The sequence below is a fragment of the Enhydra lutris genome, unplaced genomic scaffold (assembly GCF_002288905.1).
Source record: "Enhydra lutris kenyoni isolate GAN:26980312 unplaced genomic scaffold, ASM228890v2 scaffoldscaffold68, whole genome shotgun sequence".
Lineage (NCBI taxonomy): Eukaryota > Metazoa > Chordata > Mammalia > Carnivora > Mustelidae > Enhydra > Enhydra lutris.
In genome coordinates, this window is record NW_019154152.1 from 4,862,998 (window position 1) to 4,999,246 (window position 136,249).

Below are 136,249 nucleotides of genomic sequence, written 5' to 3' on the forward strand. Positions count from 1 at the left end.
TTCCACCTACCTCTCCTGGGAAGTGGGTGCTAGCAACAGAAAAATTTCAGAGCACAAACTTCCATGTAATTCAGATGAAACTGAATTTGGTAAGTACCACAAACCAGTCGTGAGTGGTTGGGGACCACACTGTGAAATACTAAATAACTTACTCATTCCAATGTGTTCGCTTTCTTCTACGACATTGTCCTGAGGAATGAAGTAACACAGAATCTGGGGTAAAAGGATTAATATTCACTTGAGGAGTCTGTCGCATGTCAAATTCCCTTTTTCCTGATTTTTCTGTATCCATGAATAGAGAACCACCTCGAAGTTTAACAGAGCTGGAATCGATTCCTCGCGCTTTGGAGAGCAAACTCTAGGACAGTAAAAATGAAATTTTTAGTTTCCAAGTCCTACAGACAGCCTTCTCAACCCAACCTTCAACAAGCCTTTCACAGGTCTGATAGTGTAGATCAAAGCAACACACAAGCCTCTGTCACATCTCCAGCAAAACAAACCGTGGATAACTATAGCAGTCTGAAAGGTAGATACCAACCACCCTTTCTAAAACAGATAGCCACATAAAATAGGTCTCTGACCCTAAAAACAGTAGGAATGCAGACTGAAATTAAGTTTATTCTAGAGTCCAGGAGTTAACAAAACCTTTCATTCCATCTAAAAATAGAAAGCAGTCAGGGAGCCCCATAAAAGCTCCCTTCCCCCCATCCAAATAGGGCTTTGAAAACCACCTCCAACGGACTCCTCCCCTCACTTCCAGAGGGATCATGTTTTGGGCAAGTCCCTAATAAACAGTAACGCTCCAAAAACACACTTCTTCGTTAAGTTTACGACCCACGGTACTGAAAGGGACTCAAAAAGGTACATTTTCCATATGAGTCTTATAAACGCGATACTTGTCTCAATTTCGTGACGGGTCCGCTTTTAAAATCTGCCGCTGCATCTAAAGTTTCAGAAGTACTAATCTGCATACTCACTTGCTACTCAACAAACAGGTCCTCCTTCATTGTGATATATTATCAGCAATATGAAAGCACAAGGGTCCAAGAAACTCCACCGATGCTGGCTTTTAACAGCTGGATGTCCCTAATCGTTACACTTTAGGGGGACCACACATGGGCACTGCAAACCCAAGGGTGTAAACAAACGCTCACCCAATAAATACCATGTACGGACAGTAGCTTAAATGCTACTCTGGGTTAAGGAGTCTTTTAAGACTGGAAATGCTTGGAAGGCCAGCCTTTTCTCCGGAGTCGAAGCGCAGTCCCCCTCCCTCCATACCTCAAACTTAACCCCTTAAGGCCACATGACACGAAACGGTAAGCGCATGAAATTTTTTAACCGAACTCCTACGTGCGCCGCCCAAATTACAGGGCCCATCACTGCGTTTAAAAGGCACCATATGGCTGCGGCGCTCAGGAGTGTCAAGTGGCCGGGACAGCAGCACTCCAACATCCTTCCAAACCACGTTATCAGGGCCACACTCCGGGCTGACACTGTCGGGAAGGCCCCCACTCGACGGGCGTGAAATCATCAGCCACCTGGACGGCGCCGATCAACCCCTTTGAAAGATGAAGAAGTTCCAGAAGAGGCCCATTGTTCAGTTACATAATCTTAACGGACAACTTCTGGGCAGGGCCAAAAAGAGGGGCTGCCAACTTTTTGTTGCGGCCCAGGGGAACGAGTGGGGGTGCGGCCGGGCGGTTATGTAACCGAACCCGGGCAGCGCCGCGCTCAGCTCCCGGCGCCGCGGCCTTTTTAAAAGGCTGGGCGGGCGCGGGCTCGGGGGCTCGGGGCCCTGCGTCCTCTCACCTTGGGCGTGTGCGGCGTGTCGAAGAGCCGCAGCTTGCGGAAGGTCTTGTGCGGCGGGGTGCCTGGGTGGTCCGGCAGCGGCGAGCAGGGGCCGTCGCTAGCCCGGCGCGCCCCGCAGCGGCGCGGGGACGCGTCCCCCGCGCCGCCGCAGCGCACCGGCGAGAACGAGCTGCCCAGGAAGTAGGCGGCTGCCGGCGACTTGACCGGCGACGAGGAGCCGAAACCCTCCTCCTCCCACGAGTCGCCCTCGGCCCCGCCGCCCGGCGCGTCCGCGCCCGGACAGGCGCCCCGCAGCAACATGTCCTCCTCCAGCTCCCCGGGGCTGCCGGGGGCCGGGCCGGGAGAGCGGCGGCGCTCGGGCCCGGGCTCTGTGGGGCTACGAGCGGGCGGCAGCGGCGAGTCGGGCTCTTGAAAGGCGGAATCCTCCCCAGTGCTGTGGCCGCTGCCCTCCTCCTCTTCCTCCTCTTCCTCCTCCTCACAGTCGCTGCAGGGCGAGAAGATCAGCTTCTGCCTCAAAGTGCAGGAAGCCCCTGGGCGGCGGGGCGGCGGCGGCTGCTGCCGGCTCAGGAAGCTCATCGCGTCCCTGGGTCCCGGGCCGAGGACCGGAGAGCTGGAGCCGGAGGAGTCCAGGACGCGGACGGCCCAGGGGGCGGGTCCGCCACGTGCGACTGGGCGCGCCTAGTAGCCGCGGCGGCGGACCTGCGCGGTGGCGGGCTGCGGCTCCGGGGCGCTCGGGGCTGCAGCCGGCGGTGGCGGCGGCGGCGGCGGCGTGGACTGTCCAGCAGAGGCGGGGCGGCCTGAGCACCGAGGCTGGGGTCTCCGCAGGTCCACCCGCAGGTTCGGGCTCCGCGGCTTCCCGCGACCGTTAACCACGTGAGTGCCTGACGGACCAATCCCCGCCCAGCCCCGGGTTTGAAAAAAAAGGAGGGCGCGACGTAGCCCGCGGGGGAGGGATCAACTACGCGATTTTGGCGCGAACCCGCTGGTTCCGCCCCCGCCCCCCACTCAGCCGGGCCTGGCCGCGGGCCTATGAGGAAGCCAGACTTCTGGGAGCGGCGCCGGGAGCCGCCCGGTCGGGGCTGGGCGGGAGAGCCGAGGCGGCCCTCTGGGAGGGGCGAAGGGTACCCGCCCAGCCGAACGCCAGCCTGGAGGCGACCTGCTCGCTGTCCCTCAGGCGCTCTGAGATCTGAGGTGGGAGGTGGGGAACACTTCTGGTCCCCGCGGGGTCGGAGCGTTCGCCGAACCACGGTGGCCCTTGGGCTTAGCCCAGGGAGTCCGGCCTCGGGGTCCCGCGTCCCTTTGGTGCGGGCCTGGGGCGTTGTGGGCGTGGCTGTGGGCAGTCACGTTCCCCTGTAGAGGTTTGAGCCAGAAATGGTGACTCGGGCCTCAGTTTTCCGAACTGAGCCGGTTGCTTAGGGTGGACACCGTAATCAACAAGAAAGCGAACATACGAGAGCTTGCGGCCGAGGCACCGGCTGTGGGGAAGGCCTCAGTTCCCCTCCGGATGGCTGTAGGGGTCGGGTGTGTCCCCTGCGAGGTGAACTTCCCCTAGGTCGTGGCCCCCTTTGCAGTCTTCCCTCTGCCCCCCCCCCCACATTTGTCCAGAGTAAACAGCAGCAGCACCGTAGTCCGCCCCAGCCCGAAACCCAGCACCCACCACGCAGCCACGGTGTTTATATTGGTTTGCCAGCACGTGGGCAAGTGTTGGCAAAAAAGATTGGCACACCCCTCTGCAAACTTAAACGCAACTTGAGAAAAAAATTCCCCCAGGACTCCGTCAAATAGTGATTTTATCTGTCCTTTATCGTTACACAGACAAGTTTCTTGTAATTTTTCAGTTGCAAATAACCCTGTGAAGAATATTCTAACTTCTCATGCGGTGTTTTTCTCTGTGTTCTTTGAGGGTTTGGGTTTTGGTTTTTTTAAAGAAATTCACTGAAGTGAGAATTACTGGGTCAAAGGACATAAACTGCCAAACTAACCTCCAGAAAAAAACAATTTACATTGTCATTGGCAGTGGATTAGAATACACTGCTCATGAATTCTGGACGTAAGTGGATATTTAATGTTTGCTAATGTAATTTTGTTGTTTTGATACGTATCGTTGGACAATTTTCACGTGCCAATGGCCACTTATACTTTTCTATTGTCTTTTTCTTATTGTAGCACTTTATGAATACTAACACTTTGCCATATGTGTTGTTCTAACACTTTTCAAAGGCTAAACTCAAACTGGATTTTTAATAATGGGAACATACTTTAATACTTATCACATGGGAAATTCCCTGAGATCACATAACTGAAGATGCAGTGAAGGGTAGACAGCTGTCTTCTCCAGACATTTGCTAACTGATATATGTGTCTTTTTTTTTCATGTTAATCCAAATTCAGTGTTAAGCTCCCTGGAAGACAGGAACTCTATCTACCCTTTTGTATGTTTCAAGGAGAGGCATTCTCTGATGCCTGCAGGCCAAAGCCAAGGAATGGTTTTTAGCACTCTCCCTCCAACACCTACTCTCCTTCACTCCTAATGGCAAATATGATTCTTTGATATGCTTAGTTGACTATATTGAGTTGATTTTCTCAAGTTCATGTGAGTGTAAATAAAAATAACTTGAGAAAATGACTTTTTATTTATCTTTAACATGAGTTGTATGTAAAAATAGTGTTTCCGAAGTAAACTTTAAAGCCCTGTAGATAACCTCTTCTGCAACTAGAATGTTGTTCCTAACCCCCTCCTATGTAGGAATTCTATATCCTCTGTTGCTATCCCTGCAAACTCACATCCCCTCCCCCTTCACTCTTCCACAACGCCTTGCTTTATTCCCCTGACATACTTATATCTATCTCAAAGTATGTTGATTCTTTGTTTACTACTATCCCCTTCTAGAAAATGAGTTCTCTGAGTGTAGGGACCTTTTCTATTTTGTTTATTCAGTGTTCTAGCGTGGCTTAGGCTTTCAATATCTTCTGAATGATAATAGAGCCCTTATTTAAATATTTGTTGATTGGTTTATTTTTCTCTCTCAGTATAAATTCAACTGGTACAGAAGTCTCCCAGCTACCCCAGTATAGCCTGTTCTTGGAGGTAAACTGTCCCTTAACGTTTTTTTTTTTTTTTTTCAACTCTTAACTATGCCACCTGTCTGCTTCTCTAAACTGGGAGGTCCTTTAAGTAGGCTGGAGCAAAACGGCCTGGCTTCTGAACAGGAAGGGAAGCGTTCTTGCTACACAGCCCCAGTACTTCGAATACTTGGCACCTAAGCCCACCCACAGAATGGGAAAGGTAAATTTCCACTGAATGTATAGAATGACTGGAGGAAAGAAGGAGTGTCTTTAAAAGTTGGGAACAAGGCTCAGTTGGAAAACCATTTCTTCTCTAAAGCCTTTCCTTAACTTTCTCCACTTCTAGGTAGAAGAGACACTGTGCACCAGGTTTTCCACCATACCTGTAATGGACAATGTAAACACTCTTTGTTTACTTGTCTGGCTGCCCTTCCACCCAGGGCTCAGATCAAGTTTTATTTGTCTTCAGAGCTCCAGGAGCCAGCAATGTGCCTTGGCCCCTGGGAAGGTACTTAAATAAATGTTTCTGGAATAAAAATCTCGGTGTTCTTTAAAACAAAAGTACCAAAATGAGTAAGAAACCCAGGCCTTACCCCCTCCAGCTGACAACATGGCATAGTGTTATGGTTTAACTGTAGCAGTGTCCTAACTGAAATTCTAAATGATTGCTCTGATTTTTTCAATTTCAGGCTCCTCCAAGTACAGGACTCACTGTACTGGAAGGATGGGGTTACGCCCACCTGCCCCAGGGCATATCTAATTCAAATTTCCTGTTCTTTCTCCACCCAGTGTTGTACCTAACTGTAATGTTGCTAGGCAACTTTTGCAGAATCCACAAGTTTGTGGTAATGTTGTAATAACAGAGTAAAAATCTTGCCTCTAAGTGTTGGGAGAACAAACTTAACCAGTTTATCCCTTTAGACAGATGACTTAGCAAGTATAAGGCTTTAATACCACCATTGTTGGCACATTCGCCTACCTTAGCAAAATAAGCAATATTCCTGCCCTGAAGATTTATAATTGAGAGTCCTAAATCACCCTCCCAAATACTTTTAATACATACAAGCACATAAATACGTATGCATATTCTTATTAACATAAGCCTGTACTTTTGAATAAAAGATCCTACAGAACTAGTAACTAATTTTCATAGTCTGTAGGAGTGTTTCGTAAGAATAGCTAGGCTTTACCCAAAGCTGAATCTTTTCTAGTTTATGCTTTTGATTCTGGGAAACAATAACTCTCTCTAAACAAGAGCCTGCTCTGATAGATTTTTAATTTTTTTTTTTAAGATTGTATTTATTCTAGTGTGAGAGAGAGAGTATGTGGGTGCTGGGAGGAGGGGCACATGGGGGTAGAGAGAATCTCAAGCCGACTCAGAAGTGCTGAGCACAGAGCCCAACCTGAGGCTCAATTTCATAACCTGAGATCATGACCTGAGCCAAAACTAAGAATCAGACACTCAACTAACTGAGCCATCCAGGCATGCCTAGATTCCTAATTTTAAAAAAAGAAGAAGCAGAAGCAGCCAGGGGCTAGTGGTTGATTCAGTTGGTTAAGTGTCTGCCTTCAGCTCAGGTCATGATCCTGGGGTCCTGGGATCAAGCCCCACACCAGGTTCCTTGCTCTGCAGGGAGTATGCTTCTCTTCCCTCTGCCTGCTGCTCCCCCCGCTTATGCTCTCTCTGTCAAATAAATAAATAAAACCTTAAAAAAATATTAAGGGAAAAATGCATTTCCAGTAGTGTACTGTATTAATAGAAAAAAATCCATGTACTAGTGGACCTGCCCAGTTCAAATCTATGTGGTTCAAGGGTCAACTGTATTGCTATAATAAGAAATTGAAAAGTATACTTCAGGAAAAGTGGCCAGCTGAAAGCTTGTATTTTAATGAAATAAATATTATTTCTTGTCATGCCTAATTAATCTTTAAAGACTACTACTACCATTTCTATTTATCTTTTTAACATTTATATCAGGTAGATCAAGGGCACATTTCATTACATCCTTTAACTATGGATTATATCAATGATATGGTCTGCATACAAAAAGTTTGAGGACCTAAGATTCTCATTCAGTTCTTCCTTTAGTGTCTTCAGCTATGAGAGGTCCTGCTGGGGTACTCAAAAGTTGTATCCACACATGTCCAAAACCGTGACTGTAACAGGTCTTATTTGTGAAAGAAGCCTTCAGGCCTGCTCCCAGTTATCTTAGCCCTTACACAGGCCTCAGAATCTTGAAAGACTTGATAGTCCATGGCAATCAGCCAGGCCTCTGGCAATGATACTAACTTCAAGACTTTTCCCAAGAAAAAATACTGACCACTGACCGTATCAGTCCTAGATGAGAAAGGAGTTCTCAGTTAACATATTTAAAACTAGAGCTCTATAAAGCAGTTAGCCAAAACACCATGCTTCCTCTTCGCTATTTTTTTTTAAGATTTTATTTATTTATTTGACAGACACAGATCATAAGTAGGCAGAGAGGCAGAGAGAGAGAGGAGGAAGCAGGCTCCCTGCTAAGCAGAGAGCCCTATGTGGGACTCGATCCCAGGACCCTGGGATCATGACCTGAGCCAAAGGCAGAGGCTTTAACCCACTGAGCCACCCAGGTGCCCCCCTCTTTGCTATTTTAAAAATCCTTTCTACTGGGATGGAACCGAGTAGCCCCATTTTCTCCAATAATACTTTTTTTTTCCCTTTACAGAAGCACAAAGGGGTTGTTTTTCCCTACATTCTCAGTGAGTTTCAATAACTGAAAAGGTCACTTCACAAAAATGTTATAAACAGGAGGAATCTTGAGTGCACAACAGAAAGCTGGTGCTCAATACACATTTGAGTAATTGATTAATTGCCTCTCCTCTTGGGTTAGTGACATGCTCAGGAAATGACCTGGATAACCACAAGGACTACTGTTGTTTGCTGACCACACTGTGATTATTTAAGCCAGCTTTGTTCTTATTACTGCAGCACAAAAGATGTGATGACTCTTCTTCAGTGAGTCAAGGGGTTCAGTCCCATTAGGAGAGGGAAAGGAGATAAGGCAGACGTCCCATGCTGCTCTTTTGTGTAGCAACAGGAGTGTGTTTGAGTATTGCTATTTTGATGACTCAGTAGTGAGTCAGTTTTAAAGTTCTGTAAAAGGCCTTGTTCAGCTCAGACAGGACTACAATGAGCTCGTTTGATAGCTCATTGGGTAGAGAGGACTGGGTTGTGTGTGATCCAATCAGCTGATTGGTGGTGTAAATATGTAGTTGAAAAAACATATCAGCAAGGATGAAACTAGTTCTGAATGCAGAAATCAACTGTCCTTGGCAGTCACCTGTTGAGTGCCTGCTGTGTTCAAGCACCATCCATGTTCTACCCATTCCCCATTACCTTTATGAAGATTAGAATATGAGAATTGTGTTAAGTGCTACAAAGATCTGGGGTGCTTGAAGGAGCTGGGAAAGGTAGGTATACTGCCTGCTATATGGTAGGTACTGAGTCAGACGCTTTACATATTTATCTTATTCACTCCATTTATTTCTTTTTAAAGATTTTATTTATTTATTTGACAGAGAGAGACACAGCGAGAGAGGGAACACAAGCAGGGGGAGTGGGAGAGGGAGAAGCAGGCTCCCTGCTGAGCAGGCAGCCTGATTCAGGGCTCCATCCCAGGACCCTGGGATCATGACCTGAGCCAAAGGCAAATGCTTAACAACTGAGCCACCCAGGCGCCCCTTATTTACTCTCTAAAGTACTAATGAAAGAAGTACTTTATTCACACTTTACAGAAGGAAATGAAAGCCAGATAGGTTCGATGCCTACCTACACAGCCATAGCGCTAGGACTACTGAGACTATATTCTGCAGATTGTATTACTACTGGCTTTCAGTGGGGTAAGGTGAGGATGAGAATTAACTGTAAGACATGATGAAGGTGGGCGCCTTCTTTTTTCTTAAAAAAAAAAAAAAAAAAAAAGACATGATGAAGGTAAGGTTGCTGGCCCCAGCCGGTGAGTCAGACAGTCATGCAGTATGATGCTAGAATTCTGACAGCAGGCCACACGCCTCATCTGGTGTGAGGGAAGTGCGATCCAGAGAGAGTTAGACTTGCACCTTTTACTTGTTTGTTTTACATAAAACCCGCATGTATTTTACATTTTAAACTCAAGAGGAAATGTTACAAAGATTGATATTATCTTATGTTGTATAGGGTGTAGGGAAATGCATTCTTGTCTACTATGTGGGGGGTGGGTATAAATTGGCACCATTTTAAAAAAAGATTGTTTTGGGGGTGACTAGGTGTCTCAGTTAGTTAAACATTCAACTCTTTTTTTTAAGATTTTATTTATTTATGAGAGAGAGAAAGAGTGCATGCATTAGCAAGGTGAGAGGGACAGAGGGGAGGGGGGATGGGGAGGGAGTGAGCAAGAGGAGGGGAACTTGGAGGGACATGGGGAGGGGGAATCAGGCTCCCTGCTAAGCAGGGAGCCTGATGTGGGTCTCCATCCCAGGACCCTGAGATCGTGACCTGAGCTGAAGGCAGATGCTTAACGACTGAGCCACCCAGGGGCCCCTAAGCATCCAACTCCTGATTTCAGCTCAGGGTCGTGAGATGGAGCCCCGCCTCCAGCTCCACACTCAGTGGAGAGTCTGCTAGAGATTCTCTCCCTCTCTCTCCCTCTCCCTCTGCCCCTCCCCAACTTTTCTCTCAATCAATCAATCTTTTTAAAAAAAGATTGTTTTGATGGTTTCTGTTATAATTTAAGTATGTATACTCTTTGGCCTAGCAATTCTACTGAAATGTTTGCACAGATTTGCAAAAAATATGTAAAATTATGTTTATTGTTCTATTAGTTCATTCAGGGAATACTTAGGGAGATTATCCTGTGAGCCTGGCACATCTCCAGGCATATCTCTGGGCACACATGAGTGAAATAAAACAAAGTCCTTACTTTCATGAAAATTTTGAGGCCTCTGGTGGAGAAACACAATGCATAAGTGAGCAAATGTACAAAAAAAAAATCAAATAGTGATAAGTGCCATCAAAAAGGGAAATAGATTAAGAAGTGGTAGAGGGTTGGATGGAAATGCTATTTTATATCGTGTCATCTAGGAAGGGTTTTCTGAGAAGGCAGCATTGAGCAGGAACCTGCATGAAGTGAGGGAATCAGCCAAATGACATCTGGAGGACGTATATTCTAGGCACTGTTTCTAATACCAAAAACTACAGACCACCCAAATGTCTGTCAAGTACTCAGTAACCACACTCTGCAAAATACTGAGAGAGCTGTCTGTACAGAATGAAAAGATAGCTAAGATAAGATGAAAAAAATGTTACAAAAACTGCAGAATGATTCAATTTTTTAAAAAATATCCTGAGCAAATATATTTATCCCACGGAAGACATCTAAGGAAATACACAAAAGTGTCAAAAAAAAAAAAAATAACAACCACCTGTTAAAGAGTTGTTGTATGGATTGGATGAGAGAACAGGTCGAAGTGCCTAGGTGCCAACTAAAGAAAGAGCCTAAATAAAGAGTAAGGTAGGCCTTACTGCAGTCTCTAAAAACAGATGGGGCAGACAGGATTATGACACAAGTCCTGAAGACCCATACCTTTGTCTTTTTTTTTTTTTTTTCTTTCCAATCAGGGGAGAGCACAATTGCAGTCGCCCATGACCACAAATTATGCAGTGGAATTTCCCACATCTGGGGGAATCACAAGGGTGCAATAGATAACCCTGGGAAAACCATCTTCATGATCATGGTCTCTCCACTGCCAGGGAAGTATACCCTTGCCTTTTCTGATGTACTTGGAGCTCTCCTCTCAGGTCGCTGATGTCTGAGCCCTCCTCCCCTCTCCTCGCTTCCCCACATGCCTATCCCCCCCTCTCCTTTTGCTCTTGAGAAAGGATCCTGAGCTTCTGTTTTCTTAGCCCAGTTACTCCATCTGAACTGGTCTTTCTTCTCTTCTCACACAAGCAACCTTGTGCTCTGGCTGCAGTCTGTGGTGAGATGCTGATAAGGAAGAGGGCTTCCAGGACCCCTCAGATTTATTATAGGCTCACTTCTAAGGGCAGAATAAAAAGGCTTCATCCATGGTTCCCAGCTCCAGAATATAACCGAGCCAGGAGCTCAGTTTGGGGGATAGGGTTGCTCACACGGGTTCCTGCCAGTGTTGACTAAACCACCTGCATGGCCATCGAGGTTTCTGAAGTAGTTAACCCTTAAGTGTTTGGTGCCCACCCTTACTCCCCACTACTACTAACAAACTCCTCTGACTTCCCCCGGCCCTGTGTATCCATATGCTTGTCAAGCAGTTGTTAGAAACAACACACAGCACAGAAAAATGGCCAGTATAAAATAAATACTCAAAAAATGTTCTGGGGCACCTGGGTGGCTCAGTCGTTAAACATCTGTCTTCGACTCATGTCATGATCCTAGGGTCCTGGGATCGAGCCCCACATCGGGCTCCCTGCTCAGCAGGAAGCCTGCTTCTCCCTCTCCCCCTCCTCCTGCTTATGTTCCCTCTCTCTCTCTCTCAAATAAATAAAATCTTTAAAAAAAATGTTTTGTGGCCTTACACAGTTTCTAATAATTCTTCAGTTGATTATTCTGATTTCTAGGTAGACAATCATATAATTAATAATAATTCTTCTGGTATTTATGACTTCTTTGGTTGTATTGTCTAATTGTATTAACTAGCACTTGCAGAACAACATTAAATAATAGGAGAGGTGTTTGGGGGCGCCTGGGTGGCTCAGTGGGTTAAAGCCTCTACCTTCGGCTCAGGTCATGTTCCCAGGGTCCTGGAATCGAGCCCCACATCAGGCTCTCCGCTCCTTGGGGAGTCTGCTTTCTCCTCTCTCTCTCTGCCTGCCTCTCTGCCTGCTTGTGATCTCTGTCTGTCAAATAAATAAATAAAATCTTTAAAAAAAAATAAATAATAAGAGAGGTCTTCAATGGCCGGTTAGCTCAGTTGGTTAGAGCACGGTGCTAATAATAGGAGAGGTGGTGAGGAGCCTTGTCTTCCTCCTGACTTTAATGGTAATATTAAGAGTAATACTGGGGCACCTGGGTGGCTCAGTGGGTTAAAGCCTCTGCTTTTGGCTCAGGTCATGGTCCCAGGGTCCTGGGATCGAGTCCCACATCGGGCTCTGCTCAGCAGAGAGCCTGCTTCCCTCTCTGCCTGCCTCTCTGCCTACTTGTGATCTGTCTGTCAAATAAATAAAATCTTAAAAAAAAAAAAAAGTAATACTGCTGGGGGCGTCTGGCTCTTTCAGTCAGTAAAGCATGCAACCCTTGATCACAGGGTTGTGAGTTCAAGTTCCGTGCTGGGCATAGAGCTTACCTTAAATACATACATGCATACATACACACACACCCAAAAAGTAATACTGGTTGATAGATGTATACACGTGTGTGAGTATACAAGCACAGGATTTCTACCTGTGTTATGTTAAAGAAGTCTTCTTTTCCTTTTATCAGAATTTTGTTAGGAATAAATATTAAATATTAAATTTTTAGCATTTCTCTTAATTATTCTGCTTTTTCCTCTTTTGATTTATCTCTATTGTGAATTGGATTAATGGATTTCCTTATACTACTCTATCATTCCTGAAACAAATAAATGTGTTTAGTCAAGTCATTTTCAAAATACCCTGGAAAATTATATTCATATATTTCATTTAGGCATCTGTATTTATAAATAGGACTGCTCCCTAGTTTTTCTGTTGTACAATCTTTTTTTTTTTAAGATTTTATTTATTTATTTGACAGACAGAGATCACAAGTAGGCAGAGAGGCAGGCAGAGAGAGAGAGGGGGAAGCAGGCTCCCTGCTGAGCAGAGAGCCCGATGTGGGGCTCGATTATAAGATTTTATAAGATTTATAAGATTTTTTATAAGATAATTTATAAAATTTTGGCTTCATGAAACACCGGGCCATTTACTTCTTTCTCTATGCTTTGGAATATCTTTAATAGTAAGAATGATTGATTTCCTGAGAGTTTGAAAAAGTTGCTCATGAACATATCTAGGTTCTGCTTTTTTTTGGGGGGGGGTGTATAGCTTTTGACAGCTTTTGCCCATGATTATTTGTGTTTAGATTTTCTCTTTTCTTTGAGTCCCTATTGGTAATTTATATTTCCTGAGCATTACCCATTTCATTCAGATTTTATATTTTATTTTTATTTTTTAAAGATTTTATTTATTCATTTGAGACAGAGCGATACAGAGAGAAAGCACATATGAGCAGGGGGAGAGGGAGAAGCACACTCCCTGCTGAGCTGGGAGCCCAACGCAAGGCTTGATCCCAGCACCTGGAGATCAGGACCTGAGCCCAAGGCAGGACCCAACCATCTGAGACACCCAAGCGCCCCTCATTCAGATTTTAAATTACATTAGCATAGGTAGAATCGGACAAATGCTGACTGAACCCTCTCCCTTGTATTTCCCATTTTTTCTATACCCATCTGTAAACGCTTCCTCATTCCTAATTTGTGCATTTCTGTTTTGTCTTTCTTTTTTATTATGTTAGCTGGTGGCTTATTAGTTTTGTTGTTTGCTTCCTCCTAACCCAAAGAACTAGATCTTAGATTTATTCATCAATCATGTCTTTTCTCTGATTTTGAAATCGTTCACGTTTCTTGTGTCTTTGTTAACTCCTTTCACTGTCTTTGCATTTCGCTTCCTGCTGTGGCTTTTTTTCCCCCTTCTAATTTCCTGTGTTGTCTGCTTTCTTTTTTTTTTTTTTTTAAGATTTTTTTTTTTTTTTTGACAGAGAGAGAGATCGCAAGTAGGCAGAGAGGTAGGCAGAGAGAGAGGGGAGGAAGCAGGCTCCCTGCAGAGCAGAGAGCCCGATGCGGGGCTCCATCCCAGGACCCTGGGACCATGACCTGAGCTGAAGGCAGAGGCTTTAACCCACTGAGCCACCCAGGTGCCCCTGTGTTGTCTGCTTTCTTAATAAACTTTTCTTTTTTCTTATTTAGCAATTAAAGTGTTTAGAGCCATCCATTTTCTTGTGAATACAACTGTGGCAGCATTCCATAAACAGTGTTTCATTGAGTTGTTTTTAAAATAGCTTATAATTCAGTTTTTAAAATTTTGTGCTGAAGTATGATACACAGACAGAAAGACAAACACATCAACATATGTACAGTTTAGTGAATATTCACAAATTCAACACCTAGATTAACAGACTAGGGCACCTGGGTAGCTCATTTGGTTAAGCGTCTGCCTTTGGTTCAGGTCATGATCTCGGGGTCCTGAGATGGAGCCCTGGATCCCCTGGATCGGTCTTCCTGCTCAGCAGGGAGCTTGCTTCTCCCTCTACCTCTCCCCCTACTTGTGCTCACTCTGTCAAGTAAATGAATAAAATTTAAAGAAAGAATGAGAGAGTGAGAGAGAGAAGAAAGGAAGAAAGAAAGGATATTACCAATACCCAGGACTACTACATAATTTATAGGGCCTGGTGAGAAATGGAAATATAATGTTCACATTTATTAAGACCTATAAGATGGGTGACAGCAGATCATTAAAGCTACTGTGGGATCTTTCTTTTCTTTTCTTTTTTTAAGATTTTGTTAAAATCTCAGAGAGAGAGGGAGCCAGAGTGCGCAAACAGTGGAAGCGGCAGGCAGAGGGAGAAGCAGGCTCCCTACTGGGAGCTCAACACTGGGGACCGACCCCAGGACCCTGGGATCAGGACCTGAGCCAAAGGCAGCCACTTAACCGACTGAGCCGCCCAGTCATCGCTCACCATGGGATCTTTCTAAACACAGGGTCCTGTGTGCACACTAACGAAGCTGGCCCGGCCGGCACGCCTCTGGGCTCTTCGCCCATCCCTAACCCACCTCCTTGCCAGGGGTGTCCACTCTCCTGACTTCAGATGGCAAGAATAGCTTTGCCTGAGCTCTTCTGTGTCTAGTTCCCACTGCTCAGCATTATATTTGTGGAGATCATCCATACTTTCACATGTAGTTGAAGTCCATACCTTCTCATTGCTACATAGTTAAAATGAGTCTGTAATTCAGTTTTGGTTTGTTGCTGATCGAAGAGTTGTTTAAGAGAACTTGAAAATTTTCCTAGTTTGAGTGCATCAGGCTGACTAAGGACCAACTGCCTAGTTTCAGGCTCTTTTTCCTCTGAATGAGTGAGTCCTTACTCATAGAACATACCCTATGAGTAAGAGAGGCGCCTGGGCGGCTCAGTCAGTTAAACGTGGGACTCTTGATGTAGGCTCAGGTCGTGATCTCAGGGGTCTGGGATTGAGCCCCGCATCCACGCCCAATCTGCTTGAGATTCTCTCCCTCTCCCTATGTTCTTCTCGCTGCTCATACTCTCTCTCAAAATAAATAAATTAATTTAAAAAACATATAGTAAGAAACAGTGAGATTTATTCCTTCCTCATGTTCTCCTGATACACAATGAAGAAGAAAGAAGTTAGCCAAAGTTAAAGGCAACAGCTTTTTTAAGCTCTCCAGGCAGAGGTTTTTTTTTTTTTTTTTAATTTTGCCAGAGTAGTAGCACACACAGATGGTAGACAAAGAGACCGAGGTCGTGCTGTCAGCCTGTGAGTTGCCAAGGAAAGTGGAAAGAAATCGGGTCCTTTGTCAAGTCAAGGAAAGCACAGGGCTTCTCTCATGGATCCAAACAGCAATGTCCCCTGAATGTCCATTACCTCAGGCTGTCCTGGAGCAGTGACCAGTGGGCCCTTTCTATGTATGGGGACAACTGGCTACAGTCCTGACATTGTGAATGGCTGGATATTCGGGGATGAGACCAGATAAGTAGTCCACTGGTCCTTAAAAGATGTATCACTAGGGGCACCTGGGTGGCACCCCAGCTCTTGGTTTCAGCTCAGGGTTATGAGATGGAGCCCTGGGTCGGACTCTGCACTGAGCAGGGAGTCTGCTTAAGACTGTCTCCCTCCCCCTTTGCCCCTCCGCTCTCTCTCTCAAATAAGTAAATCTTTAAAAAGAAAAAAAAGTATTGCTAAAAGCCAGTCACATTTTCACACTTCCAACCTAATGCTGAAGGCTAAATTCAAACTATTTTACTATAATCAACTTGCACCAGCCAACCTTATATTTAATGAAGGCCTATAGCACAAATTTGGTGACCAAACATAGACAATCTTTTCAACGAAGTGCTACAGGTAGAGGTGAAAGGTCTATCATTGAATCTGAGATTTATCTATTTTTAGGTAATAAAAAGCTCATAATACTCAAAATACTCAAAATACTCATAATACTCATAATACTCAAAAAATAATGCTCAAAATTCAAAAGGCACAAAAAGGTATGTAGTCAAAGATGAGCCTCCCTTTCAACTCCAGCTTCTAGTCTGTTCCTCAGGGGCAACCAGCATTATTATTTTCTTGTCTATCCTTTCAGAAATGGTCTATGCAAATATATGAAATCTTTTAAATATTTGTATAAGAACTTATAGCATATCATGCATACTGTTCTGCACCTTGCTTTTTCATTTACTGTTTCTTGGATGTTGCTGCATGTTAATATATATAGGACTAGTCCGTTCATTCTTTTTATTTTGTTTAAGGTTTATTATTATTATTTTTTTTTAGTAATTGCTACACCCATAGGAGGCACAAGCTCATGACCCTGAGATCAAGAGTCACATATTCCACCAACTGAGCTAGCTAGATGCCCCCATTCTTTTTAAAGGCTACATAGTATTCCATTGTCTAGATGAACCATAATTTTTTAAAAAGTTTTTTAACATCTTTATTGAAGTAAATTTGCATACCATAACATTCACCTATGAAAGTATACAATTCAGTGATTTTTAGTGAATTTATAGTTATGTGCCCTCACCACAATCCAGTTTTAGAATGTTTGTCAGCCCAAAAAGTTTCCTTATGCCTATAATTTATCTTTTAACTATTTAATTAAACTCTGTTTTTCCTTCTCAGTAATTCATTTTAATTCATTTTAATGAATTAATTTAATTTAATTTTAATTCATTTAATTCATTTTTAATTCATTTTAATTTAATTTAGTTTAATTCATTTTAATTCATTTTACTGGGGCCATGGTCTTTTGTTTTACAACACTGGAGAGGATTTGGAACGGTGACAATGTGTTGAGACCGTTTCAAACCTTATATAGTATTGCTCCTCTCTTTCGAAGAGTCGCAATTCTCCGTTTCATTCAAGGCTGCTGTGAATTTGGAAAGTGAGAAGGAGATCTTGAATGCTCTGCCAGTGAGCTGTTTGCTTTTACTCTTTTCCTCATCAAAAATGAGTAATCTTTTTTTTTAATTTTTCAAGTTTATGTATTTTTAAGTTTATGTATTTTAATCTCTACACCCAATATGGGGCTCGAACTCACAACCCTGAGATCTTCCAGCTGAGCCAGCCAGGTGTCCCCAAAATAAGTAGTTGGAATGGGCAAGCATCACTCCCTCCAGAAGGTTGCTGGTCATGATGATCAGTAGCTAAGTTACAATGACTACAGATTGCCCTGGGAGAAGAGCACAGAGCTCCTCGTATTCACTAACACACTTTCTTGGGCGGGTACCCTGCATGTAGCTGAGGGTCACCGGGCTGATCAGAGAGTGTGTGTGTCTTGTTCCACTCATAGCCCATGGTTGGCTTACATAGAGCACAAGGGAAGGTGACGGCAGGAGAACACAGACTTGCAGAAGAGCCTGCAGTAGCCCTGTTGTCCTGTGGTCCAGAGCACGAAGCTAGCATCAGATGGCTGTAGTTCTGCCTCTTTCCTCAGCTCTAGTCAGTCAGCACTCTCTTGCCTCCGATGTACGGCCGTCCGTAGCTCATGCTCCAGAAGGGGAAATGTCACACTGGAATATACAGTGCAAATAAAACTTCTATTTTCTGAATCTGCTCTTCCAAAATTAGAGCATTTTTTTGTTTTTCTCTGGCCCTTTTTTCCTCCTTGGTGTTAAAACTAGAGTTATGTACCTTTCTGTTCCTGTTAATGTATAGCCTCATTTAGATATGTATTTTCAAAATCCATAATTCTCCAGTCAAAAACTAAGCAGGTGGATCCTGTTCTCTTCATCTCTCACAGGGAGGAGAGAAGGGCAGATACACAGCGTGATCAAAACAGAGCCCTAGGGGCGCCTGGGTGGCTCAGTGGGTTAGGCCTCTGCCTTTGGCTCAGGTCATGATCCCAGTGTCCTGGGATCGAGCCCCATGTTGGGCTCCCTGCTCGGTGGGAGGCCTGCTTCTCCCCCTCCCACTCCCCCTGCTTGCATTCCCTCTCTAGCTGTCTCTCTCTCTCTGTCAAATAAATAAATAAATAAATAAAAATCTTAAAAAAAAAAACAAAAACAGAGCCCTAGTGGAGCACAGAGGAAGGGCTTCTAGGCCTTTCCCACTGTGCTGGCTCTGACCAGGGCATTGGCACTCCTGGACTGTCACGAGAGGAAGTGATTCTCCAGGAGGAAGTCATTACCTGGCCATCCTCAGGGTCCTCCTTGAGAGCGTGCCCTCCTTCCTGCTGGGAAGGACCCTCGTAACTCAACTTGCAAGTACGGGAAGACCATCAAGCCAGAGCATCTGTGTGCTTCAAAAATCCATACTCAGGGGCCAGAAAGAACAGGAGTCTGAGGACATCTCTGTAGAAGGTGCAAATGCCAATGGGCCAGTCGATACAGTTGCCCTTGTGAGAGCTGCCAGTGCGGGTGGAGGCCTTTCCATGCCTTTTTCATGAACTAATCTCTGAGAGAAGATCCAGGTTGCTCTTTCCTCATGGCCTGGACAAGTGGTGGTTTGACTTCTCTGTCAACTCCATTGGGCTCCAACTCCAATGCCAATGCATGGATGGGGGCACCGAGAACCAGCAAAGGACGGGTTTCACCTTCAGTGGGCACTTCACTTAGATGCTATCCTTGGTCCCTGGGTCAGATGGGCTGGACCAGTGGCCACAGTTTAGCAAGTATGGGGACCAGGAGAGGTGACCAAGACAGAGTCAATCCTCGGGAACAAGGTCAGAGCCCACTTACTAAACTTGGAGCCAAGCGCAGGGCAGCAAAGGGCATTTATCCCAAGAGCTGCTGTCTAAAAACATGGAATAGGATCTATGGGCATCCTGTTGCCTCCAGTCATGGTAGACACTGGGTCCCTGGGCTGTGCTCTGTCTTTGGGTGAGCAAGTGACTCTGGAGATAGAGGACAGTGTCCCTATAGACCTTCCACTTCCCCTGAGACTGTAATGTGATGCAGAATGCCAAATACTGCCAGCAACCTGCCATCCATTAGGACTGGCCTTAGGAGTGTTGAGTGTTGCTAGGAATAAGTGACTGGGACTTGGACTCCTCAGGTCTGGCAGAGATTTGCCCTGTCAGTGCTCGTGTAAGAGTGATACTCAGTCCTCTGCTCATCCAAGTCACAAAGATTGCCACTGGCATCTCAGGACTGAATCTGAGACACCCTTGAAAAAATTTCTTTAGTCACTTTGATTAGAGATCCAAAAGTGACTGTCAGGCAAGGAGACAAAGCCAGTCTCCCAGGTCTGGTGTGGGCATGTCCTCCTTAGTATCATCCCAGCAACCTGAGGAGGCATTTGGGGTCCTTTCCCCATCACTCAACCTGTTTTCTCCCAGCATCAAATAATTTCCTTCCAGGTAGAGAAGACCACCTCCCCCCACCCCACTCTGGCCCAGGCACAGCGGGTTGATTTGTTCGAGAAGGAGGTGGTGAAGCAAGCCGCTCAATGAGCCACCCAGGTGTCCCAGCTAAGATTACTTCTGCAGAAAAAAATGGTCCAGTTTTCTACTGTTCCTGATTTTCTGTTGAAAGGAACATTAAGCAATTTCAGGATGTTTGAAACTAGCCCTAAGACTGCGGAGAAGCTGCTTGCCTGATCAACTATCTGGATAAAAGATCTTCTGAGTGTGAAGAGCTGCTCCCAGGGCCCTCATGGGCTCAAAAGCCCGTGGCTGGCTTGGAGAAAAACTTCCCCACTGAGAAAGATAAGACAACCCCCTTGCGGCAAAAGAGATTTTACCTCTTTGTTTTTTCCATAGAAATTACAGAATTTGGGGGGCACCTGGGTGGCTCAGTGGGTTAAAGCCTCTGCCTTTGGCTCAGGTCATGATCCCAGGTTCCTGGGATCAAGCCCCACATCGGGTTCTGTGCTCGGCGGGGAGCCTGCTTCCCCTTCTCTGTCTCTGCCTGCCTCTCTGCCTACCTGTGATCTCTGTCTGTCAAATAAATAAATAAATAAATAAAATCTTTAAAAAAAGAAAAAGAAATTGCAGAATTTGGAGGCCACTAGAACTGAGTCTGTAACCAAGATTAGAGCTGTTTTCCACAACCCTTTCTTGGGCAGGTGGGGCTTTGGGACAGATTACCAAAAGTGTTGTTTTGTGGATGCTGCCAGTGGGCCCAGAGAAACCCTGTGGAGGTGAGGCAAACCAGGGAGACATTTGGGATTGACATTAGAGCAGGAATCCCATCCTCCTTCATGAGAATGCAGAAAAGTAACAAGAAAAATCTTTCCCTGGGTAATTTTCATTTTAACTATTTATGCAATTTTCCCAGATCTTGAGCATTGTTTGCTCTCAGCGTGACCTTCTGCCCTTCAATTTTAGATGTGCTTCAGAAGCCAAATGAAACCGCTGCATGGGGACTGGAGGATTCTCTGTACCCCTCAAGCCAGGTGAGCTTAGAGCTGGGGGCAGCAGCTCGAGGGGACCCGCTGCTCTGTGAGGCCTCTGGGAGTTATGGGGAAGCTGCAGTCCCCAGTTACTCTAAGGGAGCCCATGCTCTAAAAAGAGAAGCAGATAGTGTATTTCCAAAACACAAGTCATACCTCTTGTGTGGCAGTGAAAAGAGAAGGGCTAAGAGAAGTGCTTTCCTCAGCTGGGCAGGCTACAGACTCTGTGGGACTCAGTGCAAAAAGAAAATGCCAGCCTCTTAGTCAAAAAACAGGAATAAAGTTCTGTTAAAGGTACATGTAAAGCCAGACACAGAAGGTCAAATAGTGGGCACCTGGGTGGCTCAGGGGTTAAGCATCTGCCTTCAGCTCAGGTCATGATCTTGGAGTCCTGAGATCCAATTCCACATCGGGCTCCCTGCTCACCAGTGAGTCGGCTTCTCCCTCTGGCCAACGCCCCCCACCTCTGCCCGCTCATGCTGGAGTGCTCTTACTCTCTCACACAAAAATAAGTAAAATCTTAAAAAAAAAAAAAGAAGAAGAAGAAGAAGGACAACTGGTGATTCTACTTATATGAGGTCCTGAGAGTAGTCAAATTTATAGAAAGTGAAAGAAGGGTGGTTGCCAGGGGCTGAGAGGATGGGGGAATGGGAGGTACCATTAAATGGGTAGAGTTTCAGTTTGGGAAGATGAAAAAATTCTGGAGTTGAATGGTGGGAATATTTGCACAATGATTTGAAGGTGCTTAATGATACTGAACTGTACACTCAAAAATGGTTAAAATGGCATATTTTATGTTATATATATTTTACAACCCCCCCCCACATACACACACAGGAATACATGAGTTTTTTTCCTTCTCTCAAGGTCTCTCTCTCGACTTGTCTTGAGTTTTTTTAATTTGCTATCTAATATTGTTCTAAGAAAAATTAATCTCAAATTTTTAGTGTGAATTTTACCCTTCATCTTTTTATTGCACAATGCTAGTTTTTTTTAAGATTTTGTTTATGTATTTGGGACGCCTGGGTGGCTCAGTTGGTTAAGCCGCTGCCTTCGGCTCAGGTCATGATCCCAGGATTCTGGGATCGAGTCCCACATTGGGCTCCTTGCTCGGCAGGGAGCCTGCTTCTCTTGTTGCCTCTGCCTGCCACTCTCTTGCCTATGTGTACCCTCTCTCTCTCTGAGAAATAAATGAATAAATAAAATCTTTAAAAAAAAAGATTTTATTCATGTATTTGACAGAGAGAGGGAGGCAGAAAGCACAAGCAGGCAGAGAGGTAGGCAGAGGGAGAGCGAGAAGCAGACTCCCCGCTGAGCAAGGAGCCTGATGTGGGGCTTGATTCCAGGACCTTGGGATCATGACCGAAGCTAAAGGCAGATGCTCAACCGACTGAGCCATCCAGGCACCCCAAGTGCAATGCTAGTTTTAAATGAAAATATCGAAGTATTTAACTTGTATTTGAAATCACTGAAATTACACAATTCAAATTTTCTTGCTCCCAGAGGGTACCTCATGCTGGCTGGAAGAGACAAACTCAAGCCAGGCTTGGGAAAGGTGGAAGGAGGAGGAAGCCAGGATCACCCGGGCACAGAGCCTGTAGAAAGAGTCCTCCAGGGCATGGGACTTCACAGGTGTCTGAGGAGGGTACATCTTGGACCTGACAGCTGCCAGGTCCCCCTCCCATACAGCCCAGGCCTCCCACAGGCCTACCACCTCCCACAGGCCTACCCCTCCAGCCCACAACAAACAGGTTACCCCCAGGTATCGCCAAAATTCGGAACTGAGAAGCACTCAGCACAGGGATGAGCCTCTTGGCTGGGGTCAGCTGCCCACCTCAAGCTCTGTGGTGCCACCATCTTGCCAGCCTCCACAGGGTGCATGTGCCCGACACCGACCTGTCAAAAGCAAGAGGGCACAGTGGCAGGTGCAGGGTGAGGGAGAGAACGGGAGGGCAGGTAGGGGACTGACAGAGAGCCCATGTAGGGCGGACGTGGGGGTTGGCACTGTGTCCTATTGCTCCACGAGACTTCACAGAACACAAATTCCAAGGTAAAACAATTAAGAATTCCAAGATTTGCAACCACAGTGCATTAAATCCCAAGGGCAAAGTCTTGCTCAACTGTACTGGTCACACATCCATGAGCCAGCCACATTCTCAGGCCAAAGAGAGAGGGGATTTGGCTGGAGTCTTCCTTGTAAGATCTCCTCATCTTTTTTTTTTTTTTTAAAGATTTCATGTATTTGACAGAGAGAGAGATCACAAGTAGGCAGAGAACAGCAGGCAGAGAGAGAGGGGGAAGCAGGCTCCCTACTGAGCAGAGAGCCCAACATGGGGCTCAATCCCAGGACCCTGAGATCATGACCTGAGCCAAAGGCAAAGGCTTAACCCACTGAGCCACCCAGGTGCCCCAGATCTCCTCCTCCTTAAGGAAACCTAAGGGTAGAGTGTTTACAGCAGAGGGGGCTGGGCTCCCTTTTCTCGCTCGCCAGCAGACCTCAGCTGTGCCCTGTCCTTTTCACCCTCTCACTCCCTGCTCACTGTTGGGATCTGCCAATTGTTGACTGGTCTACAGTCTTACCTGAGCTAGGAAATACTGGACCATAAGTCCCTGAATCCAGTCCATTTCAGCTCTGAGTGCGGGGTTTCCCAAGTTACTTCCGTAGTCCCAGAGCTGCCATGCATGATGGGTAGCATGGGAGACCCTCCAAAGCTGGTTTGCCCCAGCCAGCCTGGAGGCATAGGGTGGGGTGAGGGTGGGGTCACAGGGCTCCCCTGGCCGTCTGGGCAGCTGCAGCGCTTGAAGGGTTGAGGAAGCCAAGCCTTTCTCTCACTCTATTCCCTGAATTCTTACAACTGCAGACCGTAGGCAGTATCCTTTCTTTTTGTAGTGGCCTCCAGTTGTGTCTGCGAGAGTGGGGGTTTTTCTTGGACGAAGTTTTGCCTTGAGGCCTGTCCAGCTCACATTGCTGAGTTATGCTCCAAGCAGCTCCATCGGTAAAGTACTCTTGTTTCATCAAGTGTCTTTGGGGAATTTTCAACTTCGGAGGGCTTCTCTCTGCATCCTACACTGGGAAGAAACCGCACACCGGCTTTACTAGCAACTCTCTGCACATCAGCTGGTCTTCCCTTGGGGGAAATGTGCCCCTTCCTTAGGCGCCTGAGGTCCTGTTCCCAGGCAGGCAGCCAGGCAGGGGACACACCGGCAGCCTCCCTCTGCCCTCTTCTCTGGTGCCGGTAGGAAGGCATTTTCTTTCAAGCTGAGGGATAATCGGGCCTGCCAGTGCAGTCCAGCTCTGCCCTGTCCAGTCCAGCTAGCAAAGGAGCTAGGGTGAGGGAGAAAGCCTGGGATCTGAGCAAAGGCCGCTGTCAGGGGGGCAGGGAGGCTGCGAGCCTGGGTTTGGTTCTGGGCAGCACAGCGGAGGAGCTCCCGGTCAGTGGCCATGACCCTGGGACTTTGCAGTTCCTCTTCTTCCTCTGTTTTCCCATGTCAGCCCCTATCCGAGCCTCAGCAGGCCTCAGCTGGCAGTTCTTCTATGTGTATGCCAGTCTAAGACTGAAGACTGGAGCTGTGTCTGACTAAGACCTTTTCTAATGTTAACTATCTGTGAGGAGCTTTGAAGGGAAAGCAACCAGTCCCGGGCCCAACCCCCACTTCAGATGACTGAGTCATGACCCTTTTTAACAAGACTTCAAAGAAACCTCATCAAAGATAACATTTATATTGAAGAAAACAGTACAACAGTTTTCCCTTTTTTACTGTAAAGCTTGGAATGAAACACGAGAACCCCATTTCAGCTCTCTGGCAAACAAAGCACAGTGAACCACAGTGAAGGACTGGTTATTGCAAGACAAACCTTCCCTCCCTCACCCCCCCTTTTTTTGGACCTTGGTGGCCCCTAAGCTGAATCTCTGACATCAGACCTGGTTTTTCAAGTACTCAGGTCATTAGGCAATCAGAAAACACCAGAGCTCATCTTGATCATCTCTGCCACAAATTCTCATCTGAGAAGGCACAGTTTCGGTGTGGTGAAGGCTCGTGGGACGAGGGGTCACAAAGTCTGGGTTTTACCCTGTCTTTGCCCTCCTTCCGCACAGCCAGAGGCCCCAGAAGACATTTAGCTTCTTTGGAAACTGTTTCCCTTTGTACAAAGGGGGATAATAAATCCTTTGTATCTCACAAAATTGCTTTAAGTACATTAAAATGTATGAAAAAATACTTATTCTGTGCTTGATCAACAATAAACTCCCGATATACGTGTGTTGGGTTATAATCGATGCCATTGGTGGTGTTTTCTGCAACACTTTCCCCCACCCCCATACCAGTTTAATAAAACAAAGGTAAAGGTAACAATTTAAAAATCGCTGTATTCAAAATTAATAATAAACTTTAGGGTAAATAAGCTTTAAAACAAAAGTACATAAGCAAAAATAAATAATTTACACCGACCCACTAACCTAATTTTCAGAGTAAAGCCATTTTCAATTACAGCACTGTTATCCCGGGCTCCAGCCTGTGGTCAAACTTTGATAGTTCATTATTTTTCAAAAACAGTAACAAAAAATTGAACGCTAAGTAAAATCTTTAACAAAACCAAAGCACTGGATTTAACTTTTTAATTTTAAATAACCAAACTTTGTCATTTCATACATAATCCAATGTAATGGATCCAATTCAATATAATTAGCATTTCAGCTTGAAGAGGTGGTATTTTAACAGGGATGGAAAACTGTAATGAATAGTCTTCAAACCGTGAGGTACAAATAAAAACATACAAGTATACAGTAGAACAAAAACTGCAGACACTCTATTAACTTGGGGAAATATCCGAAGGCTTTACATCCTTTATTATCCATGATGGCTTTTGGAATTGATTGTTTGAAGTATAGAACCTTTGATGTTTTAGATACAGCCTTTATTTTATTTTTTCACAGTAAGTTAAAAATCCATCATAAGACTCCGAAAGACTCCACTGATCTTGGACGTAGACTCTAGGAGTTTGCAAAGTGATAAAAGAGTAACGTGAAAATTTACCGTATTGCCCTAATTTCATACATCCTTGTACACAATGAATCAGTTTGGGAATCTATTCCAAGAGTTATATACACAAAAGCATCAAGAATAAAATGTTCTCCACTCTTGCATAAAAATGTGTACAGTATGTCAGGAATGGAAAAACTCTAATTTTCCTGGGCCCGGGCTCTCGGATGTCTGCTGCCTGAAGATGAAAGGCTCCTCCCAATGTAGTGCTCCACTGTTTCGAGGACTAATCATCCAACCCTGGCGTTTCTCCTTGTTGGATCCTAGATGCTATTCTGATGGCTTCTTCCAGAGATGGCTGTTCTCCAAGCTGGAACAGGAACAAACCCATGGGCATAGTTAAGATAATACCAAAGAAATAGTATATGCCAGAAGTTTAAAAAAAAAAAATCAAGACTTTTATTTATTTCACAGAGAGAGAGAGAAAGAGACAGCACAAGAAGGGGGGGGGAGCTGCATGCAGAGAGAGAGAGAGAAGCAGGATCCCGCTGAGCAGAGGGATCATGGACCCTGGGATCATGAACTGGGCTGAAGGCAGACGTTTAATCAACTGAGACACCCAGGTGCCCCCAGAAGTAAAATTTCTTTCTGTAATTCTGACAGTTGGACTTAAGACACTACTGCTGATCCAATCATTAAGAGCTTTAAAAAAAAAAAAAATCCTTGCAGGAGAATGATGTAGCTTCTTTCTGTAGGATTTTAATTAACCTTCACTCGTACAACAGAAAAAAGATGCTCATCTTTTCCAATGGGGGCACTGAGAACACCCTGCGCCTTTGGCTTCCGTGCCCATAAATTAAATTAAAACCAATGGTCAGCATTTTCCTGAATGTGTTCTCTTTTCCAAGTAAATACATGAGAAACAACTCTTCCCCAGGAAGGTAATCTGCGCCTAGCATTCTAGACTCTCGGCTTCAATCCAGTGACTTCCCCAAGAAGAGTTTTTTCTGTCTTCTGATTTTCCCCCAATGTAAAATACAGCTGTGCAGGGACTCTCAGGGGATTAACCTAGGGTCTCTGTTTACACGAGGTTCATTTTTTTTTTTTTTTTCTTTACACGAGGTTCATTTGCAAGGAGGAGCTGTTAAGTGCTTTATAGAATCCGCCTAATGAGACTTATTTGGAAAGTAAAGATGGCTGGGTGGGGGCATGCTGGGATATTTGCCAGAAGCTTTTCTTTTTTTCTTGCTATAAACCCCCTAAAACACGCAGAGATACTAGAGAACAAAGTGCCGGTCTCTTCGAGTGCACAGCAAACAGCAGTTCTCTTCAAGGAGCTAAGTGCCATACATTATTCTGTGTCCTGCCTCCTGTGAAGGTTATGAATAAAGGGCAGTGTATGAGGCCGAGAGCTATGAAGGAGTCTGGCTGTCACCATACTCACCTGAACTGCAATCTGGGTGCCGTTGGACGTGGCCACTAAGGTCAGAGGCCTGGTTTCTGTGGTGACTAAGTGATGGCTGTGCTGTTGGTGCCCCATTTCTGATGAGGCAGTATGGAACGCTGCCAAGTCCTGAGCCACAATTGCAACCTTTATCAAAAAGGACACAGAAGGAAAGCTATGATTAAGTACATTAAACTCCACTTAAGGCAAGGGACTGTCTTTGGATCTGAAAGGAAAAACTCCCTTCTGACCACAGACTTGTAGAAGCCTAAAGCTGGAAGGGAACTTACATATTGTCTATTCTAAACTCTTTTTTTTTTTTTTTTTTAAAGATTTGTTTATTTTATATAGAGACAGCAGAGCAGGGAGAGAGGGAAAGAGAGAATCCCCAGTAGACTCCCTCCCTGCTGAGCACGCAGCCCCACACAGGGCTCAATCCGGGGATCAAGCCCCCGCATAGGGCTCTTTCTACTCAGCGGGGAGCCTGCTTCCCCACCCCCCTCCCCACCTCTCTGCCTACTTGTGATCTCTGTCTGTCAAGTAAATAAATAAAATCTTTAAAAAAAAAAGATCTGTATGTTTCATTGTGTGTAAATTTTACCTCAATTAAGAAAAAACAGATTGTAGGCTGATATGAAAAACCTCGTTAGTGGTCAGACAAATGACAATAAAAACAGAATTCAACTTTTGCTTGTGAATTATGCAAATATAAAAAAAAATCCTCAATACTAGCAAGAAGAGTACAGAAGAACCAGGAAGCTTTTAGACCCATGACATAATTGTTAAAACTTTTTGGAAAACAATTTGGCAGTATGTAGCAAACAGCTTAAAATACTTTATACCATTATTTCAATAATTCCATGTCTAGAATTTATTCCTATGAATATAACCAAAGTCTTATACAACAATTTATGTATATGGCATGAGTTAATTAGGTCCATTTGATGGATTACTTTACAAATAATAAAAATCTTTTTAAAAGACCATTTAATTGGTATGAGAAAGTGCTCAGAATACAGTGTTAGATGGACAAGCACAAAATTATAATCCTAACTCTGTACACACACACACACACACACACACACACACACACACACACAAAGTAAGTAAAGTAGTTCTAAATGTTGAGACTAGTTATTTTAACATCAAAAGAGTATAGAGATTTTTTAAAAATATGTTATTTTTAAGTAATCTCTAAACCCACTGTGGGGCTCGAACTCATAACCTTGAGATCAAGAGTCATATGCTCCACTGACTGAACCTGCCAGGTGCCCCGATTACAGCAGATTTTTAGTTTGAGTCTCTATTTTTAATTACTTTGGATATAATGCTACAAGTGGAATTATAGGATCACATGTAATTCTATGTCCATTAAGTAGGCTCTATGCCCAATAGGGAGCTTGAACTCATGACCCAAGATCAAGAGTCACACACTCTACCAACTGAGCCAGCCAGGCACCCCATTATGTTTAACTTTTTTTTTTTTTTTAAGATTTTATTTATTATTTTTTAGATTTTATTTATTTATTTGACAGACAGATATCATAAGTAGGCAGAGAGGCAGGTTGGGGGGAAGCAAGCTCCCCGCTGAGCAGAGAGCCCGATGCGGGGCTCGATCCCAGGACTCCAGGACCATGACCCAAGCCGAAGGCAGAGGCCCCAACCCACTGAGCCACCCAGATGCCCCTATTTATTTATTTTAGAGAAAGAGAGAAAGTGTGAACAGGGCAGAGGGAGAGAGAGAATTCCAAGCAGACTCCATGCTCAGCACAGAGCCTGACGCGGGGCTCGATCTCACAACCCTGAGATCACAATCTGAGCTGAAACCAAGAGTCAGACACTTAACCGACTGAGCCATTCAGGCACCCGGAAATGCTATACTGTTTTCCATAGCATTGCATCATTTTACATTCCCATGAGCAATGCACCAGAGTTCCAATTTTTGAGTTGGATCCTCAGCAACACTTGTTACTGACTTTTGAATAATAGCCCAACCTAATGGGAGCAAAGTGGTATGTCCGTGTGGTTTTGATTTGTATTTCCCTGATGACTAATGATGTGGAACATCTTTTCATGAGTTAACTGGCCATCTCTAAATCTTAATGGAGAAATGTCTGTTCAAGTCATTTGTTGTGGCTTAAATTGGGTGGCTTAGTTTTTTGAGTTTTTTGTTGTTGAGTTATAAAAAGTCTTTATTCTAAATATTCATCCCTTGTCACATATGTAATTTGCAAATACCTTCCTCTCATTATGTAAATTGTCTTTTCACTCTCCTGGTCCTGGCCTCTGATGCACAAACTCTTTAATTTTTTATTTTATTATATATATATATTTTTCTTTTTCAATTTTTTCTTTAAATTCTAATTAGTGAGTGAAGTTTTTCATTTTGAACAAGTTTGACTATCTATTTCTTTCATTGCCTCTGCTTTTGGTATCATGCATAAGAAATAATTCCCTAATCCAGGTCATGAAGAGTCTCATCTATATTTTCTTTCTAAGCATTATGTAGTTTTAGCTCTTAAATTTAGGTCTTTAAAATATTTTGAGTTATTTTTCATATATGCTATAAGGTAAGGGTTGAACTTTACTCCTTCTTATGTGGATATAATTTTCCCAGCACCATTTGTTTAAATGACCATCCTTTCCCAATGAATGGTCAAATTTTAATTGTTGAAATTTAACTGACTGTATGTGAGAGTTTGTTTCCTGACTTTCTATTCTATTACACTGGGAATATTTATTACTTTCGTAATCTCAAACTAAAACAGATTGAGAGCATGGACTCTTCTCTCTGTACCTGCTAACTAGGCTTCCAGAGGCATCTACAAAACTGAGTCAAAGAATGGATGACAAGCACAAAATTATAATCCTAACTCTATACACACACACAATAAAAAAAAAAAAAGAAATGCCAGTGAAGGACCATTTGCTTTCTTCTCACGCATGTGAAGAACCAGGCAATTTAAGCGTTACAGATAATTCACAGGTAGTGTCTGGACACAAGTGGATAGCCGACGTTTGCCCAATGGCCTACAGTTGCAGCAGCAGAAGCAGTGGGGGCATCTGGTCCTCCAACGAAACCCCCACTCCTACTGTAACATTCCTGGTTGCTGGAAGCTGCCTGGCTTCATTCCAGCCCTCAAAGCTGCCTCTCCTGAAAATTTTCCTACTCCCCAGGCTACAGATAAACTACAAAAGACTATTTGCTTTAGGGTCACTACCCTTCCAGACCTGCAACTCTAACTGGCATAAGGTGTATGTACCTACGCTGTACCGTGCAGCCATCCAGGGATCCTACACTCATGGAAATGACCGGGACCACTCCGTAAGACAGCCTAAAAGCTAGTGGCTGGGTTTTGCTTTTGTTTCTGTGTTTGCAGAGACTATAATTGACAAACAAAAATGCACAAATCTTTAGGTGTTCTGTTGAGTTCTGGCTGTTAGATACATCGTAGAACCACCACCTAAAACAAAAGAGATGACAGTTCCTTCATATTCCATCCCATCGTTTCCTTCCGCCGGGGCAAGCAGCATTTTCTGATTTCCATCACCATGGATTTGTTTTGTCTGTTCTTGGATTCCATGTAAATGAAATCATACGATACGTATTCTAGTGGAACTGCTGGGTGGCGGGGTGTAAGAAACCACCGAACAGTTCTTCAAAGCGGTTATATCATTTTACACTCCCACTAGCATGCATGAATGTTCTAGTTGCTTTGCATCTTTACCATTTTCTTAATCTTTTCACAGTTTTAGTAATCTTCCTGTGTCTGAAATGGTGGTATCTCATTGCGATTTTAATTTGCATTTCTTTGATAACTACAGATTTGAACACTTTTTTGCTACTGGCCATTCTTTTTTTTTTTTTTTTTTAAGATTTTTATTTATTTATTTGACAGACAGAGATCACAAGGAGGCAGAGGGGCAGGCAGAGAGAGAGGAAGGGAAGCAGGCTCCCCGCTGAGCAGAGAGCCCAATGTGGGGCTCGGTCCCAGGACCCTGGGATCATGACCTGAGCTGAAGGCAGAGGCTTTAACCCACTGAGCCACCGAGGTGCCCTTGTTACTGGCCATTCTTATATGTTCTTTTGTGAGAGGTCTGTTCAAATGAACAAATGATTTGCTCATTTAAAAAAAAATTATAAGGGTGCCTGGGTAGCTCAGATGGTTAAGCGTCTGCTTTGGGCTCAGGTCGTGATCCCAGGGTTCTGGGGTCAAGCACCGAGGCAGGCTCTCTGCTCTGCGGGGAATCTGCCTCTCCCTTTCCCTCTGCCTGCTGTTCCCCCTGCTGGTATTCTCTCTCTGTCAAATAAATAAATAAAATCTTTAAATAAAATAAAATAAAATATTGTATTTATTTTGCTCACTTTTATTAAGCTATTCATCTTTTTATTGTTGATATGTAGAAGTTTGTTATATATTCTCAATATAAATCCAGTGTCAGATATATAGTGTGAATATATTTTTCCCAATCTGAAATTTTTCTCAATCTCATTCTTAATGAGGTCTTTTGATGAACAGAATTAATTCTGATGAAGTCCAATCTATCTTTTTAAATTGGTAGTGCATTTTTTATCCTAAGAAATCTTTATCCTAGGGTTACAATAATATTCACTTTTCTTCCAGAAGCTTTATGGTTCTGAGTTTTGTATTTCAAGATGTAAAGACCTTCAACTTTGTTCTTTTTTCTAGGTTGTTTTATTTATCAAAGGTCCTTTCATTTTCATGTAAATTTTAAAATGAGATTATTTAATATCTTCAAAAGAGCATGCTGGAACTTTGATTGTGAGGCTATGGAATTTATAAATGAATTTATGAAGAATGAGAGCTACTAATTTTGACCGACTCTTTCACTGAACACGGTAAGGCAGCTGCAGCAAATCTCAACACTGCTTTCAGCATAGCATAAGAACAACTGTAAAATGTATTAATAGCCTGTATTTTGAGGGAAATGAAAAATTAAAACTACAAAGAGATACATCAGATTGGCAAAAATGCAAAAATTTGATACCACTGTGTTGACTCTACAGAAGGGAAAGAGGCAGTCTCAAATGCTGCTGGTGGTCATGTGGCTGGGCACCGTCATGTGGAAGGGAAGCTTGGCACTACTTATCACAATTATAAATGCACTCCAGGATTTGCCTAGCAGACTTATACACGTGCCAAATCACACAAGCACGAGGTGATATGTTGTTTGAAACAGCAGAAGTCTTTAACCATGGTGTTCATATAATGAAACATGGTACAGTTTTTAAAAATGAGGAAGTGGTCTGTATAATGAAATAGAAATATTACCTAGATGTATAATTAAGTTAAACAGAAAAACAAACAAGGTGAAGAACAGTATAATTAACTACCATAAGAAAGAAAGGACAGGGAAAAGATGACCGTATTTGTTCATATACACTTCATGAATTGCTGGAAGGCTACACAAGAAGCTAGTAAGAGTGGATTATCTCTGTGGCGGCAAGAACTAGGTTGATGGAGGCAGGGCTAGGAGGAAGACTTTCCACTGCATACTTGTGTATACTTTTTGATTTCTGAACTATGTGACTATATTACATATTCAAAATATTAAATAAACAAAATTTTGCAAATCAACTTTTCCTAACTATCTGATGATGATCACTGGAGGGGTTAAGATTAATGAACACCTTAATATACACCCGGGCTTTGTATTAACTACTTTATACACACTTTCTCATTCAGTCCTTATCTCAGCCTTCTGGTGTGGATGCAACAATCACTCATCTTTTACAGAGGAAGAAAAACCGAGACTCAGAGCTGTGTGGCTAATGAGCTGTAAAGCTGGGATTCAATCCAAGTCTGTGTGCTTCACAACACCGTATCACACTGCATATCTACATAACGGTTATGATATTGACACGTGTACTGACTCATATCCAAAAAAAATAGCATTACCTGCTGTCCTTCTGTGCCCTCGGCTGTAACCATAGCAACAGAGTGTGTTCCTGCTGAGGAGATGACTGCGTCGTGAGCCGGGACTGTAATGGGCGTGCCATCCTGCGTTACCATTGTGATGGTATTGCCAATGGCTTGCATGTCAGCTTGAGATATGTTGACCTGCAATACAATGCATTTTACAAATCAGTCTCTCTCTTTTTTTTTTTTTTCCCAGTTTTTAAAATAAGCTCTACACCCAATGTAGGGCTTGGACTCATGACCCTGAGATCAAGAGTTGCACATTGTACTGACTAAGCCAGCCAGGTGCTCCAAATATTTGGCAATACTTATTGAGGACTAGGCCCGATCCTTGTATAAATCTACTCTGACGGAGCAAATAATAATAATAAACTCTTTTAGAAAGAGATAATCAGAAAAACTATTTCTTTTCTTTTTTAAAGGTTTTATTTTTAAGTAATCTCTACACTCAATGTGGGGCTTGAACTCACAACCCTGAGATCAAGAGTCACATGTTCTACCGACTGAGCCAGCCAGGTGCCCCCAAACTGACTCTTTCTGAAGTACATTTCCTCCTCTCCATCTCTACTGCCCATTTAGACCTTTATTTTCCTCTCGTCTGACCTCCTGCAATAATACAACTTTTTTCTAGGGATCCAATCTAACCTTACCTAAACCATCCTCTACCCTGACACCTTTTTAAGAAAACAAATTTCGGGGCACCTGGGTGTCTCAGTAGTTAAGTGTTTGCTCTTGGCTCAGGTCGTGATCCCAGGATCCTGGGATGAAGCCCAGCATCTGGCTCCCTGCTAAGTGGAAAGCCTGCTTCTCTCTCCCACTCCCCCTCCTTGTGTTTCCTTTCTCACTGTTTCTCTTTCTCTGCCAAAGAAATAAATAAAATCTTAAAAAAAAAAAAACAAATTTCATTTTGCTCCCTCCTTACATCCCCAGTGACCCCCCCATCACTAGAGTTCAGACTTTTTTTTTTTTTTAAAGATTTTATTTATTTGACAGAAATCACAAGTAGGCAGAGAGGCAGGCAGAGAGAGAGGAGGAAGCAGGCTCCCCGCTGAGCAGAGAGCCTGATGCGGGGCTCGATCCCAGGACCCTGGGATCATGACCAGAGGCGAAGGCAGAGGCTTTAACCCACTGAGCCACCCAGGCGCCCCAGAATTCAGACTTCTTACATGGCATTTGTGACCTTTCGCAATCTGGCCTTTAACAGCTTCTCCAGACTCATCTTCTACTACTTCGAAACCAGCATCTGGCATTCCCAGCCACAACTAACCGTCTGCAGTTCCTGAGTGTCATATTCTGTTATATCGTCGTGACTTTTCCCATCCCTTCATTCTGCTTGCCAAACTATGAAAATTCTTCAAGATCCAACTAAATGGCCACTCTCAGGGTACCTGGGTGGCTCTGTTGGTTAAGTGTCTGACTTCAGTTCAAGCTGTGATTTCAGAATCCTGGGATGAGCCCCACTCTGGGCTCCCTGTTCGTCAGGGAGTCTGCTTCTCCCTTTTCCTCTACCCCTCCCCCCACACTCATGCTTGCTCGCTTTCTAATAAATAAATCAATCTTAAAAAAACAAAACAAAACAAATGCCCATTCTCCATAAGGGCTTCCAACATTCCTTCAGGAAGAATTATTTACTCCTGGGGTGCCTGGGTGGCTCAGTCATTAAGTGTCTGCCTTTGGCTCAGGTCATGATTCCGGGGTCCTGGGATCAAGCCCCGCATCAGGCTCCCTGCTCAGCAGGAAGCCTGCTTCTCCCTCTCCCACCCACCCTGCTTGTGTGCCCTCTCTCGCTGTGTCTCTCTGTGTCAAATAAATAAATAAAATCTTAAAAAAAAAAAAAAAAGAATTATTTACTTCTTCCTCCAGGATGATGCTGCGCTTTACACATCCCTCAATCATATGACCATCATTATAAGAAGTTATTGGTCATTTAGGAATAGTTCTCTCCTACTAAACTATGATACCCACCCCTACTTTCTGTACTCCCCACATTAAATCTATCAAAATATCTGGCACTGGGTAGAATTCAGTAACTGTTTACTATTTAATTGACTAAAGGAATGGAAGAAAAATCTAATCCCTGAAGGAAATGGGAAGGCTACATCTGGAGAAAATACCTCACAATAAGGAAAATAGCTGTTCTGGAACACATGAAGGGGGATGAGACTCATTTTATCTGGTCAGAGAGGAGCCAGGATTGGTTGACAACAGTAGGTTCCAGACTGATAAACAACAGAATTATCCAACAATGGAACAGGGTGCCTCTTACGAAAGAAATTGCCTTATCTGTTTGGGGGCTGCTGTAGCGGGAAATTCTCCTGTATCAGGAGGGAGGGAGGTTATCTAGCACGTCTTCAAGAGGGTCTCTGTCTATTTGATCTAATTCAAGAAAGTCTTGGGTTTGATGCTAAATTAAAACTGCATTAGTAAATATATTTAATCTTTCATGGCAATGAGCGGACAAAGAATATGGTGAGGAAGTAGTGCTGTGAGGGGGGAAGGAATGAATGGGATGGTAAAAACACCTTGAACTTGCCAATCCTGAACATGTTCTGTCTCCTAATTAACATCAGCATAGTAAGTTACCAACACGAGGGCAGATTCATCATGGGGTAGGGAGGTAAGCTCTGAGAAAGACAGGGAAAGAGAGAGTTCTCCATGGAGACAGTTACAGGTGGATAAAGAGCCCCATATGCCTATTTCTATCAGGTACTAAGACAACCTTAACTGGAGCTTAAAAATGAAATCAGTGGGGTGCCTGGGTGGCTCAGTGGGTTAAGCCTCTGCCTTCAGCTCAGGTCATGATCCTGGGATCGAACCCCGCATCGGGCTCTCTGCTCAGCAGTGAGCCTGCTTCTCCCTCTTTCTCTGCCTGCCTCTCTGCTTACTTGTGATCTCTCTGTGAAATAAATAAATAAAATCTTAAAAAAAAAAATGAAATCAAGTCTGGATTATTTTAGGTTCGTGACATCTAGAAACCAATTGTTTGGAGAGTAACAATTACATTGCTTTGCCCGGGGAAATCAAGATACTTGGTCCATTAATTCTGGGAAGTAAGTTAAGTGAAATCCCATTAACTCCAGGTAGGGAGAAAATCACATGCTGGAAATTTTACAGTTTTGCCCATTGCTAACTTCCCATGATTTTTTTTTTTTTTTTAAGATTTTATTTTTAAGTCATTCCTACACTGAATGTGGGGCTTGAACTCACAACCCCAAGATTAAGAGTCACATGCCCCACTGACTGAGCCAGTCAGGCACCCCCTCCCAGGATCTTTTAATGCTGCTTCCCTATCCTCATCTCCTCAGTCAAGGCTCTGCTGGTTTCTCAATCTTACCTCCTGGATTTAATCAGCTACTAAATAATCCTAGCCCTTCTCTGATTTATATTTCTCATGAACCCTTTACTTTTCAAGCCCTTAATTTCACTGTGGTTCTGACCTTTATCACGTTACCTTTGAACTATACCAGTAACTATACCAATATCACTCCAACAGTACCAATGCTGGAGTCACAGGCATCCTTCCTCTCCTAATGCCCCTGTACGGAGCCTCTCTCAGCGGCCTACTGGAACACCTTCAGGTCTCACACCACCTAGGAGCTGATATTCAAGGCTTTCCTCAGTTGGGGCTGAACCTGCCTTCCATGTCCATGTTCAAAGAAATATTATTTAACTTGTTTGGCTTTTGGTGGATACTCACATGCTGAGTCCCATCCTGGGATATAAGTGTAACTTGTTGACTCAACCCGGACTGCGTCACCGTGGCTACTTGTGTAGATACAACATCATCCCCTTCCACGCCTGTAACATACGTGATCTGGGACCCTTTAAGAACATCTTCACTTTGACCTATTTAAAACAAATGAATCATTTGTTTGACCAACCAACAAAGCTGTTTAGAAAACAGAGGATATATTTTCTTTTTTAAGTCACTTTGAATATTTCTTATTTATCTTTTCCTAAATTTTTGTTTTAATTCCTGTTCATTAACACACAGTGCGATACTGGCTTCAGACGTACCATACAGTGATTCATCACTTCCATACATCACCCGGTGCTCATCACAATACTCCTTAACCCCCGTCCCCTATTTCACCCACCCCCTCCCTGCCTACCTTCCATCTGGTAACCATCAGTTTGCTTGGCATAGTTAAGAGTCTATTTCTTGTTTTGTCTCTCCTTTTTTCCCCTTGCTCATTTGTTTTGTTTCTTAAATTCCACATGAGTGAAATCACATGGTATTTCTTTTTCTGACTTACTCCACTTAGCATAATACTCTTTGCCTCCATCCATGTCGTTGCAAATGGCAGGATTTCATTCCTTTTTATAGCTGAATAACATTCCGTCATGTGTGTGTGTGTGTGTGTGTGTGTGTCTGTACATCTTTATCCATTCATCAACGGACGGACACTTGGGCTGCTTCCATACCTTGGCTATTGTAAATAATGCTGCTATAAACACAGGGTGAATAAGAGCACGAGTGGGAGGGGCAGAGGGAGAGAGAGGGTAAGAATCTCAAGCAGACTCCACACTGAGCCGGAGCCCGACTCAGAGCTCAGTCTCACAAGCCTGAGATCATGACCTGAGCTGAAATCAAAAGTCAGATACCCAACCAACAGAGCCGCCTGGGTGCCCCTTGTGTTTTTGTATTCTTCAGGTAAATACCCAATAATTCGATTACTGAATCATAGAGTAATTCTATTTTTAACTTTTTTGACGAACCTCCATACTGTTTTCCACAGTGTCTGCACCAGTTTGCATTCCCACCAGCAGTGTACAAGGGTTCTTTTCTCACCAACACCTGTGTGATTTTAGTCATTCTGACAGGTGTGCGGTGATGTTGCAGTGTAGTTCTGATTTGCATTTCAAAAACAGACAATATTTGGGGCGCCTGGATGGCTCAGTGGTTGAGCGTCTGCCTTAGGCTTGGGCCATGATCTCGGGGTCCTGGGATTGAGCCCTGCGTCGGGCTCTCTGCTCAGCGGGGAGCCTGCTTCTCCCTCTCCCTCTGCCTGCCTCTGCCTGCTTGTGATCTCTCTCTCTGTCAAATAAATAAATAAAATCTTAAAAAAAAAAAAGACAATATTTTAAACACGACAGAAATACTTGTATAGATTAAAGTGTATATGTATTATATTCTAAATCATAAAAATGGCTTCCAACACCTCTTTGCAATTCTTCCACCTCCACTTTTGTAGAGCCAAACCGAATCAAAGCAGACCAAACCAAACCTTTCCAAATCAAATTTAAATGTTCTAATTTCAAGGGCATCTGGGTGGCTCAGTTGGGTAAGCGTCAGACTTCCACTGAAGTCTTGATCAGTCCTAGGATGGAGCCCCACATCAGGCTCCCTGCTCAGCGGGGAGCCTGCTCCTCCCTCTCCCTTTGTCCCAACCCCTGCTCAGGATCTCTCTTTCTCCCTCTCTCAAATAAATAGTCTTAAAAAAAAAAAAGTCCTAATTTTGGGAGACCCCTTTTATTCTTACTTGGAGTCATTTACCATGGAGTCATGCATGTGTGCCAGGGCATGGGGGGTACGGGACAGGAAGACTGCCTGGGAGACAACCCTTCCAACAGGGCAAGTATGCATGAAGTTCTTGCAGTCACTTAAGAAGCTGTTAAAAATGATAAGACAATCTTCATAAACATTAACCACAAAACCAGAATGTGGTGTCAACAGAAACTACTATAATACTAAATTACTCACTCTTTAACACAAGTGACTGATTGCAAGTCATCAGTACACAATGACCACATTGTGTAAAGACAAGGTAATGACATATTATCTGGGGTAAGGTTAATCATTAAATGAGGGACAGAACAGGAACCCCCATCCACTTCTTTATTTCATAAAGAACCAGCGAGTAAACAGCAATTTCAACAGTCCATTACTGCTATACTTGGCAACCAGGAAGCCTGCTGATCCTTCTCTTCTATGGCTTTCTACCTCCCACGAAGCCAGAAAAAGGGCAAATATGGGATATTCTTTTCCCTTCAAGGAAGGACTTATGCTAATTTAAGAGTACTTCTCCACGGTAGTGGCTGACACTTGCTCGCATATCCTGACACTTGCAGGCTCTGATCCTGGGCGTGTAATCTCCACGGCAGTCGTTACTTCACGCCTGTCTGTTCTGTGTCACAGCCATTCAGATATTATTATCTGAATGGGCTACAAAACCTCAAGAATCATATGAGAGGAAAGGAATGCAAACCCATCGGTATTCTTGGAAAAACAATCTTCGTTGATTATTTTTTTAACAAAATGTGTGCCAGTATTTCACGGACTATTTCCAGAATACAAGAAATTCAGACCATCTGCAAGATCAACTTCGAAGGAAGAGACTGAAGAAGCTTAAAAAAAGAATTTTCAGGGCACCTGGCTGGCTCAGTGGGTTGAGCGTCTGCCTTTGGCTCTGGTCATGATCTCTGGGTCCTGGGATCAAGCCCCGCATCCGGCTCCTTGCCCAGTGGGAGGCCTGCTTGTCCCTCTCCCTCTGCCCATTCCCCTTACTTGTGCTCTCTCTGTCTCTCTGACAAATAAATAAAATCTTAAAAAAAAAAAATTTTAGGGACGCCTGGGTGGCTCAGTTGGTTGGATGGCTGCCTTCGGCTCAGGTCATGATCCCGGAGTTCCGGGATCGAGTCCCGCATCGGGCTCCCAGCTCCATGGGGAGTCTGCTTCTCCCTCTGACCTTCTCCTCACTCATGCTCTCTCTCACTGTCTCTCTCTCAAATAAATAAATAAAATCTTAAAAAAAAAAAATTTTAAAAACCTGAGCTTGTCATCATTAAAGCCTGTTTAAACAAACAAACAAACAAACAAAGCCTGCTTTCTAACTGCAAGGACCGAGCAGTTGGGGGGCTATTGGACCGTGTGCACTCACAGCGCTTTGCCAAAAACACAGCACCCAGGACTGAAGGAGCTGTTACTTCGACACATGACCGATGTCTGAAAAGACAAACTAGAACTACAGGGAACCACTGCAGCAGGGAGCAAATGATGTGCTCTACCCCTCATTCTCCAACCAACTTTTTTCACCTAAAAGTTTTTCAACGCTTCACTCTAAGAACGGGAAAATATGATTTCTTTTCATTTTCAAATCTATCTTGTTTAGGAGGTATGCGGTGACCAGCAGGACAACCTAGGTTTTGTTTTGTTTTTTAAGAAAACCTTTACTTACTCTACTTCCTCACCTATGAAATTACAGAATGTAATCCTCTAACGTTTTTTCCCAAGAGTTTATTCTTATCGAAATGAATGCTTCTGTCTCCTACAACAGTACTAAATAGCACATGAATCAACAAAGAGTTATTTGGCAATGCTACACCGCTCTAATACTTAAGGCCAACATCATTAGGGCACCCAAATAGCCTAGCTGCTCCTCCCTCCCTTTCTAGGGCAGAAGCGCCCCACTGGCCAGACAACTTCTTCTTCTTCTTTTTTTTTTTTAACGATTATATTTATTTATTTGATAGAGAGATAGACAGCACAAGCAGGCAGAACAGTAGGCAGAGGGAGAGGGAGAAGCAGACTCCCCGCCGAGCAGGAAACCCGATACGGGGCTCAATCCCAGGACTCTGGGATCATGACCGGAGCTGAAGGCAGCTGCCCAACTGACTGAGCCACCCAGGCACCCCTGGCCAGACTTCTTTTAGTCTCTCCAATTTACTTTGCTCCCTTCACCCTGAGGGCTTTCTGTACATGCCCTTCCCTCTATTGGAATGTCCTCTTAACTTTGCTCGTTATTTCCCCTTCTTGCCAAATCCCTGCCTCTCCACCAAATTTACCTCCATCCACCCTCTCCCATCTCTCCTAGTAGCTGTCACTTTAACCTATTTAAGAAGTGTGCCTAGCTAACCTGTAATGAACTTTACAAAACCAGGAAGCTCACATGGCCTGTGCAAGTGATTGACTGCAACTCTTTGCCTTCGCAATCTATTATACCTAGCGGTCACTTACTAAGCAGCAAAAGAAGTCACTCAAACTCAGCTTGAAGCAAGGCGAGACTGCTCTAGACATCGGGGAGGCAGTGGGTCCTTCCTCTGCTTCCCGGCGTGGCAGACCCCTCTGCTCCTACCACTCAGGCCGCTGTCACTTGAAATAAGCTTAATCTCCAGGCTGGCAGGTTCCAGGACTTCTTTAGTGACACTTACAGCTTTCCTTGCTGAACAGAAGCCACAGTCAAGTGCTAAAACCCTCCCTCGTACATGCAAGTGGAGCCAGGTCTGACAAAAGAAAAACTGCCATTTGAGCTAAGCTGTGTGTCCTAAACCCACTCTATTGTGATCCTTCTGTTTAACAAGAGGGGAACCAAACAGGGAACAAAACAAAACAAAACAAAACCACCTCCCAGACTAGGCTAACTTCCCTTAGATATCCCAGAGCACCAAGTCCATTTCTTTGACAGTACTTACTACAGTTGTAAATTCTATGTCTGTGTGATTATTTGAATAAAACTCTGTGATCTGAGAAAATGCTATGAATCACAAATTATGATAGCTGTTAATTCCCCAACATAGAGCTTTACCGGAAAGGACACTCACCTGGGGGAGGCTCAAAGAAGGCTTCCTGCTCCTCCTCGATGGGCTCAGTGTCATTGTGGGCTGTCCGTTTGTGCATGGCCAGCGTGGAGATCTGCTTGTAGGTCTTCCCACAGTGGTTACAGTTGTATGGTTTGGAATGAGTGTGAACAACATGATGTTTGTATAAACTGGAATATTCTGTAAACCTTTTGTCACACCCAGGGACTGTACAAACATATGGCTTTTCACCTAAGTAAAGAACACACACAAAAAAAATCAACTTTGCATATGAAGGCATAATCATTCCATCTCTCCCACGGGGGGTGGGGAGGCAACTAATAGCAAAAATAGATAGTTCTCAGATCTCTTCCTATACCGCCATAAGATAAAACATAAGACTCCCTTAACTATGGTTTTTGTCTTGGCTCAAAAGGTAGTCTGAATTCTGAGTCTTATCTCATGCCTGAATACCATTTTTCCCTTAATTTCAAGGGATGAGAAAAGGACGGAGATGTTGCCAAGTTTAATGCTAAGCTTTGATAAAACTCATTGATTGTTAACTACAACTAGACAAGCTAGATATTAATACTATACTAAAAAATAATAAATGCAGTTATTTTTAAAACAAATACATCTTTCCCTAAGGGTTTTATAAGGACAATAAAAAATGACTGCCTAAAAAGTCTACTAGACATGGTCTAGACACTTAGAAATCTAAAAGGACATACCCATATAATTTCTAAAATGTGCACATGCACGTGTGTATACACGCACATGTCTTATGTCATTCTCATTTGTACCATTCCTTGGGTAATCACATTTTCTTGCATGTTTTTAAAACACAGTAGAACCACCGACAAACAGTAAAATCTCAATGTAATCTGTAACATAAGTTTGAGCATAAAGTAATTGGAAACTGCTTCCTTCCTCTGCCCAGTCTATGTTCCCAAAGCCGGGTAGGTTAATGTTCTTATCTTGGTAAATGTCTGTGGGACAGACGTGGTAGGGGCAAGGCCAGGAAGGGAAATGGCAGGCAATTCCAAACAGAAAAACTGCTCCATTGATATTCAGGCTGGAGCAGAAACCGCCCCTAGGTGGCACCAAACCACAGGCAAGACAGAAGTGGATTTAAATTGGGCTTTGGCGCTCCCTACTGGCTATCTGCGCAGCCTCAACTGGGTGCTCTAACCAAACCTGAAAGAACGGGTTGCATTTTACATAGCTGAATATTTGCACTCCACTTATAGCAAAATGTGGGCATTTACTGTTATTATCTACCCGATGATCATTAGCCAATCTTTTCTTCCACTCCAGACCTCCTCTGGGTCAGACCAAAAATTATAGCTACGTACTGCATCTCTCTACTTCACTGCTTCTCAATCACATAAAAGACCAGGTGGGTAGTAATTTCTTTATGTATTTTTACACACACACACACACACACACACACACACACACACCTGGAGCTTTCTAAATATATACCGATGCCTGGTCTTCATTCCATAAAATTATGTCAGATTTGTGCAGACAGAATATGGGGAATAAGTCTATTTTTAGAAAAGTGAATCCAATGTACAGTCACATTCAAGAGCACGACTTTATTTAAATGTTCCAAAGCTCTAAACTTAATGTAGGCATCCCTCTTACTGGAATCTAATGTGCCCATTAAACATGTGGAACAGTAAACTCTTAGGTAATGCATCTATATTCCACTTGCTTTAAATGGGAAAAATAATGTTTTCCCAGCCCATCTAAAAATTCCAGCCAATGCGCGCTTGGATGGCTCAGTTGTTAAGCATCTGCCTTCGGCTCAGGTCATGATCCCAGGGTCCCTGCTCATCAGGGAGTCTGCTTCTCCCTCTCCCTAGGCCCGTCTCCCCTGTCTTGTGCATTCTCTGAGAAATAAATAAAATCTTTTAAAAATTAAAAAAAAAAAAAAAAACAGCCAATTTCCCCAAATATCATACAAAGGCTCTTAAGCACCTGTGTTATAATCCACCAAGAACATCTACCTAATATGAAGCACTTCAAACACCAATTATCTAATTATTTAACATTCAGTGAACTCAGTAGTGGGTATATGATGATTTGTAATACACAATGATACAGTACAGAATCAGACAGGAATTCTGTTTTCCTTCTACAATACAAACATACTATAATCTAAAAATCAAGTATCTTAAAGATATAAAAGAAATACACATTATAGTAGGAAAATACAATTTTTCCTTCTAATCTATGGTTTTCTTTTCCATTTTCTTAGAGAACAGTGTAATAATGGAGGGAACACGATGGCAATAACGCATACTACACAATGTAAGCACAAGACATGACTGTACAGAAATATGACTTCAGTGTGTCCTATGTTTTCTCAATAGACTCACTTAAAAATTTTTTCTTTCACAGAAAAATGCATCACAAGTAGATTCATTATAGTGGGCTTTCAATTTGGATCATAAATTTTGGGTAAAAATTTTGAAAATCCTTACAGCAAACATACAGATGGTTAGAGTTCAAGTGGGGAGAGAGACCCAGAGACTATAGATTCCAAACTGACAATGTTATTTTCCCTTTCTAACCTGCTCTCCCCCATTTTATGATTCACACAACCCAGATTGATAGGTTCTTCTTTACACCTCGTGACTAACCAAGTCCTGTGCTGATACCTCTTCAATGTCTTTTCATCTGTATCCTTCCCCCATCTCATACTCACTTTGAATATTCTAACAGCTCTCAGTTTACTTGCCATTGGTCTCATTTCCCTTTAACATCTCTCTATAGGGGTGTCTGGGTGGCTCAGTGGGTTAAGCCTCTGCCTTTGACTCAGGTCATGATCCTAGGGTCCTGGGATCGAGCCCCACATTAGGCTTTCTGCTCAGTGGTGAGCCTGCTCCCCTCTCTCTCTGCCTCTCTGCCTACCTGTGATCTCTGTCAAATAAACAGATAAAAATTTTTTTTAAAAATCTCTCAATAATATGGACTGAGTGATTTTTTTTCCTAAGAAAAAGCAAATGTTTGGGTGTCTGGTGGCTCAATCTGTTAAGCATCTGCTTTTGGCTCAGGTCATGATCCCATGGTCCTGGGATTGAGTCCCGCATCAGGCTTCCTGCTCAGGAGGGAGCCTGCTTCTTTTCCTCCTCCCTGTGTGCTCTCTCTCTCAAATATAAATAAAATCTTAAAAAAAAAAAAAAGGCAAACCTTCTTTAAATCCTCTTAAGGTTTCCTCTCTACCCATGGTGATATTCAAATTTGTTAATGTACTCTCTTCAAAGGGAAGGGATTGTTGTGGATCCCTGAAAAGATTTCGAGATACTCAGGGATCCGGGGAATGCAGCCAGAGAAACACTGAAACTTCTGTAAAAATGTCTTTTAATTTTAAATTAATGCAAAGTTACTATCTATTTATTTATTTGTCAGAGAGAGTGAGCACAGGCAGACAGAGAGGCAGGCAGAGGCAGAGGGAGAAGCAGGCTCCCCGCTGAGCAAGGAACCCGATGTGGACTCAATCCCAGGACGCTGGGATCATGACCTGAACCGAAGGCAGCTGCTCAACCAACTGAGCCACCCAGGCATCCCCAAAGTTACTCTTAATACCAGAAATCAAGACAATGTATTAAACAACTTCTTGAAAAACTAATGTACATTCTGCCTTAGCCTCCCTTTTGCCTTTCCCTTTCCAACCACTAAAAACACATTTGCAAAGTGCAGCATCAAAATTAAAAACCTTTGTACTGCAAATGGTACCATCAAGAAAGTGAAAAGAAAGGAAAAAAAAAAAAAAAAAGAAAGTGAAAAGAAAACCCACAAAATGGGAGAAAATATATGTAAATCATGTATCTGATAAGGGACTTGTATCCAGAATATAATAAAGTATTTTTACAACTCAACAATTAAAAGAACCAAATTTGAAAAATGGGCAAAGGATCTCAATAGACAGTTCCCCAAAGACCTGCATATGGTTAATAAGCACAGGAAAAGATGCTCAACATCTTTCGGATACAGGAAAATGCAAATCAAAAGCACAATGAGACAGATACCATTTCACACCTGCTAGGATGGCTACAAGCAAAAAGATAATAATTGTTAGCTGCATTGTGGAGCCCTGGAACCCTCACATGTCACTAGAGAGACTGTGAAAAAGCAGTTTGGAAGTTCCTCAAAATGTTAAATACAGAGTTGCCATGTGAACCAGCAATTCCAGTCCTAAGTATACATCCAAGAGAAATGAAAATAGAATTCAACGCACAAACTTGTACATGAATGCCCAGAGCAGCATTATTCATAAGAGCCAAAGTGAAAGCCACTGGTCAATGAAGAAATAAAATGTGACACATTCATGTAATGGAACACTATTCAGTAATTAACAGGAAAGAACTACGGATACATGCTGTGACATGGCTGGGCCTCGAAACCCTGTGCTAAGTGAAAGAAGCCAGATGCAAAAACCCCTAGGTTGGGACGCCTGGGTGGCTCAGTTGGTTGAGCGGCTGCCTTCGGCTCGGGTCATGATCCCGGCGTCCTGGGATCGAGTCCTGCATCGGGCTCCTTGCTTGTCGGGGAGCCTGCTTCTCCCTCTGCCTCTGCCTGCCATTCTGTCTGCCTGTGCTTGATCCCTCTCTCTCTTTCTCTGACAAATAAATAAATAAAATCTTTAAAAAAAAAAAAAAACAAAACAAAAAACCCCTAGGTTATAGGATTCCATGTGGCTAAAATGTCCAGAATGGGCAAATCCATAAGGACAGAACGAAGACTGCTTACAGTTAGTGGGTGGCGGTGGGAGGAGACTGCTAAGTATGGAGTTTCTTTTAGGTGGAGTGAAAACGCTCTAAAATTGGGTCGTGCTGATGGTACAACCCTGTGACCATGCTAAATAAAAGTGAATTATATACTTTAGTTAATGAATTTATTCATTTTTACTGAAGTAGAGTTGGCACACAATGAATCATATTTTTAAGTGATTATATATTATGTGAATTATATAAAGCTGTTTTTTAAAGAAGAATATAGCCACAGACTGCCCCTCCCCCTCTGCCCCATAAACACCACAAAGGCCAGTTTAAGAAACACCCTCACCATGATAGCACATACACAAGGCCCCTGCCTGCCTCTCCAACCTCACTTCATGCTTGTCTTCTATGTGTGCCCTAGGCCTGCCATATTCTCCAAATAAATCATGCTTTTTGTACTTTTGTGCCTTTAACTGTGACATTTCCCCTGTCAGGAATCACGGTCCCCCTGTCTTCTACCTAGCAAATTTTAGGACTCAGTCTAAAAGTCAATTTTCCCCTGGAAAGCCTTCCCTGAATGCTTCTCCCTTCCCACAGAGATGGCTGCTCCCTCTCTCTACTCCCAAAACATCTTATTCAAGGAATGGGAGACACTCTGCACTCCGTAGCAATTGGAGGTCTATCATCTCTCCCCAGTTCAATTGCCCTTGACCATGTCGTATTTGTCTCTGTATCTCTGATGCTCGGCAGGGGAACACACAACAGATGTTCAGTGTCTGTTGAATAAATCAATGTATAAAAGCTAAAGTGAAGGTTTTTCTGAAGTTGCTTAATCCCCCTCCACCATACCAAGTGTTAGGAGGAGGGAAAGAATGACTGGAAAATGGTTTATGGAAGAAAGACAGAGACAAAAAAAATTGGAGACAGTTACCTGTGTGTATTCTCACGTGATTTTTATAATTGGTTGCACTGGCAAATGCCCTCCCACATCCTGGTTCTGTGCAGTAATACGGTCTTTCTCCTGTATGTGTCCTAATGTGCACTTTTCTGATATTTGATGTTGTAAAAGACCGACCGCAGCCTTCAAAAGGACATTTAAAAGGCCTTTCACCTGAAAACACAAAAAAGAATAAATTACATGGTACAAAAATACATAGAAAATTGAAATGTCTTTTTTTTTTTTTTTAAGCTTTTATTTATTTGAGAGAGAGAGAATGAGAGAGAGGGCATAAGCAGGGGTAGGGGTAGAGGGAGAGGGAGAAACAGACTCCACACTGAGCCGAGAGCTTGATGTGGGTCTTGATGCCAGGACTCTGGGATCACGACCTGAGCTGAAGGCAGACGCTTAACCGACTGAGCCACCCAGGCACTCCAAAAATTGAAATGTCTTATCCTTCAATTCTCCCTAGGATTATACTCAAGACCCTACCTTCTGGTACGGGGCTTCCCTTTCAGGGTTTTTTCCTTTTTTTCCCTATAAATAGTATCTTCAACTCCAAATTTAAATTTTTTTTTTTTTTTAAGATTTTATTTATTTATTTGACAGAGAGAAAGATCACAAGTAGGCAGAGAGGCAGGCAGAGAGAGAGGAGGAAGCAGGCTCCCTGCTGAGCACAGAGACTAATGTGGGGCTCAATCCCAGGACCCTGAGATCATGACCTGAGCTGAAGGCAGAGGCTTAACCCACTGAGCCACTCTGGTGCCCCCAAATTTAAATTTCTATAGGAAATCTGAATATGTTCAAAACTTGTCACTGACTGCATGACTTTCCAAGATGGAGTCATCCAGATGGGCATATTAAAAAAATGAGCTAAGAAAAGTAGAGAAAAAAATATCATAAAGAAATACAAAAGAAAAATAGAGTCAAGAATAAGAATTATAGGGAAACTAGGGGGGCTCAGTTGGTTAAGCGTCTGCCTTTGGCTCAGGTCATGATCCGAAGGTCCTGGGATCGAGCCCCACATCGGGCTCCTTGCTCAGCGGGGATCCTGCTTATCCCTCTCCCTATGCCTGTTGCTCTCCCTGCTTGCATGAGCGCTCTTGCTCTTTCTCTCTCTTGCTCTTTCTCTGACAAATAAATAAATAAAATCATTTAAAAAATTTTTTAAAAAAGAGTGAGAATATTTGGACAATAAAAAATAAAAATAAATTTAAAAATCAATAAACTAGAAAAAAAAATCTGAACCCTAGAATCCCCCAAAAGCTTATATCCTAACTCAATTTATAATATTTTGAAAAAAATTTGTTTCTCTAAAAATCTAGTGTCTAGCATATAATACATATCAATATACTTGCTGAATATATTATTATGCTCATAATCTAAGTTTATGAAAAAGTCTATTCTGCCAATTACATTCCTTTTCTTCATACTTGCTTTATACAACCTCAGAACTTAAAGGGCCTTTAAACTGTTAGGCAGGAAGCAGTCTTTGGTTTTGATTCCCATGTGCCCTATGTAGAATAAGCTCAAATTAAGCAAACAACTTTTGTGGTTAAAAAAAATAATCTCTATGTGTGTAGATAAACAAATATTTACCTATATATAAAAGTTGGTTATTTTTCTTTTGGCCAAGTGAAATTATGATTTACCTGCTGGTAAAAATCATTCCAAAATATTTCTACATCGAGTATGAAATCATTTAAAAAGGAGCAGGAACCTCTGATCCTTTCTTTAGAGAAAGTTTTTTTTTCCCCCCCAATATGTTAACCTAAGGAAAATAGTCTATCTTGGGTAAGTCCCTTCTCTCTGGCTCTAGATGACCTTAACATTTTCCCAGCTCTGACATGCTGTGATAAGGAATCTAGCATTCCAGCAATTCCCATGGTGTTATATACACTACTCCTCTGACCCTGTAGCACCTTGCTTTGTTTTTGCTGAAATCATTTGTGTTTGTAATAGACATCCCTGAAGCCCACTTACTCAATCCAGCATCTTACCAATGAAAATACTCACGATTTAAAAACTGATGCATGACTATATGATTTGCTAAGTGAGTTCTATCAAAGGAATCACAATTCCAATGTTTTGACCAAATATTAATGGAACTAGATTATGTTTTTATGTAACTTTTATATAACAGGTTGGCATTATACAGCAAATCCAAATAGAATTTGCAGGAATTTGGAAACACTTGCATCTGATAACAATGAATAAAGATAAATACATGAATAAAATAGAAGCAGAGATCTATAGCTTTGTTCCTGAACACTGTAAAGCAAAGCGTATCTGGGATCATATATGTATTATAAGCTAAATTTTAATGACTAGCAAGTCCTCAATGGAAATTTGCTGAACTATTTTAGAATACTTAGAAGTATCTGGGGACAAAGTTATCAGACTATGTTTAAAACATCTGTGGTAAAATTTGAAACTAAATTATTAAGCTATAAATAAGCTTAATCAATAGTTTGTAACAGCATCTCTTATCAACAGTTTCTGAGATTCCTCCAGCTCTCATCCAAAGCAAATAATTACCTTTACAATTCTACAAATAATTAAGAACAAGAAAGAGAGGGGGAGGGGAGATAAAAACAAAGTACCCTTTAGGAAAAGGAGAGGAGGAAATTAAAGGGGGTGAGAGATGATCACAAGGAAGTAATAAGCCTTTCTTTCTGTAGGGCTGTAGGAGTTCATTTTCTTTAGCAGCAACTTAACACAGGAGAAGCAATGCTGAATTGAGAAGGAACTGGGTGCCTTAGGTTCTAGTCTGAGCTGGGCTACTAAGTAGATGTGCAATCCTGGGTAAATAAGCCTATTGCTCAGATAATACCTACAAACTGTATCTATGACTATAGTCGATTGACTATAATACCTACAAATTGTATCTATGACTATTATTCATCCTTTTTGGGACATGGACCCCTTTGAGAATCTAACAAAATTATGGGCCTTCATCCTGGAAAGATGTAAACAGCAAGGAGTTTAAGAGAAACCCTTGAAGCTAACTCTGAAATTTCCAGAGACTCCTTCCCCAAGTCCCCTCCCTACAGATTAAGAATTCCTGGCCTCGGGGCACCTGGGCGCCTGCCTTTGGCTGGGGTCATGATCCTGGAGTCCTGCAATGGGCCCCTGGCATCCAGCTTCCTGCTCGGCAGGGGGTCTGCTTATCCCTCTTCCGCTCCCCCTGCTTATGTTCCCTCTCTCGCTCTTTGTCAAATAAATAAATAATATCTTAAAAAAAAAATTTTTTTTTAAGAATTCCTGGCCTCAGGGTGCCTGGGTGGCTCAGTCAGTTAAGCTTCTGACTTCAGTTTGGGTCCTGATCTTGGGGTCCTGGGATTAAGCCCCACAGCGGGCTCTGCACTCATAGGGGAGTCTGCTTAGTTTGCTTATCCCTCACTCTCTCCCTCTGCCCCTCCCCGCAGCTCATGGGCACACATGTTCTCTCTCTCTCTCACATACATGAATAAAATTAAAAAAAAAATAATAATAATAATTCCTGGCCTTAAATCAATCAGTCAAATCCTGGCCTACATATGGTATTTGTTCTATCAGTACCTGTATGAGTTCTGATATGTTTCTGTAGATCTCCTGAAGTTTTGAAAGACTTAGTACAATTATCTTCTGAACACCGATATGGCTTTTCTCCTGTATGAGTTCTGACATGACTTTTTAATCCATAACCTTTAAGAAAAATATAAAAGAAATTTCATTATTTGAGATCCCTCTAAGCATGCCAACTGAGATTAAACAATTGAAAAATATGATATAATACTGGCAAACACAACAGAGCAGCTATCAACAATGGACAAGAATATGACAGCTAAAGGTCATCATGCTGGAAATTCCATAGTTTCAACTCTGTCTAGAAGAGGTTGTATGTGTTTCTTGTTTTTAAGTGCCCCAATCTTATTAGATGTTCACAACTCCTACCCCAAAAGCTTGAGGTGGAATTGAGACATTAAATGAGGAACAGGGTGGAAGTCAGGAGGCCTGATCCCAGTGCTGGCCCTGCTGGATGTCTCCCCAGGCAGGCCCCAACCCCTAATAAGTCCCAGTTGCCCATGGTTCCCTCAGGTCTGTCCTAATGTTAAATTCTGTGTCTGCTTCTAATGCTTGGCCTTTATTTTTCTGCAAAAAGAAAGCAGAGTGTGGGGTGAAACACCACAGTAGGCAGAGGTAGGCCTGAGGAGAAAAATGGAAGCAGAAAGAGAGAGAGAGAGAATAGAGCAAGCAGGACAGGAGGAAGTTAAGGGAGAGACCGAAACCCTGGTTACTGAGCATCTACTAATTCAGACAAAGGCAAGCGGTCAATTCCTGCTCCTGGCCAGTCCCTGCCCCTGGCCAGTCCCTGCTTGCCCCCTAACTCGAACTATGAAATGAAGAAAATTAATGTTTTTACCTGTTGCAAATGCCTTCCCACAGCCTAGATGCTCACACTGATAAGGCCGGTCTCCCGTGTGTGATCGCTCATGGACCTGTCATTAAAATGCAGGCATGAGTCTATTTTCTTCAGGCATCCCTCAGGTAGACGGTCTCAAGAGAGACCTATTTATTTTTTCCCCCCATTGAATTACAGTTGACCTTTGAACCACACAGGGGTTAGGGGTGCTGACCCCTGCCTCTATGCAGTCAAAAATCTGTGTATAACTTCCTGACCCCCCAAAAATGTAAACTACTAATAGCCTACTGATGAACAGAACCCTTACCAAGAGCATAAAGCATAATGAAAGTTTATCACGTTATCATGTTATTTCCCATACTATATTCTTCTAATACAGGAAGCCAGAGAAAAGAAAATGTTATTAAAATACATTTACAGTACTATACCGTATTTGAAAAAATTCACATGTAAGAGGACCGCGCAGTTCAAACCTGTGTTGTTCGAGGCTGAACTGCAGTTTGTTGTTTGTATGTGTTTTTTTTTTCTTTTTAAAACAGAAAAGACAGCTTTTCTCAAAAACTATGGCCCACCAATTCTCAATACAGACCTAAATGCTGTATGTTAAGAAGTACTCATTTTAATTACAGAACGGAGTACTGGAGGTGGTCAGAGGTGTCTGTATGGAACACAGACATGGTGAGAGCTAGGAGCAGACCGTAGGGAAAGGCTACACAACGTAAGGTTAAGAGCGTGGAGGTTGCTGCGAGAGGGGCCTTGCCCCGAGGCAAGGCTTCACCGTGGACTAGTGGGATGGCCATGGCAGGTGCCTTCTCTAAGCCTCAACTCCTCTCTGTAAAGCCAAGACATAACCGTATCTACTGTAGAGGGCTGCTGTGGCAAATGAAGAATCACGACAGTGGCCAACATTTACTGAATCTCTACCACGCCATTTTTTTCGCTATTTTATGTACATAAAATCTACTTATTTATTTCTCATAACCGCTCTGTGAGGGAGGTGATTTACCATAAGGAAAATGAGGCCCTAAGACACCAAGTAACATGTCAAGGTTACACACCAATGAGTAATGGGGACTGCTATCCTAAACAGGCTAAGTGACCGCCTCCTTACACACTGTAAGTTATTCAGTGAGTGTTAGCTACTGAGTCGTGGTATGTTGTGTGTAGCTGCCATCAAAACATGTGGCCCATATATTTGAAAGACAGGGCACATTAACAGCAACTTCTGCTAGATTTCAGCATATCACTGTTAACAGAATTACACCACCAGCTCTCCTAAACTTAACATAAATTTCACATCTGACAAAAATATATTCAAATACACAGAGTATCTACCATGTGCCACGTAGAACGACAGACATTAGGGAGACAGAAAGGAACAGCTCAAGCTCTCGGACAGCTGACAGTTTCTAAAATCTGCATAGGGTTTTGCATGGCCTGTTCAAGCATGAGCGTGTGTCTTTATCCTGGTAAGTGAGGGAAAATAACGGCTTTTTAATGCTATCAATATATCGTGCTGGCATTTAATGTCCTCAGTATTGTCATACCTAGATAGAGCATTTCCTTTAAACATACCTTAAGGTGATGAGCTGTTGTATATAATTTCCCACATCCATCATATTCACAGCGAAATGCCTTCTCTCCACTCTGCTGGGATTTAGCAGTTACTCTTGTCGCATGTCCTTGTAAGACAATCTAGATAAAACCAAAAAGTACGGTTTATTCATACAGAAATAAGGTAGATGAAATTACTGTTTGCAGAATAAAAAAGATAAAAAACTGTAATGTGGGTTTCCAGATTCAGATTATCATTTTACAAAGATTCTGTCATGTTGAACCAGTTAGGTTATTTCTGTTCCAGAGCTGAAGTCAGCAGCTGGGAAGAAGTCAAAAGATGAGCTCCACGAGGGGGCAGAGCTAGAGCTCACAGATCTATTCCCATTCTAGAGAATTCTATCCAGGAAGCATCACCATTGTATGCAAGTATTCCATGACAGGCTCAAGGAATATATATATATATAGGACATCTATTCTAAAAACAACGTAAAGCGCATTTTCAACTTCAAAAGCCTTTCAAAGCACTGAAAAAAGAGGGGTTTATGTTGCTGTTACCGTCACCTGCGGGAGACAGTACAGGGCATCTGATCCTAGGTCTGTACTTATATTTAGGAGATTTTTCTGGGACTCAACATCACAAGACTTCAAATAATTTTCCTGATTTCAGAAGTTTTTAAAGATGACCACCTATTTTAGAAATTAAGATACCATAAAAATGGAAGAACAACTTTCTACTCTGTGGGCCCTGGGCTGACAGAGCTGTAGGTTAGGGTGCCTTGTTTCACAGTGAAATTTAAAGGCTGAAAATGAGGAGTGAGGCAAGCAGTCCAGACAGAAGAAGAGTATGACCAAAAATAAGGAAGTGTGCCTGGAAGAACTGGAAACTTAGTATGAGAGGATTATGTCTATATGGCAGTGAGTAACATGAAAAAGAAAGGGAAGCTGAAGATCACATTTGGGAAGAGCTTTAGAAGCTATTCTTCTTTCTTTCTTTCTTTCTTTTTAAGATTTTATTTATTCATTTTGTCAGAGAGGGAGAGAACAAGCAGGGAGAGCGGCAGGCAGAGGGAGAAGCAGGCTCCCCACTGATCAAGAAGGCCGATGTGTGACTTGATCACAGGACTGTGGGATCATGGCTTGAGCCAAAGGCAGACACCCAACAGACTGAGCTACCCAGGTGTCCCTAGAAGCCATTCTGAAGAGTAAACCTAGATAATGAATGCAAAGGCAGGTATTAACATTTGTTTTTAAGTTTATTTATTTATTTAACCAAGCCCTACACCCAATGTGGGGCTTGAACTCACAACTCCAAGATCTAGAGTCGCATGCTCTTCTGGGGACCCAACATTTTTAAAGTAAGGGACTGACCGAGATCAGTTCTGTGTTTTATAAAGAGAACTCTGGTAATGGCGTGCAACAGTGAAAGACAAAAGATGCAAGGAAACTAAAGTCTGTGTAATCATGAATATGCAGGGAAGAAGTGGTGAAAACCAGCCTAGGACAATGACCACGGAATAGAAAGCAATAGATGATTCTGCAGATATTTTAAGGATGAAGGTGGACAGAGTCCAAATTTCAAAAGCTAAATGAAGAGGCAGGGCTGTATTGGTTATTTCAGTATAGGACAGACATAGTCTGTCGAAAGAAAAGCCTGATGTATTATCGTAAGGGAAATGTCTCAAGGGCAACAGAGAAGCTAATACCAGTGAAATGCTAATCAGCTTCTAAAACCATCTACAGAAAATGACTTCATTACTATCTTGCTTAATGTATGTTCTGGGAATTAAGAGAGAACCTCAGCTCTGCCATAAATTCACTGTGTGACCTTCTGCAAGTCAGTAGGGCTTGCTCGTCTGTATAAAGAACACATTGTCCTAAATCAGTGATTTTTTTTTTCTTTTTTAAACTTTTTTTAAGGAGTTAAATTCCTTTGCTAGATGAGATCTTACACAGCATTCTACTGTGCAAAACAGATGAAAGCATTCCTGCCTCTGCTGGCCCAGGCAGGTATGGGTGGCTCAAAGCTCTGCTTGTCCCGGAGGGACGGCAAAGAAACCCTAGGACCGAAAAATCATAGGACCGAAAAATCAGAGTTTGAAAACCACCATAGGTAGGAGAAGATAATGCTAATTCCTTTCTAGCTTTAACATTCCAGGGTTCTGAGGAGGTGCAAATCTCACTGGTTAAATAAAGGGCGGAGCCTAAGACTGAATTCCAAAGTGACTTCAATACTAAAGAGGTTCACTGCCCTTCCCTGAGGGGGTGCACTTATGCGCTGCGTGGTGGGGGGTGCTTTGCTTGTGTGCAACCTTGCTGGTCCTCCAATGAATTAACTATTTCCTATGATTTACAAGTAAGAAAAATGAGGCTCAGGGTAGTTAAGTAATGTCACTTGCCCAAGGTCAAAGGCTGGGAAGTAGGACTTGAAGCAGATGAGCTCCAGAGTTCACCCTAGCGAGCCACCGGGCTTCAGGCTGCAGCAGCTCAGCGGTAACTGAATGGCAGAGCTTCTGTGGCTGCAGTGACTGAGCTGACAGGGCTGTGGAAAACTGGTGCTTTTACTGCCTAGCTCAGTACTTGAAATTCCGTTTACTGTAAAGGTCTGATATACACAGAAGATAGGATTTTTGTTATCTGACTCATGTAAACCTGTATATATTAGGATGTCAATAATTTATACGCTTGGGAAAGGATAAAATTCAAGCAACCTGAAGAATTTTCAAAAGTATGCTCTCTTTCAAGAGAGGAATTAATCGAAGAAGTGTGGCAACAGAGGGACCTTTAGGGAACATGGGACACATCAGAATTGCCAGTAAGATTTAAAAAAACAAAGGGGTGCCTGCCTGGCTGATTCAGTCGGTAGAGCATGTGACTCTTGATCTCAGGGTCTTGAGTTTGAGTCCCACACTGGGTGTAGAGCCTACTTAAAGAAACAAACAAAAATCCTCCACAGCCATTCTAACAATCAATGGTTATTATTGGGTAGCGGTCCTTCACTTTTTATTTTTATCTCTCTGTACCACTTGGATTTTTTTTTTTTTTTTTTTTTTGACTTAGAGAGATACAGTGAGAGAGGGAACACAAGCAGGGGAAGTGGGAGAGGGAGAAGCAGGCTCCCGCCGAGCAAGGAGCCCAACGAGGGCTTGATCCCTGGACCTTGGGATCATGACCTGAGCGGAAGGCAGACGCCCAACTGACTAAGCCACCTAGGCGCTCCCCATTTGGACTTTTTTTAAGGGTACAATGAGATAAGGCGTTTTTTAAATCTAACTTTTTTTACTTGAGTATAGTTGACACACAACGTTGTATTAGCTATGGGTATAGAGCATAGTGGTTCAATGTCTCTATGTGACATGCCACCCTTACAACAATGTAGCTACCGCCTGTCATCATGCAACACTGACTAGTTTCCCTGTGCTGTGCTTTTTATTCCCTCAATGTACTCGTTCCATAATTGGAAGCCTGTATCTCCCTCTCCCCTTCACCCCTTTTGCCCATCCCCCACACCCCTTCTCTTCTGGCAGCTATCGTTTTGTTCTCTGCATTTAGAGGTCTGATTCTGCTTTTTTGTTAATTTGTCTGTTTTTTTTAGATTCCACACATAAATGAAACCATACGGTATTTGTCTTTCTCCTACTTATTTCATTTGGCATACCCTCTAGGTCCATCCAAGTTGTCACCAATGCAAGATCTCATTTTTTTCATTTTTTGCTGCAAAATATTCCATTTTATATATACCATAATTTCTTTTATTCATCAGTCAATAGACACTTGGGCTGCTTCCATATCTTCGCTATTGTATGTAATGCTGTAATAAAGATAGGAGTGCATATATCTTTTTGAATTAGTATTTTCAGGTCCTCTGCCCATTTTAATCCAATTATTTGTGTTTTTTTGGTGTTGAATTGTTTAAGTTTTTTTAATATATAACATGGATATTAACCCCTTATTGAATATATCATTTGCAAATATCTTCTCCCATTCAGTAGGCTGTTTTGTTTTATTGATGGTTTCCTTTACTGTGCAAAAGCTTTTTATATCAACATAGTCCCAATAGTTAATTTTTGCTTTTGTTTCCCTTGCCTTAGGAGATTTGGCTGCAAAAAATGTTGCCATAGCCAATGTCAAGAGAAATTACTGCCTTTGTTCTTCTTTAAGAGTTTTATGGTTTCAGGTCTCACATTTAGGTCTTTTTTTTTTTTTTTTTTTTAAGATTTTATTTATTTATTTGACAGAGAGAGGGAAAGAGATCACAAGTAGGCAGAGAGGCAGGCAGAGACAGAAAGGGAAGCAGGCTCCCTGCTGAGCAGAGAACTTGATGCAGGGCTGGATCCCAGGACCCTGAGATCATGACCTGAGCCAAAGGCAGACTTAACCCACCTAGCTATCCAGGCGCCCCTCACATTTAGGGCTTTAATCCATTTTGAGTTTATTTTTGTATATGGTATAAGAAAGTGGTCCAGCCATAGCAGTCAGACAAGCAAAGAAATAAAAGTCATCTATATTAGGAAGAAAGAAGTTAAAACTGTTACTACTTGCAGATGACATGATACTATATATAGAAAACCCTGAAGATTCCACCAAAAAAAACTATTAGAATAAATTAATTCAGTAAAGTAGCAGGATATAAAATTAAAACACAGAAATTAGTTATATTTCTATACTCTAATAATAAAACAGCAAAAAGAGAAGTTAAGAAAACTGGTACATTCCCATTGTACCAAGAAGAATAACGTACCTAGGAATAAACTTAACCAAGGAGATGAAGACGTGTACTCTGAAAATTATAAAACACTGATGAGAGAAATGGAAGATAAGACAACAAATGGATTTTCTAAAAGTAAAAATGCTGATCTTAAAAAAAAAAAGTATGCAGTAGCTACCTACATAGTAAGATAATTGGTCATTTTGGTTTTTTCCAATGTACTTCTTTGAAATAATTAAAAAAAAAAACTACTAAACGTATTTTTTGAAAAAATCCTGGGTTCTATCTCAGACCTACTGATCAAATCTCTGGAAAATGATCTTAGTCCTGGTTTTGTTTTTTTGTTTTTTTGTTTTTTTTTAAGATTTCTTTATTTATTTTAACAAAAGAGGGAAAGTGTGAGTGGGGCGTTGGGGCAGAGGGAGGGGAAGCAGACTCCCCACTGAGTGTGGAGCCCAACTCAGGGCTCAATCCCATGACCCTCAGATCATGACCCGAGCCAAAACCAAGAGATGGAGGCTTAACCAACAGAGCCACGTGCCCCAGTCAGGGGTTATTTTTAAAAGTTCTGTAACTCAATCTCATGTTTGCCCCTGATTAATAACCACTGATCAAATACCTTCCTTTTAGAGATGAAAAGAAGAGGCTTAGAAAAGCAAGGTTTGTTTACTCAAGATCACATAGCTAGAGAAAAGTACAGAAAATACGCATGGAATAGATCTACACTAAAACTGCCTATATATACAGGCAGGTTTGGGGGTAATCACCCAACCCATGTTCTGGGAGATCTGCCATACCAGCCACAGAGCCTGATAACCAGAACAGATGGTGTATATAAGGCTGACCAGTAACCTATGCCTTACACGGCTCAACTTAAAAATCAAGCTAAGTCCATGAACTTTCCTTCCCTGGAATATGACCTGAGAAATAAAGGAAAATCTTCAGTTAGTTGTGGGTGGTAAACCTGAGAAAGCATGGCTGTGATGAGCCAGATGCAAATACAACGAAAACAGGACACCTATCTGCAAAGAAAGCAGAGATGCCATGGAAGAGGGGAGGAGGAAGAAAAAGGAGTGAGATCAACCTCCAGTCCTGACTTCTTTGCAATTCTGGTTCCTGTGAAGCCTGGCTATCCATCAGTTCATGCTCTTGGCTTCTTATAAGCTCTGCTGTATCCTTACAATATCTCTTTTTTCCTAAGCTGGCTTCACTGGCTTTCTGTACTTTCTATTAGATTAAAAGTAATATCTAAATAAATCAGATCTGATCTGATTAAATATCTATCTGATTAATATCTATCTGATTAAAAGTACCAAGCCAAAGCACTCTGATCTCCAATATTTCCAATTAGTTTCAAATGAAGTTAAAATAAACTAATGGCTACCATGAAAAAAAGCCTTAGTATTCTAGTATTCATATTGTAAAGCATGAACAATGTCATATAATACTTATATAGTTAAAAATAATGTTCTCATGTGTTACCCAAAGTGTCAACCAAATGAAAATCTCATTTGGTTTTCATAACCTCATGAGATGGGTAAGGAAAGTTATTCTCATTTGCCGGATGAGAAAACTCAGATCCAGAGAAGTCAAGTGATTTGCTCAGTCACACAGCTATTACATGGCAGAGTAGAAACTACATGGACTTTTTATTACACAAGTGTGCTACTTTAATACCATGCTGTTTTCTACTTAACTAAGGGTGGTACAGCATGAGGGCAATGACAGCAGTCAGAGTCTCCCCCAAATACCTACCCCATTAGCCTTACAGTTCCCACAAATGAACACTTGGGCATTCTTAAATCGAGTACTTTAGATCACGGTTTTAAAAAATTTGGCACTACTGGTATTTTGAACAGGATAATTCTTTGTTGTGGGGGCTGTCCTATGCCTTGTAGGACATCTACCCACTACATGCCAGTAATATTCCCCCAATTTTGACAACCAAAATTGTCTCCAGACATTGCTAACTGTCTTCTGGTGGTGGTGGGGTGGGGGGGAGTTCTGCCCACCCCCATGAGCACAGCTGCTTTAGATCCTCTAGGTATTTCTTGTCTTATGAAATCTGGTTTCATGCAAGAGCAACTCAGCAGCACAATTAGTATGTTTATGTCATAGATGAAAGAGTTCTAAACTGTAAGCATCAGAATGAAAAAAAAAATCTACAGCTTTGAAACAAGACTACTTAGAAAAAATCTACTGTATTAGCTACAGATCTCTTTATTTAAAGTTCAGCCAGGAATGGAGTTAAAAGTTCTTAAGCATTCTGGCAGAAGTAGGAGTACCAAGAGGAGGTGTTGCTTATTTGCAGTGGTTCTTTTGCGATATTTGACCTTTTAATACTATGTACTGGACTCTCAACGTCAACTATGGTACTAAATTGCATGAAAGGATGGAGGATTCATGAACTTCTGGTCCAGCATTAATGAAGAGAAATAGGAGTCACAGGTGCAAGCCATGTATATAGTTAAAAATGTTCTAGGGGCACCGGCACAGCTAAGTCGGTTAAGCTCCGACTTTCGATCTCAGCTCAGGTCTTGATCTCAGGGTTGTGAGTTCAAGCCCGGTGTTGGGCTCCACACTGGGCCTGGAGTCTAATTCTAAAAAAATATGTTCTACTAATGATGAATTATATGTTGGCTAACTGAAAAAAAAAAAAAAAAAAAAAAAAAAAATATATATATATATATATATATATATATATTCTAGTAACCACATTTAAAATGTAAAAAGAGGGACGCCTGTGGCTTAGTTGGTTGAGTGGCTGCCTTCGGCTCAGGTCATGATCCCAGCGTCCTGGAATCGAGTCCCGCATTGGGCTCCTTGCTTGGCGGGGAGCCTGCTTCTCCCTCTGCCTCTGCCTGCCACTGTCTACCTGTGCTCACTCTCGCTCCTCTCTGACAAATAAATGAATAAAATCTTAAAAAAAAAAAATGTAAAAAGAAACAGTAACCAAGCGCCCCTGTAATAGACAAAAAGACTTTTATGGTAACAGTATAATGTTATACAGTCCAGTGGTAAATTCACTCAATTTTTTAAGACCCATTCTATGTTAGTTTATTACAAGTGTAGCTACAACTGTCTCTCTTTAAAAATATTCCATTATTTAAAAACTTGTTAGTCACTAATAAGGGACAGACTCCAAGGCACTGACCTACCTCTCTTGAATATATTCATACCCCATTTGCATTTTAGTAGAACTTGACTCGGTGGATTTGACATACTGCAGTACAAAAAATATTTCTCATTTTATGACTTCAAAGACTTGAAAATTTCACAAAGAATCACACAGTATCAAAGCTGATGGGCTTGGTGAATTGCCAACTACTGTTCATACTACCGCCCCTTCATGATACCACTTGAGAAAAGAAACAGAAATGCTGGCTCTTCACCAATGTTCAGAAGTATCACATTTCTGGGGGTGCTTGGGTGGCTCAGTTGGTTAAGTGTCTGCCTTTGGCTCGGGTCATGATCCTGGGGTCCTGGGATTGAGCCCCACATCGGTCTCCATGCTCTCCAGGAAGCCTGCTTCTCCCTCTCCCACTCACCCAGCTTGTGTTCCCTCTCTCGCCCTGTCTCTCTCTGACAAATAAATAAATAAAATAAAATAAAAGAAGTATCACATTTCTACCAGCGATTTCAGTGATTCCTGTCATTTAATCATTTACTATTATTATAAATGTAAAATCTTCTCCGTAACTTCTAATAGTATCACTCCGTGGTAAGTGGTGATACTAACGTTCAAGTTAAAATTGTGGCCCAGAAGGAATCACTTTAGAACAGGAGTTAAATATGACAAAACTGTCAAAGAATGCGAACAACTGCCACGAGGGAACAATCGGCAAACTATTAGAGGTAGCTGCTGAGAAAATAAGGCGCAGCATTAAAGCAAGAATATTCTACAATGATTATATAACTCCCAAACACCTACCAAACTCCCCACACAAACAGGTAATTCAAAGCAGAATCCTGAATTATGCCAGTTTGGGATTTTTGACTTGTATATCTCCCAGAAAGCATCTGTGACTACTTGGCACTTAGTATAAAACTTTTAGAGACACTGCTGCTGTGGGCTGTTGTTTGGGTAATGGACGCCCAATGACTGGACCCAGGGTGAGCATCTGAATTAAGGATAGCCAACCCGTGGCCATGTGCAGCCCGGGAAGCAGTCTGGTACAAAAAGCAGAAAAAGCTTTGCCCAGTAGGAACAAGGATGATTAGCAAGGCTGGACCTTCTCTATGGAGGTTGAAAAGGAAAGTATATGGGGAACCAGGTGGAAACAAAAGAAACAAGAAGACACAACGAGCAAAGCAGGGAGGGTGAGTTAGTCACAGTAATGGTGGTGCCTCAGAGGAAGGATCCATAACCTGCCATGCCTGCCTCCAAAACTGCCTCGGATTCCAGAACATGAACTTCATTGGGATTTCTGGGGTACTTCTGTTTCTTTAGTGCCACTGTGGATCCATAATAAATCCTGAGACCGGAGGTAGTTCCAGAAAGCTACTGCCCAATATGTACACTCTTTCCCTGGGAAATCTTCCTATGGAGGTAGTGAGTTCTCTACTCTCGCTTTCACTCACAGAAGGGCCTTCAAATGCTAAGGGAAAGAAATTCTTCTGTAAAAAAGTAGCTCTACATACCTGCATTTTTTTCTCTTGTTCGTTTTCTCCAATCATCCCAGTACCTGTTACACTTTCACTGCCATCAATGGACACCTAGAAAAATAAAATAAAGCTTTAAAAAGTTTCACCTTTTGACATTTCTTTGGGTGATAAGTACGCAGGGATTCATTATCATTTATTTTTGTGTGTGTTTGAAATTTTCTACTATAAAAAGTGGGGAAAAGAAACCTTTTAAATTGTATGAAAGATACATGTTCCGTGCAAGGAAAAAACCCAGTACTTTTGATGTAAAACTTAACTGAGACTTTCCTTCACTTTTTCCAATCTCTAATTTCTGCTTCTTAATTCATAAGCTGTTCCATCTATACTTTATTATTTATTTTACGGCACTCATCCTTGAATATATCTTTCTGTGACTTATCAGTCCCCATTTCTTTTCTATAAGCTCTTATTCCATTCCTATTATCTGTACTTAACTATTTTTTCCTACATTTCACTTCTTTTAAGATAAATGCTGATCTCCTTAAGGCTGTCCGATTTTGACTTTGAATTGCTAGTTTCTTCTTCGATAAAGTAGACTTTTTTTTGTTTTATTTTAATGAAAAGTAAAGAAGCTACATCTGGGACGTTCTTGACATTGTAAAATGCTGTACCTTTGCTGCATACTGTTCCAGAGCACTGATGGTGTCGGGGTCAATCGTGGCGTCTCCAGTGTGCAGACCTGCCACCGTCCCATCAGCCTGAATTGCCAAGATGGTGTCAGACTGCGGGACCTGCACCGCATGGTGGATGTACGCAGTGGTGCCGTCTTCCAGCTGCACTGCCTGTAAGGCGCTCTGGTCATAACTGTCTGGGGGAGAGGAAGAGAAGGGCATGAAATTATAGGTAGTCTGACAGAGTTACAGATTTAAAGGAAGAAGGGAAGGAACTTTGGCTGAGTAGGTCCATGTGCCTCACATGTGTGCTCTCCTTCAGTTCCTCACAACAATTCTGTGAGGTGGGTGTATGTACCACCCTCATTCAGGAAAAGGGAAACTGAGTTCTGGGGGAAGTCAAGTCACTTTCCTTAGGAACTAGAAAATGGAAAAAACTAACAATTAACAGTCAAAATCAGTAGAGGAACCAGGATCTAAACTCATGCCAGGATGACTCCAAAGCCCATGGGCTTTTTTTCTCTTCTAAATAAGCATATATAGAGCTTTGTGAAATCGTAAATCTAGACAATCACAATGAACCTGTGATTAAGTCCCCCTGCCAAAGAAAAAAATTCAGAGTTTACGTCTTTTTAACTTTAAATTACTTACAAATTTAAGTATTCCAAATTTTAAAAAATTTCCCCATTTGGTTTCACAACTAAAGTCTTTCTAAAACATGTAATGTCATTCTATAATATATTCTATAAGGTAATAATAGCTCACATTTTTCAAGCCTTTACTAGGTGACAAATACTGTGCTTTACATATGTTTGCACATTTTGTCCTCAAAACTACCCTATGATGTGGATACTCACTGTAACACTCATTTTACCTGAAGCACAGGTTAAGTAATTTGAACAAGGTCACACAGCTAAAAGACGGCAGGCCCAGATTTGAACCCAGACAGTCTGGCTTCAGAGCTATGCTCATTACTCCTATGCATTCCACCTCAAACCCCTGGGCCTCCCTACATGAAGTTAATAAGCGTTACCATTTTTGCCACATTGGCTTCAGATAAATTTAAAATTTTTATTTCGTCTTAAAGACCAACATAATAGGCCAAGGATCTTGCTTAAAAATTATATTCGAGGGGTGCCCAGATGGCTCGGTCAGTTGAGCGTCTGCCTTTGGCTCGGATCATGATCTCAGGGTCCTGGGATTAAGCCCCACATTGGGCTCCCTGCTCAGAAGGGAGCCTGCTTCCTCCTCTCCCCCGCAGCTCATACTCTCTCTCTCAAATAAATAAAATCTTAAAAAATACATATTTAAGAGGGAAAAAAAATCAATACTTTAAATTTCAAATGTTTAATTTTATATTCAAATAGTAGCCTCTACTCGAAGTCTATCAGAGACCAGGGGTTTGCCCTTCCAACCTGTTACTGGGCAGCTCAAACGATCACAAAGTTTTTCCTTAGACTGTGCCCAAATCCGCCATCTTGTATTTCAGAGAACAAGTACAAATCTTCTTTTACGTGACAGCATTTCAGCAAATACAGGCAGGTCTTACTTTTCTCACACTCCTCCCTTATTCCTATTTCCAAAGTTAGTTTACCTTTGGAGGTATGGTGAATAAACGCTGTTGTTCCATCTTCTAGTTGCACTGCTTGACCATCCTCTAAACGCAAACTGTCCCCTGCTCAAGAACAATGATTACATTTAGATCCCACGTTTCCTAACGACCGGATAACTCAGCGATGAGTCAATAAACCATTAAACACATTATAAAAACCTACACGTGCTTTAGGAGTCCTTGAACACTATAGTATTTTCAGTAAAGCTACTCTAAATAAGTGTTAGTAAAAAAATAGCAGAATACTTGTTTTAGGAATATCTACTAGTGAGTAAGGAGAGTTGAAAAAAGAGGGGGATAAAAGAAAATGAGAGACATGCGGTAGTGAGCTCAAGTGATAGAAATATTCACGTAGGACTATTGTCCATTTATCTCCAGAGTGCAGTCCAGTAATTTCTTTTCTATGATTTTTAAGACAAAGTCTCAATGAAGTCCAAATGGTCTTTAGATCCTCTCTTTGCCACCTACTGATCTCCCCTTTCAAAAGGAGGACTAGAGACCTGAACCAAGTTTACACCAAGGTAGCTGGAGGCAGCAAATACCGAAGGATGAGAATCAGGAGCGTAAGTATCAAATACTTACTACTTTTAGGTATGGGTACATGTTGAACGTAGGCAGCAGAACCATCCTCCAGCTGAATGACCTGGCCGTCTATGAGTTTTCCATCTGGAACAAAAGATTTAAACCAATAAATTAGCCTAAGCAAACATTTTAAACTTTATACAATTTCAAAATGGTATCAACTATAAAAACATACACTACTTAAGATCATGTTCATCTTGATTCTTCCCTCAATGTTCTGAGGCAATTCAAAAACACATCCAGTGATCCTACAGAAAGCAGAAAATCCTCCCTCAGCCATTCTTCCTCCCCTCCAATTTTCAATTAATTAAGTTCAAGAGGAAGAGTGGCTCATCATGGCAAGCTATGGGAGCTGAATCTCTTTACCTTTCAGAGCCACTTAGCAACAGTGACCCTCACTGCAGGGAAGCTGAAACTGAGAAGACTGACAGATTCATCAGTGTATCTGAGGCCAGATGTCCTTCTCACTCCTACGTGCTATTCGTCCCTCAACTATGTATACATGCGTTCAGTAGGTTCCCATAAAAACAAGGAGTTGGAAGAACTGAGCTATTTCTTGGCAAAAGTAAACGCTGATTTACAGATAATGTTATATAAGCAAAACCAAACGTTTATACTTCCATGCATATTTTGTGAAGACATTACATGATAACTCGGAAGTAAAAAAGCAAGAGGGGTCTTACTAGAAAGTGGTTGGGGACAACCCCCCATTAATTTTGACACCCCAGAGTATATTCCAAATGTCTCACAGGTTGTCCCCAAATTATCAAAACAAATTTAAGTGAACCTGAAACTACTGAAAATTAACATATGCAATACAGAGGCTTAATGATGGGCCAGGAAGTGGGGCGGGTAGTTGCTAGGCACTCCAACTCTGAGGTTACGAATTGCCGGTATTAACCAATGGGCTGTGTATGTGGCACGTACCTTTAGAATTATGTTGTATATAAGCTGTGGAACCATCTGCAAGTGTTACCGCTTGCAAGCTTACACCTTCCATATTCTCTAAATTGTCACCATCTATTATAAAAAAAAGTTATTTTCTTTAGCTAACTGTCATACGTACATGCTGTCTAAATTTTTTAAATGAAAATCAGGCATAAGGCAGATTGCTTAAGACTCAAATGGGATTTCTTCTAGCATTTACAAAAAATATTTCCCTGCCCTCCTGTACCCAGTGTCCACGGCAGGGGAATCCCATGATCCCCTCAAATGAAACTGCTCACCTGCCACCGTTACTGCCTCTGTCAGGCACAGGGTAACGTGTTGAGCCTCCATTCCTCCTCCAGGAAACTCTGTCATTCCCTGAGAATCTCGATTTATTTGGGCTAACAACATTTTCTACCTTGAGGAAAAATACAGGCACTTGAGAACAAAGAACAATGCAAATAAAAACGACAAAGAATATTTAGGAACCACAGAAATGTGCTACAGAAATAAACAGTGTTTGAAATAAGCTGAAATTTCACTTAATATGCAGGGTAAGAGCATCCGTCCACAGTCCAAAGCACACTTTTCATAATCCATCAGAAAACTATTGAGCACACTGACAACTCTAGCCTATCGGTTTTGTCCCATGTCTAGTGTTCACAACTTTGGGTTTAATGTAAGATTCCCACTTATTCCCACAATCCTGTTGCCTCGATCTGTAGAGAGCTGCCCTGCTTCTGGCCACTTCTCACTTCGCCATCACTGCCCTAATTCAAGCCACTGCCACCTCTTGCCCACATGACTGCCATACTACAGCCTCCTAACGGGTCTCCCTGCTGGCCCTGTGACCTCCCCACGGTCTCTTATCAACACAACAGTCACTGTGCCCTTTAGAAGGGAAAAGTTAGATCATGTCCCTTTGCTGCTCAAAACCTTCTGATAACTTACCAGAGTAAAGCCAAAAGTCTTCACCCTGGCCGAGGAGCCCGATGATCTTGCCCCTCACTTCCTACTGCTTTCCATCTCATTCATTTCATTTCAGCCACACTGGTGTCCCTCCTTTTGCTCAAACATACAGGGTGATGTTGCCTCGCGACCTTTACATTTCATGTTCCTTCTGCCCGAAACATGCTTTACAGTCTCTTCATTATTATTCCCTCATTTTCTTCAAGTCTTTGTTTACTGTTGTCACCCCAATGAGAGCTTCCTTGTTCACTTCATTTCAAGCTGCACCTCCCAACCATGATATACCCTAGCCCTCCTCCCTCCTTTATATTTCTACATAGCACTTAATATTTGACATATGACATATATTTAGTTTGTTTCTTTTTGTTTGTTTGTTTGTTTTAGAGGGAGAAGGGGAGGGGGTGAAGAGAGGCAGAGGGAGAAGAGAGAGAATCTTAAGCAGGCTCCACACCTAGTGCAGAGGCCAATATGGGGCTCAATCTCATGACTCTAAGATCATAACACGAGCCAAAATCAAGAGTCAATGCTTAACTGACTGAGCCACCCAGGTACCCCTATTTAGTTCCTTTCTTATCTATTTTTCCCTCACGAGAACATACTGGGATTTTTATCTGCTTGCTCACCGATGACTCACACATGACAGACATACAACAGGTGCTAAATAAATGGATGAATGGCTCTTTAACCAGTCACCATCACAACCTCCTTCCTCTCTTTTCCTACTTCCAGGTCCCATTATTATCTCTGTGGGCCCTGAGTTGCTTCAAACAGGAGATGGGATAACTTAGCGGCCTCGTGCCAAGGAATTGGACCAGAGGATCTCCTGAGGACTTTCCAGGTCTAAAGATCTGATTTTAGTGTCAATATTTAAAACAATGTTCAGAAAGTAATAATTTGCTATTATATTTATGATTACTTGAAGATTTTGTTTTAGAAACCCTTTGGATTAAAGCCAGAAACGGTAGTTTAGGCTCACAGAAAAGAATCACCACTGTGATAAAAGTCAATCAAGGACTGACTTTTCACGGAGTCCTGAAAGATTCACACCCACAACTGTTCACGGAGCAGTCTGAAACCTCAACACTTCCTTGCTGCCTTTAAGGGCTAACAGAGAAGTCCCAAAGTAATACTAGTATTTTACAGTGAAGATGCCTGATGAGAATAGGATTGGGAGAGGTTAATTTTCGAAGAAGTTCTCTCACTCTGTAATGCAAATAAATTAAGATAAGGAAATGGAAAGGAAACACCTATAAAGATGTAGTAAGTAAGCACTGTGATTTCTGGAGTATTCTAGGAGATGAATTTTTTAAAAGGCAGATTACAAGATAATTTGGGTCATGATATTAAGAAATGTCCAAGGTTTATCATTTTCATTCAGTTACCTACAATCTCCAAATAACTTCAATATATATCAATAGGTAACTAACACATCTGCAATAAATAAAAGTTCTCCTTTGCCTGAAAGCTGGTCAACTGTTAAATTTCTTTAGGAAGGCTTCAGCACCTACAGTTTCAACCTAATGGGGGGAAAAAAAAGCTACATTAACTGACGGAAGAAGAGACAACTGTTTCCTGGACACAAACTGGTGGCAAATACATGAAGGAGTGATGGGAGAAAGGACTTAGAGGAGTTCAAATGGCACAACTACCAGAGATAATAAGTGATGGCAGGTATACAGCGCATTTTCTTTTTAAAAAGAAAGGACTAGGATACAAAGGCCTTTGTTAGAAAACGATCACATGGGGGGAAATAGGACAGTGAAGAAAAGGCATAAATGGGCCACAGACCCAACACTCTGCTGTTGCTCACATCCTATCCATCATGTCTTCTTGATCATTTCTGTCACTGACATTTTTGGGATGTGTGGAAATGAACATGTGAGATATATACAATATCTTAGAAAGGGCCACCTTATGAAATGTAGTCAATTTCATGTGCTTTAATAATGAATCGTGAGCCAAAATCAGACACAGAAGAGGCTATCCTGAAGCACCATAGGAAACTCCAAAAAGACACAGTGTGTAATAAACAAACTCCCTGCCTTTCTGGGAGGTAATAATGCAGGTCAGCCTAAGAAAAACAAACATACCATTGGGCGCCTGGGTGGTTCAGTTGGTTAAGCATCTGCCCTCAGCTTGGGTCATGATCCCAGGGTCCTGGGTTGGAGCCCCACATCAGGCTCCCTGTCACAGGCAGTCTGGTTCTCCCTCTTCCTCTGCCCTTCCCCCTGCTTGTGCTCTCTAATAAATAAAATCTTAAAAAAAAAAAAAGACAAATACTGCATGATTCCACTAATATGAGGTATCTAAAGTAGTCAAACTCTTAGAAAGTAGAATGGTGGTTGCCAGGGACTAGGGGATGGGGAAAAAGGGACTTGTTCCTCCCAAGAGATGCATTTTTGCAAGATGAAAACTTTCTAGAGGTCTGTAGCACAACACTGTGTATAAACACTACTGTATTGTACTTAAAAATGGTTAAAATGTAAATTTTATGTTCTGCTTTTTTACCGTAATTTTTTAAAAAAGAACTAGGTGGCTCAGTTAAGTGTCCTGGGATGGAGCTCTGAGTTTAAAAAAAAAACAAAAAAAAACAAAATAAAAATGACTTTACTGATGTATAATCCACATACCACAATATTTACCCATTTAAGGTATACAATTCAATGGCTTTAGTATATTCAAAGTTGTGCAAACACCACAACCTATATTCAGAATATTTTTTTTAAGATTTTATTTATTTATTTGACAGAGATCACAAGTAGGCAGAGAGAGAGAGAGAGAGAGAGAGAGAGAGAGAGAGGAGGAAGCAGGCTCTCCACTGAGCAGAGAGCCCGACGTGGGACTTGATCTCAGGACCCTGAGATCATGACCTGAGCTGAAGACAGAGGCTTAACCACTGAGCCACCCAGGCGCCCCTATTCAGAATATTTTTTTTTTTTAAAGATTTTATTTATTTATTTGACAGAGAGAGATCACAAGTAGGCAGAGAGGCCGGCAGAGAGAGAGGGAAGCAGGCTCCTCGCAGAGCGGAGAGCCCGATGCGGGGCTCGATTCCAGGACCCTGAGATCATGACCTGAGCCGAAGGCAGAGGCTTTAACCCACTGAGCCACCCAGGCACCCCTATTCAGAATATTTTTATCACTTTCAAAAAGAAAACCTCATTTCCACCCTACCCCCTAAAGCTCTAGGCAATCAATCACTAAGCTACTTTCTATCTCTACAGATCTTCTTCTGGATATTTCACATGAATAGAATTCCACAGTATGGGATCTTTTGTGACTGGCTTCTTTCACTTATAATGTCTTCAAGGTTCGTCCATATTGTAGCACAGATCAGTATTTCATTCTTTTATTGCTAAATAATGGTCCATTGTGTGAATGTACATTTTATTTATCCAATCATTTGAATTGTTTTTATCTAGATATTTGAGCCATTTTACACTGTTTGGCCATCATGAATAATGCTACAAACACTGGTGTACAAGTTTTTGTGTAGACGTAGGTTTCACATCTCTTGGGGATATGTATGTAAGTAATTGCTGGGTCATATGGTAACTCTATGCATAAATTTTGAGGAACTGTCAAACTTTTCCAAAGCAGTTGCACCATATTACATTCCCACTAGCAATGTATCAGCTTCCAATTTCTCAATTTCTCATCTTAGCAAACAGTTTATCAGTCTTTGATTATAGCCATTCTTGTGTGTATGAAGTTGTATTTCATTGTGGTTTTGATTTACATTTCCCTTATGGCTAATAATGTTGACCATATTTTCATATGCTTACTGACCTTTGGTATATCTTCTCTGGAGAAATAGCTACTCAGATCCTATGTCTATTTTTGCCTGTTTCTTAAGTTTTTTTTTTTTTTTTTAATTTTAAGTAGGCTCCAAGCCCAATGTGGAGCTTGAATGCAAGATCTCAAGATGAAGAGTGCATGTTCTACCAATTGAGCCAACCAGGTGCCCCTGCTTTCTCTATTTTTTAAAATGGGTTGTCTTTTTATCGTGGAATTGTAAGAGTTCTTTATATATTCTGGATATGAATCCTTTATCAGATGGAGGATTTGCAAATATTTTCTCCCATTCTGTGGGTTGTCCTCCTATTCAGCCTCAAGGAATACAGTTTCAACAAGGGATAAAATAAAAGATGCTCACCTTGAAGAATCTTCAGATTTTTAGTTTTGATACTTAAACTCTTGGTATACTTCATTTTCCAAACCACCAATTCAGTCTGGGAAATGGACACTATTTTCAAATTCAGTGCATATTATGGAAGATTTTAAATCTTTATTAGCAGTTAGGGTCCTTTTTTCAAACTAAATATTATCTCGAACCCAAATATAAGAAACAGCTAAAAGTAGCATTTTATTATAAATGCATTTTTTAAAAAAGATTTTATTTATTTATTTGACAGAAAGAGACACAGCAAGAGAGGGAACCCAAGCAGGGGAAACGGGAGAGAGAGAAGCAGGCTTCTCGATGAGCAGGGAGCCCTACACAGGGCTCGATCCCAGAACCCTGAGATCATGACCTGAGCCAAAGGCAGACACTTAATGACTGAGCCACCCAGGCACCCCCATAAATGTATTTTTTAAAAAGACTATTTAGGGGCACCTGGGTGGCTCAGTGGGTTAGGCCTCTGCCTTCGGCTCGGGTCATGATCTCAGGGTCCTGGGATCGAGCCCCGCATCGGGCTCTCTGCTCAGTGGGGAGCCTGCTTCCCCCTCTCTCTCTGCCTGCCTCTCTGCCTACTTGTGATCTCTCTCTCTCTCTCTCTCTCTCTGTCAAATAAATAAATAAAATCTTTAAAAAAAAAAAAAGACTATTTAATTAGACAGAGAGGGAGAGAGCACGAGCCAGAGGAGAGGCACAGGAAGAAGCTGACTCCCACTGAACCGAGAGCCTGACAGGGGTCTGGATCCAGAAAGCCCACAATCATGACTGGAGCTAAAAGCAGACTCTTAACAGACTGAGCCACCTGGGTGCCCCATAAATGCATTTTTAAGTGCAACCCTTTGACTTTACTCAATCAATGAGAATTAGACTGCTTAAATTGAAAATTTCAAATTAAGGTAATATATGCCAAGAGCAGGTTTATGCACCCAGTATACTGAATAACCAAAAGAAACAAAAAGACAATCATAATTTACACAAGATTAGTTCAGAGGATAACCAGGTTTTTAAAATTCTCATAGTATGCTTCAGTTAAATAGATCAGCATTAAAGAACAGTATAATTTTGGGGGGCGCCTGGATGGCTCAGTGGGTTAAAGCCTCTGCCTTTGGCTCTGGTCATGATGCCAGGATCCTGGGATCCAGCCCTGCACTGGGCTCTCTGCTCAGCGGGGGCCACTTCCTCCTCTCTCTCTCTGCCTGCCTCTCTGCCTACTTGTGATCTCTGTTGAATAAATAAATAAAATCGTAAAAAAAAAAAAAAAACAGTATAATTTTTACTATATGCATTCTGTAGGTTAAAAAAAAAATCTTCACCATATATGACTTTCATACAGTTAATGTTTCAAGTTGAATCACCAGTTGTAAAAGACTGAGGGCAGGAGTACCTGGGTGGTTAAGTGGTTAGGCATCTGCCTTCAGCTGGGGTCATGATTCCAGGGTCCTGGGATCAGAGTCCCACATCTGACTCCTAGCTCAGCAGGGAGGCTGCTTCTCCCCTTGCCTGCAGCTCCCCCTGCTTGTGCTCTCTCTCTTTAATAAATAAATAAAATCTTTTTAAAAAAGAATTTAAAAAAGATTTTATTTATTTATCTGACAGAGAGAGCAAGAACACAAGCAGGAGGAAAAGGGAGAGGGAGAAGCAGGCCTCCCGCTGAGCAGGGAGCCCAGTGGCTGGTGGTAGGGGGAGGGGGTGTCAATCTCAGAACCCTGAGATCATGACCTGAGCCCAAAGCAAATGCTTAACAACTGAGCCACCCAGGCAGCCTCAAAAAGAAAATCTTTAAAAAAAAAAAAAAAAAAAAAAGCCAACATAAGGAAACTACAATTAGTTCTCACAAAATAATTATGTACATATTTCATTCTCTTGTTTAAAAGTAGTTTAAAGCAAAACAGCAACCATCACTACAACCTTATGTTAAAAAAGTAGAAATATAAGTAGATTTTGGAAGAAGGGATTGCTTTTTCTTTTTTTTTTGTAAGATTTTATTTGTTTTACACAGAGAGAGACAGAGTGTATGCACACAAGCAGGGGGAGGGAGAGGGACCAAAAGGCTCTGTGCTGAGCACGGAGCCCAACATGGGGCTGGATCTCAAGGTCCTGAGATCATGACCCTGAGAACATGATGTGAGCTGAAATCAAGAGTCAGTTCCTCACTGACTGAGCCACCCAGGTGCCCCTAAACCTGCTCTTAAATTCACAACAGAGCAACTGCCAACTTCATGACTTTTATACTTCAAAAACCTTTCTTTTCCACCTCCTCACACATTAACTATTGCAATAACATCTTTACCACTCTCTTTGCTCCAATCTCATCCTTCCAGTTAATAACATTGCCAACTGTCTTATATTGTTTTCATACACCATTAAAATTTTCATCGCATACAACACTGTAATATAAATGTGAAAGTTAAAAAGAATCATTTCCAATAGCTTAAACAAATCAAATCTTCATTTTTCCTGGTTTTCTACTCTTCTTCCTATTGTATGCATACATAATTTTCACAGCATTGTAATTATAGTATACATAATGTTTTGTATTCAGTTCTTTTCATTTCTATAGTGTTCCAAGTTGCCAAATAATCTTCACAATGATTACTTTTAATTCACATTTGACAAACTAATTTCCCTCTCAAGACATTTAGCATTTTTCTTATTACATGCCAGGTACATGTCATTTTCTCACAAAAAGCATTCTTTTAATTGACATGTTTATAAATAAAGACAGGTTTTTTTGGGCTAGAGGTATGAAGTAGATTACATCCTTAAATTCCCAGGTTTAAGATTACTGGATCAAAAAATATGAGCATTGTTATGACTATTACAATTTGCTGCCGTTACTTTTTTATTTATTTTTTCCATTACTTTTTAAAAAGTGGTACACGGGGGGCGCCTGGGTGTCTCAGTGGGTTAAGCCTCTGCCTTAGGCTCAGGTCATGATCTCAGGGTCCTGGGATCGAGCCCCACATCTGGCTCTCTGCTCAGCAGGGGCCTGCTTTCCCCCGTCCCCGCCCCGCTTGCCTCTCTGCCAACTTGTGATCTGTGTCAAATAAATAAATAAAATCTTTTAAAAAAATAAGTAAATAAAAATAAAAGTGGTACAGTGACTGCACTGTCACCAGTAACATAATTACTATGCTCATTTTATCACATCTTTACTGGCCCTGGCTATTATACTAGAAGCTCTAAGAACAGATGGATGATTACTCAAAAAGACTAAAGGGAAGCATGAAAATGATACATACTTTAAATATTTTAAATATTTGGACATATTCATCAATTTGACAGGTCAAGGCCCTTTCTCTGAGAATTGGATGTGTAGATCTATTCAACATCAACTTTTTTACAAAAATCACTAGCATGATGCATTCTAGTTTGGGTTCTTTATTTTTTTTTAAGGGTTTTGTTTTGTTTTTAGATTTTATTTATTTATTTTAGAGAGTGAGAGAAGGAGCAAGGAGAGGGGTAAAGGGAGAGGGAGAAGCAGACAGACTTCCCGCTGAGCGGGGAGCGAGAAGTGGGGCTCGATCCCAGGATCCTGGGATTATGACATGAGCTGAAGGCAGACGCTTAACTGACTGAGCCACCCAGGTGCCCCAAGTTTGGGTTACTCTGAAGTAGAGCAAGGACTTAAGATCCTTGCAAACGAATCCTGAGATAGAATCCTCCAGATTTGAACATTTTCTCCTATGATCGTTCATAGTTGTACCATATAGAGGTCTAAGTCCAGTTCCTTGGTCTGACATTCAGGCTACTTCCAATCTGGTTCCCATTTACTTTTCGAATTTCATCTCCTATTATTCTTTTAGGTCTTTAAGTTTACCATGATCAACTACTGTAAAAAAATATGTTTGTTAGATAAGTATCTAGGACTGATATTTTGAGTAGTATATGTATACATAATATATATGTGTATGTGTATATACATACATGTGAATATGTGTATACACATATGTATATGTATTAAGTATGTATGTGTGCACATACAAGCTTTTAGAGAGGTAAAAAAGAAGTCTTTGCCTTTAAGAAACTCATTCCATGGTGGGACACAAGTGAAAACAGATCATTGGGGGCACCTAGGTGGCTCAGTCAGTTAAGGTTTGCTAAGTCTGCCTTTGGCTCAGGTCATGGCTCAGGTCAGGATCTCAGTCTGTGTCAGGATCCTCGCTCAGCAGGGAGTCGGTTTCTCCCTCTGTCCCTCGCCTTGACCATGCTCTCCCTCTCTCTCACTGGTGCTCTTTCTCTCTCAAATAAATAATAAGATCTTAAAAAAAAAAAGAAAACAGATCATTAAAACACAATGTGTGGTCGCGGGGGACCCCACAACAATTAGAACTATCAATATTTTATTTTATTTTTTTTAAAGATTTTTTAATTTATTCATTTGACAGATAGAGATCACAAGTAGGTAGAGAGACAGGCAGAGAGAGAGGAGGAAGCAGGCTCCCCGCTGAGCAGAGAGCCCGATGCGGGGCTCAATCCCAGGACCCTGGGATCATGACCTGAGCCGAAGGCAGAGGCTTTAACCCACTGAGCCATCCAGGCGCCCCAGAACTACCAATATTTTAAATGTAAATCTTCAACCAAGTAATTCTTCTTGGGACTTATTAGACACTCTCAAGTGTGCAAAGTTCATTGTAGTATTATTTACAGTAGTAAAAAATAGTCAACAACCTAAAAGTGCACCCAAAAGAATAAATTATATGACATTCATAAATGAAACATGCAAAAATGAAAAAGAATGGGATTGGGGTGCCTGGGTGGCTCGGTCGGCTCGGTCGTTAAGCCTCTGCCTTCTGCTCAGGTCATGATTCCGCTCAGGTCATGATCCCAGAGTCCTGGGATGGAGCCCTGCATCGTTCCCTGATCAGCGTTGCCTGATCAGCGGGAAGCCTGCTTCTCCCTCTTCCACTCCCCCTGCTTTTGTTCCCTCTCTCGCTGTGTCTCTGTCAAATGAAGAAATAAAATCTTAAAAAAAAAAAAAAAGAAAGAAAGAAAGAACGAAAAGAAAAAGAATGGGACAGATATGAAATGGTAGGACACAGATCCAAGATATATTGCAAGTGGAGGAAAAGCAAATTGCAAGAAGAGTATTTATGCTATGACTATATTCATGCTTTTAAAAATGTATATAAATACCTGCACATGCTAGTATTTATATTTAAAAACTCAAGTAGTGGGAGGCCTGGGCGGCTCAGGTGGTTAAGCTTCTGCCTTTGGCTCAGGTCATGATCCCAGGATCCTGGGACTGAGCCCCGCCTTAGGCTCCCTACTCAGTAGGGAGTCTGCTTCTCTCTTAATCTCTGCCTGTTGCTCCCCCTGCTTGTGCTCTCTCTCCCTCTACCTGTCAAATAAATAAATAAAATCTTTAAAATAAATAAATATATAAATCTACCTTTAAAAAGTTACTATAAACAGAAGCATTAAGAGAGTAAGAAGCACCTAATTTTGCCTCAGAGATGCAAAGATGATGGTATGTAAATTTAGGCATAAAAAGACAAACATTTCCTAGGGGTAGGAGAAGGGGCAGTTTAGGCACAGGAAACAGTTTACAATTGCCACTGGCTCTTCCATGATGCCTCTCCCTCACTAGCCAGATCTCAGTCATCAATTATTTATTTTAATTTTATTTTTTCTATTTGTCAGAGAGAGAGAGATCAAGAGAGCCAGCACAAGCAGAGAGAACAGGAGGCAGAAGCAGGAACCTGGCTGAGCAAGGAGCCCACTATGGAACTTGATCCCAGGATGGGATCATGACCTGAGCCAAAGGCAGACGCTCAATCGACCGAGGCATCCAGGCGTCCCTCAGTCATCATCTAAATCCCATAGTATTTGCAGCTATTTGGCTTATAGTCTAGATCACTAGGAATTATCAATCACATTTTTATTATCATAGGTTTCATCTGTATATGGCTTCGTAATTTGCTGGTATCCTCTGTATTTGAATCTTGCTCAGTTCCTGGCAATTAACCTGCTGCTGAGCTTCCGTTTTTTCTTTTGAAGGAAAGAGCAAATATCCACCTGATAGGTCTATTGTGAGAAAGGAAGTAAGTACATAAAGACCTCAGCACTCAAGATGTACTCAAAACCTGCCAGTTTTCTTTCTACAGGTAAGGAAAAATGAGGTTTACAAACCTCGTTTGTGGCTGAAAGTCTTGATTCCTGATATCTACTGCTCCTCTCTCCTCTTACCAATCCTTAAAATCTCATGTCCAGTCTGCCCAATTAGACTATCAGCCTCCTAAGGCAGGTACTGTGTTCTGTGAGTCTTTAAAATTTTTGATACCTAAGATTATATATTCAATAAATATCTAATGAATTTAACATAACTCTGTTGCAGAGTGCTTTACAAATGTCCTCCGTTGTATACGTCCAGCCATGCTGACCTTCCTGCTTTAGCATGTACTGTTCCGTGTCACTTATCTAAAATATCCGTTCTAGGGCGCCTGGGTGGCTCAGTGGGTTAAGCCTCTGCCTTCGGCTCAGGTCATGATCTCAGGGTCCTGGGATCGAGCCCTGCATCGGGCTCTCTGCTCAGCGGGGAGCCTGCTTCCCCCTCTCTCTCTGCCTGCCTCTGTCTACTGTGATCTCTGTCAAATAAATAAATAAAATCTTAAAAAAAAAATAAATAAAATAAAATATCCGTTCTACCACCATCCCCTTATTCTTTACCGCAGAACTCCATCTCCTTCATAGTACTTATCAGAACTTCTAAGTGAACTCTAAGTTCCATCATGGCTGGGCCCCCATCTGTTGTTCACCCCTGAATTCTCAGGGCCCACAAGAATGCCTGGCACATGGTGTATCCTTACTAAATATTTGTTCAACAAATGAATACAATTTGTATAGAGACATGGCAAATTAACTGCCTGAGACAGGTCTAAGACTAGGTCTTCTTTTATTCCAGTGCTCTTTTCATTATGCCTCACCTTTTATATGTTATGTACTGTGTATATATAGCATATGTAAACCGCCATTCATTTAAAGGATTCCAACTTCTTGTGACCATTACATCTGTACTATATTTTAAAAAACTCCATTTTTCAATACAAGGCCAAAGGCATTGTTATTTAAAGACGTGCATAAATAACAGAAAACATCCCTCCTATGCCATCTTATGTACAGTACTCAACTGTATCTTTCTAGGAACTACAGACATCTTACATTTTAGAAGTTAAAGAAGCTGGTATGTTACTGAATAATAACTCTGGTATTTGACTTAAGTTCATAATGAAGGTAATAGTTTTATGTATGGGGCACCTGGGTGGCTCAGTGAGTTAAGCCTCTGCCTTCCGCTCGGGTCATGATCTTGGGGTCCTGGGATGGAGCCCCGCATCAGGATCTCTGCTCAGTGGGGAGCCTGCTTCCTCCTCTCTGCCTACTTGTGATCTCTCTCTCCCTCTCTCTCTGTCTCAAATAAATAAAATCTTTTTTTAATGCAATGGATTTTTTTTTTAAATTTTATTTATTTATTTGACAGGCAGAGATCACAAGTAGGTGGGGCTCAAACTCATGACCCTGAGATCAAGAGTTGCGCGCTCTACTGACAGCCAGCCGGGTGCCCCTGTAGCATAGTTTTAAACTGGGATTCGATTTATGGGAAAGTGTAGACAAGTGTATCATTGTTCTTAATTTTTCTTTCCTATGAGGGGGAGAGAGATTTCTCAGTCCAAATCCATCTTACAAACACAATCATTTTGATTGACAGTAAAGTTTAAAACACTGTCCTATAAAGGCCATCCCTTAAAATGAATGCAAACTGAGCATAGTAAGGAGAAACACCACAACACAACTCTAAGAATTATGTCCTGAAATCAAGCCAGGAGCAAAAAGACTCAGAACTAGGTAAAACCTCAGCTTTAAAACAAAACAAAGCAAAACAAAACTTCAAAATTAAATAATCACAAAAACCTCGGGACTCAAAGTTCTCCTGGGGCTCCTAGATGGCTTAGTTGGTTAAGCATATGCCTTTGGCTCGGGTCATGATCTCAGGGTCCTGCTCTCTCTCAAATAAATAAATCTTTATTTTCTTTTTTAAGATTTAATTTATTCTCTTAATTAATTTATTAAGATTTAATTTAATTCTCTCTTAATTTAAGAGAGACAGAGTACAAGCAGGGGGAGAGGCAGAGGGAGAAGCAGACTCTTGCTGAGCTGGGAGCCTAACACGGGGCTTGATCCCAGGACCAGGAGATCATGACCTAAGCCGAAGGCAGATGCTTAACCATCTGAGCGAATCAATCAATCAATCAATCAATCAATAAAACAAAATAAAGAAAGTAAGTTGGTTAGTTCTCCTAACATGATCATAAACTCCATATGTATTGGGGCCCCTGGGTGGCTCAGTGGGTTAAAACCTCTGCCTTCAGCTCAGGTCACGATCCGGGTCCTAGGATCAAGTCCTGCGTCCGGCTCTCTCCTCAGTGAGGAGCTCCTTCCCCCTCTCTCTCTCTGCCCGCCTCTCTGCCTACCTGTGATCTCTGTCAAATAAATAAATAAAATCTTTTAAAAAAAATAATAAACTGCATATGCATCATAAATAATAATAGCTAAAAGTAATAGTGGGGGTATAATTCCCCAACCTAGCTAGGTCATCATTCCGGGAAGAACATGAAGAATGCTTATTCCACTGCAATATCCCAGCTTGCAGCAAAGGGCTCTGGACATTTTACAAATCATCTATTTGATAAAGACTTTTACACAAAGTAGTCTTACAACTGAATAACAGACAATCGAATTTCAAAATAGGGGAAAAGATCCGTTCTCCAAAGGATATACAAATGGCCAATAATCACATGAAAAGCACACTTAACACCATTGGGAAATGCAAATCAAATCACAAGAGATACCACTTCATATCCACTAAGATGGCTACCACCAGAAAGACTGATAATAACAAGTGTTGGCAAGGATGAGGAGAAATGGGAACTCACACATACTGCTGAGAGGAATGCAAAATGGTGCAGCCCCTTTGGAAAAATTTGACAGTTCCTCTAAAGACAGAGTATACTGTTACTGAATGACCAAGAAATTCTACTCCTAGGTATATAAACATATCTCAGAGAGAAGAAAACATAAGTCCACACAAAAACTTGCACACAAATGTTCACAGCAGAATAGACCAAAAAACCCCAGATGTCCATCAATAGATGAATATTTAAATAAAATTCAGGTTCATACAATGAAATATTATTTGGCAATAAAAAGAAATGAGTTACTAACACAAGTTGTAACATTAATGAACTTTGGCAATATTACGCTGTGAAAAAAGTCGGTCACAAAGCCCACATGCTGTGTGATTCCATTTACATAAAATATTCAGAATAGGCAAATCTGTAGATTAGTGGTTGGAGAAGGAGGCAGGCTTAAGGGTAAATGGGGAGTAATTTAACTGGCAGTTTCTTTTGGGGTGATGAACATGTTTTAAAATGGACTGTGGTGATGGGGACACAACAGAATTTATTAAACCTACCTAATTATGTACTTCAAATGGGTGAATTGTAAGGTACATAAATTTTATCAATACAGATATTATTTTTGAAAAATAAAAGGGTGGTATTGAAAAAATAGCCACTCAAGTATTTGTAAACTGCCAAATAATTACTTTCCAAAGTAGTCAAAATCTGCCTGGATAAAATTAGTTACGCTTCTTATCTTAGTGATGTCCTTATTACCTGTTCTCTTACTAAACACTTTTAACAATGAACTAGGAATCCGGTAAGAGCAAACATTAAATACTGCACAGATTTTTAACTCAGCAAACATTTATCTTCTACTAACACTCAGGAAAAAGACGACCACAACCTTGAACCTACAATTTTTCATCACACCATTACCAAATCATACCAGCTGATTAGACACTTCCAAAGCAAAAGCTTTAGCTGATTTTAAACAAATAATGGGTTTAGCATTGGTGTTCTTCCTATTTTTGCTTAACTTCGTTAATGCGGAAAAAAAACTTAAAATGTTTTTTAAAAAGCAACAGGGGAGGGAATAAAAATTGATTCACGTTCCACAGTAATACAGTACAAAGCAACTGAAAGACTCGTTAGTTCTGGCCAAAACCGAGAAAAAAGGCAATGGTAAAACTGACAACTTCTAATATTCGATGTTAGGCCCCAGTCACCTAAAAATTTAAAAGAAAAAAAAAAAAAAAAAAACGAGAGAAACAAGAAATGTGTGCACGATATAGGTAGAAGGAAAATTCTGGGTGCGATCTGCAAACGGGATCCCGAGCGGGCCCTGGGCCAGTTCTGCTGCCGGCGTCGGGCTGGGGCCTGGTGCGGACCGTGGCCCGGCGTCCCAGCCGGAGGAGCTTTGCCTCGGCGGCGTCTGGGGACTCGCCCCGCGCGGAGGTCAAGCGGAGAAGCGCCGCCAGGTTCCCGAGGGCTCCACCCTCCCCTCTTTCACTCCCTCCCCTCGGCGGTCCCCTGAGGGGAACAGGCGGGGCGCAACGCGCAGAGACAAGGGGGGGGGGGTGCGTCCTCAGCGAGAAAAGCTCCGCCGCCCCAGAGTGGCGGCCGCGGGTTATTAATAAACTCCGCTTCTGCCCAAGCGCGGCTACCGAGGCCTGCCGTAGGATCGGCAAGGCCTGCGGCGAAGGCTGAGCAGCCGGAGTCAGAGCCCGGGCCCAAGCGAGCCCGCGCCGCCGCGCTGAGGGCGGCGGCCGGGCGGAGAATAATGCACACTGGGTAAAAACACATTTATATACGAACCTCCGAGAAAATTTTCCAACAATTCCTTCGTCCGACCACCATGCACCAGGACAGGAAACAGCCGCCCGGCCCCCTGGCCCCGCAACCCGCATAGCGAGTCTGAGGCCCGCCCCCAGCCTCCATTGGGCGGTCATTACGTCACTCACGAGACGCTTCCTGCTTGCCATTGGCTCAAATTTAGGCGACGCGAAAGGAGACCGCCTCATTCACGCCCCCTTTTCGTGACGTTAGCCTCGTCTGGCCTTGCAGCCAGCGCCTGAATGGCTTGTGCAAAGTGCGGAATCAAAGTTCCTGTGTATGACTGGTTGGCAGAACCGCTCATCCTAGACAGATACCGCCTCGCTGACAAGTGATTTATGCCGATTCTGGGGCCCCAGCGGGAGGCGCCATTTTGTAGCGAGGGAGGGAGGCTGGTCCTTGTGACTAGCCGGGAGGGAGATGGGGTGACAAGCGCCATTTTCCCCACAGGGGCTAGGAGGTGGCTTTGGCTCTCCCGGTGGGCTTCCTGGAGCGCGTTCTGGTGAATGGTTGGGCTTTGCTTAGAGATTGTCGAGTGTCGGCCCGTTGGGAGGACAGTGGTAGGGAGGCCTAGGACAGGAAAAGACGCCTGACCGCTCCCTGGGGGCTCTCGGTGCTAGCCGAGGCCTTTGGTTTGGGGAGAGGGCCCTGCTTTCCCAGGAGCTGCTATATGCCGGTCACTGGCTGCCAAGCCTGCCCGGGCTTTTCAAGTCGCCGGGACATCACTTGGTGGGGGAGTGGGCCTCCTGCCTCTGCGGAAGCTCCGATGGAGCTTGGCAACGGGCGGTCGTCTTGGTCTCTGCTGGGAGACACTGCGGGTGCTTTTGTGCTTTCATGTTGCTTAGGTTGTAAGTTTGAAGTGGGCTGAAATGGTGTCGCCACCCTAGTTTTTAACTTTCCCTTTTCTTTTTGTTGAGAATTAAAAGCGAAAAGGGTGGGGAAAGCATTGTCTTGGTTAGGCTCCGCAAAACTCTTCAGCTCAGAGTTTTTCTAAACTATTGGAAATACTAGTCTTTTCAGGAATATTCATTAAGTGTTCATTTGCTTTGACAAGGCTTAGTAAAGGTGAGATAGTGTGGAGACAAGATTTGTTCAGTCGTGTATTCCAGGTGTAGAATTAGGTAGTTAATTAGAGAATGAGGTGGCTGATCGCTTCAACACAATGGTGACCTGCCTACAAAAACTGGAGAGCTGGACGGCGTTTGATTTAGTGACTCGGATTTCAGGTGATTATGGAATTGCCAAAAGATTAAGGCAAAGAGGTGTTAAAGATACCCAGCCTACTAATTGAGTCTGGTTTGAGATTTTTTTAACGTTACCTTCTTTTGGGTGGGGAATGGGGGTCGACTAACTATAACCAAAGCGGAGTTGCATAATTGGTGCCCAAACTCCATTAGAAGGCATATAGGACTTTGAGTTTCTTTTGAATAATACTCTTTAGCAGTTTAAAGTAGTTTCTATTTTTTACGTCCTTATAAAGATGGAAAATGTGACACAAAACTGGATTAGGTTAATTGAAGCTGGAGGAAGTGGCTTACAAAACAGACCATGTACCCAATGGATACATTCTCTTTGAGAAGTGGAGTTCAGATGAAAAAACAGGTGTTTTAATTACTTTCAGTACCTTCCAGCTGTTATATCTGCATTTTATAAGCAGATATGTCATTAATCAAAATACTTTCATGTAGTTTAGCCAGTTGTTATTGAGTCCCATGCCTTTAATCTACTTATTAAAGCACTATAAATATAAAATCTCATAAAGAATTTAAAAATCACCCTGTAGTTACAGGCTGCAATTGCAGGACATCTTCATGTCCCCAGAACCTTCTGAGTGGTTGTAAAAATTGAATGGTGGTGGATAGGGGGTTATAATTCCAATAATTTAGAGAGAAACCTTAATTCAGATTTTGTTACAGGTAGTGGAACTTCATGTTAACAGTATTTACCAGTGACTATAGAACAGAGTTCAAGTGTACATAGTATTCAAGGCCATTCATAATCTTCAGATTTTCCCCACATCACCTCGTCTCATATCAATACATGTTGTCAAATTAATGGCTTGTTGAGAATACTTTACTTCCAGTCAGTGCTAGTCCAGGCTTTTAAAGCTGAACCATTTCCTCAATTTTAGAAATAAGCAAACATTTCTAGCCCCCTTTAAAAACTGTTAACATCATGTTTTTTTTAAAACGTTCCTTTCAGTACCTCAAAACTTCTAGAGAATGATTGTTTTTGGCATGTTCGTATAATGACATGACCATTAAAGTACTACATGCACAGAAAAAAGATAAAGAGAAAGGATGCATTAAACTATTATAAGTATCTCTGGGAGAGGGTTTATTTTTTCTGTAATAAATATGGATCTTTTCATCATGAATTTGAAGATTTTTTTTTTTTCCAGCACTAAAGAATTTAAAACCAGGGCACTTGGGTGGCTCAGTTTGTTAAGTGACTGCCTTTGGCGTAGGTCGTGATCCTGGAGTCCTGAGAGCGAGTTCCGCATCTGGCTCCCCGCTTGGCAGGGAATCTGCTTCTCCCGATGACCTCTCTCTCCTCTCATGCTCTCTCTCTCTCCCAAATAAATAAAATATTTTTAAAAAATAAAAATTAAAACCAAACTAGTAGCTTGTTCTCCGTTAGGAGTTGTAGAATTGTCTTGTTTCAGAACCTGGTAAAACCGCTTATTTTCACAATGTAATTGGGAGGATATATGATAATGTAGATAAATGTAGCACACTACTTACCAGAGATGCTTCTCATATACTTCTGTTAGCCTGTCTTGGTTCTTAAGCACCTTGATAACACCTTTGAGATTCAGATGAAAGCTACGCAAGATGTACTAAAAAGCTTGAAGTTCTGGGACACCTTGGTGGCTTGGTTAAGTGTCTGCCTTCAGCTCAGGTCATGATTCCCAGCTGGGATCGAGTTCTGCATTGGGCTCCTTGTTCAGCAGGGGAGCTCTCTCTGACAGAATCTTAATAAGAAAATAAAAAGAAATGAAGTTCTGGGGCACCTGGATGGCTTAGCTGGTTAAGCGGTTAAGCGTCAGACTCTTGGCTTCAGGTTATGATCTCAAGGTCCTCTGATCCAGTCCCTCCTTGGACTCTGCTCAGTGGGGAGTCTGCTCGGAAATTTTTCTCTTCCGCTGACCCTCCCCCTTCTCGTGCTCACACGAAAATAAATAAAGTAAATCTCTTTTTAAAAAAGGGGGGGGCTGAAATTCCATAGGGCTCATGGAGTTTTGGTCTGTAATAAACTTACTGAACTAACCTCATTCAGCGTCCACATTAATCAAGGTTTAATTAGAACGTACTTGAGGAAGTGTATGATTAGGTTATTTAAAACATTCCCATCTCAGTTGTCAGTATATATGCTGATATAAGCATAGGTATCATAAAACTGGTAATGTGGTAATGTTGGGCCCCCTGGGTGGCTCATTCGTTAAGCTTCTACCTTCGGCTCAGGTCATGATCCCGGGATTCTGGGATCCAGCCCTGCATCAGGGTACCTGCTCTGCTGGAAGCCTGCTTCTCCCTCTCCCACTCCCCCTGCTTGTGTTCCCTCTCTCGCTAGGTCTCTGTTAAATAAATCTTAAAAGAAAAACTGGTAATGTTGTTAGTTAGTGACTAATTGCGTGATTTCCTTACTTCAAACTGATAATGCCCATATGAATGCAATTTTTTCTTTTTGCCAACTCTATGCTTGGACTAATTTGTTAACCCCATTTGAAAAAAATCACCCAAGTAGTGAGCTTCAGGGTTTACCAGTTGTGGTTAATGTGTATTGTTTATTTTAGTGGCAAACTAAAAATACTCAATCCACAAATTATAAAACTTGTAAAGCCCCTTAAGATTTCAGGTGTTCTTTGAAACTGGCTACCTTGATGATGTTCTAGCTATCATTTTGGCTTTTAATTAATATTTACTTAAAGTAGAGCATTACAGAGGCGCCTGGGTGGCTCAGTGAGTTAAAGCCTCTGCCTTCGGCTCGGGTCATGATCCCGGGGTCCTGGGATCGAGCCCCACATTGGGCTCTCTGCTCAGTGGGGAGCCTACTTCCCCCTCTCTGCCTGCCTCTCTGCCTACTTGTGATGTCAAATAAAGAAATCTTGAAAAAAGAAAAAAAAAAAGTAGAGCATTACAGACAGACAGTAAGACCAGTTTCATTAATATGCATAGTAAATCTGTAGCATTTCAGCAGAATAAGTAGTTAGTCCAGGAATGAAACAACCGATTTTAACATTTTATTTTTCTGGGGAAACAATATTTTTTTAATTTTTTAAATATATATTTTTTAATTTGACAGCGAGAGGGTACAAAGACAGGGGAGTGGGAGAGGGAGAAACAGGCTTCCTGCTGAGCAGGGAGCCCGATAACGGGCTCGATCCCAGGAGCCTGGGATCACGACCTGAGCCACTCAGATGCCCCAACAATCTTAAAAATAAGTAAATAAATAAATAAATAAAAATTTTTCATTTTTTTAAGACTTTTTTTTATAAGCTTATGATTTTTTGAAAAAGATTTTATTTGACAGATCACAAGTAGGTGGAGAGAGAGGGAGAGGGAGAAGCAGGCTCCCTGCTGAGCAGAGAGCCCGATGCGGGGGCATGATCCTAGGTCCCCCTACATCACGACCTGAGCCAAAGGCAGAGACTTAACCCACTGAGCCACCCAGGCACCCCATAGATTTCATTTATTCAAGACAGCACGCAAGCAGGGGGAGGGACAGAGATAAGCAGAATTCTGTACAGAGCCTGATTTGGGGCTTGATCTAAAACCAAGAATCAGATCCTCAACTGACTGAGCCACCCAGGCACTCCAGGGAAAACATAATCTTGAGATAAAGTGAGAATGTTCTTAAAAATTCATTTTTTAGGGGCGTTTGCGTGGCTCAGTCATTAGGCATCTGCCTTAAGCTCAGGTCATGATCCCAGGGTCCTGGATCAAGCCCCACATTGGGTTCCATGCTCTGTGGGAATTCTCTTCTCCCTGTCCCACTACTGGGCTTGTGCTCTCTAGCTGTGTCTCTGTCAAAAAAATAAAATCTTAAAAAAATTATTTTTTTAGAGAGTGAGTGAGGGTGCACACATGGGCCCCGGGGGAGGGGCAAAGGGGGAGAAAGAAAATCACAAGCAGACTCCCCAGTGAGTGCAGAGCCTGACCAGGGGCTCAATCTTATGACCCTGTGGTCATGACCTAAGCCAAAATCAAGTCAGACGCTTAACTGAGGCATCAGTTATCCCAATAATTTTTTTAAAAATACAACTCACGTCTCCAAATAAGCATTAAGATTGGTATTATTTTTTTTAAAGATTTTATTTATTTATTTGACAGACAGAGATCACAAGTAGACAGAGAGGCAGGCAGAGAGAGAGAGGGAAGCAGGCTCCCTGCTGAGCAGAGAGCCCGATGCGGGACTCGATCCCAGGACCCTGAGATCATGACCTGAGCTGAAGGCAGCGGCTTAACCCACTGAGCCACCCAGGCGCCCAAGATTGGTATTATTTTATAGAAAAACACTAACTGCTGTAATTTTTTTGAGAAAAAAGTTTGGTTCAGTCTTAAATTCCTAATACTAGGGACACCTGGGTGGCTCAGTCAGTTAAGTGTCTACCCTCAGCTCAAGTCACGATCCCAGAGGCCTTGGATCCAGTCCCGCAGCCAGCTCCTTGCTCAAAGGGGAGCCTGCTTCTCCTTGTGCCTGCCGCTTCCCCTCGTTGTGCTCTGACAAATAAATAAAATCTTAAAAAAAAAAAAAAGATATTTACAGTAAAAAAGAGAATTTTAAGGATCTGGTTTCAGGGGTCCCTGGGTGGCTCAGTCTTTAAGCCTCTGCCTTCGGCTCAGGTCCTGATCCCAGGGTTCTGGGATTGTGCCCTGCATCGGGCTTCCTGCTCCACGGGAAGCCTGCTTCTCCCTCTCCCACTCCCCCTGCTTGTGTTCCCTCTCTCTTGCTGAGTCTATGTCAAATAAATAAATATTTTAAAAAAAAAGTATCTGCCTCCAAAATTTTGGCACCAGTTACAGTAATAGGGCTGTTTGATAGGGTGATGGAATTTAAAACGTGAATGGGGCACCTGGCCAGATCAGTTGGTGGAGCTTGCGACTCTTGATCTTGGGGTCATGGGTTTGAGCCCCACGATGAGCCTAGAGTTACTTAATAACAAAAATAAAAAAATGAGCTAGTAGCAAATGAAATATGGGGAGATATAATCAAACTATTTACTCCTAATCTCTAAGATTTTATTTGTTTGACAGAGAGAGAGATGGCAAGAGAGGGAACACAAGCAGAGGGAGTGGGAGAAGCAGGCTTCCTGCTGAATAGGGAGCTCCATGCGGGGCTTGATCCCAGGACTCTGGGATCGTGACCTGAGCTGAAGGCAGCCACTTAACTACTAAGCCACTCAGGCGACCCTACTCCTAATCTCTATACTATTTACAACTGAATGACCACGAGTAAAACTTTTAAATTTGGGAACATTTCAGGTTACTTTTTAGAGAACTTTAACCAAATTTGACTTTAATAAAACTGAAAATCGAGATATTTATATAAAATTCAGCATTTTAAAGTGTTCCACTTTAGTGGTTTTTAGTATATTCACAAGGCTGTACAAACCATCACCTCTGTCTAATCCAAATAATCAACCCCAGAAGACACCCTGTATCACCCATTAGCCGCAGTTCTTCATTCTTTCTCCGCCCCCACAGCCACGGCTGTCTCCACACTTGACAATTCCAGACGTTTCATATAAATGGAATGTTTTGTCTGACTTCTTTGACTGTTTCAAGGTTCATCCACATTGTAGCATGTAACAGTACTTTGTTACTTTTTATTGCCTAATATCCAACTGACTGTATGGCCACAAATTATATTTATCCATCCATCAGTTAATGGTTATCTGAGTTGTTTCTACCTTTTGGCTATAATGCTGCTATGAACAATTCTGTGCATGTTTTTGTGCAGATGTGTTTCATTTCTCTTTGTTATGTTTATCTAGCAGAATTTCTGGGTTACACTATTTTCAATCTTCTGAAGAACTGCCAAACTTTTCTACAATAAGCATTTTCATATTACCAACGATGTATGAGGGTTCCAATTTCTCCACATCCTTATCAAACTTGTGATGTTCACCTTCTTGATTAAAGACGTTATTAAAGTATGAAATATCTACTTGGAATTCCCCTAATGACTAGGGATGTTCAACATCTCTTGCTATGATACTGGCCATTTATCTTTGGAGAAGTTCTTTTTTCAGTAGGCTCTATGCCCAACATGGGCCCAGAACTCACCACCCAGAATGTCACAGGCTCTACTGACTGAGCCAGCCAGGTACCCCTTTATTCCTTTTTAAATTGGGGTTTCTTTGTTGAGTTTTAAAAGTCCCTCTATATATTCAGGATTTCCAAATATTTTCTCACATTCTCTGAGCTATCTTTTCACTTTCTGGAAAGGGTCCTCTGAAGCAGTTTAAAATTTTGATGAAGTTCAAGCTACTTGTTTAACCTTTTGTTGCTTGTGTTTTGGTGTTAGATCCAAGAAACTGTTGCCTAATTTGATCACAAATATTTATGCCAATATTTTTTCTTAAGAGTTTTGTTGGAGGGGCGCCTGGGTGGCTCAGTGGGTTAAAGCCTCTGCCTTCGGCTCGGGTCATGATCCCAGGGTCCTGTGTTCGAGCCCCGCATCGGGCTTTGCTCAGCAGGGAGCCTGTTTTCTCCTGTCTCTGCCTGCCTTTCTGCCTACTTGTGATCTGTCTGTCAAATAAATAAAATCTTAAAAAGAAAAAAGTTTTGTTGGAGTTTGAATGTTTACATCTTTGAACCACTTTGAGTTCGTTTGTGCATATGATGTCAGGGTAGATATCCAACTGTCTCAGAACCATTTGTTGAAAAGATTTTTCTTATATTGAATGGTCTTGGCACCCTTGTCAAAAATCAGTTGACCATAAGGGTTGATTTCTGGACTCTCAATCTTATTCCATCTCTCAGCATGTCTGTCCTTATACCTAAGACCACTGCCATGATTATAAAATCATGTTCGCTTTCAAGATTGTTTTGAGACCCTTTGAATATCCATACAAACTGTTATTTCCTGGAAAAAAAAATTAGCTGTTTTTATAGGAATTACGTAGAACCCATAGATAAATTTGGGGAGGACTGGCATCTTCATGATACTGTCTTCCAATTCATGCATATAGGACATCTTCCAATCTATTTAGTTCTTCTCTCAAGTGTTTATAGTTTTCACAGGTTTTTCAGTTTTGCTAAAAATTTTTCAGTTTTGCTAAAAATTTCCTTAATTTCACTGGTGTTTCAGTACAATTGATTTTTTAATATTAATCTTGTGTCTTGCAACCATGATGAAGTCAGCTTTTTTGTGAGGATTCCTGTAAGCTTTCTACAAGATCATGTCAAATAGTTTCACTTCTTGCTTTCTAATCTAGTAGGAAGCTTTTTATTTTTTCTTGCCTAATTGCCCTGGCTAGTCTTATATGTACAATGCTGTATATAAGTGGCAACAGGGAACCTGCTTGTCTGGTTCTTGATCGCAGCACCAGGTAAAATTTTAGTTTCTCATTACAGCCATTAGCTTTAGGCTTTTGGTAATGCCATTTTTCAGTTTGAGGAGTTCCCTTGTACTTCTAGTTTGAGTTTATTAAAGGATTTAAAAAAAAAAATCTTTAAGACTCAGATGGGAAGCATTTAAATACAGGATCCAAACTAAGTATAACTGACAAAATTTCAATCTATACATGAAAGCAGAATCCAGACATACATAAAAGGTCACCTATGCTTTAAAAAACCTGAAAGGGTGCCTAGGTGGCCCAGTGGGTTAAGCCTCTGCCTACAGCTCAGGGCATGATCTCAGGGTCCTAGGATAAAGCTCCGCATCAGGCTCTGCTCAGCGGAGAGCCTGCTTCCACCCCTCCTGCCTCTCTGCCTACTTGTGATCTCTGTCAAAATAAATAAAATCGAAAACAAACAAACGTGGAAGGGTGTGTCTGTTACTTCACAAAAAAGTTATTTAAAAGATATTTTTTCCTTACATATTAATAAAATCCTGGATTTCTAGCTAAACACCTAGTTTCCCTTTTTAAGAACCACATTCAGCAAAGTGCTACTACAAGAGTGGCCAACCTCATCAAAGGTAAAACGCAGAATTCAGGAATGCTTAAAAAAAGAAAAAGTCACAGATATCTTCACCAAAACTTAAATGATATAAAACAGAACTGACATTCTTGTGATGGATGTTTTAATGTAATTTTAGGCCATTCATTTTACAAACACTTATGGAGCGCCTACTATGCTTAAGGCATTGTGTTAGATCTTCCCAAAGACATAGTTTAGTCATATTAATACAGTTCTTAATGACTTTTTCTTCATGCTTGCTTCAGGGCCTACATCTAGGGCTGAACAGAAGCATACAATCGTAAGGCTGTGGTCTGGCCACCCCAGCTCTACACTCTGGTCTCTTCCAGAGGAGAGCACAGCAGTCACTATCTTGATAAGGTGTGTAGCTTAGCAATCACCATTTTATTACCTGGAGAGAAACAGATTAATAACTTCCTTTAATAGTGATCAACGAATAGATTTTGGAAAAAAAATAGACGGCTTAAGTTTAACAAAAAGTGAAGATTCTACGCTGTCAGTCATTTGACAAAACAAAAATTGAAACCCAAACAAAATCAGAATTAACTTCTATAAATTAAATAAGTTACAGGTTAGTGAAACTGTGGGAAAGACTGTATATTAAATAATATCTACATGCAACCCATTAGAAGTCTGTAAATACTCATCCAAAGTCCTACACCCTTATTCAGAAGCACTGACAAATATCAAGGTGCATAATCTGTAAGAAACTATAATTTGATGTTAAATTTAAGGGAATACTGTAAATAACTGATATATATATTTGATACATTAGAAACTAACACTTGAAAACTATTTAATATAATTTAAAGGTCTTTAATTTCAATTACAATCTATAAATGGAGATTAGTTTGGATTGTATGACAGAGGAGACAATAAAACTTTTCTCAAAGACATACCAGTACATTTTCTTAGAATAAAAGCTCAGCAAATGAGAACTTTCATACTGTGCATGGGAATAACTAAAACCTTTATTAGATATGGTTTTCCAATAACAATGTGAAAATTGGAATTATCAATTCAAAGAGCATTGAAGTCTGAAGTTTAAAAAAGTAGGCTAGATATTAAGGGATAAAAGGTAAAGGAAGACGAAAATGTTTAATACTATTCAATATATCCCCTCTGTACACAATGTTGCATATATACAACTACTCCATTTTAATTTTATTGATTTTATATAATAGTGAAATCCCCTTAAGCAACCTAGGGTATACAGATGGTGTCCAACTTGGGGGAAAAAAAGTAGAAACACACTTGATTAACAGTTTTCACCCACACATTTTAGACAGACAATTTTTTTGTTTTTTTTTTTTTGTTTGTTTTTTGCCAAGATTTTCATAGTAAATTCATAAATATAGGAAATACTTTCACTCCTTCAGTGTTAAAATAGAAAACCAAACAGTGCCAATAGTAGTGGCTTAATTATTGGCATACAAGAAAAACACAACACCAATGGGTTTTCTTCATTATGCATTTTAAATATCAATATGTGCATTTGTTTCATTTTTACAGTTATAAATTTCCTAGTCTGTTATAGACAACAGCATTTAATAGTTTTGAATCCATTGAGATGTTGCTTTCAATTTGAAATATTGTGTGTATACATGTATATAAAAAAATAACCCAATGTATGACTCATCTGACAGATGTTTAAGATCAATAAAGGCTTATTTTTCAACATGCAGTTAGGAGAGAGGGAAGCAAGCCAACCTCTCCACATTGTCTTTGTTGCTGGCTTGTTTTTGCAGTGGTATCAATAGTGGTTTTTGGAGGGAACCGTGTGCCTTCAGCCTAGCTATTTAAGAGAAGATACCACAATCAACAAGAGGGGTAAGGAAGAAGGGGGTAGGGGAATATGAGCAGGTGTTAAATTTTAAAAGTGTGCATTTTGCACTCTTCTAGGTACAGAATAAAAACAGGCCAATGAGGGAAAAGTTTTATAATTAGGAAAAAAATGCAATCAAATCAAGACATAATAGCCGAATTAAGTTCTTTTAATAGATTGCATATATAGATGTTTAGCCATACTCTTTGATCAACTCTTTAAGAGTAGAACTTTATATCCAATTTACATGCTTCAAATATCACCTTTCTTATTTGATACAGTAAGGTCTTGTATCCAAGTCTCCACTTGTACACTGAGAGCTTTAAGAAAAAACAGGACACAGAGGGAGTTGCCATTTTTAGCAGCAATGAAATATCACTAACCCCTTTTAACATACCGAATTCAAGTCACTATCAGAGGTGAGTGCACCACAAAGTCACCAGGTACAAAATTGCTATTTCATTTTTAAATTAATAACTTGAAATTACCCTGCCCCCCACCCCATTACATCCCTTCTTTTTATAAACAGCAAACATTTTGCTATTTTTATACATAGGCTAGCAGGCTTGTTTCAATATGAAAGTGCTAATTCATTTACAGATTTTTTTTTTTAATCAGGTATGTAGTGCTACAATAAATGTCCAATAATCTACATAGGAACAATCTTTGATGAATGAAAATGATGAAGATTGAATAAGGCTATCGATTACCTTATCTTATTTACATATAAAGAATAGATACCCAATGGTGAGGAAGAGACAGAAATCGGACAAATACTCATAGGTGTAAAAATTACATCTACCTTTGAGCTTATACTGTAAATGAGACATTTTAAGTAGTCCTGTAGCCCATGCCTATTTTTTCCTCAGAAAAAGAAAAGCTGCCTTCATGACATCCCCTCGTTTCAGATTTCCACAGTGTCACTTGAACTTTCAGTCAGAATCTTACTTTCTTCAAAAAATAAAGAAAATACCACCCCCAAATTACCACCCTCCCCCCCAAAATCCCTCTGGTTTCTTTTTCAGTGCCAAGTTGCATGATCAGGTCCCACCTCCTGGGTTTTTTTGTCCATCTATTGATCAATTAGTTTAGAGTAGATAACATGAACCAGTTCTGGAACCGCTACTAGGAGGAACACAAGCTCTTCACTACAATCACACAGCAGGAAAGAAAGTGATAACTCAATTCATCCCTGGTGCCGGGCCTCCAAAATTGAAAGAACTTGGCACAACTGGAGCACTGAATTTGTATCCTCCATGCTTCTCAATCATTTTGGATTCTAAAAAAACAAGTAAGTGAAAGTTTAAGAGTATTTAATCATCTTTACTACTTTGGAGAACAGAAGGAATTGATAAGACATTAACAAAAGCTTAACCCACTTAATAAACAGAAAGTTCCAAAGTTGTCCTCTCCCTCCTTCTCTTGTATAGGATTAAGAGAGGGGAAGACGTACATTATAGAGAAGATAAACCCTCATGTTATATGCAGTAGACTTCTTAGCCAACTTTCACTTCCTGATGGTAAAAAGAAATCTTTAAATACACCCTTCTGAGTCAAATACTGAATCAGAACTCAGTCTTCAACAAAGGGAAGAATAGCTAATGAATCTAAATATAAAATACCTTAGAAATTTGTGCCTTCCTTGTAAGGAGGATACTTTTTTGAATACTAATTTGACTAATAGTATTAAGACCTACAGAAAATTGTTAGGCTGTGTATTATCTAAAATGTCCTTTCCTAAAATGCATACTGAAATGTTTAAAGATGGCAAGATGTCATGATGTCTGGGATTTCTTTAATATTTCTAAGAAAATGCAGTTTTCATAACCTAAATTTTTTTATACTTTTAATAGAATTTTCTACTATCAAGCCATCACCAAGAGCTTGAGCAACTTTATCAAAGCTATTGCACACTGAAACTACACTTAAAATCAGTCAACTATGGCCAAAAACAAAACTCATTTCTACATTTCATTCTTTCGTAATTCCTATAACCTGCAACAACTGTAGATTTATACAATTTTAAATCATTTAATATAAAATGTTAAAGCTGTATTAAGTCATCAATTGCATTAAAGAGGGGTTATGGTCAATTGACATACCATGGGCTGCTCTTCTTTGATCAGCCAGAGTTGCTATATCCTGTAACTGTTTTCTTTGTTCTTCATTAAGACCGTGAGTCAAAGCCTGATACCACACAGGATTACGATTTTGTATAGCTATCAAAAAAAAAAAACAAAAACAAAAACAAGGGGGAAAAGGGCAAAAATATGAAAGGCCTGGCATTTCCTTTATAATATGTTCCTTCTACTTCACCTCCAGTTCTGAAATTCTGATCTACTTTATATTTTCCCAGAAGTAATTTAAGTTACTTTAAGTTATTTGTGAAACAAAAGATAAAGGGAAAAAAAAAATTCTGGTTTGGCTTTATGCTACAAAAAATCTTATCATTATCATACTTCGTATTTCCAGCAAATAAGAAATCATGTATATAAGTCTATAAAACATATATATAAATATATAAAATACAAAGTCACAGACAAAAACAAGCCAGTAATTCATGGCACCCAATCAATTCTTGATGCCTGCCATGTAGCTCAGAAACCATTCCTTTGTGTTTCTGTACCTTGCATCATAATCGGTTTGTCATGGGTTTGGAAGACTAATGCCTTGGTTATCAGAGAATTTATTCCACATCAAAGTTCTCATAATACACAGGAATGATAGTAGAGTTATAACTCTGTGGAGAAAAGGTGTTTCAAATATAATGCCAATTTTAATTTCTTAAGTTGGACAGAACAGAGATGTTATATTTTGTTTAAGTCCAAGTAAAGGATGGCAAAGGCACATACGATGTATTACAGGAAAAAAAGGGATTCTAAGACCACTAATATTAAAAATGGTCAACTTCTCAGAAAGTTAACTGTGTAAATTTAGCTGGAGGGGAAAAGAAAGATACACATACATAAACACACAACAAACAGATACAAGAGTGCATACTTCTGGAGAAAGCTGAAAGAGAAATAAGAAGTGGGAAAGAGGAATTGTCATTGTATAAATTTTGAAATGTACTACTTTCCTATAATGTGCATGTTTCAATATGATAACTTAAATAGAAGTAAAATAATAAAATGAGGAAATGCTCTACAACTCTATGGCAACACTAGTAACTTTGGATACTTCAGCTACCAATCCCTTCAATCAATCAAGTCAAGTTTGGGTTTGATATACCTAAAATCCCTTCTTTAAGTGACAGACACAAATAGGAACAGACAAGGGCAGAGAAATGGATCATACAGAGCTATCTGAATTACATATCTTATATAAGTCGACTTACTTTGAAATATAGCTTTAAATATCTGATACTCATCAACGGGGTTATCTTCATCATCGATGATTGTGGAATAGCCTTCCAGAGCAGTCTCCTCAGCATCATCCTCTTCCCAATCTTCATCATCTCCATCCTCACCCGCTTGCTTAGCCAAAATCTCCAAATATTCTTGCCCATCTTCATCAATATCATCTTCATCACTCCCCAGTTCCTCTGTAAGTCATAAATAGGTACATTTGTTAACAATGAAGTATTCTCTTACTCAACAAACTGACACTGATACAGTTAGTAAATTACAAATCACAACTAAATAAATTCAAGTTCCAGAAACTGGTGTTTAAATACAATATCCTGCGGAGCACCTAGTTGGTGCAGTTAGTTAACCATCTGACTCTTGGTTTTGGCTCAGGTCATGATTGGCTCAGGTCATGAGATCAAGATCCAAGCTAGGGTTCGCTGAGCGTAAAATCTGTTTGAGATTCTTTCTGCCCTACCTTTTACTCCTCCTACTCCTGCTCTCGTGCTCTCTTTCAAATAAACAGTTAAATAAATACAATATTTGGGAATAAATAGAATAAAAAAATAACATAGAAATCCAAGAAACCCAACCACAATTCCTAATACCAGAGGTTTGAAAAAGGATTACATAATATGAGATTTAGCACTTGTGCTCTGGGCCTTATGGTATATACCAAACCAAACACCAAGAGTAAAATAATATAGTTGGTTTTTTTTAAGATTTTATTTATTCATTTGACACAGAGAGAGATCACAAGTAGGCAGAGAGGCAGGCAGAGAGACAGGGGGAAGCAGGCTCCCTGCTGAGCAGAGAGCCTGACGCGAGGCTCGATCCCAGGACCCTGAGATCATGACCTGAGCTGAAGGCAGTGGCTTAAACCACTAAGCCACCCAGGCGCCCCTAAAGTAATATAGTTTATGTTATATCCATAGAACACTTTTTGTGAGTTTTTATTTAAAAGGCCAAGTTGGTGAATGATAAAAGACAAAAATGGCAATACCTATCTTATTCTGAAACCATTACAATAATTTCTCTTAACCAACATTCTATCAATTTATACTCTTATAGTCTGGTGTCTAGAAGGAATATATTAGCCAACGTCTAATCAAATTAGTTTTATGGTGCAGGTATACTCAGGTTTTAGCACTAATAAATGATAGATGTTTGCCAACAGCAAAAACCATAAATGGCTAGAACTGCTTTACATGTCAGGAGACCTAGCCCAAGTTCCTGCCTTCACTGACCTTATCCTCTAGCAGGAAGATAAGGTAGTCTCTCTACGAATGAACAAACATGAAAGCATTTGGGTATGATTCCACATTTCTTTAGAAGGGTCAAAAAAAAAAGTCCACTGATTTCTAACTAGGTAAGTTTGGCTTCTTCCACCACAAATCCCTTACCAGTTTCATCATCATCTTCAGCTTCATCATCATCATCACTGTCATTCTCGTGTTCTGCATGGCAGGCATATGCTCTTTTTAATCCATTAAATAAAAGGATAAAAGCTGGCAAAATCTGTCCAGAAACCTGATTTAAAACTTGTGGTATTTGTTCCATATCAATAAGAGCACAAAGGCCCAGAACACACATCTTTCTGTCATGAAGCCTAAAAAATAAAATAAAATAAAGATTTTCTTCTTCTTTTTTTTAATAAGCAGAGTTTCTCACAAAGTTAAATAAACAAAGATCCAACATGTGTCACTTACCCCAAGAAACAATCTACATCATTAAGCCACTGCGTAATAAAATGATTTGTAACTGGTTCAACATTATTAGGGAAGCGAAGATTTTCTAAGGTGTTGAGAAGCAGGTGTGGATTATAATACAAAGCTGCAATGGCAACTTGCAGGCACATTGTCCGAAGTTCACTCGTCTTCACCTCTCTTGTCAGTCTCTCTAAAGCTGCTTCCACAAATAAGGGAATGCACTATAAAGAAAGACAGCAAAATATTCCAAAACCTTAAGTGACAGCAGTCTAACCATCCTACCCATATTAACTGTTGCCTCAACTAACTTCTTTTTGTCTTCATTAGATGACCTAATAGTTTTTACTATTGAGGCACTCACTGAGAAATCTAACTTTAGAGAAGACAAGTCTTCATCAGGCTATCAGAGCCTCATCATGATAGCCAGCTGGATTCACAGTATTCTTATTGGCTAATCTTACTGTAGTAATCACTACACACTATATACATATGAATTGATATGATGTTATATTTCAAATATATCAGTAAAGCTGGAAACTTTATCATGGAAATTTAACAACTAAATCTATCTTACTGTAAAGTGATAATGTGGCAAACAATACGCCCACAGCCAACTATAAATCTTACCATGCATGATAACAAACAGCCATAAAACTTGTCAGTCATGTTTTCATACATATTTAAACACATGATCATTATATATTGGTTAAATTTTAAACCAATAATTAAAAAGTGTTATCTAGTGTCGTAATAAACAATACACAAAATACACAACTGTCCCAAAAGAAAAAAAAGTGGAGGGAAAGATTCTATGAAGCCTCAAATGGGAATCATAAATAGTTAGCCTCACTGACCTGGTCAATGCCACGCCCTTTGCATTGTAGAATAATGACCTCTAACAATTTTGCTGCATGACACTCTGCATCTTCTCCTGCAACTCCTGTAAGAACCTGATCAACACAGAAACAAAAAACTGCAATAAGGCATCATGAAACCTTTAAATCAGAGAATATCTGTCCTCCGTCTATAGTCTCTGGAGTTTTTAAGATACTCTAATTAATATAAACGATTACAATATTCATTATACAGACAGGAATCTAAAGCAACTGTGAGGATTTGGAGTTACTGGTTGGCTGTATCTCAGCAATCCCACACCTTAGTCTACATAATCAAATCACCTCCCTTGTAGTGCCATTCTGGACTACAGCATGTTGAAAAACACTATCTTCTCATACAACCATCATAGCTAAAGCACCCTACCTTTCTCAGGGATATTAGGCTATGTAAAGAAGTACAAAAAAATAAGTAATAATAATAAGCTGACATTGCTAGGAAAGACATTTCTTTACACAAGTCTCATAAAATAAAAAATAGTGTCACTGGACTGGGAGAGGAGGGAGAAGCAGCAGCTTGTTGATGGCAAATGCTATTATCAAACAAATAAAAAACATGGACTTGACTTGCTACTTAGAGAACTCTCAAGTGTTATAAGTAACTTCTGGAAAAGAAAGGATTTGGTATAGATAGATATCACTATTCCCAGAGTATTAACATTAACTGTATAATTGACAATAAATAATGAATAGTACACCAGATGATTATTTTGTGACTAGGTGTTCAGAAAGAAAAGATATCAATGAAGACAAACCCCTCTAAAAATTCCATGGAGCAAATAATTTTTTTTTTTTTAAAGATTTTATTTATTTATTTGACAGAGACAGTGAGAGAGGGACCACAAACAGGGGGAGTGGGAGAAGGAGAAGCAGGCCTCCTGCAGAGCAGGGAGCCTGATGCGGGGCTCAATCCCATGATCCGAGCCAAAGGCAGACGTTTAATGACTGAGCCACCCAGGCACCCCCAAAATCATTTTTTAAATGCCTAATGTTTTTGTTTTTACGATTTTATTTATTTATTTGAGACAGAGAGCAAGTGAGCGCACAAAAGAGAGAGCACAAGTGGGGAGCAGAGGGAAAAGCAGGCTCCTTACTGAGCAGGGAGCCTGACGACTTGGGGCTCAATCCCAGGACCCTGGGATCATGTCCTGAACTGAAGGCAGACACTTAACTGACTGAGCCACCCAAGCGCCCCTAAAATGCCTGTTGTTAAACAGCTAGCTGTCTCTTAGCACTGTTAGAAATGCAAACCCAATTATACTGACTTTGATACTGAAGGACCCCAATTCAACAACTGTATCCCCTATCTCTTGTGTAAGAAAATCATTAATAAACAAAACAACACACAAAACATTCGGCATACATTTACTTGTAGTTTTCCAAGAAACGGCACAGTACTTTTGACTTTTTTTTAAGATTTTTATTTATTTATTTGACAGACAGATCACAAGTAGGCAGAGAGGCAGGCAGAGAGAGAGAGCCGAGGAAGCAGGCTCCCCAGTGAGCAGAGAGCCCGATGTGGGGCTTGATCCCAGGACCCTGGGATCATGACCTGAGCCGAAGGCAGAGGCTTTAACCCACTGAGCCACCCAGGTGCCCCAGTACTTTTGACTTTAAGTAAACCCTTGGTTTTTACAATTTTGCTATTTACTAAATAATCACTGTAAAGCCTTCATAAACCTGTATCTTCCAAGAATTTTCTTTCTAAAACATCTTTAGGGGAGCCTGGGTGACTCAGTCTTCAAGTGTCTGCCTTTGGTTCAAGTCATGATCCCAGGGTCCTGGGATGGAGCCCCATATTGGGCTCCCTGCTTGGCAGGAAGCCTGCTTCTCCCTCTCCCGCTTCTCCTGCTTGTATTCCCTCTCTCACCGTCTCTCTCAGTCAAATAAATAAATAAAATCTTAAAACAAAACATCTTTATTTCTGATCCTTTCAAATCTCTCTCAAATAAATTCTTGTTCTTTCCTTCTTCTGATTCAAAGGCTAGCAAAGAATTAGGCCAAGGTAAGCTCCAGGCACTCTAAACATAAAAACATTTATAACTCCAATAAAATGTCAGGCCAGACAGGGGAACCTGGGTGGTTCGGTGGGTTAGGTGTCTGCCTACAGCTAAGGCCACGATCCCAGGGTCCTGAGACTGAGTCCCATGTCAGGCTCCCTGCTCTGCGGGAAGTATGCTGCTCCCTCTGCCCCTCTCGTGTCCGCCCTCTCTGAAGTAAATAAAATCTTAAAAAAAAAAAAAAAAAAAAATCAGGGCAGACAGAAGACAAATACTCGTCAAAGCCATTATTGTAGCATGTAGGAATCAGTTTTCTAGTTTATAACTTTTAAAGCCCTTATTCTGTCAGACCCATATAGTATTCACTATAATGTGTCATGTGACTCTTCACAATTTCATACTTATCACAGCACCAGCCTCATACATATATCCTTATATTAACTAAAAAATGACCTACCTTCTTACACATACTATATATCATTTCAAGATACTTGGTATCAGAGAGAAGTGTGTCTGTATCAACTGTTACGTAATTATGGAGCAGAGGCATCATATCTGTATTAACAAAAAGCATAAAAATATTAAAAATGAGTTAAAAACATAAAAAGTAATATAAGTCAAATATCTTTACTAATACAAATGCTGTTTCTGAAAAATATCCTTAGAAAAAGAAAGCAAATATGCGATTGGTCTGTAACAGAGAGAGAGAGAGAGAGAGAGAGAGAGAGAAAGAGTGTGTGTGTGTGTGTGTGTGTGTGTGTGTGTGTGTGTGTGTAATGCAAGGAGTATTATTATATATTGTACAAAAAGACTGACAGGAGCAGGATGCTGAGAAAATGTGTTAAAGGAAACAAATCTAAAAGGATAACTAAATCAAAATATATAATGGAAATCAATGTTATCATCTTTGAGCATTAACTACAAGTGAAGACTTGTAAATAAAGAAGCCTTAGAATATTCAAAAGCGTATATTCAAGTGATATACTAAAAATAAATCAAAACAGGGAAATCATCAGTATTTCTATGTTTACTTGTCTTACCTGTAAAGTAATCAAAGCCATCTTGCTGAAAAACCTCAAATACTAGAGGTAGCAACTGCCACATTTGTGGAGACACTTGCTGACACGTCAAACTATGTGCTAAAGAGAAGATCTCTTCATAGAATTCTGAAAGAGAGTATGGAGTCATTAGGACAATGCTTGCTGATATGAAAAAGCAGGAAATTCTAAGCATAAGTAAAGGTATATACCTAAGACATGCTGCTGTAAAACAGTTCCAATGACCTGTAAGCAGATTCCCTCAAGCTGCTGGGTTATCTAAGAGAGAAGAAAAAAGTGGATGTAACTGTAGCACACCAGTGAATTAATAAATAATGTATAATGCAATTCACTGCTTATTAAAATACAAAGTCAGTATCTTAAATCATTTTAAATCTTTGTTTGAAGTGACTCATTATAAAATTGTGAGTCAATGTGGAATTGAAATTTAGTAAAATACCATTATAATGAAACACACACAAAAAATCACTTGCACAGTTTACCTAAAAAGTAAAGGAAAAAGCAGTATCTTGGGAAAATATAAGTAATTATGAAAATACGGAGCCAAATCATTCTGCGGATAGATTACAGACCTTTTTGTGTTTAAATATAGATCAACTCAGCCCTGATGTAACTGAAGAGTCACTCTCAATAGCTTACAGAAAAATTATTTGAAAGAAGGCATTATTTTTACCACTCTCACTAATTCTTAAGTCACCTCTATTCACATAATTGTTAGCTACGGTGAACCACACCCCAAAACCAAAAACACAAATTCCTCTTTAACTGTCAGTACGATCCTCAATCAGATCCCCAATCTCTGGAAGCCATGAGAATGTTTAAAAAGTGAAGAGGGGAGACAAAATAAAATTTACTAACTGGATACAGAACCAGGACATCCATTTCAATTACATATACTTAAAACATTTTCAACTCTTCAAATATAGTAACATCTGTTTTGTTAACCAGACACAGCTATAGAATTCCTCATGGCTTCTTCCTATCTTCAATTATAATGCAGAATATAAATAGTTTACCAAAAATCTCTGGTTGCAAAAGGCAATTTGAAGATAACATGGAATTACAATTTATGGATATAAATATCTGCATTGGAATTATAAACACCAAATTCAGGACACTGGTTACTTCTAAGGGAAAGAAGAAGGGAAATGAGATTAGGAAGAGGTCCTCCAAGGGCTTCAATTACATCTGTCTGAAATTGTTGTTCTTAATGGAAATAAAGTCTAAGGGATATACTATAAAATGTTAAAATCTAATAAATTTAGGTGGTAGCTAAAGGGTATTGGTTATAGTTTTCTGTTCTTTATCCTTTTTGAACGTCTTAAATTACTCCATTTTTAAAAATTCATGATTACAATTCTCTTTAAAGACAACCGTAAGATGGGGCACCTGGGTGGCTCAGTGGGTTAAGGCCTCTGCCTTCGGCTCAGGTCATGATCCTAGGGTCTTGGGATCGAGCCCCACATCGGGCTCTCTGCTCCAAGGGGAGCCTGCTTCCTCCTCTCTCTCTGTCTGCCTCTCTGCCTACTTATGATCTCTGTATGTCAAATAAATAAAATATTAAAAAAAAAATAGACAACTATAAGAGAAACTATAAAGATGATAGTAATGGTAGCACAACAATGTATACTTAATGCCACTCGACTATATTTTGAAAATGGTTAATGGTAAATTTTATGTTATGTGTAGTTTACCATCATTAAGAAAAAATTTTTTTTTAATTAAAAAATAAAAACAAAACTAGAAAGATGCCTGGGTGGCTCAATCAGTTAAACGTTTGCCTTAGGCTCAGGTCATAATCCTGGAGTCCTGAGACCAAGGCCCATATGCTTCTCCCTCTGCCCCTTCCCTCCACTTGTAATTTCTCTCAAATAAATAAATAAATCTTAAATAAATAAATAAATAAATAATCTCAGGGTTTTGAGATTGAGCCCTGCAATGGGCTCTGCGCTGGGCATGGAGTCTGCGTAAGATTCTCTTCTTCTGACCTCCCCTTTCAAAAGAAAAAAATGGGGCGCCTGGGTGGCTCAGTGGGTTAGGCCTCTGCCTTTGGCTCAGGTCGTTATCCCAGGGTCCTGGGATCAGGCCCTGTGCTCAGCAGGGAGCCTGCTTCCCACTCCCCCGCCCCTGCCTGCTTCTCTGCCTACTTGTGATCTCTGTCAAATAAATAAGTAAAAATCCTGAAAAAATAAAATAAAATGGGAAAACTAGGAACTAGAAAGGTTTTCCTAGGAATCACCACACTACTGGATCTGGATCTGAGACAGGTAACCTAAGAGGCTGCCAAAATCCAAAGCCTTGAAGTAAAGATACAGTAATACAAATACCTCCTTCCTATTCCTTCTAATACTAAAGAATCTAAAATATTTGTAAGATACCAATCTTTTCCTTAAAAAAGGGAACTAGTTAAAAGATGGAACAGTCAGGATGCATGTCAAAGATAACCAGAGAATTTAGATAAGCCAGAGCCTTCCAAAAATGCATTAGAACTATTGCTGAAAAACGGCTTTAAATTCCCTAAAACTTGGATCATTACCTGGATCAAAACCTTATTAACACTGAATCATTTTACCTCTTTATGATCTTCAACTACACTAAGAAGTGTGTCGATGGTATTCAGAATTCCCATAGCAGTAACTGCTTTGTCATCACTTCCTTCTTCATCTGGCCCAGTCTGGATTACCTGATTAAATGTCATTGCCTAGAGTCAAGAGAATATAATTTAGGCTTGCCGTTACAGCAGTATAAACACATTTTGGTCTAAAACTTAATTTTTAAAATGTTCTCACAGAAACAGCAAAACCAATCAATGTTACCACTGATTAATATTAAGAGTCTGGGCTCTACAATCAGAAGGTTCTATCACTTACTAGGTGACCTTAAGTTACTTGACCTGTTTCCTGACATTTCATTTGAGAACTTTATCATAGAGATACTTTGAGGCTTAAATGAGGCAAGGCATAGAAATTGCCTAATATTACCAATATTCTTATTAATATTATTGGCTAACATTTGACAATGCCCAAATATAGGTATATTAATCAAGTCTTTTTGTCACAAAATTGTTTTCAAACTTCTGAGAAGTAAAGGATGGAGTCCTAATAACCAGCTTATTATAAATGCAATATACATACTTAATGAATGCTGCTACAGTTATTCAAATATCCTTCCCCATTTCAAAATCAGGTTTTCACAAAACTCTGCTTTTGCTTAAATCCACAGCAGATACCAAGACCTAGATTCCTGAAACCTCAATACTCAGCAAAAATATAAACTGCATCAAATAAATCACTGTACTGGGATTATGAATGGTAATTGTTAGGGCATGTTCATACTTTCTATTACCCTTAAACAATTTACATTGTTAATTCTCAAAAGTTTGGGGCTATGTATAGTAAACAAAGGCCAACTATTGAGTAACTACCATTTATAAATTTCATTAAAAAACAAAAACAAAAACAACAACAACAAGGGCGCCTGGGTGGCTCAGTTGTTAAGCATCTGTCTTTGGCTGGGGTCATGATCCCTGGTCCTTGGATCGAGGCCTGCATTGGGCTCCCTGCTAGGCGGGAGGTCTGCTTCTCCCTCTCCCACTCCCCCTGCTTGTGCGCTCTCTCTGTCAAATAAATAAAAATCTTTAAAAAAAAAAAAAAAAAAAAGAAAAAGAAAAAGAAAAACTACCTGGGGTACCTGAAGGGCTCTTTTTAGAGCTCACATTTTCTCTCAGTATATGAATATATTAAAAATAAACAAATATATTTTATATATAAATATATAAATATAAAAAAATATATTCTTTATATAGAATTAAATGAGCTAAATGTATGAATTAAATACAGATATAAGGCTTAAAACAGTACCTGATATACAGTAAGCTCTATGAAAATACTTAATAAAAGATTAAGTACTGAATAAATGATTGGTTCAAATAACATACCAAATGCTGTGTCATTTCTACTGCAATAGGAGTAACTTCTTCACTATACTCGCAGATCATTTTCTGAATTACATTGGTAAGATCATCATTTTCTGTTTCTCTTATTATATGAAGAAGAGCTTGCATTACAGGTCTGATGAATGGTGTAATATACTCTTTAGCTGTAAGAGAAAAAAAATTTGGCCAAAACCTCCTAAAACCTGATATAACATATATCAAATAATAGATACTTTCCCATAAAGGGAAAGAAAATGTGTCAAGTTTCTAGGATTATGCCTTTTTAAATTATTTGTAAAAACACTTCACTATTTTTGAGATATAAATCCTTTACCTTTTTCTTGATTGCTGATCAACACCTGAAGTGCAATGGCAGCTTCCACTTTCACGGGCATTTCTCTATCATCAATCAGACATCTTCTTGTCAGCTCTAAGGCCGTCTGCAGGTTCTGGTCACTTTTGAACTTTACTTCACAAAAATAGTGAAGGACCCAGCAAGCCTTTTATTAAAAAATGCAGTGAGTTACTATAGATATCCTATCCTTAAAATGCCCCAAGCTACAGTATGTCTATTCCAAAAGTTCTGTGTGGGAATCTGGAGGCTGGCCAGTGGTAGATATGCCCAGAGACACAACACTAGACCAGTACTATGATCCCAAATTATTCTTTGGCTGCATGACATTTGTGTGGATAGCAAGGTCTGAATGCAAAACACAGACAGACACTGCTATCAGACACAGATGAAAACTATGCACACATTACAGCAGCCATTTAATATTTACATGAAACAGAGGTCTAAAAGGAAATAAGGCTTTTATTAAGGTGAGCATTAAAAAGGCTCCACATAAAAGTCCACATAAACAGTCATTCATTACAAAACATAAATATATAAGTGAATAAGGATGAAAACATACCCTCGCTCTCATATAGCCTAGTTCACTGCTGAAGAGAGGGAATACATGATTCTGCAACATGTATTCCATCTGATCTTTGTAGATCTTTTTCTGTAAATATAAACAACAATTATTTTTCAAAGAATTCCAAATATAATAAACTCAAATGCCAAATAAATACACAAATGTTAAAAATAACTATGTCAAAACACATTTATTCTAATTCTTTCTACCTCAGGATCCATATCTAATTTTCTTATTCTCAAACTTCACCATCAAAAAACACTGAATACCTTTTCTTTAATCTTTTTACCTCATTTGCTTAGAAAGTTTTTATACTAAAACTTAACAGCAATCATGTTTGAGTAATGGGAGTGTGGTTAATTTTATTCCTTACCTTATAAAACTATTATAATGAAAAAAGCCTCACTGAAAAAGTTCTAAATGAATACAACACAGTTTGAGAAAAGACCCTGCTTACAAAGTAATTATCTGGTTATCTAAAAAGATATTCTCAGGGTACCTCAGTGGCTCACTTGGTTAAGCATCTGCCTTCAGCTCAGGTCATGATCTCAGGGTCTGGGGATCGTGCCCCATGTTGGGTGTCCTGCTGGGGGAGGGGGAAGTTTGCTTCTCCCTCTCTTATTCCCCCTCCCAACCTGTGCTTATGCACTCTCAATCTCTCTCAAATAAATAAATAAAATCTTTAAAAAATAAAAAACATTTCTGGGGCGCCTGGATGGCTCAGTGGGTCGAAGCCCCTGCCTTTGGCTCAGGTCATGATCCCGGGGTCCTGGGACTGAGCCCCCCATCAGGCTCTCTGCTCAGCAGGGAGCCTGCTTCCCTTCCTCTCTCTCTGCCTGCCTCTCTGCCTACTTGTGATCTCTCTGTCAAATATATAAATAAAATCTTTTTTTAAAAAATTAATTAAATAAACAAACAAATAAATTTTTAAGTTTTAAAAAATGCATGGTTAAGGAAAAAAAAAAGATATTCTCATGAATCTTTAGAGTCTTTTCTAAGTGGTAACAAGCTTTTAAAAAGAAATCCTAGGGGCACCTGGGTGGCTCAGCGGGTAAAGCCTCTGCCTTCAGCTCAGGTCACGATCTCAGGATCCTGGGTTCGAACCCCGCATCGGGTTCTCTGCTCAGCAGGGAGCCTGCTTCCCCTCCTCTCTCTCTGCCTGCCTCTCTGCCTACTTGTGATCTCTCTCTTTGTGTCAAATAAATAAGTAAAATCTTCAAAAAAAAAGAAGAAGAAATCCTGGAATTGCATATTATATCAAATCTAAAAATATATGCTTGAAAAACTGAAGACTGAGACATAGGAACTAAATACAATGTGGGATCCTGGACTGAATCATGGCCCATAAAGGACATTAGTGGGAAATCTTGCACAATGTGAAAGGGGTCTGTAAGATTAGTGACTAGTAGGCTATCAACATTAATTTCCTGATTTTGAGAATTGCAATACGGCTATCTTAGATGCTAACATTAAGGGAAGGTGGATGAAGAGTAATGAAAAACTATTTTTGCCATTTTTCTGTAAGTCTAAAATTACTTAAAAATAGAAAGTTAAAACAGAAAAATCTGAACTTGCCAAGAGAACTCACTGAAGAGTCCCAGCCTGCCATATAACAAATAAACACTGTCTTTAACTTATAAGCTAACAGAAGGATGGGTGAACAGGTATAAAAAAACTAAAATATAAACAAAATATACCTACAAACTCATGGTGATATGGAACAAGGTTCCTGGGAGTTAAATGATTGTGACTAAATATTCACTTACACTTTGGTTACCATTTATTAACTTTTAAGCAAAATAAATTTCAGATCTCATTTATGAAGTCAGACACAATGTGTACAATTAGGTTGAGGTTCCTAAATATAAATCTAATCCAGGGTCATTCTTTATAGAAATTTATGTCACAAAAGCATGACATTCCTAGGCTATGAATGGATTCATTCATGTTTTTAAATTTCTTTAGAGATAAATTTTTTGAAGGCAAAAACACTATTTCATAATTATCTTACAATATAAATATAAAACAAATCATCCAAAAGGAGTACCTTAAGCACAAGCAGCAAAAGAAAACATAAACTGGACATAATTTCAGAATCTTATCAAAACTTATACTTCAAAGGACATCATCAAGTGAAATGATAACCCACAAAATACTTGCAAATGATATATATGAAAAAGGTCTAATATTTAGAATATACAAAGAACTCTTAACAATTCAACAATGAAAGGACAAATACCCAGCTAAAATATAGACAAAGGATTTGAATATACATTTCTCCAAAGAAGATATACAATAGCCAATATGCACATAAAAAGATTCACTGTATCATTATTAATCAGAGAAATGTAAATCAAAACCACAATGAGGTATTGTTTGACACCACTAGGACTGCTGCAATAAAAAGGTATTAATTGTTGGTGAGGACAATTGGAACCCTCATACAGGGCTGGTAAAAAATATAAAATGATAACAGCCACTTTGGAAAACAGTCTGTCAGTTTCTCAAAATATGACAGCAATTTGACTCCTAGGTATGTGACCCAAGGGAAGTGAAAATATTATGTCCACACAAACATGTGTGCATAATGATCAGCTTTAGTATTCAAAACAGCCAAAAATTGGAAACAGTGCAAGTGTACACCAACTGATGAATGCATAAATAAAATGTGGTATATGATACAATGGAATATTATTTGGCAACAAAAAGGAATGAAGTACTGACATATGCCACAACACGGATGAACTTTGAAAATATTGTGCCAACTGAAAAAAGCCATTTCCCACGAAGCATATGTTACATAGCATTCCCTTTACATGAAATGTCCAAAATGGACAAATCCATAGAGATGAAAAGTAGATTGGGGGTAGCCCAGGGCTGAGAAGTTTGGAAGAAAACAGAAATTAACGGCTAATAGTTTCTTTCGGTGTTGATGGTTGTACAACTCTGTGACTATAATAAAAACCACTGAATTACTCACTTTAATGGGCAAACAGTACGGTATGTGAACTGTATCTCAATAAAACTGTTATTAAACTACCTGTACACAAAAGAAGAAATACCTTCAGAAGTATTTCAGCTAAAGAGCCAATCATATGCAGGGCTCCATCTTTTTTTCGAGGATCAGCATTTGGTTCTGTAAGAATCTGGTAGCAAAATCCCATTGTCTTTTGCAGTACCTAGATTAAAAAAGAGAAGTTAACACTTTATTCAATTTCCTAACAATCCTTAACAACAATAAAAAAAGACAAAATGACTTACATGGCTAACGTTATCTGAACAGATTTTAAATATTAAAACAAAACTTCTCTATATTAAATAACCCACCTCTTTCCTCTTGCTACAAGCTGTAAACAAGAGTGTCTGGGCAGCAGTGGTAGGAGAAATGAAATCTTCAAACACATCTGGAGAATAAATTTAAAATTAATACGAAAACCAGTAATTTCAATTTCTTCAACATTTTCAAGTAATTTACAAATGATGCTCTGTAAAAGTAAGACCTTAAAATTATGCTGAATGTTCATGTTAGGTATAAAGAGGAAACCAGATTCCTATATAATTTTGCAACAGCCTAATTTCATGTCTCTTCAGTACAAATTAAATTTTAATCCATTAATTTCTCTTAAGGATCATTATCTTTCATATAAAACCAACTACCGTGAGAATTTTCACAATATGGTCACAATAGTACAATTTACTACAAATACAAAAGATTTTGGTACGAAGGACTAATATTCAACATTAGTCAAATTACAATCCTTTAGTTCCATGCAGAGATTCCACGTGATTCCAGCTTCCCATATATGTCTTCTCAATTCCCATACATATCATGACTCACATGGGATCCAACAGTATAGTTTTGACACTTAGTGTTAAGGTGTAATCTTGAATTTCTAAGTTTTAGCATGTGCCAAAAGCACATCCAGTAATTGTAACTTATTAACACTACTATCAGTGTCTGCTAAAAATGAAGACTGTCATTATTAAATGCCATAACTAGTGAACACACCCCCAACGGTCTAAAAAATGGATAAATTACATTAAAACAACAAAGATCTTTCAGTACCAAAGGAGAGGCCTTAAGATACCATTATGAATACTATATACAAACTTAGCTACTGACATATTTTGTTTCTAAGAAGGTGAAAATTTACCAAACTTCATGCGTATATATTCATAAGGGTCTTCTTGCCAAAGTTCTTCATCAGCATCTGTATAGCACATCAATGGAAAAATAACATCTTGGATAATGCCCTGAAATTTAAAAGTTAAGGAAGTAACCTTAGGTCAGTCTTTAAATTTAAAACTTTAATTTTGGTTAAGTGCTGAAACAAAAGCAATCCAATAATGTATCTATCTATACGTTTTTTTTATTTTTTCCCCAATAATATATATTTTAAACCTTAATACTAAACTTTAGTAATGATTCTCAGATCAACTATTAAGGTACATAGTATTTTGTGTAACAAATAATTAAAAGTAAGACATATGTGCATATAGGTAGCAATTAAGTATTCTGAGAAAATACATTATGACATTTTAGTCCATCAAATCCTATAGTTCTAAATAAAGCAAATAAATCACTCACAGAAATAATACATAAGCTAATTACCCTCAAAACCAATCTGGTGAAAGTCCTTAGTTTATTCCAAATTACATGACTAAAATGTTATAATTCTAAGCCAGCACTAAGAATTTAAATGCAAATTTTAAGATAATAGCTTTAGATTAAAAGGAATCTGAATATTTACAAAATACCTCTTACAAGTTTATGTCAAGGTATTTTCTCATTTTCCTACTATACCTTCAAAACAATTAACAGAACTAGAAAAACACAAGTAAAAAATAAGCATTTTTCAACCTTTATGTTATTTCAATTATATTCTCCAGAAAAACATCTCAGATAGAAAATTATTACTAACCCCCCCAAAAACAAAAAAAACCAAAACAAAACACAAACAAAAAAAATTATTACTTGTATATGAGGCTTCAAATTCTTCCAGGTGAGGGCATGAGAAACTCCTTGATTAATATAATTTAATGTCTGTTGTAAAACTCGAGGAGCCATATATTGTTTCTCCTTGTACTGATATAATACCTTCAATAAGACCTTTGAAAAAAATATTTGATCAGAAACCAAAACTTAAATAGAAATTTAACTACTTTGTAAGTCAGCAAAAGCATCTGACCTGTAACTTAATACCCAGATCATCATCCTAAAATAACAACCATATTCTCTTAAAAAGAAAGTAATTTTGAAAATTTTGTGTCAGAGAACCATATTTATTCCCAAGGTAGTCAAATAAACAAACTGAATTAATACTATGTCAAAGGACTAGTTTCTGATTAAGTATAAAAAGAAAACCACAGGTTACTCACTGAACATGCCATAACTTTGAGATAGCCCTGCATTGTTGTTTACCTCCCAGAAAAACCTTATGCAAACCACTTACCAATTTAATGTCTGCTGTCTGGCAGGAGTTCTAATTCTATGTATTTGAGAATAGCAATTGTAAAGATTTGGCCCACAGACCTCCTGAAGGGTCTGTGAGGTCAAAACTATTTTCATAATAAGGCCAAGACATTATCTGCCCTTTTCACTACGTAACATCTGCATCGATGGTACAAAAGCAATGGTGGCAAATCCTCTGGCGCCTAACATGAATCAAGGAGTGGCACCCAAGTGTACCAGCAGTCATCATATTCTTCACAGCCACATTAAATTCAAAACATTCATTCCTTAAGAATACTCTTAATGAATCAGAAATATAAATATTAAACGGGGAGTATACAACATATAGCACTTCTTCTACATACCAAAGTACAATGGTTGGAAGAAAAGCTGAAATAGCTTTCCTATCAAATGCTATCATATGCTTGAAAGAAAAACTGACAGACAAATTATGGTTATTTAGACTTCTGTGTATGGCATATTTTTCCTCAAAAATGAATAAAATGAGCCTGTCACCTCAAGGAAAATAACTGAGAGTATGTTACTGATGTTAAAATCTGAGCTTTTAAACAAAATTAGAATTCTCAAAAATCTTAGATGCAAAGACTTAGATCTGCTTAATTAGTTTCCAATATTTAAAGATATTTCTGATAACATCAGTGGTAATATTAGCAAATATGATTTTTTTAAAAGATTTTATTTATTTGACACAGAGAGAGAGATCCTAAGTAGGCAGAGAGGCAGGCAGAGAGTGGGGGGAAGCAGGCTCCCTGCTGAGCACAGAGCCCGATGCAGGGCTTGATCGAAGGACCCTGAGATTATGACCTGAGCCAAAGGCAGAGGCTTAACCCACTGAGCCACCCAGGCGCCCCGATTTCTTTTTAAAAACTGCATAATGAAGGGCGCCTGGGTGCCTCAGTAGGTTGAATCTCCAACTCTTGATTTCCACTCAGGTCATGATCTCAGGATTGTGAGATCAAGACCCACGGTAAGTAAGCTCAGCGCTCAGTGGGTAACCTGCTTTTCCTCCCTCTCCCTCTGCTCCTCCCCCTGCTCATGCATGCTATCCTTGCTCTCTCTCTAAAATAAAAAAACCTTTTAAAAAATAAAATAAAATTGCATAATGAAGTATATTAACATTTGGAAAATGTCCATTAACTCAGTTTTCCAAATGACCAGCTATTATAAAATCGTGTATGGATAAATGATCCATTCAAAGTGCAATACAGATCAACAGGTGATAATGTAAAAGAATATAAAATGCTTATTGTTAACAAACTTTACACTTAAATTAACTTTTAAGAAACTACCACTATTGAGTGGCTCAGTTGGTAGAGCATGTCACTTGATCTTGGGGTCATGAGTTAGAGTCCCACATTGGGTGCAGAGTTTACTTAAAAACAAAAACAAAACTATCATTATCATATTTTGATGTGATATCAAAGAATTTCCACAATTTTGTGAAAAGTTTACAAGTCTTTCTTTTTCCAACTTATCTGGGCCACAGTGTGCAGTTATGTCCACCAAAAAAAAATTTAAAAAGACTAAATACATAGGTAGATGAGTATATAACTGCCTTTATTAAGCCATACATTAAAAATTTAGTAAAAATGTTTAACAATACCATTTCCTTTTGTTAAAAACTTTTCATTTTGGGAAACAGTTTTTTAAAAAATAATACATATTCTGGGGGCACCTGGGTGGCTCAGTGGGTTAAAGCCTCTGCCTTCAGCTCGGGTCATGATCCCAGAGTCCTGGGATCGAGCCCCATATCCGGCTCTCTCCTCAGTGGGGAGCCTGCTTCTTCCTCTCTCTCTCTGCCTGCCTCTCTTGCCTACTTGTGATCTCTATGTGTCAAATAAATAAATAAAAGCTTTAAAAAAACCCATATTCTGTGTTAATATACATTAGGTTTATTATTTTTAAATGAATTAATACTCTTACATTTTAATTTCTAGTATGATAAGTAGCAGAGGTATAAATCACATAAATGGAAGCTTGCTGAGGCTCTCAAAAATTTAGGGAATAAGGAAGACCTAAGACCAAAAAATGAGAACTGATACAGGGTTCAAAATATTAAAGACTGCTACATGCCATCCTTGGGTACCAATAAACCAGGGAAAAGGGCAGAAATTAACCTAATAATAATGTTTCAATTTAGAAAAATTCTTAGACTTACTTGCTGGACACCAACAGCAAACGCCTTCAGAAATACTTCAGCAAATTCATTATACTCCTTGGAAACATTGCCAGGGCTTCCATACCTAAAAGAACATTAAAATGCCCGCTGTTTCTTTATAATGTTTTATATATTGACACTTATAAAACTAAGAGCTTGAAAAAATAAACTTAAGTCATCATACACTGAGAGAAGCTTACCTTTCAAAAAGCCTTGCTAAGATATGTAAAGCCCACTTCTTACATTTCCACCATGGTAACTCTGGTCTATCATCTTCTTCAACCTGAAGTGTTTCCTTCAAAGAGATTTATTTAATGATAGTAAGAGATGATACAATCTAAGAAGAAGAGCATGAGGTGAGAAGAGACTCACAAAAACCATTTATGTTGGCCTTTAGAAATAAAAGGCTAGATCTGGAAAAGTACTAACTCTTATTTAAATATAAGAGGCACTTTCATCTGCTTCACTACTTGGTTACACAGCAAACTCAAACACAAACATTTTAGTCAAAATCCAATTAACATAAAGCCAAGGCCATGAAAAGTAGTTTAATCAAAACCAGTATAGTTCAGGGCGCCTGGGTGTCTCAGTGGGTTAAGTCTCTGCCTTCAGCTCAGGTCATGGTCTCAGGGTCCTGGGATCGAGACCCACATCGGGCTCTCTGCTCAGCAGGGAGCCTGCTTCCCCATCTTTCTCTGCCACCTCTCTCCCTACTTGTGATTTCTCTGTCAAATAAATAAATAAATCTTAAAAAACAAAACAAAACAGTATAGTTCAAATCAAAAGGGCATGAGAAACACCACCTCAAAAATCTAATTTCAGAAATATTGGTATAAACACAAAAGGATAAACAGATGAAGACATTAATTTAAAAACAATAGTGAAAAACTACCACGGTAAACATTCGCAAATAAGGGAATGCTTACTTATGGAACACCTATAAAATACTACTATACAACCACTAAAAGAATGGACTGGATCCTGGGGTACCTGGGTGGCTGAGTCATTACAAGTCTGCCTTCTGCCAAAGTCATGATCCCAGAGTCCTGGGATTGAGCCCCTCCTCAGAATCCCTGCTCTGCTGGAAGCCTGCTTCTCCCTCTCCCACTCCCCTTGCTTGTGTTCCCTCTCTTGCTGTGTCTCTGTCAAATAAATACATAAAATCTTAAAAAAAAAAAAAAAAAAAAAAAAAAAGGACTGGATCCTTACATATTGACCTACAACATCCCGACATATTTTTAATTTACAATGGAAAGTAAGACTTGGAACAACCAAGTCTTAGTTTAACAAACTAAAACTAAAAGTGAGAGCAATGATACAGCCACTTTGAAAATCACTTTAGAAGTTACTGATGAAGTTAAACATATACCTATCCTATGACCCGATTTTACTCTTTGGTAATTTGCTCAAGAAAAATGAAAACATGTGATCACAAAAAGATTTGTGTAAGGACATCCATAGCAGCTCTATTAGTACTACTAAAATCCTGAAACCACCTAGCTGTCCATCAACTTGTGAATGGATAAATAAATTGTAGTATATCCACACAATAAAATACTACTTGGTAATAAAAAGGAACAAGCTACTATAACACAACATAAATACATAAGAAACAGACTAACACAACATGATATATCTCATAAATATATCATGCAAAAGAAGGTAAATACCAAAAATTAGCTTTATTTTAAGTTCTAAAACAGGCAAAATTAATCTATGGTGCTAGAAATGAGAATGGTAATGATAGGAAAGACTAAAACTAGCCACCAGCAAATATTCTAGGTGATGATTACATGGATATATGCAACTGATAACTCACTGGACTGTTTATTTATAATATGTGTGTTTATAAATTATACCCAAAAAGTACAGAGTGGTTATAAATGAAAACGTAACATTTTATTTTGTACCTATTAAATGTGTCCAGAAAAATATACAACAAACGTTTCCTACAGAGAGGAAGAAATGTTCCTTCACTTCTTCTACACTGTTGTTGTTTTGTTTTTTTAAAGTAGGCTCCACACCCACTGCAGAGCCAAACACACTGGGCTCAAATTCACAACCCCGTGAGATCAAGAACTAAGCCAACTGAGATCAAGAGTCAGACATTCAACCAAGTCACCAAGGCGCCCCTACACTGTTTTTCCTTTTAAATAGGAATTTAAGCAATAAACCATAAAACAAGGGGGTCTCACTAATGCCACTAATAAAATTGTTTTGGGTAAATTATATAATCCTTCAGTGTCTCCATTCAAAATAAATTCAGAGGGGATAGGGGAGAAAAATTAATTCAGAGAGATTTTTTGAGGATGAAATAAGTAAGGAATATTAAAGCACTTAAAGCGTATTTTGTATTTAGGACTTATAAATTCCCTTACCTCTCTAGAAAACTAGATTATAAAGAAAAATTGCATTTATTTTAAAAATTGTGACTAAATTGGGCTCCTCAGTGGCTCAGCTGGTTGGGTGTCTTCTGGGATTGAGTCCTGCATCAGGGTCCTTGCTCAGATAGGGGTCTGGTTCTCCCTCTGCCTCTCACCCCCAACTTGCACGCGCGCGCGTGCGCTCTCTCTCTCTCTCTCTCTCTCTCGCAAAAATAAATCTTTTTTTAAAAAGTGACTAAATAAAACAATTCCTATGTACTAAATTCTCTATGTACAATTCTGTATGTACTAAAACCCACTGAACTGTACACTTTGAAAAGGTTAAATTTATGGAATATGTGTTATCTCTATATAAAACTGTTTTTTAAAAGAACAAGTAATATAACTAACTACAAAGTCTTCTGGTTCATGAGTAGCTGACAAATTATTAGGCTAAACTCCAGATGCAAGCACTTTTTAAAAAATACATAATATATAAAATTGTATTAGTTTAAGGTATATAACACAACAATGTGATATATGTATACACTGTGAAATGATTACCACCGTAAATTTAAGAAGGTGGTCAAAACTTTTAGTTGTATGATAAATAAGTTCTGGAGATGTAATGTTCAGCACAGTGACTATATAGTTAACAGTACTGTACTATATACTTGAAGGATGCTAAGAGAGTAGATCTTAGAAATTCTCATCATGGGCTGCCTGGGTGGCTCAGTTTGTTAAGAATCTGCCTTCAGCTCAGGTCATGATCCCACGGTCCTGAGACTGAGCCCCAGGTCAGGCTCTCTGCTCACCAGGGAACCTGCTTCTCACTCTCCCTGCCATTCCCCCTGCTTATGCATCCTCTCTAATAAATAAATACAATCTTAAAAAAAAAAATTCTCATCATAGGGCATCTACGTGACTCAGTCGATTAAGTTTCCGACTGTTGATTTCGGCTCAGGTCATGATCTCAGGATCCTGGGATTGAGCACTGCGTGGACCTCCACGCTCAGAGGGCAGTCTGAGGATACTCTCTTCCTCTGCCCCTCCCCCTGCTCACCCATGTACGCTTTCCCTTTCTCTAAATTAATCTTTAAAAACATTTCTCATAAGAAAAGGATTTTGGGGCGCCTGGGTGGCTCAGTGGGTTAAAGCCTCTGCCTTCGGCTCAGGTCATGATCCCAGAGTCCTGGGATCGAGGCCCGCATCGGGCTCTCTGCTCAGCGGAGAGCCTGCTTCCTCCTCTCTCTCTGACTGCCTCTCTGCCTACTTGTGATCTATCTCTGTCAAATAAATAAATAAAATCTTAAAAAAAAAAAAAAAGAAAAGAAAAGAAAAGGATTTTGTAGGGCGCCTGGGTGGCTCAGTCAGTTAAAGCCTCTGCCTTCAGCTTGGGTCATGGTCCCAGGGTCCTGGGATAGAGCCCTACATCGGGCTCTCTGCTCAGCAGGGAGCCTGCTTCCTCTTCTCCCTCTGCCTGCCTCTCCACCTACTTGTGGTCTCTGTCAAAAAAATAAATAAAATCTTAAAAAAAAAAAAAAAAAAAGACAGAAAAGGATTTTGTAGCTATGTGAGTTGATATATATTATGAACTCTTAATTAAAACCTGAGAAGATAAGATGGGGTGCCTGGCTGGCTCAGTTGCATGTGACTTCTGATCTCAGGGTCGTGAGTATGAGCCCCATGTTAGGTGTAGAGATTACTTAAATAAAACTTAAAAAAAAATTTTTTTAAATGAAGGGGCTCCTGGGTGGCTCTTAGCTGAATGTCTACCTTTCGCTTAGGTCATGATCTCAGGCCCTGCATTGGGCTCCTTGCTCACTGGGGAGTCTGCTTCTTAGCCCCCACCCCACCGCCCCCAATCATGTGCTCTCTCTCACTCACTCTCTATCACATTATAAAAAAACTTTATATATAGATAAATACATAAATAAATAAAATTAAAAACTGAGAAGAAACAGAAGCATTAGGATATAAGTTCCCAAGATATAAGTACCTATAGATATAAATACCTAAACAACAGTATATGAAATAACACTGCACAATTTTTAATTATTATTGCACATATGTAAACAAACAAAATGGTCTCTTTATCTAGAATAATTTGCATCATGAATTATATAAACTCATAAAAATGTTACAGAAAGTGTCAGTTAAAATTCCCAAAAGATAATTAGATATTTCAGTAATACAAGAACACATAGAGACTTACATTCGGTACATCTCTGTTCACAACAGTCTTTAAAATTTCTATCCATTCTGTCAGGTTCTGTTGGTTTATCAGCTCCAATGGTAGTGTATACTAAATGAAAATCAAGAATCAATACTTTAAAATCATTACAAAAGAAAATCCTACTTCCTTTAACTCTTCACAAAACCTATAAAAAGTATTTCATTCAATCCTCATTTCCCATTTTTAGTACACAAGCAAATTTCTTATCTGGCTGATTTGATCAGTTATCCACAACCGAGAATTGTGGCATTACAGTGACCATCCTTGTCTTAGTCCCAAATTACTGGGAATACATCTTATTTTTACCCTAAGAGTGATATTGTGATTTCTAGTGAATGTCTTTTATCAAGTGAAGAAAATTTCTATTCTAGGACTCTTAGCTTGTTTTTTGTTTCTTTAAAGTGGGAATGGTTATTAAATGTTATCAAATGCTTTATGTGGCAATCTTAGAGATGGTTATAGGTCTTCTTCTATGAGTTAATCATAGGGGCGCCTGGGTGGCTCAGTGGGTTGAGCCTCTGCCTTTGACTCAGGTCATGATCTCAGGGTCCTGGGACTGGGCCATGCATTGGGCTCTCTGCTCGGAGGGGAGCCTGCTTCCCCCGCTCTCTCTGCCTGCCTCTCTGCCCACTTGTGATCTCTCTGTCAAGTAAATAAATAAAATCTTAAAAAAAAAAAAAAAAAAAAAAGGAGTTAATCATAGGAAACTGATCTCTTAACCACTGATCCACTCTTTCTTGCATTCCTTGGATAAATCCTCTCAACAGGGATAAAATCAATACCCTATTTGGGATTTTAGAATATCTATTTTCACAAGTGAGAAAGGGCTATACTGAATATCAGGGTATGTTAGCATCAAAAAATCAGTTGGGAAGATAAATATCTTGCCCTATTCCCTAGAACAATTTACAAAAATAACTTATTCTTAATCTAAAAGTTATAATCTTACCAACTAAAAAACAAACAAAAACAGTATATTATATACCCAAATCACTTGTAAAAATTCTGTAAGAAGCAGCCAATGGAATGGCATTAAAGTGTCCTTTGATTAAGACTGGGAGATAATGGACTATCTTTACTAATCTAGCAAAGATACACAAAATCCAACCAAACAATATGGTGAGTCAGTTACAATCTTAGTGGAAGTCACAGATCTATTTAAATGAGATTTTGAAGTTAAGTAAGTGTATAAAAGAAACCAAAGGTTCTAGTAGATGAGATGAATCCTTCTATGGCTATATGGCACAAAAAGAACTAAAATTTTAATCTTGATCTAAACCAGTTTCATTTAAGTAATTATATCCCACTGAGAAAATACACACAATCATTTCCTCATTGGATATCTTTTATCCCAGGAAAATTTAGAATATGTAAAAATGATGAAGCCCATCACTGTGTGCCAGCCAAGCCACAGTACTAGTATTTTTGTTAAACTTAGGAATAGGTTTTGTAGTCACTGGGACAATCTATATATATTTGGCACATCAGGTTCATGCTAGATATAAATTGTAATTTCAGTAATTGATTTTCAGACTTGTGAGCTTTGCGCAGTGGCAGTATCATAGCCAATGGGGTTTATCCGAGGTGCAATTATTACTAATTGATTTTCAGACTTGTGAATTCTCAAGGTGAAAGGCATAAAAATTTTTTTACTAAAATTTTGTAAATAGTGTCAGATGATTTAAGAGAACTTAAGATTGACCAGTTATAATTTAAGATCTATTGGTCTTGTTTATGTATTTAGGGAAGTGTGCTTCGTTAGACTTTTAATGCACACATAATTTTGGCAATTTATATATGACTAGCAAATCATCCATTTGTAATCCATTTGTAATCTAGATTTTCAAGTGAAATTATTATTAAGACATGGAAATTCTTTGTTATCTTTTAATGTAGCAAAAGATAGACTTTTATATATAAAAATTACCTGAACAAGAGCATAGAAGATCTTGAAAATCTGTTTCTGGATGAGGACAGATTGATCAGACTGATCAGAAAGAAGCTGGATAAAACGGTCCTTTAGAACTGGCAGGAAATGCTGCATTGCTGCTACCAGTGGACTCCGTTCCTCTGGTTTCTTGTACCTTTGGGTAGGAATACAAACTAATTCTGTAAGAATTTGCATCACAATTTCATTTATATGAATGAGATACAAAATTAAACTGCCTGTTTGTCCACACAAATATAAGCAAATACTTCCTAAGCAACTTTAGATTCCTAGAAAAAAAAGGAAAAACCAACAATGGAACTATATCACAAGCAAAAGCAACTTAAGAAAAACCTCAAATAATAACAAAGTATCTAAAATTTTCTGAGCATTCATTATGAAGTCAATAATCCTCAAGGCTCCGGGGTACCTGGGTGGCTCAGTGGGTTAAAGCCTCTGCCTTCGGCTCAGGTCACGATCCCAGAGTCCTGGGATCGAGCCCCACATTGGGCTCTCTGTTCAGCAGGGAGCCTGCTTCCTCCTCTCTCTCTGCCTGCCTCTCTGACTACTCTGTCTCTGTCAAATAAATAAAATCTCTAAAAAAAAAAAAAAAAAAAAAATCCTCAAGGCTCCATTAGTATCCTCACTTCAATAGTTTGAGTAAACTGAAGCACAGAGCAGTATCTTTCTCAACATACTCCTCTAGGTATGAACTTCAGCAGTCAAGATCCAAGGTCTGCCCTCACTACAGTCTCTAATTGTGAATGCTTATACAACTGAGGAGCTACAATGACTTAGCTTTTAAATATTAGCAGGTAACTGATATAAAATTGATTATCTATTACCCTCCTTAAGTTATTTACATACCAAAAGCATTAAGGCAGAAGTGGCATCTAGAAAGCAGAAAATAAGCACTTTATAAACAGGATGTTCTTTTGTAACCTATTTGGCAACAAAACCTGACTTCAACAGGCTATTTATGGTCTTCATTTATCCCATCTGGAGTGGATATTCATGTATTTTATAGCAGATATCATAATATGCATCTGACTACCGGTGTTGGTCCAATTTCAACAGGAGTGTTTAACATGTATTATTATGTGAACCTTCTTATCTTTCTAAAATCCAAAAACTTCTGAATTCTGAATCACATTTGCTCCAAGGATGTGGGTAAAGAACTGCTGCCCTAAGTGAGAAATTTCCATGTATAGATGTCTTAGCATTTTAACAGTATTATTTAAAAAGGTCTGTTGATTTATTTTTAATTAAACTGTACTTCAATTTAAAAAACACTGTGTCAACTATGCTTCAATGGAAAACAAAAACCTTAAACAAGTAAATTAACAGATTAGAACTATAGGGGGACACCTGGATGGTTCAATTGGTTAAGCATCTGCCCTTGGGTCAGGTCATGATCTCCCAAGTCCTGGGAGAGGCCAGAGCCCAGCTTCTTACTCAGCAGGGAGTCTGCTTCTCACTCTCTCTCCCCATTCCCATCACTGATTCTCTAATAAATAAACAAAATCTTAAAGAAAAAGAACTATAGGAATGACACCCCACCTTCTATTATTAAGGAGTGGATAGGCAGAATAGCTTTACAAAATACAGACTAGTGGTTAAGTCATTATTCTAAAAAACTGAGTTTATCTTTTTAGATTAAACTGCTTTTTAATTGGTTTTTCCTACCAGATTCCAGTTTTATCTATTGGTAGCCTTCTTGAAGAGCAATATATATTTAAGAATTGAGTATCTGAGCACATTTTTAAAAGGTAAAGGTAAGGGTCACCTGGATGGCTCAGTTGGTTAAGCACCTGACTCTTGATTTCAGCTTGGGTCATGATCTCAAGAGTTCTAAGATCAGGCCCCAAGACAGGCTCTGCACTCAGCAGGCGTCCACTGAAGATTCTCTCATTCTCGCTCTGCCCTTACCCCCACTCACACACACTCTCTCTCCAAAATAAATAAATAAAATCTTTTTAAAAAAAGGTAAAGGTAAAAAGGCTAGATTATTTTCCCCTACTAGATGGAAATAGAACTGAAATAAATTGCCAAGAATAAAACACACCACAGGGGCGCCTGAATGGCTCAGTGGATTAAAGCCTCTGCCTTCAGCTCAGGTCATCATCTCAGGGTCCTGGGATCGAGCCCCACATCGGGCTCCCTGCTTGGCGGTAGCCTGCTTCCCCACTGCCACCCCCCCACCTGCCTCTCTGCCTACTTGTGATCTCTGTCAAATAAATAAGTAAAGATCTAAAAAACAAAACAAAACAAAAACAAAAACAAAAAACCACAACAAATGTTCTAATAATGATTGAGACTACTGAACAATTAACTCACAGATTATTTAAAATACTGTTTTAACATGCTGAGAAATTACACCTAGCATACATTTTAAAACATCTGTACAGTTTTCAGTCAGTAAAAACAATTAACAATTTATGAAAGGAAGCCATTTTCAGTCTCCGATCTGATTATACAAACTACAGTGATTAAAGACAGTACTTCCTTTTAACTACAAAGGCAGAACTATATTATGCACTTCTCTCCATTTACCCAACCCAGATGATCACCCACATTAAGAAGGTTTGAGTATCCAGTCCATATTACACATTCTTCTTTCCTAACTCCCTCTCTACATTCAGGAGAGGACTTGAAATTAGGTGGTACTAGCTGCTAATCTACGCTAACTGGTATATGAAAGTAATTATGGTAGGAAACAAATTACTAACCCCTAAGACCTGAGGGTTCCTGACAGCACGAAAATGTGACGCTAATAAAAGCGGACTACCACAAGGCTACAATGTGCCAATCTGGTGAGCCATGCTCACAGGAAATCCTAAGTACTAGCCCATCTCTTTACCGTAAAAAAAAAAAAAAAAAAAAAAAAAAAACCAACAAAAAACAAAAAAAAATCTTCAATGGTACATTAGTATCTAAAAGGTTACATCCAAATTCTCCATCACAGCATTCAAAACTGTCTTTAACATGGTCCCAATTTACCAGCTCCAAATTTATCCCCCCCGCCTCTAAACAGAAATTATCCATACCATTGGTGGTCTCCTCACTACCCACTAAAGATAATATCTCATTTCTACCTCTGTACCTTTCTTTGTTCATACTACTCCGTGTGGTGTGACATGCCCTCCTCTTCAAATGCTCCTACTGTGCTCTTTCAACTGACAAGCATTTCCTGAGGATCTATGCTCCTGAAGACCACCACAACTTCCAATTTCTCCATGAATTTTCTTAGAACTGCTTCAGTCCACACAGATCCCTTGTGAACACCTTGTGCTCCACAATCGAACACTGGCTGGAAATGAACTGGAATTCCAATATTGTAGCAGCCTCCTATGTCTCCCATTTAAAAAAATCTCTGTCACACTCTCTCCTGCTAAGATTATAGGACAGGAGAGACTTAACCTCCTTAATGACAATAACAGCTTATTATTGTTATTCTCTCTCATTTTAGTCACTCACTTACCAGAACTACAACAACTGGCACTCTGATAGAAGTTGGAGCAACAGCTGGAACATTCCTTAGCAGGAAGATGGGTAGCTGGTGGGAACACAAGAAAACACCAGTACCAATGCTGTAAATGGTATACTTCTCTCCTGCTCAGAAGAAAAGCAGCAGTTCATCAGCTACTTTAGTTGGGACCCAAAAAGGGTATCGGAGGCTAACTACAGGCCCCAGAATTAGCGGGCTCACAATGGCATCTGTGCAGCTGTCAGGTCTGGAAATAAGGCCACCATCATGGTGTAAGTGTTCCTCATGCCTTCCTCAAAATTTTCTGTTATCAAAACTTTCAAATGCCTACAAATTTCATTACTTCCACTACACGACTGAGATAATCCCTTCAATGTATAGCTTACTACTCTTAATGCTATACCTCAGCTTCCAAGGTTAGACCTTTTTTCTCATCCCTAAACCCAGATCTAAAATGATCCCTTGGCCTAAAATCTTTCTTACTGATACTAATTACTTATATGAACTATAATTTGCTCAAATATGCAAACACTGAAACAGGTGACTGAATCCCTAAAACACAATGATTAAAAATGATCATGTGAAATTCCAACATATCCTTCTTAAAGAATTACAGGTAGGTTCTTGAAACTTATCAAGACCCCAAATTAAGATAAAAAATTCACAGAAAGCCAGAAGTTAAACAAGCTCTAATGCTCAAAGTACTCTGATACCCTTCACATTGTAAAAAAGCTTATGTTTAGGCCTTTTATCAGCACAAACTGAGGAGCCCATATTGAGGAATTAGAGATAACCCAGTTTTTGAATAGGGAAACAGATAATATGAAAAAAAGGGCACAACAAGTTTCTAAGCTGAATCAACAGAAGTGACTAAAGAATTAAAATAAGATCCTACTTTAAAAAGAAAATACTGCATTAAAATCAACATATAATTCGCTAATTTTTATATACCAAATGTAATTTTAAATATTCAAACAAAATACCTTAAAATTTCCAAATTTTTCCTACTTCTCAAATCTCTGTAGGAATTGAGAGACACTTACTCATAATTTTTCACAAGCTGATAAAGGCAAAGAAGAATTCCTAGCCAACAAGCACTGTTATCAGACTGAAGATAAAAGCCAATTTTGTCCACAATGGCAGTCCAGCGGCTTGGATAATCATGTTTGATGATATGGTGAATGCATGTAGTAAGCTGTACCCTGAAAGTCAAAAATAAACAATAAGGAGAAAGAAATGGTACCTAGATAAAATTCTGCTCACACAAAGAAAATGGCTGGTTAGGTAAAAATAAGTCATTGAGAAAAAACTACCCATTCCTACTGATTTAAAAGAAACCCAACAAATGTTACAAATGTAGGTGTGATTTTATTTTTCCTTATTTTTCATCCCTATCATCAACTGATGAGTTTCATTTAAAACACAGCTATTTTCATTAAAAATTCTGCAAAACTGGGGTGTCTGGATGGCTCAGTCAGTTATGCATTTGACCCTCGATTTTGGGTCAGGTCGTAATCTCAGGGTTGTGAGATCGAGCCTTGCATCAGGCTCATGTTCAGTGCAGAGTCTGCTTGTCCCTCTCCTCCCCTCTGCTCTCTATCTAAAATAAATAAATACAATTCTTTAAAAAAAATTCTACAAAATCATATAAAAATAAGAACTTTTAGTGATCAAGAATATTTAATATATAGGTCAGCATTCTACAGTTTTCTTTAACCCCTCTCACCTGATCACACTGTTTCATAAATTTCACATGAAGAAGTTTAGAAGTTCTTGGTTTAAAAATAAAAGAAGTTGTTCTTGGTTTTTATAAATATAAAAACTACAGTAAGAAAATACAAAAGGAATTTGCCTGTTATTAAGTTTACTGCTATAAAAATGACAGGTTTTTATGTTCTGAAAGGACCCACTGTGCTGTCCCCTCCCAAACTCCACAAATTATGTACCTAAAACAATGGGTAAGTTTTAAAATATACATATACCTGATGAGCTCAGGAGAGTGGATAATAGCTTCTACAATATTTTCTCGAATACAATGTCGATCTTCTTCTGGAATAGTATAAGGGGATATATCCCCTGGTGCTGTTTCCCGATCAGGCCAATACTGTGTTATCATATTTTTCAAATAGATAACACCTAAAATGTAGATCAATTTGACAAAAGAGTGTTTACTGTGAAAGTACTGTGAATATCCCTTTTAAGTGTCCACACCTCCATTTAAAATACTGCATATTTTATTATTTTCAAAGTTGATAATCAAAACAGTTTAATTCTTAGCTACAGTAATCACCCATGAAGTTAGTATTAAACATACAGGCTAAGAAACTACAAATAAACACACTATACAAATAAAACTATTAAGACTTTTTACATCACATTTATACTTTTTATCCTGCTTTCTGTAGGAAAGCTATTTGGATTGATTTAACCATATTAATTTTCTAAATGAAGCCTCTAAAGACAAAACTACATATACATACTATACTGTTCCCACAATTAATAACACTGCTATAGACTGAGTATTTGTGGCCCTCTCAAATTCATATGAAAATCCAAACCCCCCAGTTTGATGGTATTAGGGGTGGGGTCTTTTGTGATTAATGCCTTTATAGGAAAAACACCAGAGAGGTTCCTATCCTCTCAACATGTTGGGCTCTAAGAACCAGAAAGTGGGTCCTCATCAGACACCAAATTTGCTTGCTCCTTGATTTTGGACTTCTCAGCCTCCAGAACTTTGAGCAATATATCTATCATCCAGCCTACGATATTCTGTTATAGGAGCCCAAACTAAGACACACAAAGGCTGTTATTTTTATCATAGGAAAATTACAGCATAAAAATTTTTAGTCTAGGGGCACCTGGGTGGCTCAGTGGTTTAAGCCTCTGCCTTCAGCTCAGGTCATGATCTCGGGGTTCTGGGATCAAGTCTCGCATTGGGCTCTCTGCTCAGCAGGGAACCTGCTTCCCTCTCTCTCTCTGCCTGCCTCTCTGCCTACTTATGATCTCTCTCTGTCAAATAAATAAATTCCAAAAAAAAAAAAAAAAATTTTTTTTAGTCTATAAATTTAAGCATTTCATTAATATACCACAATCAACCACTTCAAATTCATATTATTTTATGGGAAAATGTGCTGTGTTCAAAAATTACAGATTACTTTTTCTGTTATCTATCACACCACTATCTTGAATACTGCTGGTCAACACAAGATGAACTAGATTGCTAACAATGCTTTTTATCCAGTTCTCTACCCCCAAATGAGAAAAAGAACCCTCAACCACAAATGTATATGATGTATAGGAAATGGAAATTATTCAAAATTAATCAATTACTAAATTCTACAAAACACCAGCCCTTCTCTGATTAGTAATTAACACTTACCTGGAGTATTACACCTATTTGAATAGCATAACTCATACATCTATGACTTTTATATTCTACTTGGCTCTACCTTGGGAATTAAAATACTACTCCCCCCCCACAAAAATACTCCTCCTTATAGTATCTCAAAAAAGATTGACTGCACATTAAAATACCCTTCAACAAAAGTTTTAAGACAAACTACCTCTACAGTAAAGAACACTGACTCAGTATATGTAATATGTTTTAGGTTAGTACTATTTCCAGAATTTTGATTCTTTAGCTCCAAAACAGAACAGATTAAAATTAAGACGTGACAGTGCTATATCTTCTGCACAGAGCCTCTGAGTATTTCTATCATAATACATAAAAGAATGGGTATATAGGAGCGCCTGGGTGGCTCAGTCGTTAAGCGTCTGCCTTCAGCTCAGGTCATGATCCCAGGGTCCTGGGATCAAGCCCCACATTCCAGCTCCCTGCTCAGCAGGAAGCCTGCATCTCCCTCTTCCTCTCCCCCTGCTTGTGTTCCCTCTCTCGCTGTGTCTCTGTCAAATAAATAAATAAAATCTGAAAAAAAAAAAAAAAAAAAAAAAAAAAAAAAGAATGGGTATATATATTTATTTGTATAATTATGATTCAGTATCTTAAGGTTTTTGGTCTCCAAAACACATAAACAAGTGAGAACTGCACTGTAAGAATACCGTGATTCAAAGTCTATTCCATCCAGGATGCTTGGATTCTGCTACAAAGACCAAATGCATCTCTCAAGTCTAGCAGACGGAATCACCATATGCCCTACACTAAAGAGTATCATTCAATTATTAAAAGAATGTAATTTGTAAAGTAATGATTAGATTTTAAAATTCTTGACTAATTCCACAGTTTGGCTGCTTCTGGTTTTGTACATACTAACTACACAACTTTTTAGTATAATTTAATTTTGCTAATGCACATAATCAAGTCTCAAAATGTTAATTAAGGTCATCCCTCCTCCTTTCAACATCTTAGCAAAAATCTGAGATTTAAAGGCAATTATTTTATTCATTTCAGAAGTAGAATTTAGTGACTCATCAGGTGTATGTAATACCCAGTGCTCATTACATCAAAGGCCCTCCTTAATGCCCATCATCCAATTATCCCTTCCCTCCACGCATCTCCCTCCAACAACCTAAGTTTATTCCTAGTGTTCAGTGTCTCTTATGGTTTGCCTCCCTCTCAATTTTCACCTTGTTCTTCCTTCCCTTCCTCAAATGTTCACCTGTCTTGTTTTTTAAATTCCACATATGAGTGAAATCATATGGTATTTTTCTGAGGCAAAGATTCTTATCTACAAAATAACCAAATAGGAAAACGCCAACTTCATTAGCAGAAGAGAAATGACAGTTAAAATGCATAAAAGCAACTTTTCAGATGTAGTGAAAAGAAGGGCCATATGTACCCCAATGTTCATGGCAGCAACAGCCACAATTGCTAAAACTGTGGGAAGAGCCAAGATGCCCTTCAACAGACGAATGGATAAAGAAGATATGGTCCATATATACAATGGAATATTATGCCTCCATCAGAAAGGATGAATACCCAAATTCTATATCAATATGAATGGACTGGAGGAGATTACGCTGAGTGAAGTAAGTCAAGCTGAGAGAGTCAATTATCATATGGTTTCACCTACTTGTAGAGTGTAAGGAATAATATGGAGGACATTAGGAGAAGGAAAGGAAAAATGAATTGGGGGATACTGGAGGGGGGAAGGAAGCATGAGAGACTGTGGACTCTGAAAAACAAACTGAGGGTTTTGAGGGGGGGCAGGGGTGAGGGGATAGGTGAGCCTGGTGGTGGGTATTAAGGAGGGCACATATTGCATGGAGCACTGGGTGTGGCACATAAACAATGAATTTTGGAACACTGAAAAAATAAAATTAAAATTTAAAAAAATAAAGGCAACCTTTTCCTTTAATTAGAAATTTTTAAAAAAGACTTACAGCTGACCAAGGCCTAGTGAAATTACTATATTTCATAGGCCCCCAAAAATGTTCCATTGTTGTGCTACTTATATAATACCAATATTTTAAAAAATAATAAACTTATGTGCATTCATTTGTTTACTGAGTATGTTTGGTGTGTCAGGCAATATTTTAGGTACTGTGAATACAACTGTTAATGAAACAAATCTAAGATTAAATGCTAACACTTGAAAGATGGTTCACTTCATATGGCACATTATGGTAAATTATTTAATCACTGAAATAAATGTTAAGACTAACACTATGTAAAGAAAAGGGATGAGCTTACTATACATTAAATGAAGCAAAAAAATTTTTTTAACAAAACTGATGTACAGAAAAAGAACAGCAAGAAATAGTATCATAACTGGTTTTTCTAGAATGGTGAAATTATTAATAACTTTATATTTCCTATAACAAAATTAATACACCTGCAAATAAGTAACAGGACCTGAAGATGTGAATTCCATTATTTTGCAGACCAACAGATAATATGAGAAGTAACCCACCACATTTTCACAGACCATTTGGTACTGAGAGAACTGCTCAATATCTTATTGAAACTGGAACTAAGAAATACAGTAGTCCCCCACTTATGCACAGATTCACTTCCCGTGGTTTTGTTACCCGTGGTCACCCAGTCAAGAAGCATATGACCTTTTCTGACATATTATCAGAATATATTTTGACCATGTCAAAATGCCTACATCATTAATCTCACCTCGTCTCATTACACAGGGATTTGATCTTTACACATCATCACAAGAGTGAGTACAGTAAAATAAGATATTTTAAGAGAGAGACCACATTCACATACCTTTTATTATAGTATCCTGTTATAACTATTCTAATTTATTATTAATTATTGTGGCTAAATTCTTACTTGCCTAATTTACAAATTAAATTTTATCATAAGTATGTACATATAGGAAAATATGTAGTACATATAGCATCAGTTCTATACAGTTTCAGGCACCCACTGTGGACCTTAAAATGTAACAGTCATGGATGGAGTGGCTAATGTAGTACTTTTTAAAAGGTTAAAAACAGTAAATGCACAAGCTCTAAGGAGCAAGTGCATAAACAAAGGGGTTTGTATCTTAGAATCATCCACCAGGCTACAAAGAATCTTTTAATAAACCCTATCAATTTCTCTTTTAATTCAACGGAATACCACATTCCTTTAACTCTGCCACCAATAACAAGGCACTAGCTGTTATAGTAAACACATGAGGGCAAACGGATTTTCAGGAAGAAAATCACTGAAGGGTCACCCCAACACACCTCTGCTATTCAACTATGAACCTTTTAAATAACTGATTTACACAAACCCAAGAAAATAATTCAGGAACTTGCCTGCCTGTCTCACAGGTAAATCCAGTTGTTCCGACATAGTAATCTGAAGCAGTGTTGAAACAAAATTCAGAGACTTGTGTGCCTACAAACAAACAAAAAAAAATAGGTTTTAAATTTCTGCAAATAAATATTCCCAGTACTCTGTCCTACTGTTTGACTGGCACAAAAGGCTAACCACCCACAAGTTGGTCCAAGCCTTATTTCCCATCACTCACCGACAATGAACTAAAAAAAAAAAAATTAATAACCTAACTCCTAAAATATTCTGGATGTTTGCATTTGCCTTCATTTCATACTGCTCCACTTCCCGTTTATCCTAACTGGCACTCTTAACCTACCTACACTTAACTTACACGAACAGCTCAAGAACAATATCCTCTTTAATACCTACTTTCCCGATTCAGTAATAATTTCTCCATAGAGATGTTCTACTGAGTGACCAGACAAACTAAATCAGTAAAAATTAATAGTCTGGGAAGTGGTTTCCAAGGTACTAATAATGTTTTATTTTGGAATGTGGCTATTTCACCAAAGTGTTCAGTGTGTAAAAATTAATCAACAGTACCCTTCCAATGACTATCCTGTATGCATGTTACATTTAAATAGAAATTTAAAAATAGCTCTGAACATACAATAAAAGTAGGATACAAATTATATGTTGATAATAAATACATTTATATGAAATTCCAATGTAGCATATACAGAAAATAAAGAAATACACCCAAAATGTTAATATAGTTATCTCTTGGGTGGTGGGATTATAAAGGGGCTATTCTTCACATATTTTCTATTTTCCAGTTTATACTACAGACCCTGGACACTTTCATTAACAATATAAAAAAGTTATTTAATGATTCCTAAACTTGTCATATTTGCTTCTGTTTTTTTAAAAAAAACAACCACTCAAGTTATATCCCTTCTTAAATGTTTTCACAGTTGCATTCTCTCTCCCCCAATATAACTACCACCTATGTCATCTCTTCCTTTCTGCCCAAGTTTTAGTATTTTTTCTGCACATGTTCATATAAACAATAGTAATTTTTTTAAAATCTTTTTTTTTAATTATTTATTTACTTATTTGAAAGTGAGGCAGTGAGAGAGAGCATGAGCGAGGAGAAGGTCAGAGGGAGAAGCAAACTCCCCGTGGAGCTGGGAGTCCCATGCGGCACTTGATCCCAGGACTCCGGGATCATGACCCGAGCCGAAAGCAGCCGTCCAACCAACTGAGCCACCCAGGCGTCCCAACAATAGTAATTTTTATTTTAGTTTCTTCTTTACAGACTTTCCCCCACAAAAATATTCCATACATTCTTAGAAACAAAAATTTCCCTTTGGATATAAGAAATTTCTTCTACATTAGAAGCTGGAATTCAGTCACTCCAAAAAGTGTTTATTTAAATGTTCCTGGTGCATGACCCCATGGCAGGAGCTGAGAATACAAAGCTGAAACAAAATAATAAGGTTCCATGACCTCATGGAAAAAAGAGTTTAATGTGAAGGACAGTGAAGATAATCAAACAAGTAATTACAGTAAAGTACAGTAGAAGAGGTAGACACAGTATGGGAGAATCAAAAGGAGAATCTTCCAACCTAGAAGTAACAGGTAAAGACCCAAATGGGAGTAGTTAAGTGGAGGAATGATAGGTATTTGTCCTTTCTGGTAAACACCATTAACCACTGTAACTTTCCTGAAACACCCTTCTAACTATGCAATTCACACACCACTGTTTCTTCTCAGATTGCTTTGCTGGTTTCTTATCCTATTTAAACTGTAACTGCTCAGTCATAGGCCATCTTTTACACTTCCCAGCTGATTTCATCCAACCACTGTCTTTAAATACTTTGTCAGATATATTATTTCCAGTCCACTTCACTCTTAAGAGATTTCTTTAACATCCCTACCTTCACAGGCTTCTCAAATTTATTACGTTCAAAGCATATTCTCCCCTAAAAGCTATGTTTCTACTTTCTTGTACTTCTTCCCACCTTTTTCATCACTAACCAAAGTTACTTATGTCTAATACCTGAATGACATCTTTAATACTTCCCTCTTTTTTATCCCAATTCAATATGTCAGGACCTGTCAATTCTATATTCAAAATACTTCTATAATTAATATACCCACTTTCTCCATTCCCACTAACATCAACCTCATCCAAACGACTATCATCTTCCTTTATGTAAGTAAGTACTCCTTACCTCCACCATTCCCCTTTTAACAGCCAAAGGTCTTTAAAATTGTAAATCAACCCCCTTAAAAAAAGGGAAAAAAGCCTTTTAATAATTTTTTTTTTTTTAAATTTTATTTGTCAGGGCCTCTTGGGTGGCTCAGGTGTTAAGCGGCTGCCTTTGGCTCAGGTCACGATTCCAGGGACCTGGGATAGAGCCCTTCATCAGGCTCTCTGCTCAGCAGGGGTCTGCTTCTTCCTCTCCCACTCCCCTTGCTTGTGTTTCCTATCTCACTCTGCCTCTCTGTGTCATATAAATAAATCCTTTTTTTAAAAAAGTTTATTTGTCAGAGAGAGCACACAAAGCAGGGAGAACAGCAGGCAGAAAGAGAAGCAGGCTCCCTGCTGAGCAAAGAGCCTGATGTGGAAATTGGCCCCAGGACCATGGGATCATGACCTGAGCTGAACAGAGACGCCTGACTGACTGAGCCACCTAGGCGTCCCAATGGCTTTCTACTCTACTTCCCAAAGGCTGTATGAGGGTCTGTATTATCTTGCCCTCCCTATTTCATCTCATTTAAAGAAACTTTCTCACCTCCCACTGTCCCACCTTACCAGCTGCCTTTAGGTTCTTTCAACAACAAACATAATTACTCCACTGTCCATGCTGTGACTTTCTACCTATAACACTCTTCTGTCCACTGCTCCACTGGAGTTAACTGATTCACAGCTTCACATTCTTTGAGTTTCCACTTAAACATTTAGAGAAGGCTTTGCTGACTGATCATTCAAGTTAAAGAAGGGCTCCCTATTACTCTCATAATTTCCAGGGTTTTTTTTCCTGTAACATTTATTACATATTTGTAGACTGATTTATGTCCATCTCTTCTGTTAATTAGATTTTAAGCTTGACAGTAACTATTACTATTTTTATTCCCAGTTCCTCATGATGGTTGGCATTTAAGGTGTTCAATGAATTTATTAAATGAAGAACTGAAATGAATCAACAAAAAAATGCCTTGGAAGCAGCAGTGAGCACCTAGGAGCAGTGTAGTATAAAAGAGTACTTACATTAAAGAGACAGATGAGCCCACAAAGGACACTACTATCCACACTAACACTGTGGTTCTTTTTAGGACATTTATATTATTGTATATATCTTATCTCCTGCATCGAATTATGAATCCCTGGAAAGGACAGCTAGATTCAGACAGTCTGATTATAAATACAAGTGATGCTATTTCCGACATTTTAAAATCTTGAGCAAGTTGCTTCAGTAAATCTAAGACTTAATTACAAAATTAGTGTAACAAAATCTGCTTCACAGGATGGCTATAAGTAGTAAGTGAACAAGGTGCCTGGATGGCTCAGTTGGTTGAGTGTCTGCCTTCAGTTCAGGTCATGATCCCGAGGTCCTGATATGGAGCCCAAAGTGGGGCTCCCTGCTCAGCGGGGAGTCTGCTTCTCCCTCTCCTTCTGCCCCTCCCCCCAGCATGTGCTCTCTAGCTCTCACTCATTCCCTCTCAAATAAATAAACAAAATTTTTGAAAAAAGGTGAAATATGTAAAATATTATAGTAAATATCAAGACATAACAAATTGTTATGCTGTTTTTATCTCCATACACAGTAGAATCTCATCTTTCTCAGAGTATGTTCTGGCATAAACTGAGCATTGCCAAATGGTTCTTAGTTCTTTAAATCACTTAAAAAGGGCACCTGGGTAGCTCAGTGGGTTAAAGCCTCTGCCTTCGGCTCAGGTCATGATCCCAGAGTCCTGGGATCGAGCCCCACATCGGGCTCTCTGCTCCGCAGGGAGCTTGCTTCCGCCTCTCTCTCTGCCTGCCTCTCTGCCTACTTGTGATCTCTGTCAAATAAATAAATAAGTAAATATTTAAAAAAAAAAAAAATCACTTAAAAAATACAACATTTGTGGGGCACCTGGGTGGCTCAGTTAAGTGTCTGCCTTCGGCTCAGGTCATAATCCCAGAGTCCTGGGATAGAGCCCTAAATCGGGCTCCCTGCTTGGCAGGAAGCCTGCTTCTCTCTCTCCCATTCCCCCCTGCTTGTGTGTTCCCTCCCTCACTGTGTCTCTCTGTCAAATAAATAAATAAAATCTTAAAAAACAAAACAAAACAAATATTTGTGGTTTTGTATATACAGGGTTCTCTTAAGGTCCCACTACTGCAGTTTTTCCTTCTGAGTTAAAAAGTACTTCTAGGATTGGAACCCCAGATGAAGTTGACGGATTCTGTTTAGGGGTCATGTTAAAATAACAAAAACCACCACAACGAACACTGTTTTTGTTGGCTAGCCACATATATAGGCACATGTGAGTTAAAAATGAGCATATGACACTAACTATATCTTCCTACAAGCACAATAGGTACTCCACAATGTTACATCAACAAAAGACCTTTATCAATTTTTAATTTAAGTTTTAAATATAAAAAATAAAACCCCAGGGGCACCTGAGTGGCTCAATCAGTTAAGCATCTACCTTTGGCTAAAGTCAGGATCTCGGGATCCTGGGATCGAGCCCCATGTCAGGCTCCCTGCTCAGCAGAAACCTGCTTCTCCCACCCCCTCCCCATGCTCTCTCCCTCTCTCAAATAAATTAAATAAATAAATAAATAAATAAATAAAAGAAAATCCCAAGTACCTGAAGGAAACCATGGTTAAAAACAAAAACAAAACAGGGGCGCCTGGGTGGCTCAGTGAGTTAAAGCCTCTGCCTTTGGCTCAGGTCATGATCTCAGGGTCGTGGGATCGAGCCCCGCATCGGGCTCTCTGCTCAATGGGGAGCCTACTTCCTCCTCTCTCTCTGCCTACTTGTGATCTCTGTCTGTCAAATAAATAAATAAAATCTTAAACAAACAAACAAACAAAAAAA

At 40.0% G+C, this 136,249-nt stretch overlaps 3 protein-coding genes across 10 annotated transcripts in view; all 3 read right to left on the reverse strand.

Moving 5' to 3' along the window:
* The window catches only part of LOC111159578 (WEE1 G2 checkpoint kinase), a 16,738-nt gene extending 14,191 nt beyond the window's left edge, over nucleotides 1–2,547 (reverse strand). Inside the window, exons 1-2 of one of the 2 annotated variants that reach the window (XM_022522107.1) lie at nucleotides 1,813–2,547; nucleotides 153–358 (exon numbers count right to left, since the gene is read on the reverse strand). In XM_022522107.1, coding sequence (XP_022377815.1) covers nucleotides 153–358; nucleotides 1,813–2,388 — 782 coding nt within the window. In that variant the 5' untranslated portion in view covers nucleotides 2,389–2,547. The remainder of the gene's footprint in view (nucleotides 1–152; nucleotides 359–1,812) is intronic. The other variant, XM_022522109.1, reaches the window with a different exon arrangement.
* A 22,155-nt stretch (nucleotides 2,548–24,702) lies between these two features.
* Nucleotides 24,703–82,298, reverse strand: LOC111159585 (zinc finger protein 143). Of its 5 annotated transcripts, none has more exons than XM_022522118.1 (16): nucleotides 81,980–82,298; nucleotides 66,421–66,539; nucleotides 66,122–66,214; nucleotides 65,195–65,278; nucleotides 64,595–64,678; nucleotides 63,001–63,197; nucleotides 62,366–62,440; nucleotides 53,038–53,157; nucleotides 51,463–51,538; nucleotides 50,619–50,744; nucleotides 47,052–47,231; nucleotides 41,415–41,642; nucleotides 36,571–36,719; nucleotides 32,853–33,014; nucleotides 26,932–27,078; nucleotides 24,703–25,857 (listed from the first exon to the last, which is right to left on the reverse strand). In XM_022522118.1, the coding sequence occupies exons 2-16, from the start codon at nucleotides 66,530–66,532 to the stop codon at nucleotides 25,774–25,776; spliced, it is 1,917 nt and encodes a 638-aa protein (XP_022377826.1). In that variant the 5' UTR covers nucleotides 66,533–66,539; nucleotides 81,980–82,298; the 3' UTR covers nucleotides 24,703–25,773. The 5 variants fall into 5 exon arrangements, 4 of the variants coding, with proteins under 4 accessions (XP_022377826.1, XP_022377825.1, XP_022377827.1 ...); XM_022522117.1 differs by lacking the exon at nucleotides 81,980–82,298 and adding an exon at nucleotides 69,181–69,210; XR_002641421.1 differs by having other exon boundaries at nucleotides 24,854–25,857; nucleotides 32,853–32,902; nucleotides 64,595–64,675; nucleotides 81,980–82,024.
* A 9,799-nt stretch (nucleotides 82,299–92,097) lies between these two features.
* The window catches only part of LOC111159420 (importin 7), a 57,356-nt gene continuing 13,204 nt past the window's right edge, over nucleotides 92,098–136,249 (reverse strand). The window contains exons 2-25 of one of the 3 annotated variants that reach the window (XR_002641415.1): nucleotides 131,191–131,272; nucleotides 126,456–126,609; nucleotides 125,517–125,675; nucleotides 120,987–121,143; nucleotides 119,039–119,128; nucleotides 114,661–114,755; nucleotides 114,461–114,545; nucleotides 111,805–111,939; nucleotides 110,984–111,083; nucleotides 110,157–110,233; nucleotides 109,892–110,008; nucleotides 106,827–106,916; nucleotides 106,247–106,412; nucleotides 105,916–106,076; nucleotides 104,551–104,679; nucleotides 102,170–102,236; nucleotides 101,961–102,086; nucleotides 101,378–101,475; nucleotides 98,882–98,977; nucleotides 98,028–98,248; nucleotides 97,849–97,927; nucleotides 96,309–96,380; nucleotides 95,074–95,190; nucleotides 92,098–94,250 (exon numbers count right to left, since the gene is read on the reverse strand). Coding sequence is in view for 2 of the 3 variants with exons in the window: in XM_022521869.1 (XP_022377577.1) it covers nucleotides 94,153–94,250; nucleotides 95,074–95,190; nucleotides 96,309–96,515; nucleotides 97,722–97,927; nucleotides 98,028–98,248; nucleotides 98,882–98,977; nucleotides 101,378–101,475; nucleotides 101,961–102,086; nucleotides 102,170–102,236; nucleotides 104,551–104,679; nucleotides 105,916–106,076; nucleotides 106,247–106,412; nucleotides 106,827–106,916; nucleotides 109,892–110,008; nucleotides 110,157–110,233; nucleotides 110,984–111,083; nucleotides 111,805–111,939; nucleotides 114,461–114,545; nucleotides 114,661–114,755; nucleotides 119,039–119,128; nucleotides 120,987–121,143; nucleotides 125,517–125,675; nucleotides 126,456–126,609; nucleotides 131,191–131,272 (3,033 nt within the window). In the remaining variant the exon portion in view is untranslated. Of the gene's footprint in view, nucleotides 94,251–95,073; nucleotides 95,191–96,308; nucleotides 96,516–97,721; nucleotides 97,928–98,027; nucleotides 98,249–98,881; nucleotides 98,978–101,377; nucleotides 101,476–101,960; nucleotides 102,087–102,169; nucleotides 102,237–104,550; nucleotides 104,680–105,915; nucleotides 106,077–106,246; nucleotides 106,413–106,826; nucleotides 106,917–109,891; nucleotides 110,009–110,156; nucleotides 110,234–110,983; nucleotides 111,084–111,804; nucleotides 111,940–114,460; nucleotides 114,546–114,660; nucleotides 114,756–119,038; nucleotides 119,129–120,986; nucleotides 121,144–125,516; nucleotides 125,676–126,455; nucleotides 126,610–131,190; nucleotides 131,273–136,249 lie in introns of all 3 variants that reach the window. The other 2 variants (XM_022521869.1, XM_022521871.1) reach the window with 2 other exon arrangements.

Bases quoted from the DNA above. Each gene is read 5' to 3' on its own strand.
- LOC111159585 (XM_022522118.1), bottom strand. From the start codon at position 66,532: ATGTTGTTAGCCCAAATAAATCGAGATTCTCAGGGAATGACAGAGTTT. The intron at 66,215-66,420 runs GTGAGCAGTTTC...TTTTTATAATAG, and splicing joins AGAGGCAGTAACGGTGGCAG to ATGGTGACAATTTAGAGAAT. The intron at 64,679-65,194 runs GTAAGTATTTGA...ATTGTTCTTGAG, and splicing joins TGTACCCATACCTAAAAGTA to CAGGGGACAGTTTGCGTTTA.